This window comes from Petaurus breviceps, unplaced genomic scaffold (assembly GCF_028583685.1).
Source record: "Petaurus breviceps papuanus isolate PSGF00001 unplaced genomic scaffold, PetGlider_PUasm1.0 90865, whole genome shotgun sequence".
Taxonomy (NCBI): Eukaryota; Metazoa; Chordata; class Mammalia; order Diprotodontia; family Petauridae; genus Petaurus; species Petaurus breviceps.
Genome location: NW_027187367.1, coordinates 11245023 through 11389201, shown reverse-complemented (window position 1 = coordinate 11389201; position 144179 = coordinate 11245023). Strand labels below are relative to the sequence as shown.

Below are 144179 nucleotides of genomic sequence, written 5' to 3'. Positions count from 1 at the left end.
AAAGCTAGCCTCCTACAGTACTTTCAGAAGAAACTATTGGCACAATTTTCTATCTGAGCAAAATTCCATCATTTTGGTTATATGTAACTAGGCTAGTTCTATGTCATTTATTCACCTATTTTAAGAAATTAAATTAAATTCATTTTGTTATATTTTAAGTTCCAAATTGTCTCCTTCCTTTTGTCCCCACCCCACATTAGAGAAGGCCACTATTTGACACATTTATAAATATAGGTAAAACCATACTATGTATAATTCTATTCCTTTCTCTGGAAGTGGATAGCATCTTCTTTCATAGGTCTTTTGTAATTGATTTGAGTATTTATAATACTCAGAATAACTTAGTTCTGTATTATTCTTCAAACAATATTGCTCTTAGTATATACAGCATTCTCTTCGTTCTGCTCATTTCACTTTTTGTTATTTCGTGCAAATCTTTCAATGTTTTTCTAAAATCAACCTGCTCATCATTTCTTGTAGCATAGTAGTATTCCATCATAATCATGTACCACCCCAGATGATGGGCTACAATTTCCTCAATTTCCAGTTCTTTGCCACCATGAAGAGAACCAGTATAAATGTTTTAAACATTTAGGTTCTTTTCCTTTTTCCCTCATCATCTTGGGCAACAGATCCATTCACTTATCCAGCAAATTCTTATTAAAGTATGACTTGCCTGCATAGCATGATGCTAAAAGAAATTTAGGTAAGTCTGTATCTTACCCTTATGGAATTTATGGTATAGTAGTAGAGGATATATATAAGAAGAGCCCATAGAAGCAGTCCTTGGTTTATCTAGTTATACTTGAAGCTTTATAGAGAATACTTTTTTAAACAAGTATGTGCTTGACCTTGATCTCTTTCTCTTATGAAAGAACCTGATTACTTTGACAGAAGTCCTCCCCTAATCCCTTAATCTAGCATAGCAATGTGACTTTGGGAATTATAGGACTTTTCTAGTTGAGCATGAACTCTAGAATGTCTTACCAAGATGGAAAGAAAGGCTTTGAGTATGTAGGCCCATTGACAGACTGTCTGTCCTCCAAGGACCAGCCTAGCTAAGTTCAGAGACAAAGTTGGTCACAGTTCTCATGAAGACCATTTGTGAACATGTTTTTTTGTGTATATATCTACACTAATGAACAAGAGGACCCACACAAATTAAATCATGAATCCTTAAAGTACTAAAGAGATAATTCTGAAAAATATACTATCAGACCAGCTTTATACTGAATGAATAAATGAGTTAATGAAATATTTGTTAAAGTTGAAAATGCAAGCTAAAAATCTAGACAGTCCATGCTCTCAGGGTACTCACATTCTAACGGTTAAGATAACACATAGATGGTTTTAGCTTTAAATCAGACAGAAAGGTCCTATAGTCTTTAGGGACTAGCATTTCCACTGACAAAATCATATCATTTTCTGATATGGGACTTTTTGTTGGTGACAACTTTTCCTCACAAATGAAGAAATAAAATTAAGTAAGAGTATTGCCAGCCATCGGTAATGTGCTCTAAAACCTAGATCACACACACACACATATGTATATATATATATATATATATGTATATATATATATATATATTTAACTTTAAAGTACATCAGTATGTATGATAGAATGCATAATTAAAAAAAATTTTTTTTTGCTTTTTTGAGGGCAGTTGGGTTTAAGTGACTTGCCCAAGGTCACATGGCTAGTTTTTGTGTTAAGTGTCTGCGGCTGAATTTGAGCTCAGGTCCTCCTGACTCCAGGGAGGGTGCTCTACTCACTGTGCCACCTAGCTGCCCCAAATGCATAATTTTTTAATAGAGAAAAGAACTAAACTGTTCATGAGTAGTTTGTAGTTCTTTTTTTCTTACTATCAAGAAATTATACATTTTTAATTCCCTTCAGTCATCTACTCCTAAACCATCTACTAAAAAAAAAAATCCATGCAAAAAGATATCCAAGAATTAGGAAAAGAAAGTCGGGATTAAGGAAACAGATGCTTTTATCCTTCCCCTAGGAAGAGGGGGAATAGGAACATCCAATTCTCACTTGCCAGAGAGGATAGGTACCTGCTGTGTTGCATCTTCTGATCTATAGATTGAGAGGGCAATTTTTAGAGCTGGATTTATTTTATTTTGTTTTTTTTTTTATTTTTATTGAAAGCTTTTGCCCTTTTATTGCCTTTAATTCCAAGAACGAAAAAAAGAAGAAAAAGAAAAAAGCAGTTCAGCAAGACTGACCAACATGTCAGCCAACATGCAGGGTTCCAAAGCCAGTCTTCATCTCTTCAGGGCCAAACTTGGTCTTCATGGTTACAGTGTTCAGATTTGATTTTTGTTGTTATTTCCCTTTATATTTTTGGAGTTATTGTGTGTATTGTTTTTCTGACTTGACTTGCTTTGCTTTGCCTCAATTCATATAAGTCTTCCCCATGTTTCTTTATATTAAATATGTTCATCTTAACTAAATCTTGGGTTAACTTATACTTCTATTATTTACATGATGTTTCTTCTCAAAGAATGTAAGTTCTTTGAGGTCAGGCATTATGATTTTTGTCATTCTATCCCCAAGTCTAGCATAGCACTTGGCACATAATGGGTATTGAATTAACAAATGAATTACATTATCTCAAAACCTATGTGGGGTCAGTATTATGGCAGTTGACTTTAATTCACTTACATATGATCTAATTAATATCAACCTGTAGATCAGAAATGTACTTGGCTACAGATTTCCAAATTATCTTCTTATGTATCTTGAGAACACCTTAACTTCAAATTCTGGCAATGCTGCCAAACTTGTCACCCTTTGACCCCCAAGTGACTGGGTTCTAATGCCTTTTTTTTTTTTTAAGCAATTGGGGTTAAGTAACTTGCTCAAGGTTACACGGCCAGGTGTTTCTGGGTGGGTGCTAAGTGTCTGAGCCCGGATTTGATCCCAGGTCATCCCAACTCTGGGGCCCGTGCTCTTACTCGCTGTGCTACCTCTAATGCCTTTAATAGTTGTTGTTTACCATTCTCTTTGCTTAGGTAATGATGTGGAAGTGAAGAGAAGGAAGATGTGAAAATAAAGGAAGTTGATTTCATTTTATGAGAGAGAGTATATATGTATATGTTGTGTGCATGCCTGTTATGAAAGGTTATCAAATACCAGCTGTTTTGTGGTTTGGTGAAGAGGAAATTCGGTAGTACACACACACACATACACTTTCATGTTGAACAGGATTTTCTGTTAAATTAGTATCTTTTAGTACAATACAAAATTAACAAGCATTAACTTTCCCTTCTACCTGCAATTAGTTTTCTAAAAAATAAAAATTAATATAGATGTCTTATGGACTTTTGAAAGTATAGCACCGGGACAGCTAGATGGCACAGTGAATAGAGCACCGGCTCTGGAGTCAGGAGGACCTGAGTTCAAATCCGGCCTCAGACACTTAACACTTACTAGCCGTGTGACCTTGGGCAAGTCACTTACCCCCAATTTCCCTGCCTTCCTTCCTCCAAAAGCAAAAAAAAAAGCCTATCATCTAAAGTTTATTTCACAGTCTTATGTGGGTTTTGTGTGTGTGTGTGTGTGTGTATGTTTGTCTAGGCAAAAGAAGCTGGAGAAGGTGATGGAAGAAGAAGGCTTAAAAGATGAAGAGGTAACTAATGACTAAAACTATATTCTTTGAAAACAATGTAACAGATCATATAGTGTTAAGTTCTTAAAGGCGATTTACAGGGGCTAGTGTTTTCATTCAGAGATAGAAGAATTTATTGGAGCCATCACACTATAGTACTTTGTATATAGAGGATCCAAGGGCAGAAAATGACTTTAGTAAAAGGATAATAAATTGTTAGATTTCAGGATTGCAAGAAGAGGAAGGACTGAAATTAGTAAAATGGAGTCCCATGTTGCAAAAGCAGTTATTCCCAGGTATATGGAATTTGTTGAAAGAGACTTGTGTCAGAAGTCAGAGTTCTGGGTGGAAAACCGGATGTTCCTTAGGCACACAATATTGCAGGCATAATTAAACTCTTTTGCCTTGTTTCCTTCTACCTAAAAACCTAGAAGAGGTAAAGAAGTCCACTTTTAGTTAAATGATAGCATAGAGAACTGAAACAAAATCAGAAAAGTCACAAAGAGGACACATGGGGACAAGGAATATTGAATAATTGTAAAGAAATAGTGCTTGTGAGAATGAGTAGAAGGAAATGTTGAAGGAGGAAATGAAGCATAAAGACCAGAAGAGAACTGGAAGCTTTTGATTTAGAATATCCCATCTCTGATCTTACTACCAGTGTAACCTTGGGGAAACCACTTATACTCAACTTCCTCATCTGTGAAATGAGGGAGTTGGACTATATGGCCTCCAAGGTCCCTCACAGCTCTAGATTTATAAGCCTATGATTAATAGCTTACTTTTCTATCTTCAAGATTTACAAAGTGCTTTCTTCAAAACAATCCTAGTTATTAACAGAGTAGTACAGGGAGAGAACTCTGGATTTATCGTCAGATGACCTGGGTTCAGATCCCAGCTTTTCTGACACCTGTGTGTCAGTGGGCAAGTCACATCTCCTTTCTGGGCTTGCTCCTCCGCAGTCTTTTTCAACTCTACAGTAGAGGTGACTGAGGGAGAGAGTGATTTGCCTACGACCAGAAGATCCTAGAATTAGAAAACATCTCAGAGATTACCTGATCCTACCACCCTGTGAATGTGAAACCTGGCTACCTACCTCGTGAGCAGTGCATTTGGGAATGGGATGTAGAATCATAACTAAGAGTCACTCATAGTGCTTTAAGATTGGTCAAGCACTTTGCTTACAGTGACCTTCTCTGAGACAGGACAAGTTGTGCACTTGTCCTCATCACAGAGGGCAGCTGTTGGAGAGCTGAAGTCATGTGGTCAGTGTTATGCGGGTAGTAAGTGTTGGGACTGGTATTGGTAAAAAACACATTTTCAGATTTCAAATACCTTTTTCTTTAGCCTCCTATTGGTAAATAAAATGTTTGTCCTTGTTCATTGTTTGCTTACTCTTTAATTAGAAAAATAAAAAGCATGGATATGATGTATGGGCCCCATGCATCCCAAGGGTAGAGGAATTTAGTACTGAAAGAGGTTGCCTAATAATCTTCTTTGGAGATACTTTGCAAGTGTTGAGTCAAGTGTGCTCATTCCCTGTGTGTTTTGTTACCAATTAGTTGTTCTTGAGTGTTACTGAGGACTTCTCAGACTCTCAAGGTGCTTAGGAGGAAATGTTGCTTGTGACCTCCGTTCTTCCTCTACAAAATGAAGAAGATGGATGACAAGATTTCTAAGGTGTTTCAAAGCTCTGCTGTTGTAAGGCTCTATGAGATGTCCATCCGTGAGATGCTGTCATCTTACTGAAAGACAGGAGGGGGAGGGATGATTGAAAATGATAATGAACAACAATAACCCTTGGTTCATTTTTGCAGATAGGTCGCCTGTAAATGGTAATTTAAAGAAGTTTCGGAATTCTAATTTTACTTTCCTAATTTAACCATTTAGAAGAGACTCAGAAGATCAGCACATGCTCGGAAGGAAACAGAGTTTCTTCGATTAAAAAGAACAAGACTTGGACTGGAAGACTTTGAATCCTTAAAAGTAATAGGCAGAGGAGCATTTGGTGAGGTAAAAACATGCAGCTGCTCAACATAAACAGTACAGTAATGGTTGTACACCAAGTCTTCAAAGCTGTTAACAGCATAAGGTCAGGGATGGGGGAAACATGGTAGAAATGAGGAAGTAGAAATGCTGCTTTGTGTCATCTGCTGGTAATGTTGTTTAGTCGTGTTTGACTGTGACCCGAGAGACCATAGCATGCCAGGCCCTTCTGTCCTCCACTACCTCTCAAAGTCTGTCCAAGTTCATGTTCATTGTTTCCATGACACTATCTGTCCATCTCATCTCCTGCTGTCCTCTTTTCCTTTTGCCTTCAATCTTTTCCAACATCAGGGTCTTTTTCACTGAGTTCTGAAATTATTATGTGGCCAGAATATTTAAGCTTCAACTTCAGTTGAAATTGGCTTCCCAGTGAGTAATCTGAATTAATTTAAGTATTGACTGATTTGCTCTCCTCTCTGTCCAAGGGACTCTCAAAAGTCTTCTCCAGAACCACAGTTTGAAAGCGTTGATTCTGTGGTGCTCAGTTTTTCTTATAGTCCAGCTCGCGTAGCCATACCTCTGCTAAGCAGCTGGCTTATTACTTTTGACCACATCAGCATCCTGACTACTCTGTTTCTTCTTGTGCTTCTGTTTTCTTTGACTACCACAGGTCCCCAGAAACTCATTCTTATTTGTCACAATAGTCATGTATGTGAGTTAAAACTGTTCATGGTAGTAGTGCTACATTTCCTGTTTCCACCCCCACCCGCAATCTAGTAGACTAGCATTTAATCAATAAGATTTCCACATGTAATAGATAATTTATGGAAGAGAACTATAAATGGTCATAGTAGAGAAATGAAATCATTTGTTATTTAACCCATAGGAAAGAGAAGAAACCATCCTTACTTTCAGTCCCTGAAGGCCATATGGAAGGCCATAGTTTGGTGGAGGGGAGAAGGAAGGGGGAGAGAAGATATTGCAGGTAGGCAGCATAGCATTTGGGATATCCCAGAGTGGTGAGAATCATTTACAAGGCATGTCAAGTAGTCTTCTTGACTGGAATGAAGAACGTGAACTAATGTATAGTCAGTGATAAAAACCGTTAAGTAAGTTGATCTAGGGGGTGTGAAGGTTTTCTGTCACTTGTTGGAGCTCTTTACAACGTATGGAATTTAAATTAGATTTTAGGCAGATATATGAAAGGTGATTGAAATTAATGTTTTTTGTCAATATTCCTACGTGTTGGTTTTTGTATCTTATAAGTGCATTTTATTGTCATGCAGGCAATATTGGGGAAGAGAAAACTTAGATAAACCAAGGTCCTTGTCATATTTATAGTTGGTTAGGAAAGAGGACACCAATAATAATATACACGATATGTCCATTAAAGCTGAAAAACACAGTGCCATGCCAAGTCTGGGGGAAGGTTGTTACTGGCTGGGGTTAGGGAGAAGGGGTATCAGGGAATATTTCAAGAAGTGTAGCTTTTTTTCTACTTTAAGTGATTGGGAAGAATTTTAAATAAATATAGCAGTTCTGCTCTGCTGATCTAAGACAAATATTTTCTCTTTAAATATTAGAGTTACTTCATATAATATTTTTTTTAAATTGGCTTTGTGGTTTGTTGGGACTTTCTGACTTTGTGTTTCCTTTACAATTTTTTAGGTGAGGCTTGTTCAGAAGAAAGATACAGGCCACGTGTATGCAATGAAAATACTTCGCAAAGCAGATATGCTTGAAAAAGAGCAGGTAAGAGGAAATTGCAGCTGTTATTATTCTGGTTATGTGAGTATCTATTGTTAGGAGCTTCTCAGCTTGATTGCAAAGTCAAATGCATTTTTCCTCTGACGTTTGTATTACAAAGTGTATAATTTTTAATGAATGGATATTCCTATGTACAGATTTTTAAAGGAAATAGTTCTTAGGATCTATTGTTTAGTATTTTAAAAGTTAAAGTATAAGTACCAGTTATTTTGGTGTAGTTTGTTAATTAATCATGAGGTATTATCACTTGTCATTTGAAACTAAAAATTGAGTATGGGACCTGGTTTGGGAGACGAGTAGCAGCAAGAAGCATATTGTTCCCCAGCTACTGAATGTTTGAACTTGTTCACTTGTAGTTTTTTAAATAAAAGCAGAGTTAAGATTTGGGATTTTGAGTCAATCCATCCCATTTTAATTTCTTTGGTATACACAAACAAAGGTTAGAGCTTAAGTTTGTCAGTGGAGTTGAAAAGTATAACAAATTTGAACACATGCTGGAGTAACCATGTTAATCTTTCTTTCATGATTGAATTCTTTATATCCAAAATCAAACTCCATTTTGAAAACTGAGCTATAAAAAGTGCAAACTCTGTAACTGAGAACAAACTATTGGGATTTGAAGTGGAGGGCAGTTTAAAAAAAAGACAAATTTGAATGAGAACTTATCTTAATTAAATTAAACCTTCAAGTTTTTGGTTGTTGAGTATGTCATAGGAAGAAATTGACCATCTGAGGTTAGACTTCACTAACTCATGAGGTCCATCTGCATGCTGGAAGATCATATGGCAGAGTCAGGCAAGGAGATGACTGATGATCATAGCTTCATGGAAGGGCTCTTGGAGACGGGACAGGGACTCTTCCTCACTTAGTCTTTTGTGGTTCCAGAAAAGATGTGTGTCCTTTAAGGAGGGTGAAGGATTCAATCCAACTTGCTCTTAAAATTTTGTTAAATTCTAAGTTATTGAGGATTTTCTAGAAATGTAATCTTTCCCTCTCATTTCCATTAGCTTTTAACTCCCTAAAATGTCTTTTGAGGATTCCAGATATGCCAGCAGTAATTTTCAAGCTCTGCCAACATAGAGCTTGATTCAAAATGCACAAAACTCATGCCTATGGACTATATTTGAATTAGTGTATAACTTACTACTTGTGTAGTGTGAGTATCCAATACCTGATAAGAGAGATGTAAAATAAAAGAAAACAGTAAAGACCAAATAATGACTGGAATGATAAAATTGGCACAACGCTCATAGATGCAATTAAAATACTCTGGGGGATTTATGTAACTATTTTTTTATTGCCCATAATTGAAAAAAAATATCCTACTAAATTAATGAATTAAATTTTCACTTCTTAACCTCTGAGAGTTTTCACATTGATTATTAGATGAAAGTATATTTGTATTTCACAAGTTATGTATTAGTTTCACATTCACATTTCCTCTCAGGGACATAGTTTCATGTAGTAACAACTTTTTACAAATCAGAAGGCGTGAGTTCAAAAAATAACTTTAAAAATAAATATGTAAAGAAGCCCATCTCATTCATTTCTTGTTGTAAATCATGATATAGCTAGTATAGTTAAATGTGCCTTTGCCCAGATGTTTATTTTCTTTGGGTACAATAATTCAGTTCAGTATAATGAGTGTTTATCAAGTATCTGCTAAATGTAAAGACTGAAAATTTAGAGTATGTGATGGAGAGTAATGTATATGGTAGGTTCATTACAGTCCTCATATTTCACATTTATAGAACTCTTTTCTGTTTCCCAAATGCTCCCCTTATAACATGAGGTTGGCAAGGCAAGTGATATTAGTTCCATTTTACAGATAAGGAAGCCAGGGGAGATCAGTGTCATTCATAGCCATAGCTCTAGTGAGTAATACCTGGCATTTGAAAGCAGGTATTACACCTGCAGGTACAGTGTTCTCTTTCCATTGCACTGTACTGACCCCTTTTCCTCTTAATGTTCTCATACTGGTTAATGAAAATACCTATTAGAATTAGAAGAGATACATTTGTGCCTCCTTGGCTCCAGTTGTTTAGAATGCTGTGCTGATAGGGCCCAGATCAAGACTTTCCTATCTGCCTGACCTAGGTATCATTGCTGTTTTCTGGGCCACAGACTTTACCACTCACCTTGGTCAGTTATCTTGTAGGTGCTTTAATGTTAGAGACTCGGGATTTTTTAGAGCTAGAAGGGACATCCAATTCCTTTAGTTTCTGACTAAACCAGCATCTAATTGGATTAGTAGAAAGCCTTCTCTTCTGCTGGAAAAACCATTGGAATATGGCAGTGGGTCAGTAGAACCATCTCTGCATACAAAAGATAACATTTTAAATTTACCTGTAAGGTAACTATGAAGAAAACTGAACATTTTATTTCCTGCTTCTCCATTTACAATAATGGTTTTGACCTACAGAGACTTGTTTGTTAGAGGCATGAGTAGTACTTTATGTAAGGGGATAGTAAATCTAGTTTTTGTTCAGCTGGTAAGAGTAGATGTGTCCTCTGTAGTTTAGAGTTATCCTGTTGTATTGCTAACTAGAAAGCTAGCTAGGCAACGTGTCAATACAATTTCTATGTGTTTTCTTTTTCATTTTAAGAGGAAGAGCTATATGTGGTAAGACACCAGTATATTGCAGGTACATAAAAACCCTATAGCTTTACCTCTTTTTATGTTGTATTCAGAGACTGACCTCTTGTTCTCCATTTCATTCATATCCCACCTTCACCTCCTGAGGTCCTGACTACTGCTTTAGCCACAAAGCAAGGATGAGAAGGTAGTAGTGATGACTTTCCTGCCCTCTCTTAATTAACAGGATTTCTGTGATTGCCAGTTGGTGTTTCAGATGTAGAAATGGCTAGGAATTGCAGTATTTCCCAGAAGGCATTTAGGGAACCAGAGAGAGGGGACAAAAGCTCTCAGCACTCTTTCTATCCTGCTTCACAGCAGTAAGTAGGACCCTCAAAGATACGAAAGAAAGTATCCAATACCTCTGGTGATAGAGTGACCTTCAGTCAAGAAAAGATGTGATTGCTTTCACATCATATTCTAAAAAATGACGCTGTAATGGGATTCTTCGAGGTCTGTAGATCTCTCAAGCCTTAAGATAGTATAGACGTCAAGTGGACATGGAATAGAAGTTGGGAAGGGAAGAAATCCAGTCCCTCCTGGTGGTGCCCTTTCCTTCTTCATTCTCCCTCTCTTTCCTAGTCAAGGAGTAGGTATTTCACATTTCTGAAAATTTTGAAATGTTGGGAAGAAAAAAAAGCTAAAAATGAAAATGTATGTACTTTACATGTTTAAGAAAACTGTTAGTTTGGGAGCAGAGAAATATATGTTCAGTTTGCTCATAAGTTAGCAAGTTTGATATATTTAAAAGTGTAAAGGGCAAGGGCAAAAGAAAAATTCAGAAAATAAGCAGTTTTTCCATGGTCCATCCTTCCCTGTCCCTGTTTTGAATCTTTCCACATTTTTACTATAATCTTCTAAAGTTCCCTGTCCTGAACATCACATATCTATCAGGAAAGATGTTTTAAAACTTAAGCTGTTAGAGATAGTGTCTTGAGATGAAAAGACTAATATCCTGAGCTGGAATATAGAGAATTCTGCTGTCTCTGGGCCTGGCTCAGATCTTTCACTTCAATTCGGTCAGCATTTGTTGAGTCCCTACTATATATTTAGAATAAAACTAGTCAAGCACTAGTTCTTGAAGACTCACAAGAGGGTTGACGCACAATCATATTTTTAAGGAGGGAGTTTCTCATTTCATTTCTTTATGTTGCGATGGGAGTTATCCAGAGAGTCTCAATTTCTGTCTCATTCCCATTGCTAAGGATTATTTTGGGGGAAATCTGTGGAAAAGGATAGTGGCAATCACTGGACAATTCTAACTATGAAAAGTCCTTGTTGGAGAGGTGGGTTCCTTTGTGAATTGTGATTTGCTTAAAAACCACCTGTGTGGCTGTTTTTTTTCTCTCCTTTTCATCAATCGAGAGCCCTCATCACTGAGGACCTTCAAGCCGGTGTCTCAGTGTTTCCAATTGGGGGTTGGGAGGTTTGACTGCTTTCAGCAGTCCATTCTCTCTTGCATCATTTCACAACTGAATCTTCAAACGGTGCTTGAATTGTTTGAACAAAAATGCGTCTAATAAAGCAGAGCAAGGCTTGTCATTAATCAAATGCATATACCTCCAGGTTGGCCACATTCGTGCGGAGCGTGACATTCTAGTGGAGGCAGACAGTTTGTGGGTTGTGAAAATGTTCTATAGTTTTCAGGATAAGCTAAACCTCTACCTAATCATGGAGTTCCTGCCTGGAGGTAATTACTTGATGATGAAAAGGTCATTTTTCCTTTTTGTTCTGTGGCTGTTTTCTCTCTCACCAATTAACCCTCCTTCCTACTTCTCATTGTGCTCACTAAAGGTACTCTCTGTATCTTTTTTTAGGTTTATAGAGGAGGACACTAACCTGTCCAGTTGGGTTGAGTTGCTACCTATAACCTTAGTGCCATAAAAGTCACTTTCTCATCCATTCCCATGATTTCAGATGGACATTCCATTTTTTTTTTACTTAGGTGTATACTGGGGGGCCCTTTCTGTATGCTTTTCAATGAGAATCATTTTATGTCCCCAAGTGACAGTGCCAATGCTACACAATTATTTGACATAACACCTTTAAAAAAAAACTAATGACTATTAAATATTTCATTATTCAAACTGACAGCCAGAAGTTTTTACATTTCATAAACACCAAGCTTTACCGTATTCAGCATGTGCATCTTCTAGACAAATCAGAAGCAAACCTCAGTGATTGGAGGCCGATAACATCTGTTCTCATGCATATGAGTTACTCCCCAGTGGTAAGATGAGTTTTGAACAGGTTTTGGTGGGGAAAAGAAAAAAACATTTTTGTTTCCTAGAGCAAAATAATAAAAGAAATAATTGATAATAATAATTTTTACATAAGCTTCCCATCTTATGTCCTAAACAATGTTATTGTCTGTCATTTAGTAACAGCCTATGAAAATTAAGAAAGTGGATTGGCACCTAGTAAGGTAGAGACATTCTTAAAATTGAATTTGAGTGCTCAGGTCTTTGAAGAGGTCCAGCTTGATTATTGGCACTCAACGTTAGGTTCTTGCTTTTAACTCTTCTCCACTTGTCCACAGTTCTGCTCTTTCCACCCCCTTCAGTCTCATGCCCTCAGTTCCCCTATGCTCTTCCTGCTCCCCCTGCCATGGCTATCTTCACATTCTTTGGACTCTGCATTTGGCATTGTCTAAGTGGGCTGGGCTATATGTACTGAGCCCCTGGTTTGAGTGTGACTAGCCTCACTCCTTGGTGATGCCAAGTATACCCAGATGTGTTTGAGAGAATGTCACCTACCAAATGGGCGGCTACAGTGTTGACTAGGGGTGGGGGGGATCATATTTTTCAAGATCTGGTCAGAAAAAAAAAGGAAAGACTTGAATCACTTAATAATCGTTTTTAATTTGCTTTGCTCCAAAAAAAAGCTTTCCCTTCTTTCTAAATTATGGGTGAGATAAAATGTAGAAAACAGCATTATAGTGAATTCAAATCCAAGGTTTTTTTCACCCTCTTGATTATTGCTTCCTTTGTTATAATCACATATAAATTCTGTACTGTATATTTCATCTCTTACTCTTAGCTTTAAATGTACTTTCTGTGCATATTTTTCTTATTTTTGCTTTGTTCTAATTCCTGATTTGGGAGCAGAGTTTTCTTTTTGCCCTTTTGTCTGTTAAAAGAAAGAAATAACAAAACTTTGACTTCACAGAAACTTAAAGGAAGTTAACTTTTGACTGGTAAAAATTTTTATATTGTTTTCAAAATATTGTAGACAGTATAACATTATATACCTTTAAGTGGCTTTTTATGAAACTGAAAAATAAATGAATCTGACAATTGTTAAGTGTGTGCTTATGGAACCGATTTTTTTTTAAGATCCCAATATGCAGTTATTCTCATCCATTTTTAATTTTGTCAACTAACATTTATGTGAGTGCCAACTTTGTGTTTTTTGTTTGGTGTCCCAATTCAGCATTGTGAACAAAAATGACAGAGTATCCTCAAAAATGAAAAATGTTGATGTATTTGCCTAATAGCTCTTTAATAGCACACATGTGTACTTTGTGGAAGTGCTGTTTAATGCTAAATGTGTATGTGTGTGTTTAAATAAACAGAAATAGAATTGTGGCCATTAGAGAATACCAAAAATAAAGCAAAGTAGATATTCTACTCTGCACCTTCATTCAAAAAACCCCAAACAAGACGCCTCACAATAAACATGACACACATTTAACATCTCTTAACATCTCATTAAAGTCATAAGAAATTCCTTTGATACTCTAAAACAGAATTCTAGCCCTATGAACAAAATTAGTCAACTTGATTGCAAAAGCTATTTTGCATTTTGGGGTGGTTTCTTTTTTTTTCCTTTAAATCTTTTAAGCTACTTACCATTTCCACCCTAAGCTGGGAGTACAAATCAATTTTGGAACACAGAAAAGTACTCCTTATTCTAGCTGTGTGACTTTAGAGCAGAATAGCATACTGTTCACATTCACACAGCATTTTATGGTTAATCCAGCATGTTGCCTACATTCTGCAATTTGATCCCCACAACAATCCTCTGAGGTGGGGAGGGCTTCATTGTTCCCATTTTGGAGATGAGGAAACTGATGTTCAAAGAGATGAGTGCCTTGCTCAAACTCAGAGCGAGTGTGAAGCTAAGTCAGCACTTGACCCCTGAATTCCTGGCCCCACGTCTGGGGTGCCTTTCGTTATACCACCCTCCACTAGAAGTAGCAGGAGTAAAAGTCAGATGACGAGGACTTAATAATTTTTTGTTGTTTTTTTCTGTGTGTGGTTGCTTTGTGTCTTTTTCTAGGTGACATGATGACCTTATTGATGAAAAAGGATACTCTAACTGAAGAGGAGACTCAGTTCTATATAGCTGAAACGGTGTTAGCAATTGACTCGATTCATCAACTTGGATTTATCCATAGAGACATCAAACCAGATAACCTCCTTTTGGATAGCAAGGTATCAAAAAATAATGTCAATTAGCAGTGCTTTAACACCAGGTCTACTGGTAGTAATTAAGATAAGGGAACTTGAAGATAGCTTGCTAAATAACTCTTGCCACTCTTAAAAGGATACATTAGTATACTTTATATAGGTTGAAGGACATAGTTTGAATATGGTTTTAAAGGATAAATTTCTAATTTTGGCAAATTAATTTATGAGAGGTCCAAAAGATGATGTCATGTTGTATTGATTAGGTATTATTAGCTCTTTAATAACATCTCACTTTTTCATAACCACAGTCAAGATAGGAAATAGATCTGAAAGCCCTCTGGGCTTCCAGAATAGATGTCACAAAGACTCCCAACTCATAGCAAAGCCTTTGGACACTTGCTCACACCCTGTTTGGTCTTAAGCTGTGTACAATTCTAATAGGCTTGGTTCTCTGTCTCCAAAACCCACAGCAGTTCTGAAGAAGCAAATGCAAAAGGAGAAGGACTGCCACATATATAGACACACAGATAACAGTGAAAAGTGCCCACAAAAAACCTGCCAGAAAGAGAAACTATAAAAAGAAACCCCAAAACTCACATAGAGCATTCTGGGGCCATTTAGTGTAGGGACAAACGTCAGCAGCTCCTGAGGGTATGACTGAATTACATTTTGGTGAAATAATTTAATATTCCTAATAATGACCAAGAGTCAGCAAGAAAAATTAAATTATGTTCTTTATGCTCTATTTAAGAAGCAGAAGTGAGGCTCATGATAAAATAGTTTTGGTTAAAATAACATTTTAGTTCTTATTAGGCTAAAGAAAGCTAAAGCTTTCCAGCTACCTGGAAAATTTGGCTATCAAAAATAACTCATTTTCTAAAGGAAAATGTCTAAAAGACATCCAAGATTTTATTGTTATAGTATTGACCATGTCCTGACACATTGAAAAATTTAGAGAATAGGCTAAAAATATTATACCTGTTCTCTTGACATAGATTCATAATTAGGTTATCTGAAAAGCATAATTTTGTTATATGGGAAAATTGTGTTTGGTGTTTTTTTTAATCGATCTTAGAGTTCTGCAGTTAACAGAAATTACATTTAATTGTTTGAAAGCAACATTCTGAGAAAAATAGGGTTTTTTGACACTGTGAAAACATTGCCTGTGGTATTCTATTCCTAGCTCTGCCTTTAACTGACTGGATGATTTTGGGCAAGTCATTTTACTTTTCTGGGGCTCAGTTGCCCAAGTTTCCTTCATCTGTTAAATGATCTCTGAGGTCCATTCCAGCTCTGACATTCTTCGATTCTGTGAAATCTATTTTTAACTGAATGAATATTTTATGAGTTTTTACCTGGCCTTTCCTTTGGCCCACTTTAAAACCAGGCTGCCGTGCTGTTGGACCCAAGGTACTCTAGAGCTAGACTGTTTTCTAGAGCAGATAGGTTTAAAAGCAAGACAACTGGGTGTAAAATAATGGAGAGATTAGATGGGGGAAAGAAAGACATCAGGTGCAGCTCTTGGTACACAGTGGCTTGGACATCAACAGGAAGTCTAGACTTTTAATGCTTACTACAGAATTCAAGTTGTAGGGTCAAATAATATAATAAATCTGGACTATGGTAAGGTTCTGAATTCCAACATTTAATTTACATGTTTAACTTGTTATGAAAATATAATCTTTCATGCTGAATTTTACATATACTCACAACTATAGACTTTCCTGCAGTTCAAAGTTTGGAAATGATGCTCTGAAGGAACTGATTTAGAGGTCTCTGTGCATGGCCTTTAAAAGAGCTACTCTGCTGCTTTTGGAAACACTTATCTTCATCCCAGAGAACTGAGAAGTGCCTAGTTCCTACTACTTTGACATTTATAAATTGGATTCTTTTCTCTCACTTGTAGAACAAACTGATTTACCAGTCTTAAGAAAGAAAAAAAGAAACAAAGATGCTAGATCAAAAACTTGTCCTGAAATGACCTATTTTATCTGTTACTACCTTACCACATTCAAACACTCCAAGCTATTTTTTTGTGAAAACAGTTCTGTGGGTTTGATAGCTTGCCCCAGATGATCATTGCTCCTCAATTAACCAGACAAACTTTTCTGGCTCTGTGCCCTGGGAAGTTAGTATTAGACCACCTTGAAGAAGATAAAGAATTTTAAAAATCACCACACATTCACTTTAGAGAAGTTATGGGCATCACGGGTGTAGGTCATTTTCTGTTGCTTGTTGTTATTTCTGGTCTTCATTTGCCTTGTTGCTTTCTCCCTAGGGCCATGTGAAGCTTTCTGACTTCGGCCTCTGCACAGGACTAAAGAAAGCTCATAGGACAGAATTTTATAGGAACTTAAATCACAGTCTCCCCAGTGACTTCAGTAAGTTTCTAAAACCTCTGTTTTAGAAGAGCTCTTTCATGGTAGTTAAAATAAAATGGATAAGTTGAGAAAATCAGATTTTTTATCTTGGTGTAGATGTACTTATGATGGAGAAGCATTTTTTCCTCAGGTTTAGCTTTCAGAATTATGCTGCTCCAGCTTCAGACACTTAACACTTACTAGCTGTGTGACTTTGGGCAAGTCACTTAACCCCAATTGCCCTGCCTTCCCCCTTTCAAAAAACAAAAAAGAATTATGCTGCTCTTTAGATCCTGGAAATCAGTTTGATGTAGGTGGCCAATGAGACAGCTGAGTGTGGAGTCATAAACTGCCATCTTAGATACTCTCAGTCTGACTTTGGCCAAGTAACTCAGTGTCCTTAGGCCTCAGCGTCTTCATCTGCAAAATGAGGAGGTTGAGCTAGGTGACCTTTGGTCCTTTCCGGCCTTAGCTTCATAATCTATGAACGTGCAAGACAGGTGGATCCTTGAGAATTGTCTTTGCCTTTCCAATATTCAGATTACTGGTGATGATCATGGGCAAAAACAAGAGGACTATAGGGAAAATCAGGTGACTGACTTCTGCCATGACCATACATTGTTTAGCCCAAGTAGTAGATGTTTTATCTTGACCAAGTCAAGTCACTAAAGCATTTATCAAGCGCACATATGAAGCAACAGTCCCTTCTTTCAGGGAGCTGAGAGGGTAATGGGGAGGCAGCATGCCAATAGCTATTATCAAAGTACTTTTTCCTGGAACATCATATAAGTACTTAAAATACAGACCTCTCATGTGAATGCATATGTTCCCTTCATACTTTACAATAAAACCTCACTAACTTAAATAATAAAGGAGGGCTGGTACAGTGATTTTGAATCATTTTTTTAAAATGTGGTTGTATTACTTTTAGATAAAATACAACAGTGAGTTATGAATAGGTACTAATAAGTAAAACGTAAAGTAATTTTTAAAATTTGTTTTTGCCACTTAAGTCTATTCCCACCCTTTATCATGATGTGGACATTACTTTGGGGTTCTCTCAGCCCCTGGCAGTAGAGTGCAGATGGTAGCAGATCTGAGCAGGCTCCCAGTGTACATCGGGTAATGGGCCAGGCAATGTGCTGAGTAAGCACTTTAGAATTATTCTCTTATTTGATCCTCATAACAACAACAATAATAGTTAACATTTATGTAGTGCTTACTGTGTGCCATGTGCTGTACTGTATAGTTATTTTCTCATTTAATCCTCACAACAACCCTAGGAGATAGGTACTGTGATTATTTCCATTTTACAGATGAGGAAATTGAGGCGAACATAGGTTAAGTGACTTTCCTAGGGTGATGTGGTTGGCACAGATAAAAATGCTTGGATAGATCTTAAATCGAAAAAAAGTTTTACCTCCTGCATCTGGAAGTTTTATTTGTTTTTCTTAATCTTCCTCCTGCCTGTCAGAATTTAGATAACTCATTCCCTGCCTTTATGAAACTTAGAGCCTAAATTTCCAAAGATATATTTGATTGTACTTTTAATTTCAGAACCTTTACTTTGAGTTTTTTTTTAACCAATTTAACTGAGGTTTTCCTTTCCTGTAAATGAAACCCTGAAAATTCTCAAAGGGGAAAATTTACTTAAAATCTTATGTTCATTTGGTGACTCTGCTACATACAGCCACCTGTGTAACTCAGATGGCCGGGTGGTTTAGTCCATATGAACTACCGTGCAATAATTAGTGCTTATGAAATCATGTACATTTAGGAACTTTGATGATATTAATATTAGATTATCTGTGGGCCTGTTACAAATAGTTTTTTTTTCATTTATCTATTTACTCATGTTCATCCCCTTGCCTGGGTCATAGAAGGCAAATTCAGGAAAAGGTTAGGTGATTTCCTGTCCAGGATATTATAGAAGGGATTTTTCTGGTTGGGGCTTGGACTAGGTGACTGCTAAAAAATTGGCCATAGCAAAAAGAGTTTATTTCTTTCCATACTCTGGCATTCTGTATATCTTGAATTATTGTAAATTCTGAACTAAAGAATTTACTTTTCAGAAAATCCTGATTTTGCAGCCTGCCACCAAAAAAAAAATGGGATTAGAATTTACCTACAGATGAGTCAAAATAGCAAAACCTTAGAGTGCCCCTTGAAGAATCTGAAAACTTAAGAGTGGGTCAAAGCTGTCTGAACCTTGATTCATGCTCATTTTCCTCCTACCTCTAGCTTTCCAGAACATGAATTCCAAAAGGAAAGCGGAAACCTGGAAAAGAAATAGACGCCAGCTAGTAAGTAATCTTTAGGACCTGTGATTTGATGAATACTGAACAAGCATTGGGAATTTCTTTACCTTAGTTGATGTTCAAAATGAAAAACATAAACAAGTTCAAGAAGGATTTTGATAATAAATTTATACTTGGTAGGTATTTGGAACTTTAGAGTTTGCAATTGTCTTCCCTCTCCGCAGCCCCAAATTTGCTGAGAAGTAGGAATCAGTATTCTCACTTTAATCATTATTATGGTGGAAGGGAACATTATTTACTTTTACAAAGCTTGAATTGCCTCCAAAATAAAAATGTTAGCCTAGTGGCTTAAAGCTAAATCTGGTCCTCAAAAGCAAAGTTTTATAAAGGCCACTTACACTTTAAGAAACTCAGTGTCTGCTTGGACAGGACTGAATTGAAATGCATTTCTAATTTCTCTGGATATTAAAGTATTTTGGGAGTGCTAAAGCTTGGTGTGGTACCTGTTCTTTTTCCAAGGAACTTCAGATCTTCTTTAAATAGCTAAACTTTTCTCACTGGCCAGAAATCTGTGATTCAGCTATGGATTTAAGGAGAATAAATGTCAGACAGAATCTGCTAAGAAGTTCCTTTATTTCTCACTCTACAGTGTGCTACTCAGTGCAGGCTGACTAAGTTTATTTTACATCTAACAGGATGAGGAAACCCCTCCTAAAATCTTTTCTTTAAAAAAAAGTTTTTTAACATCACCTTCATTTCCAAATATATGACTTTGTTTCCAAATATATGACTTACCAGACCCTCGTAACAAAAAATAAAAAAGAGAGAGAGGGAAGAAAACATAGTTGAAAAAAAATTAACTAGCACTTAACTTGAATCTGACTATGTTTTGTTCCACACCCAGTGGCTCCTACCCACTCTCACCATCCTTGCTGTCTCTGCTGAGAAGGAAAGGCATATTTCCTCATCAATTTTTGGGGGCCAAGCTTGGTTGTTATAATTACATGGCCTTAAGTTTCTGTTTTGTTTTTTTATGTTATTTTGGTTGTTGACTGTATTGTTTTCCTGGTTCTGCTTATTTCTCTTTGCATCAGTTCATATAAATCTTCCTATGTGTATATTCTTCAGCCATTGTTTCTTACAGCATTGTAATTAAAGGCCCCAATTTAACCTTATTCCACTGTGCTAATTTCTAAAATGTTTTCATTCCAAGTTTTGTGAAAGTAGGGACAATGTATTTTTTTCTATTTCCAGCCCCCAAGTAGAGACCTTTATACATAGTAAGCACTTGTTAAATGCTTGAATAATTAAGTACAAATACCTTAAATTAGCCTTTGAGATCCATGAATTACAACTCGGGAGTCACTTCTGACTTGCCCAGGAATGTTTGCAATTTCCTTGTTGCAGTATTAGACAGTACTTAATAGTTAAAAACCTTTTTACATGTGAACCGAATCCTTCATACTGTGATTTAGGGCTATTGTATTTTATTCCCTTCTGAATTGAAATAGAGAACAGGTGGCCAAGATCCTCATAATATGCTGTCCTAGAGGTGAAACCTTGCCAACCTGTTAGTCTTATCTCCAGGGCAAAGAACTGTGTCTTTTGACCTTTCATAATAAATCCTGTTAGGCTCCAAGCTAGGTGTGGGATTTAAACTAATGTATAACAAGAGCTAGTCTAGTGTTAACAATGTAACTTCTGCTCCACTATCATTTTCCCTAATTATCTTAAGCAGCTTTAGAGTGTATTGTGTGTGTATGTTGCCATAAATAGTAGGTTGCCATTGAAAAATTGAGCATCCAAGAGTGTCTTCTCAACCACTTGGAAGTAGGTGAATGGCCTTGCCTATATACTTTATGATACATATACTTTCGAGATATGAATGAAAATGAAAACTTTCCCAAGGTGACTCCAAAGGTCAAATAAACACATGTCCATTATTTTAAGTAAACTTATTTCTGTAAAATGTGTAGAAATGGTCAAGCAGAGAAACTTATGTGGATTATATAAACTAAAATCTTGATGTGAAATAACATGCAGGCTAGCATATAACATGGTTTCGATGACTATAACTGGGGTCAAACTAAGACCTATTATGAGTACCGAGAAAAAGAGGAGAGTAAAGTTCTGGAAATTGTGAGTGTCAGGGTGAAGCAGATCTATTTGTGATAAAATTTCCAAGCTTGTTCTGAGGAAGAAGGATTAGTCAAATGATTGAGGGGAAAGATTCAAAATTAGGAACGTGACCTAAAGAAAAGTGAACTCTGAAGTGGTGAGTACATGTAACTCCCAATACAGACATGTTGCTAACCAGCACTGTACCCCCATATTCTACCAGTCTAGCCACCATCTTAATGCCTCCTTTACCAAGACTGTTCAGTTTAGTCTGTTGAGGGATTTTTATTTTCTAAAGTAATACTCTAATTATATGATATAGGTCACTGGGAAACAGAATTTCATTTATTGCCAACTTTGTTGAAACTATCTCTGTTCTTTAGAGCAGAGGATACCTATCTCTAGCTTCTTTTATCTGCAGTTGGCATTGCAAATACCTCTTTTTCTTGGGGAGTGTGCAGTCTTTAAGTCTCAAACCTAAAACTTTAAGTGAACCCCCCAAACATTTTTTACCTTAATAGTCATATACATATATATATATATATATATATATATACATATATATATATATATATATATTTTTTTTTTTTTTAAGCAATTGGGGTTAAGTAACTTGCTCAAGGTTACACGGACAGTTATTTCTGGGTGTGGTGCTAAGTATCTGAGCCCAGATTTGATCCCAGGTCATCCCAACTCTGGGGCCAGTGCTCTTACTCACTGCACCACCTGGCTGCCCCAATAGTCATATATTTCTTGCTAATACTTTACTCTCTGGTGGCTTACTGGTACCACCCAATTGGGATTTAGAAAACATGCCTTTCGTATGGATATAACATTTTAAATACACTGTTTAGATTTGCTAAATACTGGAGGACCCTCAATCATATCTTTTTTTTTTTTTTTTTTGCTTTTTGGAGGGCAATTGGGGTTGTGACTTGCCCAAGGTCACACAGCTAGTTATTGTGTTAAGTGTCTGAGACCAGATTTGAACTCAAGTCTTCCTGACTCTAAGGCTGGTTCTCTATTCACTGTGCCACCTAGCAGCCCCCCTCAATCATATCTTAAAATGAAGCTTTCAGACATGAATGTTACTACCAAAGGCTAAACCTTTGGATTTCCTTAAATACAAGAAACTCATAATATTATAAGATCATAGATCTAAGGTGGGACCTCAAAGACCATCCAGTCCAATCTCATCATTTAGAGATATGGAAACTGAGATCCAGGGAAGTCAAGTGAGTTGCCCAAGCTCACACAGGTACCACTAAGTGTTAGAAGTGGGATTTGAGCCCAGGCCCTCCAACTCCAGAGCCACTATTCTTTCCACTCTCATCTTCATCAGGATTTCTTTGGGCTCAATAAATTATTAGGTTTTGGACATATTTAGAAATACTTTCATCTCAGTGACAAACCTGTATTGATGATATTAAAAAAATTCACTGTTTGGGCAAATCAAAAACTTGACATGAAGGCATATGGGGTCCTTTGTTTAGATTAGGATGATAATGGTTATGTTTACCCTCTGCATTTTCCCCTGACATTTGGTAAATTTTTCAGGCCTTCTCCACAGTGGGTACTCCAGATTACATTGCTCCTGAAGTGTTTATGCAGACTGGATACAATAAGCTCTGTGATTGGTGGTCTCTTGGGGTTATCATGTATGAAATGCTCATTGGTAAGTTACATACTATTTGAGGACCTGATTCTGTCTAACCAAAGAAGATCCCTCAGTGACCGTACAATCAGTTGGCTTTTGGGGAGATCTTAGGGGTCCCTTTTGCATATACCCCCTGTTTAGTCCCCACAAACAATATTTCCTTTGGTTCTAGTGGTAAAGATTCCTCCTACTAATTTCTCAAATTGAGACTTGAATCTGGGAGTAGTCACTTGTTCATAGGATATTAATATCTTATTGGTTGCTTTTGGACTAATTGTTATTTCTCAGTCTCTTTTTTTGTTCATTTCATCCTCCTATCTTTTTCGTCACTGAAATTTATAGAGCACTTGCTTTCTGTAGAGGAATATTTTAGATATTGTTCCACTTATCCCTTACCTTCATTCATCTTTGTATTCATTCACTTACTTCTTTTCATTACTAAAACCAGCATATGTGTATCCCTTCCTTACCAGTTTTGATTGTGTTTTGGGGGGGTGCATATCTGTGCAATTGTTTGGGTATAGACTGGGTATGTATGTGTGTGTACAAACACATATGTGTGCCTGGCTGAAGGTGGAGGTTTCCAGATGTGATCTTTTGAATGAGGGGTAGTATCTTTCTTTGAATGGGTAGGGATCTGGGCAAGGGTATATGTGTGTGAGGTGAAAGTGTGAAGGAGCAGTAGGTGGTGAATGAGAGCATGTTTATGTGCACGTCCTTGTGAGGAGTCTTCAAACTGAGAAATGAAGGTCATCTTAAACACTGGGCTTTCTTCCCAGACCTACTTAAGTCCTTTGGTTCTGTTTCCATGTAAGACCAAGGTGTTTTCTTAGTATTCTTTCATTTCTGCTCTAGTAGTTTTGGTTCCTCTGCCCTGGGCCAATTACTTCCCTCTTTCTTCTCTCGCCTGAAGCTTTTGGCTGGCATCTCCCTAGCAGCATCAGAGAGAGCACCAACAATCCTGGTTCAGGAGCTCTGAAAAAAATGAAATGGTAACTCGGATTTTCTAGCATCAGTGGGAATCCTCTGTGCCATGGCAAGATAAATTAAGTTTAGTTAGAGTTTGTGATTTTTAGCAGTTAAGAAAAGTAATCATAATTAGTCAGTTTGGAAATATCAAACTCTGTGGACGGGGATTCTCAGATTCTTTTTCTTATTCCAGGTTACCCTCCTTTCTGTTCTGAGACTCCTCAGGAAACTTATAAGAAGGTGATGAATTGGAAAGAAACACTGACTTTTCCTCCAGAAGTTCCAATTTCTGAGAAAGCCAAGGATCTTATTTTAAGGTACCTATTAGAGTGAACTCTGCAGAGTCTTTGGTGCTTAGGAATCAGATTTAACATTTAACCCTTTCTCTTTAAGAAGGAAATGAAAAAAAAAACATCTCTTTCTAATGATAAAAGCAGCTAGCAGATGGAAAGTTGTTTTGCAGGGCAGTTGGGGTTAAGTGACTTGCCCAAGGTCTCACGGCTAGTATGTGTTTAAGTGTCTGAGGCTGAATTTGAACTTAGATTCTCCTGACTCCAGGGCTGCGCTCTATTCACTGTGCCACCTAGCTGCCCCACCCAGCAACTCTCTTAATCAAGACTAGAAGTTGCAGAGCAAATGCTGATCTGCTTTGGTAGAGGGAGTTTATTCCCTGGGAGTTCTTTATACCAATTAAATCACAGGTTTGGTCTAGACTCTGGGTGTGGCTGTGCATACAGCCATACATATAAAAATACATGTATACATCTATACATATATATATATATATAGAAGAGAGATTGCATATGGGCCTTATTCTTTTCTAGATTCTGCTGTGAATGGGAACATAGGATTGGAGCACCTGGAGTTGAAGAAATTAAGAGTAATCCTTTTTTTGAAGGAGTTGACTGGGAACATATCAGGTGATACTATTGAAAACCAATTTATTCAGTGTGGCTTTTTAGAAAGTTTATTCTTATTTGGAAATTTTACCTGTATCATTGCCAAGTTAGGTAACATGGAGATATTTGAAAAATTCTGTATTTACATTCCTACAAAGACTGGAAGCCAACCTTTCCTGACATCTGTATCCTGTATGATTATGCTTAAGGGAGTAACTACCGACTTTGGTTTCCTAGACTAAAGGACCAGACTCAGAAAATATTTGTTCCTAGAGCTAAGCAGTCTTTATATTACCTTATACAGAGTGCTTAATGAATGTTAAACTTATTTAGAAATTGAATTTGAAAATTGAGATCTGCATTTAGGACTGATTAATACAGATGAAGCCAATGTTGGGCCTAGGGTATATTTGGGGAAAAGAAAGAAAAGGGAGTGGGAGAGAGAAAAGAAGGAATGAAGATATATGTGATTTGGGGTGGGAATAGAGTGTTCTCCACAGTGACTTGAAGTGTCCAGACCCTCAGTGGCTGTTCATCGTTGAACACACTCGGTGTTGAACAGGACATTGAGAAATCAGACTTGCTTCAGCTCCTTAGCACTGAGGAATCAGCCCTCTAGGCAGAGCCTTGACGATTCTGCTGCAGGCAGCTCTTGAGGATTCAGAGGCAGATGTACCAGATCCATGGTTTTTCATTTTCCTTCCCATAGCCACCTTTTTAGATTTCTCACATGTAGAAGGTGGACAAGAGGAGAGCTGAGGTTAAACAAATGCAGATTTGCCTATTATATCCTTTTCTAGCTGAGTTAATAAAAGGAACAGGAGATTGAAATGTCTAGTGTGGTTTTGATTTTCATTTACCTTTTCTTTCCTTGCCCTGTCCTATAACTATGAAAGATTAGGGATTATCTGCATGTTTGTTTTACTTAGATGGAGCCCATTCATTGCCCTGCCTTGATTAGCCTTCACGGGTCTAGTAGAAGAAGTGTATGCCACTTATCAGAATCTGCCTTTCTTGTGACCAGACTTTGGTGTTCTAATCCAAAGCATCAGATTGACAAGAAAATTGCTCTTACTTATACCTAAGCAACTCCTGTAGTGCCTTTATCAAAGGAATAAAGCTTAGTTTAATCAATATCCCACCCCCCCTTACAGTTATCCATTCCACATTGCCAGGGTTTCAGGCACAGCACCACCACGATCTGAAAAATCTGTATAAAAGTTTTTGGTCCTTCCTTTGTACCAGAAAAGAAATCTGAATTTTTCATTTTCTTTTATGGGGTGTTTAAAATACCTTATTGTAAAATTTGGGTTACGTATTTGGTTGTAGGCTCTGTGTCATATGCTGGCCTTCACAAGTCATCTGTGGCTTCCACAAAACTCTCCCAAAATTCTCATTTAATTTTTTACGCTGACCTGACATATCAAAACCTGATGGGGAAAGTAGTGATGTGGAAGGGATAACTGTACCAATTTATTAATTCTTGATGCATCTCTTCTTGGCAGGGAGAGGCCTGCTGCAATATCAATTGAGATAAGAAGCATTGATGACACTTCAAACTTTGATGAATTTCCTGAATCTGATATTCTTAAGCCAACAGGTAATAACACTCTTTACTTTCCATTTAGTTTATTTTTCCCAGCAGTTGCCATAGCTGTCTACCAATTTTGGAATAGTAATAACCAAACCATAAGGGTGCAGAGCATATGCATAAGTTAAAGCCCTCTTAATCCTTTCCAAGTATTATTTCCTTTGGCATCAATTTGCATCAGCCCCTAAGTGCAGTGATGCATTGAAGAATGTGGAATGGTGAAGGAGTGGTTTAGTCTAGAGGTATCAAGCATATATGACTGAACCTACTCCCAGGGCAACCAAACTAGATTAAAATGTAATTGGGAAATAGTTAATAAAATAAATTAAAATACAGTTGAACATAGATAATGTTAATATGTGGTTTTCTAAGTCATTATGCACCCACAGAGATCCTTATATACAGTTTAGTGGCTCCTATTTCTATTTGAGTTTGATACTATTGGCATAGTAGGAAAAATGCAGGACTGAAGCTAGAGCCTAGGGTTTGAAGACTGGCTGACCCTGCTTGTCTGCAAGATCTTGGGGCCTCCTTTTCCTTATCTGTAAAATAAACAGGTTAAAATAAATTATCTTGGGGAGGCTAGGTGCAGTGAGTAAAAGTGCCAGCATAGAGTCAGGAGCATCCGAGTTCGGTTCTGGCCTCAGACACTTAACACCCACACAAAAAAACTAGCCGTGTAAGCTTGGGCAAGTTACTTAACCCCAACTACCCTTCAAAAGGCAAAACAAACAAATAAATAAATTATCTCAAAGGTCCCTTCCAGCTCTAAATCCTATTATTTTTATGGCAGGAAGTAAATAAAACTGCTATATTCACACAGCTCAGTCGGCCCCTTTAAGGTCTGCCTTCAAGGCCTGCTTTGTTTGCTTAAAGACCTGATTAGAATGCCAGAAACTAAAGGAAAAGCTGCTGACTTTTATCTTTTATTGGGGCATTTTTAGAAGATTATTCTTAGGTACTAAAAATTTAAACGAGAACCAAATATGGTATCTTGAGGGACAGCCAGGTAAGTTTTCCCCTTTAGAAACTGAAGTAAGTTTTTGAGGATACAACAGTGTGCAGAATTGAATAGAGTATCCAGGCAGGGGACGTGTGAACCCCAATGTCTGTTTTGTTGCAGTGGCTACAAGTAACCACCCAGAGACGGACTACAAGAACAAAGACTGGGTCTTCATCAATTACACGTACAAACGTTTTGAGGGCCTGACTGCACGAGGAGCAATACCATCCTATATGAAAGGAGGAAAATAGTCAGCAGTGAAGTGGGATCATTTCAGGGAACATGGTTCTGTGCACAGCCCTGGGGCCGCCTTCTTTCACATTTGTGTATAAGGGCTATGAGCTTCCAAGAGGTTTTACAGAACCTGCCCTGTCCTGGTGAACAGTGAACCTTCTGAAATGTGATAGGTGGATTTTCTTCTTTTGTGGCATCTAAAGACTCCAAGCAAACATTTCTGCCGCATCAGCCATAGACAACTGTCCTGCTTCTTCAAAAGCAGGATGGGCCAGTTTCACACGTACTCAGAAGTTCTTTAGAAAGAAGAAAATTCTGTCATCTAACATGACTGAGCCTGTAGTTCATTCTTGTCCAGTCCCAACCAAATCCTGTGTCTTTGTGATGTGTCTTTGCCAGCCTTCCTGGTGGTCCTCCCATCATGGCTAAATAGCCCTACAGTTCCCAGGAAATCAAGCAATAATAGAAATGGAGGATGTAGTCTGGCTTCTCTGTCATGTGAAGTGATGGTAATATTTTCCCAGGCCTCATTAGATATCCCTCCCCAGTTGCCACCTTTTATGGTGTTCTCAGTTTTCTTCATGGCCTCCATTTGTGATGATGCACTTTACTTATGGTACTAGGAGAAAGACACACTTAGGCCTTGATTACTCACCCAGTCACCTGGCCCCTTTCCCCTGAACTAAAATACTCATACTCCATTTCTGAGTTGTTGATAGTGGCTCCCAGTTGGGTCCACTAGATGACCTGAAAAGCCATTATGCATTGCCAAGGAGTCCTGGATCATGTGGAAAAAAATAAGCCCCTACTTCCTCTTCACTGTTGTATGTGAAAACCTTCAGGCAGGCAGGCCAGCCACTGGCTCATCTCATCATGCTGCCAATAGGAACCCACTTTCCCTAAAGAAACCCAGCCCAGCTAGAAGACTACAGATTCACAAGAGCCATCCTGGGACTCAACAAGGGAATGGTGCATTAGCCACTGCTGTCTCTTGGCCGCCCTGCTCATGCTGACTCCGAGCCTTCTGCAGTCAGCCTATTGGAATGGTGCAGAGATACCTTCGTCCTTGTTTGTAGCTATGTCCTCCTCACTTCCTCTGTATCTCTCCTTTCCCAATTTTAGATAGCCTTTTCACTTTGGTACCATGATTGAAAATTGTTTTTCTTTTCAGATGCCTTTCTAGGAGACCCTTCCTCCCTCAAAAAGGGTCTCGTGGATTGGACGGAATGTGTTTAAAGGATCCTGGGTAATGTCTATAAGCACATTCCTCCATGTTTGCTCTGGGGTACTCTCCATGAGAGACCCTGAAATTAGCACAAAGTGCCTTCTCTTTCACAGCTGCCACCTCTAGGGGAACATTGCTTGGTCAGAAAAATGTGGAGGCTCCATGTTAATGCATTATTTTTTTTAAACTTTTGATAATTCTTAAAGCATTATTTTGCACCTGTTTGGTAAATTTGCCTGTGCAAGAGGGTCATGGCTGAGCTATAGCTGGGAGGCTCTTCTGTCCATCTTAAAGCTATTTAGATCAGTTTTTAAAGGAAAGTGTGTCAATATAGCCATTTTCAAAAAGGAATATCCCTGCTCTGTTTGGGGAGCAGGATAGAATAATGATAGCATATGAAACTGCTCCAGGTTTAATGTTTGAAAAGAAAAAAGCAAATTAGGAAAGTCTCAACTCCAGATGGAGAAAACATGTTTGGCACTAGGCTTCTTAGTCTCTCAGTAATAGCTTGTTTAGCAGAAAGGGATTCAAAGGGATTTTAACGTGTACATTTCTTGTCCTTTGTATTATAAAGTAGTCACTGTCATGTCTTGGATCCATCTTGTTTTGCCGACTGATAAATGAAGAGAAGAATACAGGTTGTGCATCCTGTGTGCTGGAGAGCAGGGGGTAGGGAGATTGTGATTTGTTTAGGGAAAAGACATTCACACTTTAACCATTAAAAACTTCTGAATAAACTGTGTGGTAATTGTAGTGTGAATCTGTGTTGTGTATTTTTAAGCAAGTTTGGCCTACTAGCCAAGGAAGGTGTGGGACATTGATGCTTCCTTTAACTTCTTGCCCCTACACCATCACAGTATGGGTATCCATTCATTCATTCCCACTCATTCAAGTAACAATTTTTGTGAACCTCTTATGTCCTTAATGGTTGCTAGGTGGTGCAGTGGATAGAATACTGGGGCTAGAATCGAGAAGACTCATCTTTCTGAGTTTAAATCTGGCCTCAGTTGTGTGACCCTGGGCAGGTCACTTCACCCCTTTTGCCTCAGTTTCCTCATCTATAAAATGGGCTGGAGAGAGAAATGGCAAATCACTCGAGTATCTTTGCCAAGAACACCCCAAATGGGGTCACAAAGAGTTGGACATGACAAAAAAAATGACCTAACCAACAACTCGTGTGCTTTCTTTTAAGTGATGGGCTTGTCTCCCTGTTTGTGATATCAGTGGCGACAGCAAGAACAATGTGAGAACTGCTGTCAGTCACTAGCCCCTCTCTCATTTGCAGTACAGACACATTTTGCTAGCCTTGAGATCTGCCTCACCGAAGTAGCTTACACAAGAATTCTCTGGTCTATTAGAGTGTGCTGGAGAAATCCATGTGCCAGTTTGTATACCTGAGATCCTTGAGCCATCCTGCCCCAAATTAGGCATCTCCAGGTGGAGAGCAGGAGAGGGTAACGGGGGAAAGGAAGCAGGAAAGAGGAGGAAAATCAGTCTTGCCTTTTGACCGGGGGTTCTGTGCGGTGAAGTCTGTGGACCTCTCTCTTCTCAGAGAATGTTTTGTTATCTACATACGTTATCTGAAGGAAATACTAAATTTCAGTTAAAGGTTAGTGAAAATAAAGATGCAATTTATTTCCCATCCAGGTTTGCACACCTTTTCCCTCTCACCTTGAAATCTATCCTTGGGCCTTTTGGGAGAGAGAGTACATGGATCCCAAGTTTTAAGAATCCTGCACTTGAACTGTCAAAAGTCTTTTAAAAATACTGGTTTAATCTAAACATACTGATTGGGAAACTAGTTTGTGAATGGAACCTAGTTATAGTAAACTTATCCAGCATGGTTGGTGAACTAATTTCAACAAATACCTCATCGGCGACTCCCTCCCCAGGACCACCATTTTGGGAAGGACCTCAGCCACGCTTCACCTCACTCTCACCTTGACTTCTCTTTGTGTTATTCAACATTTATTTAGCCCTTGCTATGTGCCAGGCACTGTGCTAAGTGCTGGGAATACAAAGGAAGGCAAGAGACATTTCCTGCCCTCACGGAGCTCACAATCTAACGGGGAAGAAAACATGCAAACACTATATACAAACAGGATACAGACAGGGAAGGCATCAGTGTCTAAGGTGGATGAGGAGTCTGTGTTCTACATATCCCCCATGTGGGTCCTCTGAGGCATCCATACTGGCTGCCTTGGGATCATCCTCAACTCCTTATTCTCACCTCCTGTCCCCCATTCTCAGTCTGTTGGCAAGTACTTGACATTCTACCTGACATCTCTCTCACATGTTCCTCCTTTCCTCTGACACTGACACAACCCTGAGGCAGGCCTTCATCACCTCTTGCTCGGACTACTGGAATAGCCGGCTGTTTGGTCTGCCAGACCACCCCCACTCCAGCCCATCCTCCCCTTGACTGTCGATGTGATCTTTCTAAAGTGCAGGTCTGACCCCCAGTACACTCCAGTGGCTCCCTCTTACATCAAGGATGAACTATAAACTCAGGCATTCAAAGTCTTCCACACCGCCCTCCACCCCGCCCCATATTTCCCAGTCTTTTACTTTACATTCCTCCATATTTCTTCGAATAAGACACTCCCATTTCCTGACTCGACATTTTTATTGGCCATCTTCCATACCTGGAATGCTCCCTGCCTTCCTTCAAGTCCCAGCTAAAATCTTCAAGAAGCCTTTCCTGATTCCCCCTTAATTCCTAGCGTGTTCTCTCCATTGATCATTTCAAATTTATCCTGTATATAGCACATATATATATATATGGCACATAGCTGTCTCCCATTAGACTGTGGGCTCCTTGAGAGCAAGACCTGTCTTTTACCTTTGTATCCCCAGTGTGCTCAGCACACAGCTGGTGCATAATAAATGTTTATTGACGGGGGTGGAGGGAAATAAAGGAAGGCTTCTAGGAGGTGGCATTGGAATTCAGTTTTAAAGGATGAATGTGTGGAGGCAGGGAGGAATGGAGGGACTTGCAGGCATAGGGGTGGAAGGGAGCACCATGAGCACAGATACTGAGGTTAAAGACTACAGTAGGACCATATACAAGATGGAGCAAGTCCAGTTTGTCGGGAGCATACAAGTGTGGACAACAGGAAGAGATGATGCTGAGAAGTGGGATGGGGACAGTTTCTGTGGAGAGGGGCAGGGCTTGATTTCCAGGGAGAGGAGTTCAGATACTAAATAAGAAAGAACCATTGAACAGAGTGGTCATATGACTGGTTTAGGCCCAAGACAAGACAAATGAATATTTTGAAGTGGGAAAATGGAGGAATAACCTGGGTAGTTGAGTGGGTGGGGAAACAAGCACTTACTGAGTACCTACTACCGTGTTTCCCCGATAATAAGACCTATCCTGAAAATAAGCCCTCCCCTTACTGTGTAAGATTCCTCTCAAGCCCTCCCCAAAAAATAAGCCCTATTGAGATTGCTACTGTAGTGAAGGTGATCCCCTGCGCTACACGCTACATTACGGTACCCTCTGTATGCACCATCCCCCCTCTCCCCCCCAGTGAGTGCATCATCCCGTTCTTCCCCAGTGATTTGCTTGCTGGTACATTTTTTTGTTCACATTTACCTGTTTATTAAAATTGCTGTCAATGTTCATTAAAATAAGCCCTCCCCTGAAAATAAGCCCTCTGGTGTTTTTCTGTCCAAAAAATAATAAGACAGTGTCTTATTATCGGGGAAACATGATATGTGCCAGGAAAAGTTCTAAGCATTTATAGATATGATTTTCACAACAACCGTGGGAGATATGTGCTATCATCCCCATTTTAGAGTTGAGGAAACTCAGGCAAACAGGTTAAGTGACTTAGCCAGGGTCACACAGCTAGTAAGTGTCTGAGGTTAAATTTGAACTCAGATCGGTCAAAATGGCTGAGTAGAAACAGGATTTCTGCGGGGCTCCAGCTTCCACCTCCTCCAATTCATATAAAAGGTGACTCTGAACAAACTTTGGAGCTATAGAACCCACAAAATGACACAGAGAAGCTAACCTCCCACTGAGGACAGCCTGGAAGGCCGGCAGGGAGCAGCCAGTGCAGCACTCTGGGAGCTGACCCCAGTGCTATGCATGAGTCCAAGGTTTTAGCCTCAGGGCAGCCTGACCAGCCGCTGGCTGGAGGGGCTTCAGATCACCAGCAACTGTGGTGGTTTCCAGAATTATCAACCCATAGATGCTAAGGACAAAGTGAAAGGTCAGTGCAGTGTGGACTTTGGGATCTGGTAGTTTGGGAGTGTGGCCCAGCCTTTATCCCCTGGAGGAAAAAGCCTCTGAGGCTCCATGGCCGAGCAGCTGCCACCACATGGCAGCTTCAGCTCCTGGCCTGCAGATTATAGGGGGACCAAGCAACCAGTCTGAGGGGTAATCACTCTTGCTTTAACCTGCTTGATATGGATTGCAGTCTAGGGTGGAGGCCCTGGGGTGTGTGACCAGTTTGCCAGAGCATGTGGAGGCTTCAGAGAGGGCATCCAACTAATACCTTCAGCAGCTGAGAAAACCCCAGCAATTTGGGACAAAGCTCCCTTGTCTGGTAGCAGAGTCCTACTGTAGCAAAAAGCTCAAAAGCCAAGTAATTCAGTGGCAGCATGAGCAAACGAGGGAAGCAAAGCAAGCAGAGCAACCCAACTTTACACTCCTATTTTGGGGACAAAAAGGATCAAAGCATGGAACAGGAGGAAGACAACAAAGTCAGAACTCCTGCACTAGAAGCTTCCAAGAAAAATACAAGCTGGTTACAGGCCATAGATGACCTTAAGAAGGATTTTGAAAACCAAACAAGAGAAGTGGAGGAAAAATTGGGAAGCAAAATGAGAATGATGCAAGAAAATTATGAAATGAGAGTCAACAACCTGACTGAAGAAAATAACATCTTAAAAAATCAGCTAACTCAAATAGCAAAAGAGGCTCAAAAAGCCAATGAGGAGAAGAATGAAGACAAATTTTCCAGATGGAAAAAGAATCTCGAAAGCTCACTGAAGAGAATCATTATTTCAGAATTAGATTGGAGCAAATGGAAGCTAGTGACCTTATGAGAAATCAAGATACTATTAAACAGATCCAAACAAATGAAAAAATAGAAGGCAATGTGAAATATCTCATTGGGAAAACCACTGACCTGGAAAATAGATCCAGGAGAGATAATTTAAAAATTATTGGATTACCTGAAAGCCATGATCAAAAAAAGAACATGGAAATCATCCTTCAAGAAATTCTCAAGGAAAATTGCTCTGATGTTTTAGAACCAGAGGGCAAAATAGAGGTTGAAAGAATCCACCGATGACCTTCTGAAAAAGATTCCAAAAAGAAAACTCCTAGGAACATTATAGCCAGGTTCTGGAATTCCCAGATCAAGGAGAAAATGTTACAAGCATCCAGGAAGAAACAATTTGAATACTGTGGAAACACAATCAGGATAACCCAGGATCTGGCAGCTTCTACACTGAGGGATTGAAGGGCTTGGAATATGATATTCCAGAGGTCAAAGGAGCTGGGATTAAAACCAAGAATCACCCACCCAGCAAAACTAAGTATCATGTTTTAGGGGAAAATATAGTCATTCAGTGGAATAGAGGACTCTCAAGCATTTTTGATGAAAAAACCAGAGTTGAATAGAAAATTTGACATTCAGATACAAGAAGCAAGAGAAGCATGAGAAGGTAAACAGGGCAAAGAAATCATAAGGAACTTATCAAAGTTGAACTATTTATATTCCTACATGGACATGGAAAAGCGATAATTGTAGCTTAGGAAACTTTTCTCAGTATGAGAATAGTTGAAGAGAATAGAAATGTGTGTGTGTGTATACATATATATACACACAACACACACATACATATATGTGTCTATATAGGAGGGCATATGGGCCTATGAATACATATGTGAATGTGTGTATGTGTACAGGCATACATAGATAGAGGGCCACAGGACCAATTTAATAGGAAGGGACGATACTTAAAAGGTGAAATTAAGAGATGAGAGAGGAATATAATGAGAGGAGATGGGGAGAGACAGAATGGGGTAAACTGTCTCATATAGAAGAGGCAAGGGAAAATGGTTATAATGGAGGGGAAGAACAGGAAGGCAAAAGGGAATGGATCAACCTTATTCTCATTGAATTTGGCTTAGGGAGGGAATGACATGCACATTAAATAGGGTATCTCACCCTACAGAAGAGTAGGGGGGATGATTGGAAGGGAGGGCAGGCTGGGGGGGGAAGGGAAGTTGGAAGCACCCACTTTTGAAAAGGGATGGGATCAAAGTAGAGAATAGAACAAGTGGAAGGTGGGATGGGAGGGAGGAAATATAGTCAGTCTTTTACAATATATCCACTAGGGAAATGTTTTGCATAGCTACACATGTACAACCTATATTGAATTACTTATCTTCCCAGTAAGGGTGGGTGACAAGGGAGGAAGGGAATGAATCTGGAATTCAAAGTTTCAAAATCAAATGTTTAATATGTATATATTTATACTATTATTAATATTATTTTACATGTAACTGGGAAATAAGATATGTAGGCACTGGGCCATAGAGATCCATCGTGTCCTACTAGAAAGACAGAGGAGGAATGGGAGATGATATGGGAGAGAGCAGATTGGAGGAGGGGATATCTAGTGGGATCTCTATTTTGGGGTGGTTTGGTTGGAGAAAAACAGGGAGAAGATTTGTAACTCAAAATCTTGTGGAAATTAATGATATAAACTAGAAGTTAATAAAGCATTTGATAAAAAAAAAAAATTTAAACTCAGATCTTCCTGACTCCAGGCCCTGTACTTTATCCACTGCATCACTTTGCTGCTGAGGCCCTCATGAGTAAGAATTGTTTCTTTTTTGTACTTAAATCCCTAGCTGCTGGCACCAGTGCACATAGTAGGCACTTAACTAACATTTGTTGATGGATTGTAACAATCTAGGAGGGTGGTAATGAGAACCTGTACTAAATACAGGAGTTGTCAGTAGAAATAGATAAGGATGTAAAAGATTGTGAAGGTAGAACTGAGGGGACTTGGCAATGACTAGATGTGGGAAGGGAGGAAGGGAGTTAAAGATAATCTGGCTCTAGTGAATGTTTGATTCCATTGATAGAAATAGTGAAAAGAAGAATGTTATAAAATATGTGATTAGCCCTGCCAGGGGCCAGCTAGGTGGTGTATTGGATAGAACCTAGGCCTGAAATCAGGAAGACTAAATGAAAATCCAGCCTCAAACACTTACTGGCTGAGTGACCCTGGGTAAGTCACTTAAACATGTTTGCCTCAGTTTCCTCATCTGTAAAATGAGAGCTGGAGAAGGAATGACAAAGCACTCCACTATCTCTGCCAAGAAGACCCCAAATGGCGTCATGAAAAGTTGGACATGAGACTTAGTGACAACTTTCCCTCTCTAGATCTGTCTCCTCATCTATATGATACCAGATGATCTATAAGGGCCTTCAGAAATCTTGCTGATTTGGTATGAGCAGGGAAAGCAAGCTTGGACTTTGGCTTTGATTCTTTCTTCTGCTGAAACTAACTGTGCCATTTATTTCTTTAAGTAATTCTGTTTTCCAGAGAGAAAGAGAGAGGAGGTTTTTTGTACTCTCTGCTTTGACTGATTCACTCCCATAAGTGAAGGTTTTCAATGATCACCTCTACTGGGATGACTTCTAAATCTGTCTTTAGGTCCAGAACTCCATTCCCACATTTCTAAGTACCAGTTGGAAAGCTCAGGGCCACTCACACCAGTACCTCAAACTTGTATTTGCCTGAGAAAATCTTCCTCCCAATTTCACTATTTCTGTTGGCATCACCTTTTCACCACTCACCTAAGCTTGAAATTTTATAGTTATCTTTAATTTTTCTTCTGTATCAATTGCTAAGCCCTATCGATCCTCCCTCTGCAGTTTCTCATATTTCCCATTCTCTTTGCAGTCACCCCTGGTCTTCATTACCTCTTACCTCTTGCCTAGACTCTCGTAATAAGTAACCTCCTTACTTGTCTTCTCACCTCCATTTTCTTCTCTCTCCAAGTCATCCTTCATAATCCTGCCCAAGTAATATTCCTAATGAAAGGTTTAATCACATCACTGCCAAGAGGCATCAAGGGAGAGCAAATAGCAAGAAGGTCTCAGAGAGGTGAAGACTTTGCTTCAATGTGAACTTGAGTCATTATTGACTCCAGGATCAAATAGAAATTCCATTGGCATTTAAAACTCTTTAAAATCTGGCCCTTTCCTACTTTTCTAGTCTTTGCATACTTTACTTTCCTCCTACAGAGAAGGATTGTATGATCTGGCTACACAGGCTTCCTTGCAGTTCATCACACAATACTCTTGCTCCAGCCCTCTGCATCACCTAGAATGCTTTCCCTCATCACCACCACCTCTTAGAGTCCCTGCATTCCTTCAAGACTCAGATTAACCACCAACTTCTGGTCTCAGTGCCTCTTCTCCCCCAGTACCCTTCCTTCTATGATTACCTTCATTCTACTCTCTATATATTCTATGTATTATGTAGTCACATGTCTCCCCCCATTAGAATGTAAGGTCCTTGAGAACAGGGGCTGTTTTTTGACTTTCTTTGTATCCTCAGGCACAGTGTGAGCATTAAATAAATGTTTGCTGATCGATTAATTTAAAAAAATCTCAGGTTCCCAGCCAACTCTCTGACTACTATTTATTGAAGAAGACTTTCTCCCTCTCCATTGGTAGTAGGAGTTTGCTCACTGGGAGTTTCCTACACTAATAAAATTCTAGGATATGTACTAAAAGGTGGAATAAAAGCATGTTGCTCTGAGACTCAGAAACCTTTAGTTCCTTCCTGGTTTTCCCAGAAGGCTTAGCCTGCATTCAAGGCCCTTCAGAATCTCTAACCAGCCTTGTTGTAAGTTCAGTTGTTTCAGTCATATCCAACTCTTAATAACTCCATTTGGGGTTTTCTTGTTAAAGATATTGAAATTGGGGGGGGGGGGGCAGAGATAAGATGGTGGAGTAGAAGCAGGACCTCCCTGCTGCTCCAGCTTCCACCTTCCCCAATCCATGTAAAAAGGGGACTCTAAACAAACTTTGGAGCTGCAGAACCCACAAAATGACACAGAGAAGCTAACCTCCCACTGAGGACAGCAGGGCAGGCTGGCAGGAATCGGCCAGCGCAGTGCTCTGGGAGCCGAGCCCAGCCCAGCCCCACTACAAGGCTTTAGCCACAGTGTGGGCCTGACCAGCTGCCAGCCAGAGGGACTCCAGAACAGCAGCAGCTGTGGCTGTTTCCAGATTTATCAACACACAGATGTGAAGGACAAAGTGAGAGGTCGGTGCAGTCTGGACTTTGGGACCTAGTAAATGGGAGTGCGTGGCTTTTGCCCCCCAGGGCAAGAAGCTGCTGAGGTGCCGGCATAGCCAGCCACGTGGCAGCTTCAGTTCCTAGCCTGCAGAGTGTAGGGGGACCAAGCACCAGTCTGAGGGGTAATCGCTCTTGCTCTAACCTGCTTGGATCTGGATTGCAGTCTAGGGTGGAGGTCCTGGGATGTGTGTCCAGCTTGCCAGAGTGTGTGGAGACCTCAGAGAGGGCACCCATCTAATACCTCCAGCAACTGAGAAAACCCCAGCGTTTGGGACAAAATCTCCCCTGTCTGGTGGCAGAGTCCTACTGTGGCAAAAAGCCCAGGGGTCAAGTGACTGAGGGGTGACATGACCAGGCAAAGGAAACAAAGCAGACAGAAGATTCCAACATTACACTCCTATTTTGGGGACAAAAAGGAGCAAAGCATGGAACAGGAGGAAGACAGTGAAGTCAGAACTCTTGCACCAAAAGCTTCAAAGGAAAATACAAGCTGGTTACAGGCCATAGAGGACCTTAAGAAGCAGATAAGAGAAGTGGAGGAAAAATTGGGAAGAAATGAGAACAATGCAAGAAAATTATGAAATGAGAGTCAACAGCCTGACTGAGGAAAATAATACCTTAACAAACAGACTGACTCAAATGGCAAAAGAGGCTCAAAAAGGCAATGAGGAAAAGAATGCCTTAAAAAGCCAAATTTGCCAGATGGAAAAAGAAGGAGGAGGATCACTGAGGAGAATCATGGCTTCAGAATTAGACTGGAGCAAATGGAAGCTAATGACTTTACGAGAAACCAAGATGCTGTTAAACAGATTCAAACAAATGAAAAAATAGAAGGCAATGTGAAATATCTCATGGGAAAAACCACTTACCTGGAAAATAGATCCAGGAGAGATAATTTAAAAAGTATTGGACTGCCTGAAAGCCATGATCAAAGTAAGAACCTAGAAATCATCCTCCAGGAAGTTCTCAAAGAAAACTGCCCTGATATTTTAGAATCAGAGGGCAAAATAGAGGTTGAAAGAATTCACTGATCACCTCCTGAAAAAGATCTCCAAAAGAAAACTCCTAGGAATATTATAGCAAGGTTCTGGAATTCCCAGATTAAGGAGAGAATATTATAAGCAGCCAGGAAGAAACAATTTTAATACTGTGGAAAAACAATCAGGATAACCCAGGATTTGGCAGCTTCTACACTGAGGGATTGAAGGGCTTGGAATATGATATTCCAGGGGGCAAAGGATTAAAACCAAGAGTTACCTACCCAGCAAAACTGAGTATCATGTTTCAAGGGAAAATATGGTCATTCAGTGGAATAAAGGACTTTCAAGCATTCTTGCTGAAAAAACAGAGTTGAACAGAAAATTTGACATTCAGATACAAGAAGCAAGAGAAGCATGAGAAGATAAACAGGGAAAAGAAATTATAAGGAACTTATCAAAGTTGAACTATTAACATTCCTATATGGAAAAACAATAATTGTAACTTATGAAACTTTTCTCAGTAGTTGAAGGGAATAGAAATATATATATATATATATATATATATATATATATATATATATATATATATATGTCTATATATGAGGGTATATGGGCATATGAATACATATGTGAATGTGTGTATATATGTTTACAGGTATACATAGAGGGCACAGGACCAATTTAACAGGAAGGGATGATACTTAAAAGGTGAAATTAAGAGATGAGAGAGGAATATAATGAAAGGAGATGGGGAAAGACAGAATGGGGTTAACTATCTCATACAGAAGAGGCAAGGGGAAATGGTTACAATGGAGGGGAAGAATAGGAAGGCAAAAGGGAATGGGTCAACCTTATTCCCATTGAATTTGGTTTGAGGGAATGAAATACACACTAAACAGGGTCTCTCACCCTACAGGAGAGTAGGGGGGAAGGGGATGAGAGGAGGGATGATGGAAGGGAGGGCAGGCTGGGGGGAGGGAAGTTGGAAGCACCCACTTTTGAAAAGGGATAGGATCAAAGTAGAGAATAGAACAAGTGGGAAGTGGGACAGGAGGGAGGGAAATGTAGTCAGTCTTTTAAAATATATATATACTATGTTATTGTTTTACATTAGCCACACATGTACATCCTATACTGAACTGCTTATCTTCCCAGTAAGGGTGGGTGACGAGGGAGGAAGGGAATGAATCTGGAATTCAAAGTTTTAAAATCAAATATTCAAATATGTATGTATGTATATATATATACATATATGTGTGTGTATGTATGTATATATACTATTATCAATACTATTTTACATGTAATTGGGAAATGATATACAGGCACTGGGGCATAGAGATCCACTGGAAAAATCGAAAGGGGTATGGGAGAAAATATGGGAGAGAGCAGATTGGAGGAGGAGATATCCTGTGGGACTGCTGTTTTGGGGGGGTGGGTAGGGGAAAAATGAGGGAAAAGTTTGTAACTCAAAGTCTGGCAGAAATGAATGATGTAAATCAGAAGTTAATAAAGCATTTGAAAAAAAAAAGATATTGAAATTGTCATTTCCTTCTCAGACTCATTTTCCAATTGCGGAAACTGAACAAGTGGGGTTAAGTGACTTAACCAGGATCACACAACTAGACAGTATCTGAGGCTGGATTTGATCTCAAGTATTTCTGACTCCAGGCCCAGAGCTTTATCCACTTCTTCAGCTGGCTGGCCCAACAACTGCCTATTTCTTTTATTTATTTATTTTTCCTTTTAAGTTCATTTATTTTTAGTTTACAAAATTCAGTTCCACAAATTTTTGAGTTACAAATTTTCTACCCCTTTCTCCTCCCCTCTTCACCTCCAAGGTGGCATGCAGTCCAAAATATGTTCTTCTATATCTTCACATTAAACATTTTCACAATAGTCAAATTGTAAAGAAGAATTACAACCAATGGAATGAACCATGAGAAAGAAGAAACAAAACGAAAGAGAGCAAATAGTTTGCTTCAATCTGCATTTAGACTCCATAATTCTTTCTCTGCATGTGGATAGATAGCCTTTTCCATCATGAGTCTTTTGGAGTTGTTTTAGAACCTTGCATTGCTGAGAAGAGCCCAGCAGATCTAAATCAGTCATCACAGATACAATGTGTCTATAATTATGTACAATGTTCTCCTGCTTCTGCTCCCCTCACTCAGCATCAGTTCATAGAAGTCTTTCCAGGTTATTATGATGTTTGTCTGCTGCTTATTTCTTATAGCATAATAGTATTCCCTTATATTCATATACCACAACTTGTTTAGCCAGTCCCCAATTGATGGGCATCCCTCTTTTATTTATTTATTTATCTATTTATTCATTCATTCTTTTATTTTTTATATATTTTTAAAAATTTGTTCCATTTTTAATTTATAGAATAAAACAAGCATTTCCGCAGCAGTACAATAAAAAAAGATAATTACACATGGAACTGCAAATCTACTATACACCACTTGCTATTCCTATCAAATACACAACAAAATTGTCATGTAAATTTTTTCCTTTTTTTCTTTCCTACCCCTGCCCTAAAGATGATTGCCATTAGACACAAATACTTGTATGTATGTATAGATACATAGGCATATGCAATATATACATAAACATCACACACACATACATATATGTTTAAAATTATTTTATGCATACTTCTATTTATCAATTCTTTCTCTGGATGCAGATAGCATCTTTCTCCATATGTTCTTTATTGTTAATTTGGTTATTTATAATAGTCAAAATAATTTATTCACTCAAAGTTGTTCTTAAAACAATATTGCTGTTATTGTATACAATGTTTTCTTGGTTCTGCTCAATTCACCCTTCATTATTTCGTGCAAGTCTTTCCATGTTTTTCTAAGATCATTGAGCTCATCATTTCTTATAGCACAGTATTATTCCATCATAATCATATACCACAACTTGTTCAGCCATTCCCCCGTTGATGGGCATCCCTGCAATTTCCAGTTCTTTGCTATCACAAAGAGAGCTGCTATAAGTACTTTAGAATATGTAGGTTCTTTTCCTTTTTCCCTAATCATTTTTGGAAATAGATTTAGTAGTGGTATTGCTGGGTCAAAGGGTATAGAGAGTTAATAACTCTTTAGGCATAGTTCCTTTTTTTAATTCACAATTCCACCAACAATGAATTAGTGTTCTAATTTTTCCACATACTCTCCAACATTCGTTGCTTTCCCCTTCAATCATATTAGGCAAACTGGTAGGTATAAAGTGATATCTCAAAGTTGTTTTAATGTGCATTTCTTTAATCAATAATTATTTAGAGCATTGTTTCATATGATAAATTGTTTTGATTTCTTCATTGAAAATTGCCTGTTCATATCCTTCAGGGAATAACTTGCATTCTTATAGATTTGGCAAAGTTTTTTTTATATATTTTTATATGGGGCCTTTAGCTAATAAACTGTCTATAAAATCCCCCCCTCAATTTTCTGCTTTCCTTCTGATGTTAGCTATATTTGTTTCATTTGTAAAATCTTTTTAAGTTAATGTAATCGAAATTATCCATTTTACACCTAACTTTGTTTTCTATCTCTTGTTTATAAATTGTTAGTCTATCTATAAGTCTGACAAGTAATATGTTCCGTGTTCCAATTTTCTAGTAGTATCTGTCTTTATATCTAGGTCTGTATCCATTTTGACCTTATCTTATCTATTGTATGTGATCATTATGTCACTTGTTCTTCTGGTTCTCCAGTCAGTCCACTCTGCATTCGTCCATACAAGTCTTTGAAGGTTACTCTGAATTCCTCATATTCATCATTTCTTACAGTACAATTATACTCTATTACAACCGTATACCATAATTTGTTCTGCCATCCCCCAGTTGATGGGTGCCTACTTTGTTTCCAATTCTTTTTTACAACAAGAAGTGCTGCTTTAATTTAAAAAAATGTATATTGATCCCTTCCCTCTGTCTTTGAATTTTTTGGAGCAGCTACTTTGTGATGTTATCACCAGATGTGTAAAGTTTAGGGATTGTTTAGATATAGTTCCACCAGTAGTACATTCGTGTATTCATCCTTGTGTGGTCCCTCTAGCAATCAGTGATCAGTCAACAAGCATTTATTAAGTGCTTTCTGTGTGCTAGGCACTGTGTTTGGTGCAGGGTATACAAATGCAAAAAATATTTCATTTTTGTTATCTTCACCAATCTGGTGAGTATGAGAGGTAAGATATTAGTTGTTTTAATTTTTACTTCTTTTAATTGAAACATCTCATAGGATTATTAATAACTTTTATTCCTTTATGTGAAAACTGCTTACCCATATGTGTTGGTGATTTATCTACTGGGGAATGGCTCTATTCTTGTATACTTGAGTCAAGTGAGACAATATAGAACATTTAGCCCAGTGCCTGGCATGTAGTAAGTGGTATATAAGTGCTTGTTCCCTTCCCCTTCTGCTAGTTGTATCAGCTCCCTATATATCTTAGATATTAGACATTTATTATTTTTCTACAAATATTTTCTCCTGTAAACTATTTTCATTTTAGTTCTAATTGCATTAATATTGCTTTGCAAAAATCTTTCAGTTTTATGTCATTGAAATTACCTTCTCTAATCATCTCTAAACCTTAATTAAGAATTCTGCCCCCAGCCACATTTGTGAAAGGTATCTCCTTTTTCCCCCCGAATGTATATTTAGCCCACATATCTGTTTGATGCTAATTGTGATATATGGTGGAAGTTGTTGGTCTAAACCTGCCAGACTGCTTTCCAATTTTCCCAGAAAGCTTTGTTGAATGGGGAGTCCTTGGTATTTATCAGTCTACCTTTCCAATCTTATTTATACACATTCCTTTTTTTTTTAAGCAATTGGGGTTAAGTAACTTGTTCAAGGTTACACGGCCAGTTATTTTGTGTGGGTGCTAAGTATCTGAGGCTGGAACTGATCCCGGGTCTCCCGACTCTGCCCCATTTATACACATTTCTTAAGCCCTGACTATAGCATAAGTCCCTAGAAGGCTAAAATGATGTTTTAAAAAAACATCTCTTCAGTGGATTTTTGTGCCTCTTTTACCATTTGGCCTATTCTATTTTTTAAGGTGTTATTTTCTTTGGTATTTTTTTTTGTGCCTCCTTAATGAAGCTGTTGACTCTCTTTTTATGATTTTCACTCATTATTCTCATTTCTTTTTCCAATTTTTCCTCTATCTCTCTTTTTGATTTTAAAAGTCCTTTTTGAGCTCTTCCAGGAATTCTTTTTTTGGGCCTGAGATCAATTTGCATATTTTTTTTGTTTTGTTTTTTGGAGGGGGGAAGTCAGGGCAATTGGGGTTAAGTGACATACAGCATGAGCTCTCTCTCTATATATATACATATACATGTATATGTATATATGTATGAGTGTATGTATACATACACATACACACATATATGTATGTGTATATGTGTGTGTATTTGTCTTTTTGTTTAGACTCTAAATTTCACTAATGTGGAGTTTTCCTTCCTCTAACGCAGGCAGCAAACTCTTGCCTGCAGCACTGAGATGTCCAGTGTCTAGCTCATGGTCATATAGTTAGTAGATATCCATTGCAGGACTTGAACCCAACTCTTCCAAACTCCAGAACCAGCCCTTTTCTCTCCCCAATCCTTCCCCCCACAATTATATAGGTGCTTGATGAATGATGAATAAAATTGAAATTTCTAAAACACTCATAATAGTAAAGGATGAGTACTAAATATATCTTTAATATCTTTTAATATTAAAAATGTGTCTCCCTCAAACACGATTTAAGTACGTTTTATGGATATAGTATTCCCTCTTCTAGTAAATTGCTGATTTCAAAACTAAGATGTGGGGGAGGAGTCAAGATGGTGGAATAAAGGAAGGAATTTTCCTGAGCTCTCCTAATTCCCCTTCAAACAACTTAAAAATAATGCTTCAAAGTGAATCCTGGAGTGGCAGAACCAGCAAAAGGACAGGGCAAAAAAAATGTTCCAGCCCAAGATACCTTTGATGATTGGTAGGAAAAGTCTGTCTCCCTGGGTGAAAGTAGAGTGCAGACTAGGGCATCAGGCCTTTGGGGGTATGTGCATCAGCAATCCTGGTTTTTAGACCTCTCAACCCACAAATGGTAAGGGGTCAGACAACTACTTAGAAGGAGATTATAGGGGATCCTTTGCTGGCATTGGATGCAGGACTCTGTTGCATTGCTCATCTGTAGTTCTGGATCACAGTCCCAGGGAGAGGAAGAACATTAGCACACTAGAACATGAGTCCACAGGAGAGCAATAACCCTGGTCACAGTTCCAAGGTGGAAAGAGAGTGCTTGTGGTCACTCACAGACCAGAGCACAGGCCAGGAAAGCAGTGACTACCCTTCTCCTTAGATCATACCACCTTGGAAGAATTGAAAACTTACAGTCTGCCAGAAATAGCTCTGAAAACAGCAGCAATAGCAACAACCCAACCCTCCCCAAAACAAAAACCCAGCCCTGAAGTTTGGAACAGTGCTCTTTCCACCCTGGGAGCAGAGGCCAACTTTAACATAAAATTAAAAGTCAAGAAATAGACCATAAAAATGAGCAAACAACAAGAACTATAGAAGTCACTATGGTAACAAGGAAGCTCAAAACACAAATTCAGAAGACAGCAAAGGTCAAAACAGTACATCCAAAGCCTCAAAGGAAAATGCTAATTAGGGATGGCTAGGTGACACACAGTGAATAGAACACCAGCTCTGAAGTCAGTAGGACTTGAGTTCCAATCCAGCCTCAGACACTTAACACGTACTAGCCATGTGACCTTGGGCAAGTCACTTAACCCCAATTGCCCTGACCTCCCCCCTCCAAAAAGCAAAAGAAAAAAATGCAAATTGATCTCAGGCCCCAAAAAAGAATTCCTGGAAGAGCTCAAAAAGGACTTTTAAAATAAAAAAGAGAGATAGAGGAAAATTTGGGAAAAGAAATGAGAATAATGAATGAAAATCATAAAAAGAGAGTCAACAGCTTCATTAAGGAGGCACAAAAAAAATACCAAAGAAAATAACACCTTAAAAAATAGAATAGGCCAAATAGTAAAAGAAGCATAAAAATCCACTGCAGAAAAGAACTCCTTAAAAAGTGAAATGAAAAAGAAGATAGAAAAGCTTACTGAAGAAAATGATTCCTTAAAAATTAGAATTGGACAAGTGGAAGCTAATGACTCCATGAGACAACAAGAAACAAGAAAACAAAAGAATGAAAAAACAAAGAAGATAATGTGAAATATCTCACTGGAAAAACAATTGACCTGGAAAATAGACCAAGGAGAGATCATTTAAGAATTGTTGGACTACCTTAAAGTCATTCTCAAAAAAAGAGCCCAGACATCTTCCAAGAAATTATCAAGGAAAACTTCCCTGCTGTCAGTCAACAGTTAGTCAAGAGGCCTACTATATGCCAGACACTGTGCTAAATGCTAAATGTAGCTCACTTCCTTCAGGAGTGTACCAATTTGTTGTTCAAAAACCCAACAAAGGGTTGGGCAAAGGTTATACATTAAGATGACTAGTGGTTAAAGGTCATATAATTTAAAGACTGTGATTCTAAGCTTCATAAGTTCCCCTTTCAAACACTTGGCCATCATCTCTGCAGATGTGGAAGGGGATTGCACTGTACTGAGGGACATTTTTTTTTAATGCTTTATTAACTTCTGATTTACATCATTCGTTTCCGCCAGATTTTGAGTTACAAATTTTCTCCCCATTTTTCCCCTACCCGCCGCCCCAAAACAGTCCCACAGGATATCCCCTCCTCCAATCTGCTCTCTCCCATATTTTCTCCCATACCCCTTTCAACGTTTCCAGTGCATCTCTATGCCTCAGTGCCTGTATATCTTATTTCCCAATTACATGTAAAATAGTATTAATAATAGTATGTATCTATATGCATACACACACACACACACACACACACATATATATATATGTTTGAATATTTGATTTTAAAACTTTGAATTCCAGATTCATTTCCTTCCTTCCTTGTCACCCACCCTTACAGGGAAGATAAGCAGTTCAATATAGGTCGTACATGTGTGGCTATTGCAAAACAATAACATAGTATATGTATTGTAAAAGACTGACTATATTTCCTTCCCTCCCATCCCACTTCCCACTTGTTCTATTCTCTGCTTTGATCCCGTCCCTTTTCAAAAGTGGGTGCTTCCAACTTCCCTCTCCCCAGCCTGCCCTCCCTTCCATCATCCTCCCTTCTCATCCCGTTCCCCCCCTACTCTCCTGGAGTGAGAAATACCCTATTTAGTGTGTATTTCATTCTTGAGGGACATTTTTAATATTTTGTATATGTTGGGGTTTTCTGTATCCAAAAAAAATCATTGCCTAGTGACTGACCTCTTCTTGTTAACCTTTCTGCTAGATGATCTTTAGATAGTAGACTGTGGCTGCTCTAAGGAGGGCCTATCCTAGAAGCTTTTCCAGCTTGATAGAACTTATTATCTGTTGTCATAAACTTCTAGAACTCAGTGTTACCCTTAGCATCAGACTTCTGTAGAGGCTAAGAAATGTTATGGATGAGTAATTGATGGGACTTGATGATAAATAAGATGTCTGAAGTAAAGGAGAAAATAACTGAAAATGAGGTTCTGAGTTAGGAATTGGGGAAGGACTGATATTAATGGGAATTTAGGAAAGGGTAACTGGGGTAGAGAATGGACCTCAATTTTTTTCTTTTGGAGGGGGCAAGGCAGGGCAATTGGGATTAAGTGACTTGCCCAAGGTCACACAGCTAGTAAGTGTTAATTGTCTAAGTCCAGATTTGAACTCAGGTCCTCCTGACTCTAGGGCCGGTGCTCTATTCACTGCACCAACTAGCCACCCCTGGACCTCAATTTTTGACACTAAATTGTAGATGTCTGTTAGGTAGGCATCCCAGTGAGGGTACTGGAGAATAGGTGAAATATCTAACTTTAAATTGTTCTATATACATTACCCACACTGTGGATTAGCAAGCTACTAGACCAAAAATGAGTGAATCTCCTCTGAGTTCCAAGAAAGTACAGCTTAAAGAGGTAGGGTTGTATAATAGGGTGCCCTAAGGCGACCTTGGCAAGGCTGATGGTTTTAAGAGGCAAAAAGACAGAGCCATTGAAAGTAAAGGAGAAACACATTGAGATGAAATTTAAAATATTCCCCATTTTAAGGAAGTTTTTGAGCCTTGAATAACTGAATTGAACCTGATGGGGCCAACAAAGACAATGAATTTGCCTCTAACCCACGGGCTGCATTCCCACCTTTGTCCCTTGTCTCTCACCTACATAAGATCACAAGAGGATTCTGGGTAGTATAACTGGCTGCACTGGTGGAAATGACTACCACAAGCCAAGATAGTATAACTTACAGAAAGAACTAACTTTGAATCAGGAAGGATTGCCAGTCAAAGAAAAGGGGAGGGGGAATGGTCCTTGCCCTCTAGGAGTCCCCATTTTAACAGGGTAGACATGTCAAGAACTAGGTACATACAACATACAGGTGGAGGAGGTGGAAGATAAGATGGTTTCAGAGAAGAAGGCCTTAGCCGTTGTTGGCACTAGAAAAAGACTACTGTAGAAGGTAGATTTGAACTGTCTTGAAGGAAGTCAGGGAATTAAAAAGTAGAGGTAAAGATGGAGGGTATTTCAGGTATGGAGGCCAGCTAATGCAAAGACCTGGAGATGGAAAATGGAGAGTCATGCATGAGGCTAAACTTCTCCCTCCTCCTGTCTGGAGGTGACAGACCTCAGAACTGAGGCTCTAAGTCAGCCAAAGAGGAGACACTTCTGCCAATACTAGGCTAAGTGTCATTACCCTAGCTGAGAGACCATTACTGTTGAAAAGAAGATTGTAACACTAGGTGAAGAGAGCACAGCACTCTTCCACACCCAACAGTCAAGCTGTTGACTGAAGGTGGTGAAATACTACAGCTGACCCTTTGAAGAATGATCCCAGAAAACTGACCTTCCAGCAGAGGTCAGAACCTGAGAAGAGCCCAGCAGTTAAGGGATCTGCTACCCAGGGGCCAATGGACATGCCTGTCCCAGTCTGGCAGCAGGCTAGTGACCTGTCTAGCAGCAGTTGCCATAGCCAATGGCTAAACAACCTGCCCAGTCCATTCCATCTACAGCCAAACTCAGTGAGGAGCCATCTCTGTAGCTAAGTGAACTGCCTAACCCAGCCCACTAGCAGATTGACCTGTTCATTTGAAACATTGCACCCAAGGAACAAGTATAGATGTGCTTTACTCTTCAAGAAGCCAGCTCAGCTTAGCAGTGGAATGACCAGACATCACCAACATCACAGAAAACTTTTGAGAGGACTATGTAGAAAAAAGTGCTTTGATGCTCTACATTTCTGTAATTGTGTGTTAACTTGTCTCTACATGTGTCTTATGTATAAGGAGCAAGTATGCTATGCTACTATAGTATTTTAAATATGTGCGCACTCCTGTCAATTCCCCCACCACCCCCTTGGATTTTGTGTATATTGGTGGAAGTGAGCCCCCGATTTGAGTAGAAATAGTTTGTAACTACTGTTCTCGCTGTGGCATTTGAGTAAATACCTTTGCTAAAAAATTTAATCTACTGCTTGATTGTTAAAGGGAAGGCACACTGGTGGGGGCTAAGGATCAAGTATAGCAAATAGTATAGCCATCCACAAGGCTACCCCTAGAACCCTGAAAGTAGTAGCAAACATGCTTCTGGGGACCCAACCTTCCAGCACCAGTACAGGTGGGCTAATGGAGTGAGGCTGGAGTGGTGTTACAGTAGTCACAGAATTTGGAGGTGAAAGGGACATTGGGGTTTATTTAATCCCACTCTTTCATTTTACAAATTCCTCTGAGCTAAGACTCAGAGACAAACATGACTTGTCCAATAGTAATGATGATATCTCACAATTAAGTAGTGCTTTAAGGTTTGCAAAGCATTATATTTATCCAAATAAACTCATTGATCCTCACAACCCTTCTCAACATCAATTCCATTTTACAGATGCAGAAACTGAGGCCCAGGGTAAATGTCTGAAGCTAAATTTGAACCCAGGTTTCTGGATCCCAAGCCAAGTTTGGAGTCCACTACACTACCCACTACACCCACTGCCTCCAAGTCACATAGAAGATCTGGAATTTAATCCAGTCCTCCTTGTCTACAAAGATCTTCCCACTGTCCTTGTTTAGTGGTTTCAGTTGTGTCCAATGCTTCATGAACCTATTTGAGGTTTTCTTGGCAAAGATATCAAAATGGTTTGCTCTTTCCTTCTCCAGCTCATTTTACAGATGAGAAATTGAGGCAAACAAGATTAAGTGATTTGTCCAGGGTCACAGAGTTAGTAAGTATCTGAGGCTGAATTTGAACTCAGGTCCTTGTGACTCCAGCCTGGGCACTCTGTCCACAGCACCACCTAGTTGCCCACAAATCCTTAATAGGGTTAAACTAGAATAATGAGGGACAGGGAAGGGAGCCACCAGGGTGGTGCTTTCCTATCCCACTTCTACTAATTAGAGGTCTTAAGACTTCTGGTTTTCCTTTTCAGCTTTCCCCTTTTTTTTCTTTAATCACTGCTTTCCACACACCCCTCCCTGCCTATACTTTAAAATAGAGGAATGGTTATGCTTCATTTCCCCTTTTAAACTTCCGTGTGGACCTGAGATCTCCTTGTCCCTAGCAAAGGATGATAGAGAAGAGGCACCTTTAGTTATTTGGGGGGGGGGGTCTTGAGAATGAAGGTAGAATGAAGGTTGAAGGTAGAGGTCACTGAGGGCCCCTGGACCTACTAGGTCTGAAAAGAAATGGGCAGTGATAGAGTAGACCAAAGCTCAAGGCACATAGTGATGATTAAGTTACAAAACGGTTTGCGAATATTATCTCATTCTATCCCACCGGGAAAGGAGGTTCTGATGTGCAGGTAGACATTTCAAAGTGGATCTAATAAATAACCAGTAGGTGCTCAGATTCACTTTGTCTTTAAAAAAAACAAACAAACCCCAAAACATCACTCGGGCACACAGAAATAACTTTATTATAGAAAAAAAGGCATCCTGATTATAGGATCTCATAAACACTGTAGGAGGGGAACAAGTGCAACATTAAAACTAAATACAAAATAAAACGGAAAACCAAACCAGCATCCCACCTGTAAATCGAAGGGAGCATTCAAAGCTAACACTTTCTTGGGGCCCATCCTAATCAGGGAATTTGTATCGGCAAAGTTAAATCATTAATTTTTATTTTTTTTAACACATGAAAAGGGGGTTGGCCCTTGATGGGGGGTGGGGTAGGGGAAAGATGTCTGCCAGTCCCTATTCTGACCTTCCCAGAGCTTGGGCCTGCTCTGATTTCTGACCTGGGACACTCTGTCCCTCCTTAAGCAGCCTCATCTCCCCCTCCCCCTACTACCATGGTACCTGACAGCAGGCACACCTGATTGGTTGATTTAAAAAGCAACTCAGAACTACTGAGCTTGAATGATCCACCGGCCTTAGCTTCCCTCAGCAGCAGGAATTATAGGCATGTACCACTAATTACCCACTCCCCCCCCTCCAATTCTTAAGTTTCTATGACATGACTTTTTAAAAATAAAGGATTCCACATCACACCTTTCAGGCATGGTTTTATTTAAGGCCTATACTTTGATTCAGATTCGTTCGCTTATTTCCTACAGGAGAACTCTAGATCAATATTCTGGGAATCCCATTTGTAAACTGTGCCCACTCATTTAGGTCTCTTTACATTGTGATTTTTATACAGTCTACATCAGTCTACATTTTTCTCTGAGGTGAGGTTTAAAATAATTCTTGCTGTTGCATATTAAAGTGTAAATTTCACAATTCCCAACTATTCTGTAGGTTTTTTTTTTCAAATTTCACCCCTTGGTATCACTTTCTTTCTCCCCAACTCTCTTTCCTCCCTCTGCAGAAACCAGAAATTCAACCAGACATAAGGAAGCTACCCTCATCCCTTCTTCAAGTCAAAACACCCTGGCAGGATGAGTACTTTCCTTTTCTTTTTTGAGGCAGTTGGGGTTAAGTGACTTGCCCAGGGCCATACAATAAGTGTCTGAGGTCATATTTGAACTCAGGTCCTGACTCCAGAGCTGGTGCTCTATCTACTGCACCACCTAGCTGCCCCAGGATAAATACTTTTCAAACATTCAAGGGCACTAGCATGAGCCTGTATGGATAGCCTCTGAGATTCCTTCCAGATCTATGATCCCACGATGGACTGCAAATGGAAGTGACTGCTAACATTACAGAATTTCTACCCTACTCTCTCTTCCTTATTCTTGCTCCATCCCTATGCTAGAAATATGGCCAAGCTTGAGATAATGCTGTAACAAACAGAACAGAACTACCATTTTCCTTAAAAATTCTCACCTTGGCCACCAAGGAAGAAAGATAGTCTGAGTGCAAATAAAATATCTTCTTTGGAAACAATCTGTCTTCAGGTATAACAGAACCTGACTAACTTATTTAGGCACTTGGAAAAGAAATTGAATTGGATTCTCCCCATTTATACCAGGGGAAAAAATATGTCTACTCTAATCCCAGAGTTCTGCCAATACTGGGGCTTAAAGAGATGCCCTGGAACCAGTCAGTACTTCCCCGTCTGCTCTCTCTGCCATGTCTTTATATGGCTTAGAAAGTTTTAAAGGGATATGACTTTCCGTGCAGGGGATCATTACTCTGACCCTCAGAACACAATTAACTTGGTAAGCCAGGGATTGGTGGATGTGGAGTTATCATATAGACAGCCATTAGCATTCAGTCTAGTGGCAAAAGAATGCCACCTCTGGCACCCAAATGAACTCCCAGAGTTTCACAGCTGCCAACCCCACTGTGCCCTCCCCCCAGGGGTGGACTGAATAAATAACAAATAACAACAAGAAACTACTGGCTCTGGGAAGAAACTCAATTGCAATATCAGTTTTCTCTCATCGGTTTCTGCTACCTTGCTTTAGCTCATGGGTTGTTCCATGGGCCAGATAGCTGGGCACACTAATACCAGTTGTGAAAACGATGACGATGTCCCAAGAAAGCTATCCTTCAAACAGTACTGATATCTTCCAATTGATGCAACACAGTTGTACTTTTTCTTAAACACCAAGGTAGCAGTTCCTTTTTGGAGTGTGTACATTTAATAGTAATAACATAAAAGCTAAATACTGAGGTGGGGGGAATAAACATGTACTTCAACAAGAAAATAAATCTTCATTAATTTCTTAAAGTATACAAATAAAGGTTGTAGAATCTGAATGGTCTTTGCAATGATGGTTTGTTCATTCAGAAACACAAAGGAAGCACCATTTTAGAGGATGTCTTGATGTGAATTTAGTGCTAATGAGGTCGAGGTTGTAGATTTAATTCGAGGATGTGCCAATTAACTCCATACAGAGGAAACATGGTTCCTCATACAGTCTGTACTCCTAACAATGGCCACCTGACTCACAAATGTATGTCATCAGTTTAAAAACAAAACGGAGATGGAGAAGGGAACATGCATGGATGGCTCAGAATTAATCGCCCCCACCAGAAAAGCAATTCAGTGTCTATCCTTCCAATGGTGGGCCAACAGTATCATTTTAACTCCTGAGAAGACATCATATCATGCATTTTAGATTTTGACGCCACCAACAATATGTCACAAAAAAGTTGTAAGCATACTTCTAATTCAAGAACTCACTGGATCCAAAAGAGTCACTCTTTTTCTCTTTGACAACAGCTGCTAAAAATGTTTCTACTATTGTCTTGGCTTGGATTACAAAGTAATTAAGTCATCATTGCAAATTAGAGGAAAGTACCTTGTCCTGTAGTGTCTTAAAGGAGTTTGAAGAGCATAAGAATGTCAAAGTAACATGCAATTTAGAAAGAGCCTTTGGAGGGCTAAAATTATAGTCAACTGGTTACCATGTTATACCAGTGGAACTGAGGCTGTAAATGCCAAAAGAGTAGGCCAGATAATACACAACAGAAGATAACTCCTAACCATTTATATTTTGCTCTGGAATCCAATTTGGTTCCCAGTTACAAAATCATTCAAAGAGACATAAACAGGTCCCAATTAATGTAAATAAAGAATCCCCCGGAATGGCTACAACTATTCAAATTCACACTACTAGAGGTTATAATTAGGTAAAATGGTGTCATTGGTTCCACCCCAATGGAAATAGGGAGTATGAATTTGAATGCTGCCCTCACTTCAGGACTTTCATTATTTGCATTAATCTGGACCTAACTCTACTCACAGCACTGTGTCCTACTCTGACTATCTGCTGGGATACAACCATAGTCCAAGACCCATTGTCCAAGTTGCACATCGGAGGACTTTGATCTGGAAGTATGGCAGTTGGGGGAACAATGTAGGCTCTGGGTTAGCACAAGGTTAATACAGTTGACGTAAAAAAAAAATCAACCTAATTTTCTCGATCCTGAGCCAATGAAGGTGACACTTGTCTAGGAAAAAAACTCCATTAACAGTAATACTTTCTTCGCACCTGGCATCTTCTATTACCCTGAGTGAACAAGTGAGAGGCTACTTCCCAGGTTGAATTTGCTATTATTCTCCCACCCACACCAAGCTCCATGGGATCGAATCTGCATAATAAGATCATTTCAGTCACATCTCTAAGGAGGGAGGGCTGGAATGGACCTTTGGATGGCATGGGAGTGAGAGGCATCTAAAACTCATGAAAGGGGTTGCAGAATTCAAGCCAGAGTCCAAGTCCCTGATTATTTTCCCTTACCTAGCACCAGGACAGGGCTATATCTATTGATTCCTGAGATCCTGGCCTTCTCCATCCCTGCTACTAAACTTCAAAGGCATCTTAAAATTTCTTTCATTTGAATAAATGAGGCCTCAGCAAAAATTCCTGACCATGTTTTGAGAGCCTCTAGTCATGGCCCTATTCATTCCAGCCACATCCCCCAGCACAGCCCTGAACTTGGGGCAAATTAATGGCTTTACTCAGGATTCCTGAATTTCTAGCCCGGCTGGGGAATGAGTGAACAATAGTTCAATAGCTGACAGCTGGTTTCATTCCCTTGATTTTCATTCCATAATGAACAATCAATTCAGGCCCCCATATTCAGAAATTAAAAGAGCATAAATCCTACTGTTATGCCATTTACCCTCTCTACCAAAAGATAAACTACTGCTATGTGTTTCTTTTTTAATTAAAAAAAGACAATTAAATTTAAGCTCTTGAAGGATTCGCTTCTGAGAAACTCGACTGTTTTGTAAACAAGGCCTCATTCCTTCTAGGTGAGCTGAATCCTGGAGGCATCCTTTAGAAGTCTTCTAGCAGTCTTCCATGGATAACTATGCAGCAGAATGGGATGGTGGTCTGGTCCCCTTGCAACTGAAGAAGCTGCCAAAAAGCAATGGGGTGTGGACCTGGCAAGGAAAAGGGGGTAAAGAGAATGGGAAGAAGGGCAGGAAGTGTTCTGCTATATGAGGAAATGAGATTTCTTTTTTCTTCCTTTTCAGCTTTCTCAAGTTATTCCAGGACAGCACCAATCCTGAGGGGCTTCCCATGTGTCCAGGGTCAGCAAAGAATGTGTGGTGATTCACTGGCCAGTACTGACTACTCATTTCCTCTTAGGGGCATCAGCTTGCTTCAAAGAATACACCTTAATATTATTGGTGATGTGGGGAAGGGTTGGAGAGAAAGTATGTCTCAGTTCAGGGTGAGACAAACCTTGAGTGCAGCCCAGGAAGAAAAGAACCTTAGAGATGTGACTGGATTAATGGCCAGCCCTAATCTGGGAAGTCAGTAGGGGCCATCTGGGAGAGTGGAGCATTCAGCCGATCGAGTTCATCCACCTGTGGAGGGTGATGCATCAGGGTCTCCTGGTCTTCAGAGACATCTTCCTCAGCTGCCACGAGGTTGGTGAGGGACTTGCTTCGGACACACTGAAAATCAACATGGCGGCTCTTTCCCTCCTCCTTTTCCCAAGACATCTGGATAAATGGACGTTGGACATAGTTGTAGATGACTTCTGACCGGCCACCTGGTCTCCTCTTAATTTTTTCCTTACAAGTGGGATAGCCTGAAAGACAGAGGCAGAATTCCTCAAAAGCTTGGCCATTGCTCTCCCTGGAATCTCGACTCTCTCCTTATGCTCTGCCTCAGGCTGCTGAATGTCCCCCCTGATACTCAGGGAAGCATGGTTCTTGGACTGGTTGTGCCATGAATCACTCTCTCTGTAATTAATCCCTTTCTTACCATCACACTTTTCCTTCCTGATCCAGGTCATTTGGTTTGAAACGAAGGCTGAATTTATTTGCTCAAATGAATGTTCTATCAGTGAGAACATCTAGACATCCTAGAAGCCTTGTCCCTAGTTTATATTTTACAGAGTGTTTTCAAAGTTTATACAGCAATTTCTTTTTTTTTTCTGAGTACCAAAATAGTGTGGTGGAAAGATTGCTGGATCTTGAATCAAAGGACCTGACTTTGAATCCTGTCTCTGCCATTTACCACCTGTCTGACCCTGGCTGACAGACACTTTATCTCTCTGGGCCTCAGTTTCCTCATTTGCAAAATGAAGGGATTGGACTAGGTGCTGATCTCTAAGGTCCTTTTCAGCTCTGAAGCTCACAAAAAATATCTGGGGGTAAGCAGTGCAATTGTTACAATCCCCATGTTACAGAGAAGGAAAATGAGGCTGAAAACGTTAAGTGCCTGGCAGAGCCAAGATTCAAATCAATTATGCTAATTTTCAAAATCCAGTGCTCTTTTCATTACATCACACTAAGAAAAGGCATAATTCAGGAAAATCCATTCTGCCTCTTCCAGGGGAATTGGAATTGGAATTGGAAGAGAACACTCTCATCCGCTTTAGTTGTTATCAGCGTTGTCAACACCAGAGTCTGATATAATGACAATTAATAATAATAACACAAATAATTGCCTAAAGGTTTACAAAGCACTTTAAAAATATTATCTCATTTTATCCTCACAACAGCTCTGGGAGGCAGGTACTACTATCATTCCCCATTTTATAGTGCGGAAGTCACAGGTTAAATCACTTGCCTTGGGTCACATAGCCAGCAAGTGTCTGAGTCAAGACTTGAACCCAAAGTTTCCCAACTCTAGATCCAGTGCTTTAGTCATTGCACCATCTAGTAGCTCCCTAACAGAGTAAAAAAAATCAAAATAAAACAAAATCCTAAAATCATGAAGGAAGGAAGAAGCCAGGGAGAAAGGAAGGAAGGAAGTAAGGGAGGGAGGAAAGAAGGTGGGAAAGAAGGAAGGAGGGAGGAAAGAAGAAAAGAAGGGAGAGAGGAAGGAAGGAGGGAAAGAAGAAGGAAGAAAGGAGGGAGGAAGGAAGGAGAGAGGGAGAAAGGAAAGAAGGAAGAAAGAAAAGAAAAAGAAACCCATCAAGGCAGAGAACCTCCCAGCATATCTCAGACTTGCAGCATCCAACAGGAAGTTGGCAAGGCACTTCAGAGGGAATGACACCTTTATCTCTTATCCCAAGACACACTAGACCTAACTCAAACCAGACACAGTATACTGGGGAAGTGGGGAGGGGGAAGGAGTATAGTGTGTACTATATATGTCCTGTGGTCAAACGCAGAGTGAGATGCAGTCATCACCTTCTAGCTCAGATGGAGGAAATTCACTTGTCTCTTTCTTGATAATTTATGTAAAATGCTTTGCAAATCTTCAGGTGCTACATGAATGCTAACTATTAGGTATCGTTACTCTGGGAAGGCAGCAAAGTTACCTATTTTCCAAGCTGTTTTAAAGCACAAAAACACTGGGGAGAAAGGAAAATGAAAAGTTTGGCAAGACAAAACAACTGTTAAAATATTATTTATGAAAATGGCTTTTCATAATTATTATTTACAAAAATGGCTTTTCATACTAATTATTTATGTGACTTCTCTGAGGTCCAAGGGAGTGTTTATAAAGCTAAAGCCTGAAGTCAGAATCATGACAAGAGAGATTTTGTTTTTCTTACCCTCAATACCAATTCGGATATTTTTTAGTCCCCGTTCTTTCAATACAGTTTTTGCAACATCCCGATTCTCAATGTATTTGAAGAATCTGTAGAGCTTGGAGCTATAAAGAACTAGAAAGAGAACACCAGGGGTTAATCATGGGGAGAGTGAGGCTTTCAGGTCATCCCTCCTGCCCTGCTCCTAGTAGGTGGTAAGCTTCCAGAGAGCTGGATCTCTGTCAGGTCTCTCTCTGTAGCCTCTCTGATCTCTTTATTTTATATGGCTGTGAATCATGAAACACCATTTCTCCGAATTAGAGAAATGTCATGTGACCTAAAAGTAAATAAAAAAGACAAGATGGTAGGGATCAGCAGACCACATTATATTACCAGAATGACTTGTATATAACTAACTGGACATGACTAAACAACAACAGTAATACGGAAGACAGAAAGGATATACATGTCTGGAAAGGAGGTAAACTTGTCGACAATACAGCAAGGGATAACAAGGTGGATCTCAGTGCTTCCCACACAATCTGGTTTTTAAAATTTCTACTGATATATTTTGGTTTTTGAAAATAATTTCTCCCAGTATCTGCTCCCTTCCTCCCCCCTTCCCTTACAATCCTATTTAGTAAATAATATTTTTTCTTTTAAATAGTATCATATTTTTTCCAATTACATATAATGACAATTTTAAACATTTATTTTTAAATAAAATTTTGAGTTCCAAATTTTCTTCTTCCCTAAAACAGTAAGCAATTTCATGTAGGTTTTATATGTGCAATCATGTAAAACATATTTCCATATTAGTCATGGTGTATAAGAAGAAACAGAACAAAACGGGAAAAAAATTAAGAGAAAATAGTGTGCTTCAGTCTGCATCGCCATAGTTCTTTCTCTAGATGTGGACAGCATTTTCTATCATGAGTTTTCTGGAATTGTCTTGGATCGTTGTATTGCTGAGAAGACCCGAGTCAATCATAGTTGATCATCACATAATGTTGTTGTTACTGTGTACGCTGTTCCCCTGGTTCCACTTACTTCACTTTGAATCAATTCATGTGAGTCTTGCCAGGTTTTCTGAAATCTGCTTGCTTGTCATTTCTTAAAGCACAATATCATATACCACAACTTGTTGAGTCATTCCCCAATTGATGGGCATCAATTCTTTCCAATTTCCAATTCTTTATTACAAATAATCTTTTTTAAAGAAAAGAGAAAAAACTGAGCAAGACCAATGGATACATGGAAAAAGTAAGAACGATGTACCATCCCTGTGTGCCTCTCACCTCTGCAAAAGAGTAGGGTAGAAGTCTTCTATCTTTTGAGGGATTTTCCATAGAATATTAAAAGACCTAAAGAAAAGCCTCCAACATGTTGGGGAAATCCTTTAAGAAGGATTAATGGAAGGAATTAGATGAGAATTGTCCAGAATGAGAAGACATGGATGGGCTACAAAAATGCCAGTGAAATCACAAATTCACTGAACTATCTAAGTATATCTGTCTGCTTTTTGTTTACTTTTGTAAGAGATATTTATCCTTTTAGGAGTGCAGACTTATTCCAGAGTGACCCATATCATTTAGATCAATGGAAAGCTTTTAGCAAATGCATATATTTCAAGACCAGAAATTTGGCTCACCGCAACACATTACCATGTTGGTAATTACCGTGAAGGTAAACATTTCTGATGGGAAGAAACACAAAGGAGGCCGATTTTCCAAACTTTGTCTGGTATACACAAATGCCTTGTCCTGGCTCTGAGAGAAGAAATGCAAAATGCTGCCTTGGAAGCTCAAATGAAAAATGCGTAGGGCTTTTAGTTAATAACAAGGCTGGGCCAACAGCATGTGCACTGACAAGGAGAGGGAGGATGGTAGACTGGAGAGGTCACTGGATTTGGAGTCAGTGAATGTGGGTTTGAATCCCGGCTCTTCTCTTTACTACCTGGTGTGACTAGACAAAACACAGCCCCTAGCCTTAGTTTCCTCATCTGTAAAATAAGAAGGTAGAACTAAATGATGTACCTTTGAGTTCTAAAACTAAGATCCTATTAGAAATAAATGCAACTTCATAAATAAATGAGATAAATGCAAATATATTAAAGATAACACATTATATATAAGATACAATATAGACAGATAATGTCTATAATATCACATATATAACACATTATATATAACAAACAATATAGACATATACTATCTATAATATATCTATATCACATATAAAACACATTAATATATGTAATATACAATACAGACATTTAACATCTATAATATATTATAGATATATGATGTCTATAATATATAATATAGAAAAATACAAGTATAAAATTCAAATCAAAGGAAGTAACAGTCTGGGTAGAGACTCCACCTGGAGTGTCATGTACCACAGAAACATTGACAGACTAGAGGACAGCCAGGAGAGGCTTGAAGATCTCATAACCATGCCATCTGAGGGATGGCTGAAAGTAATGGGAATCTTTTGCCTAGAGAGGTTTTAGGGAAAACATCATAATTGTCTTCATACAAGGAAAGATTAGACTGATTCCGTATGGATCTGATCAAAAGAACAGAACTAGGACCGATAGGTGGTGGTTACAGGAAGGCAGATTTCGGGTCATTCTTCTAGTATCATCACATGCAATCTTTTCTAGGAAGCCCTCCCTGAACTTCCAACCCCTTGAAAAAAATCAGCCTTTACCCCAAGCTCTGACCTTCAAATAGCACTTTCCTTACATTTCAGAATGTCATTTTCATATATTCCCTTGTTATAATTATTATATCCTATCCTATTATATTATATCATATTATTTCATGCAAGTACCACCCGATGAGATATAAACTCCCAAAAGGCAGGGATTGGCTTATCTAAATTCTGCATCTCCTTCAGAGTCTAACACAAAGTTCTATACATAGTATCAAGTACTTGATAATTGAACTAAATTGAATATAAGGAATTTTCCAACAATGAAAGTTACCCCAAGGTAACAAAACCCTAAGAGGGCTGCCTCTGGAGATGGTGAACACTTTGTCACTGGAAATATTTAAGTAGAGGTGGATAACCGATTAGAAATGATATTGCACCTGGATGACACAGTCGTTAAGAGAATCAGATTTGGAGTCAGAAAGATGTGAATCTTACTACATGACTCTGGGAAAATTAGCCTCTCTTAGCCTCACTTTCTTTATCTGGAAAAGAAGGTAAGAGGAGCTGCATCACAGAGTAAGGCTATTATCTAACAAATCAGATAAATAATGTATAATATTTATATAATAATATAGGTAATATTTGTAATTCTAAAATATTATATTATAATATTTGTAAACCTTTTATTTACTAATTTAAAATACTCTCCCTCCAGCCCATCCCCAACACATTGAGGAGGCAAGAAATGGGAATATGATACCTATTATACATATGAAGTCATTCTGCAAACCTTTTAAAAGCACTATATAAATGCTAGGTGGTATAGTAGATAGAGTGCAGGGCCTGGAGTCAGGAAGACTCATCTTTGTGAGTTCAAATCTGGCCTCAGACACTTACTAGCTGTGTGACCCTGGGCAAGTCACTTCACGCTGTTTGCCTCAGTTTCCTCATCTGTCAAATGATCTAGAGAAGTAAATGGCAAACCAGTCCAGTATCTCTGCCAAGAAAACCCCAATGATGTCATGAAAAGTCAGACATGACTGAGCAACAACAAATTATTTTTGTTCTTCGAATATTCTTATCATTATGCGGCTTACTTCATGGTTTGGGTACTTGAATTAGCAGGCATCTAAGATCTCTGCTAATTATAAAATTCTAAGATTATGGGATCATGAAATAATTCAGGAAGAAGATGACACATCGTCAATATTAGCACCACATGATTAGTACCACATGATGGACGTAACATCTGCTTGGTGTATGCTCAGTACCAGAGCAGAAATAGGGATCCTCTAGCCTATGAACTTGGCATAAATTAGGAGCTCATTCTATAGTCAACTGGACAAATTTAGCAAGCCGTGAAGTTTGGGTCTGATTTCTGACTCACAGAATTGGCTGGACTCAAATTTCTACCATCAGCATTTCATGTCTGCCCATCCTCCTGGTGCCCAGGCATTCTCATAATATATGCAGAGTTCCTTAGTCAGTGCCGTATCAATTAAACCACCAAAAATTACTTTACAGAGGTAGAAAAAATAACAACAAAATTCATCTGGAAGAACAAAAGGTTAAGAACATCAAGGGAATCAATGAAAAAAATGTGGCCTAGTTATATCAGATCTCAAATTATATTATAAAGTGATAATCATTAAAATAACCTGGTATTGGCTAAGAAATAGAGTGGAATAGCTCAGGTACACAATACATTGTAGCAAATGACCACAGTATTTTAGTGTTTGATAAACCCAAAGATCCAAGTTTTTGGGACAAAAACTTATGATGTGACAAAAACTGTTGGGAAAACTAGAAAACAGTATGGTGGAAACTAGGTATTAACCAACATTTCACACCATATGCCAAAATAAGGTCAAAATAAGTATATGATTTAGGCATAAAGGGTGATGCCACTGGTGAATGAGGAGATCATGCTAGACCATCTCCAGTTGTCCTGATCGACATCTTGCCCCTGGGCCCAGGTGGCTTCAGAGGAGAAAGGCTGGTGACCTTGCACAGCCTACCCTCCCCCAAATCCGATTCACTTGCAAGTCATGGCACCATCTTCCTGATGTCACGATCCTCTTTGAGAACAAAGGACAGACAGCAACAATAACAACAAGGAGAGAATGAAATAGTTTACCTGACAGGTCTATCGATAAGGGAAGAATTTAGGACCAAATGAGATAGAAGGCATTATGAAATATAAAATGGAGAATTTTGATTATACAAAATTAAAAAGGTTTTGCACCAACAAAACCAATGTAACCAAAATTAGAAGGAAAGCAGAAAACTGGGAAAAAAATTTTAAAGCAAGTATCTCTAATAAAGGCCTCATTTCTCAAATATATAAGAACTTTATAAATTTATCAGAATAATAATTATTATATATTATAGTATTACATATATTATAATATTACACATAATAATATGTGATATGATATTATAATAAATTTCTAAGAATACTAGTCATTCCCCAACTGATAAAAGGTCAAAGGATATGAATAGGCAGTTTTCAGACAGAAATCAAAGCTATCATCACATGAAAAAATGTTCTAAATCACTACTGATTAGAGAAATGCAATTTAAAACAACTCTGAGGCACTACCTCACACCTATCAGATTGTCTAATATGACAAAAAAGGAAAATGATAAATGTTGGAGGGAAAATGATAAAATTGGGAAAACTGGGACACCAATGCACTGCTAGTAGAGTTGTGAACTGATCCAACCATTATGGAAAGCAATCTTGAACTATGCCCAAAGGGCTATCAAACTATGAGTATGCTTTGATCCAGCAACATCACTACTAGGACTGTACTTCAAAGAGATTTTTTAAAAAGGGAAAAAGAATCTAGTTGCACAAGAATATTTATAGCAGCTGGCTAGGAATTTCATTGTGGCTAAGAATTGGAAATTGAGGGGAATGCCCATCAATTGGGTATGGCTGAACAAGTTGTGGTATATGATTGTAATGGAATATTACTGGGCTGTAAGAAGTGACAAGTTATATTATTTCAGAAAAACCTGGACTTAAGTGAACTGATACAAAGTGAAGTGAACAGAACTAGGAGAATGTTGTACATGATAACAGCAATACCATATGAGGAAGAATTGTAAATGACTTAGCTAGTCTCTACAATACAATCATACAAGGCAATCAGAAAGGATTTATGATATAAAATGGTATTTGCTTCCAGAGAAGGAACTGATGGCATTTGAATACAGATCAAAGCATACTATTTTTCTCTCTCTTTCTTTCTTCTTTCAATCCTTTCTTTTCTTCCACAAAGTGATTAATATAGACATGTTTTACATGATGGCCCATGCATAACCTGTATTAGACTGCCTACCACCTCAGGGGGCAAGGAGCAGGAGAAGGAAGGGCTAGAATTTGGAACTCAAACTTACCAAAAAAAAAACCCACAACAAATGTTAAAAATTATTTATACATGTCATTGGAGGAAAAAAATAAAATATTATTTTAAATGGAAAAAAAATAAATGCAGAGCTCCTACTTTGGGAGTATTCCTCCCCCATGGGTGGAGGATGGTCCTCGTCCCAGTCTACAGAGTCCTCGTCAGTCAGCACCACGATGTGGCACTCCCGTTCCCCTTTCTTGGCACTGCCCACCATGATGGGCAAGATCAGCTCCTCGAGGTAGTGATCAAACTGCTTGTGAGCTCCATCATTGGAGAGCTCATGTAGCAAAGCACCTGAGGGGAGAAAATGCACGTTCAAATCCCCTCTTGCAGTCCAGCACTGAACACAATACCTGGTACATACCAGGGACTAAAGGCTTATTGACTGACTGACCACTCCTATTTCCAGAGGCAAACAGGCCGAGGAACAGGAATTATCTTCATTTTTTGGAGTGACAGTAGCAGCTGCCTCAGAGTGAGGCTCACAAATGAGATGATCATAGTATATGATGCACTTTTTTATTTGTTAAATTTTTTTTTTTAAAAGCAATTGGGGTTAAGTAACTTGCTCAAGGTTACACGGCCAGTTATTATTTCTGGGTGTGGTGCTGAGTATCTGAGCCCGGATTTGATCCAGGTCTTCCCGACACTGGAGCCGGTGCTCTTACTGAGCCACCTGGCCGCCCCTAAGCAATTAGGGTTAAGTAACTTGCTCAAGGTTACACGGCCAGGTGTTTCTGGGTGGGTGTTAAGTGTCTGAGCCTGGGATTCAATCTCCAGGTCTTCTCAACACTGGAGCCGGTGCTCTTACTTGCTGTGTTACCTGGCTGCCCCTTATTTGTTAATTATAAAAATTTTTTTTTTCTGGGTCCAGCTCCTCCCCCCACCCATTGAGAAGGTAAGCAATGGGGAATATGATGCCCATTATCCACATGGAGTCATTTTGCAATTTTTTTTGGAGGGGGGAAGGCAGGGCAATTGGGGTTAAGTGACTTGCCCAAAGTCACACAGCTAAGAGATGTGTGAAACTGGACTGAAATAAGTCTCGTCTATATCCCAAATCAAGCAAGCTTTCCACCATGCCACCTAGTTGCTAAGAGAGAAAGGATTATGGGGAGTATAGGGGGCCAAAGGAGAGAGGAGGAGATTTGGAATAGTTGTGGGATACAATATAGGAGGACAAATAATGAGGACAGAGGAGCAATTAGGGAAAAGTAAGAGGGCTGCCTTGCTGCATCAAGGGACTAACTGAGATGAGCTAACAAATTAAAGTAGTTCCCACCAACATGGCTGCATGACTTACTTCCTCCAGCACTTTTCAGCAGGGCATGAATATGACTGAAGGAAGTAGACAATGGGAGTCATCTATACAATATGATATACAAGTCCAGCCTAAGGATCACTGGTAAACTCTTCCATACCATGCTCTGGGAACCACTCCACTGGTGGTCTCCTTCAGAGAATGATACCAACTATGGTTTCAGGGAGTTAAAGTACCCAGAGGGGAAGGGTCAAATGAGGTCTGGAGAAATAAAGGGACTTCCATAGATTAGTGCCAAACCCAACAGAAAAGTGAAAATTCCAGGGGCCTTTCCACCTATATTAAGTATATGCTTTTCCCACCATGTTAATAACATACTTAACTTCATATATGATATAGTTGACCCTCTCCCTGCTCTGTCCCAAACCATTTTAACTTATAAGTCCCTTCTCTCCCACCACTCAAAGGATCTTTCATTTCTAATGTAATTAATTAAAGTTTTCTTAGCAAATTCTGACAGGACTTTATAGAAGGCATTAATTACCTCTTTTTTTACAGCTAGATAGTCCAGAGAAGTGAGGCCACATGTTGATTCATTGTTTTCAAATTTTCTGGCTCCTGTTTACTCTAATACCCCACAATAACTTGAATTGAGTGAAGAAACTAACTATTGTGGGAAACTGCCATCACAGATGGTTTTCAATCCAGGCTCCAGTTTAGACTTGATATGGAAGACTCAATCCATTCCAAGCAAATACAAGGTAACTTCCCTTGGTAACTGGCAGGTAGGTGGGTGGTGAAGTAGATAGACTATTGGAGTTGGAGTTGGATGACCTGAATTCAAATCATAACACTCCTACTCATGATCTCTATCGGAAGCTAGATGATACACTGGGCCTGGGGCTAGAAAGACCCGAGGTCATCCTTTGTCTAGCCCAAGGATCATGTGGCACACCCTCACCTACCAGCTCCTGGGAACCACTTATCCAACTTGTCAAATCCAGCCTCAGACATTTATAGTTGTATGATCCTGGATAAGTCACTTAACCTCTGTCTGTATCAGTTTCCTCAAATATATTGGTAAAGTGCTGAGTAGAGAGCTCAGCCCATTGTTGTTGCTGTTCAGTCGTTTTCTTGGTTTTCTAGGGTTTTCTTGGCAAAGATACTGGACTGGTTTTGCCATTCCCTCCTCCAGCTCATTTTCCAGACAGGCGGGGAGAGGTCAAGTGATTTGCCCAGTAGTGTCTGAGGCTGGATTTGAACTTGGGAAGATGAATCTTCCTGACTTCAGGCTCAGAACTCTAACCACTGAACCACCTAGCTATAAATCCTAGCTATTGATTTCTTTGGTACTTACTCAGATCTTGACACTTGATGGTGTTGAAGTCAAAGTTAATGCAGAGATAGTCACAGGTGTCTCTAAGGTCAGGGATGGAAATTCCATCAGGACAGTTAATGATTCCAGTTTTGTAATAATCCTGGAGAGAAAAAAAATGTGGTCACAGAAAATAAGAAATTACCCCCTTTTGCAATTCACTCTTGGTTATATCAAAATGACTTTTGAATTAGGTAATGCCCAAATGTATTTGTAAGATGGAAAAATTACTAAAGGATTCCCTGCTGGCCTGACTGTTTAATCATGTCCCAGAACCTGGGGAGAAGGGACACGCAGGCCAAGGGGGCAGAAAGCAAGGACAAAAAAGCCAAAGCAGGTGAATCTTGAACTGAAACCCTATAGGGTTATAGAAGGCACTGATGTGGAATCTCACAGCGGCTGACTCAGCAGTCTCTGAGAAGGAAGAAAAGGGTACGCTCCTTACCAGCACTGTTCGAAACACAGTGGCACTGATCCCTTCGGCAATCTCAAACTCTCCTTTCTCATTGGGCCGGGTAAAGTTATACTCTCTTCCTGGACCAAACATCCTAAAAGACAACAATGCTAACTGTTAACTCCCCCAGTATCACAAAGGTGACCTTTCCTTCCTTACTCCATTCCCCCAGCCTGACACCAAAGGGTTCCAGGACCAGTTTTCCAGAGGTCAAGGAAAAAGAAACTGACCAGGCCCAGGAAGGCGCTGGCCACTGGGGGCAGTGACGTACCAGGACCAATGGCTAATTGCTTCAGGAGCCTGGCTTATGAGGAGGAAGGGAGCAATCAGTTGTTGAGGGGCATAGGGAATGTGTGGGGGCAGGCCCAGACAGTGGCATACACACACAGGGCTGGACTTTGGAGAAATTCTTCATTAGGTGAACTTTACCTTCTCTGTCCTTGATTCTACAAAAACCTGGTGCCCCTGTGCAGCACCTTAGGCCCTGTTCTGTAGCAAACCCTGCCTCACTGTTTTCTGGTCCTAGTCTTTCCTTCCACGTCCACTGAAATTTGCCTGTCCCATGCCTTTTTCTAGGGGGTCCTGCTTGTCACCTTTTTTTTTTGGCGGGGCAGGGCAATTGGGGTTAAGTGACTTGTCCAAGGTCACACGGCTAGTAAGTGTTAAGTGTCTGAGGCCAGATTTGAACTCAGGTCCTCCTGACTCCAGGACCAGTGCTCTATTCACTGTGCCACCTAGTTGCCCCTTCGTTACTTTTCTAATGAGGCAAATGGCTAATGTGTTCAAAGGATCATATGGTTTAGAGCTAGAGAGAGCACCCTGGTTAATAAGGGACAGCATTTAAATAGTGCTTTATAGTTTGCACAAGGCTTTACTTACTTAGCTCGTTCAATCTGCACAGTAACCCTGAGGTGGGTGCTATTATTATCCCCATTTTACAGATGAGGAAACTGAAGTAGGCAGAGCTTAAATGACTTGCCCAGGATCAAACAGCTAGCAAGTTTATGAGGCAGGATGTGAACTTGGGTCTGTCCAGCTTCAAGTCCAATGCTTTTATTTCATGGAGGAGGAAACAGAGGCACAGACAGGTGAAGGTGACATGACTTATCCGTGGTCATAGAGACAGTAAATAGTAGAGCTGTGATTCAGATCCAGGTACAGTAACTCCAAGGCAGCTAGGGGGCACCATAGCACACAGAACGCTGGACCTGGGGTCAGGAAGGCTCATCTTCCCGAGTTCAAATCTGTCCTCAAACACTTACTAGCCATGTGACCCTGGGCAAGTCACTTCACCCTGCTTGCCTCAGTTTCCTCATCTGTAAAATTATCTGGAGAAGGCAATGGCAAACCACTCTAGTGTCTCTGCCAAGAAAACCTCAAATGGGGTCAGATATGGAGATACCATTGACTGAATAACAATCATCACTAACGTGAAGTCATTTGTTCTTTTCATTATATTGCTGCTATGTTAAAAGGAGAGAGCCAGGGCCCCTTCTCTCCTGTCATGGACATTGTAGTGGTGAACCTTCTGGAAAATCTGCTGCCAATTTGGGGTTTGGGAACCCCAAAGAGTGGCTCTGACTGTGAGAATTTCAGGGCAGGTCAGCAGAAGGCCCACTTGGCAGGCAGGGGCCAGCAACTGCCAAAGCTGCACGGCTGAACTTGGACCAGCCTCACTCTCCCTATGATCTCAGAGAGATCCAGGAGCAGCAGGGAAGCCTGGACGTTCATTCACATCTTTCGTCCTGCCACTGGAGATTCCTCCTAGGTGCCCCAGGTCCTTCATTTCTATTATTTCCATGGTATTCCTAGGCATGCATGGGCTGGGAGACCCAAACTCAAAGTATAGAAAGAATGGTTTGCTCCCATCATTTCCCTTGATTTATGAATCACAGCCATCCCCCACCAGTAATGTTGAAGGGAGTGGTGTGATCTAGTTTTTACAAGTTGTTAGCATTCATGCCTGGGCAGGCTGCATTTCAAAGGTCAGAAGACACATGATCCCTGAATCACATGCTTTCCAAATCACTGCCCTTCGCACCAGGACTTCTTCCCCTCTCAATGTTTTCTAAGAACGCTGCTAGTGCTCTCCTGGAAAGCTCAGGATGAGTTCCAGCTGAGGGACTCATTAGAATGGTCAATAATGGTAGACACTGTGCCCACGGTCCTTTCATAGCTTTTTTCAAGGAATTTGGTAGCTGGTTTGGGTCTTCCTTCTCTGCTTATCCATGGTCAGAATCCTCAGGGACTCCAATATTCCTGCTGACGGCTCCTCTGACAAGGTGGACATGCAATTCTTCTGACTTCCTTAACTCTTGGCCCCACACAAGGAATGGTTCTATCTCCACATGTCTTGGAAATAGTTCTCTCTCTCTCTCTCTCTCTCTCTCTCTCTCTCTCTCTTACACACACACATGTATATATGTATGTATACGTACAGATACAAGTATATACATGCAAATATACACACACACATATGTGTGTGTATGTCTAAGGCTGAATTTGAACTCATGTTGGGAGCCAAAGAGGCCTGATCCAGGACTCAGATAATTAGGCAATGAGAGTGGATTTTAATATGAAATACCTCTTTGAGATGCTACTTTTTGTTAAGTTAGCTCCTGAATTCTTTGTTATGGGTTATACTTATAAGGATGTTACTTAAGTTCTGAGATCAATAGGCTCTACTCCAAGATTTTAGTTAAGAGCTAAAATACTTGATTCTGCACTCAGGGATCTTTGGGTGGTCAGCTCTAAACGTGACGTCCTTTGAGGACTGCAGTTTTGGCTTTGAAGTCTGCCCTCAATTGTATCCCTTTATGACTTGGGCTGCATTAGGAGGTACCTGAGGCCAGTCTCCTAGATAACAAATCCTTATCAAATTATCTATTCTGTGCTACTTCCAGGATATAACAGACTAAGATAATTATAAGAATACTTGAGTCCCCTCCCTTTGTCTCATTGCTCTATAAAAACCTTGTCCTAAGAATCAATAAACGGAGTTCATTGTTCTTCCCTGAACTACCCACACAGCCTGGTCATTTCTTATTCAAGTCTCCAAATCATGCTGAGTGCTGGACAATGAGCAGCCCACGGCAAACTCAGATCTTCTCAACTCCAGGCCTAGCATGCTATCCACCCTGCCACCTAGCTACCAATGAAATTTGCTGTGCAGTCATTCAGTCACATCTGACTCTTTGTGATCCCATTTAGGGTTTTCTTGGCAAAGATACTAGAATGGTCTGCCAATTCTTTCTCCAGCTCATTTGACAGATAAAGAAACTGAGGCAAACAGGATGAAGTGACTTGACCAGTGTCACACAGTTATTAAGTTTCTGAGGCTAGATTTGAACTCATGAAGATGAGCCTTCCTGACTCCAGGCTTGGTGTTCTGTGTACTATGGTGCCCCCTAGATGCCTCAAATTCTCATGTATAGAGCTTCTGTACATGTCACTCCTCTGCTCAAAAAAATCTTCAATAGCTCCATTTAACTTACCAAATAAAGTTCAGACTTCTTTACCTAGAATTCGAGTCCTGCAACAACCTGATACCCCACCCCCACCTTTTCAGCCTTATCTCCTATCACTCTTCTCATGCACTCCACACTCCATTGGACAATTCCTCAAGTATGCATTGTGTACTTATGTCTGTAAGTAGGCTGGTTTCTATGTCTGGAATAACTTCCCTCTATCTCTCAGAGAGCTTTGGAATTCCTACCCTAAGCCCATACTCTCCTAACTGACAAGTGTGTAAGTGCAAACCCACATGGCCCACTGTATCCTGACAGCCCTAGACATGCTTCTCATTCCACCCCTGTCATCTCTCCACCATCTGCTTTATCACCTGTTCCTCAAATCAATACTGCCCTTGCTACTGGAAATATAGTGTCAATCAACTCCTTTCTGACTCTCCTCCACATTCCCATAACTTCCCAAACCAAACACCATTTCCCTCGATGTGTTATCTCCCTTGATTAGTGTAAGGATGACGCTTGACTGAATCACTCACTCAATCATCCTGCCCCCCCATCACCTGAAGCAGCTAGCTTAACCAGAACACCTCTACTGAATCAATCAAGGGTATAGACAAGTTGAGCTGTCTATACTCTTCAAGAAGTCCCTGGAAGCCATTAGATAAAGTGGAGTAATGCTCCCCCAAAGGATTCAGTCAAGCCCTGTGTGTCTTCTCTAAAACAATAAGACATTTGGAACCTGGATACTCTAGTTTTTAGCAGCTTAGGAAAGAGGGAAGCTCTGGCCAAGTCACTGAGAAGGAATTGTCTCGAGGGGAAATGATTAAGGTATATGTCTTCCCACTTCTCCCCTTACCCCCAACTAGAGAATGACCTTGCAAATTCTAAAGGTCAAAGGGTTTAGACTCATCAGGGTCCTAAGAAGCATCCCCAGATCGTCAGTGATGGATGACTGTGTCTGCACTGCATTGAGAACCAGGGACAAACTAGATAGTCAAGAAAGTCAGCTTCAGAATTTTACAAGAAACCCAGCAGACTATCATACTGCAACTAAGTGAAAAACCTTGAGGACTCCAGCAAAGGGACTGGGAGCTGTGAATGATCCCCTTTGCCACAGTACTCCAAACTGGAACTCACTTTCTCCTGGTCTCTATGTATACTTGTGGGAGAATGACATAGACTTTGGAGGAGAATGTTTCATACCAATTGTTCTACCTTGTTCTACCTAACAACTACCTTGGTTAATGTCTCTTTCTAAAAATGAATTAAGTCTGGCTGACTAATTCATCTCAATGGGTGAGCAATGAAGGGAGCCGACTGGTGAGAGTCACCTTCCTAAAACCTAAAGGTCCCATAAAACCCTAAAGGGAGAAGCATCAGCCTTACTCTCAGAACCCAGCCTGCCAGTGGAGTGGAGTGGAGCTTAGACAGGGTAGCTTCAGAGCAAATGTTATGTTAGAATATAAGCTCCATGAAGGCAGGGGTTATCTCAGTTTTGTACTTTGCCCTTCTCCCACCCTAGCATTCACACATAGTAAGCCCCATGAATTCATTTTTGTCTAATAAATTCTTCCCCATCTTTTAAAGCCCAATTCAAATGCCACCTCCATCAATAAAGCTCTTCCTGACTGGTGGATAAAGACCTTCCTCAGACTTCTCACAGTACTCTGTTAGACTACATGCTCTCAGAAAACTGCAATAACATCTGATCTAATCATTCGATCACCCTGAGCACAGCACAGTGCTCTCTACACACTGAATGGCTCAGTTAAAAATACCATGCTCCAGACAGATGCTAGCTTCTATAGGAAGATAACTCCCTTAATCACGTAGGACATGAGCTCTAAGTAATTATTTTTTTGGAGAAGGGAAGGCAAGGCAATTGGGGTTGACTGGAGCAAGGCCATATAGTTAGTTAAGTGTCAAGTGTCTGAGGCCGCATTTGAACTCAGGTCCTCCTGACTTCAGGGACGGTGCTCTATTCACTGCCCCATCTAGCTGCCCCTGCCATTTTTTTTTTCTAAATAAGGGTTTTCATGAACCCATTCCTACTCTTAAAACCCCAGAGTTATAAAATTTTCAAGCTGGAAGTGTTCACAGAATCTAATTTCTTCACTCACAGATGAGGAAACGAGTTAAGATGAGAGAGAGAGGACTTTTTCCAAGTCCACACTGCTGGTAAGCAGTAGAGTCAGAATAAGAAGCCAGGTTGCTCCCGAGCCAATGTTCGTCCTACTATAGAATCCTACCTAGTCTTTGGCACGATCTGGTAAGTCAGTTGGCCAGAATTATGGGTAAAATCTGTCACCACATATCAGCAAAGAAACTAACTGGCTCACAGAAGAATCAAACAATCAATATTTCTTAAGCGTCTACTATGTGCTTAGCACTGGGGATGCAAAAAGAGGCAAAAGTCAGTCTCTGCCCTCAAGGAGCTCACAATCTGATGGGATAGAAAACCCAAGAACATCATGCCCCCAACAAAAGGATTCTAAGCCATCAAGCTAACCAGCCATGTTGCCAACAGATTTCATTCTCCTCTCCATCTAGGTCTAATCCAGTCCTAGACTCACAGTACTACTCGAAGACATGACATTCACATTATGACCTTACCTTCAACAATTTGTCTAGATTTTCTGTCTTGGTAGTACTTTCATTGGCTCATATGCTTAAAACGGTTGGAATCCATTATGGTGTGCACTGCACCAATGAAGAACACATTTTGACCAAGACTGGGGGGGGGGGGAGGGTGGCAGGAACTTCAACCTAGAGAAATATTTTTATATTCTAGCCTTCTTCTGGTTCAAAAATTTGAGGAAACATTTAAATTTGCTCCATGTTCAAATTGGTTCATTTATTAAAACCAAAAACATTAAATATATGGGTTCAGTTAACAAAAAAAAATTATCAATCACCTATTAGGTTATCTGATAGAGGAGACAAAAAGCCTAGATGAAACATAGAAATACAATAATAGTTTAGCTCTCAAAGCTTTAATAGCAAGACACCCAATATAACATTAAAGAGACAATTTGTTTTAAATGTAGTACAAACTTTTGGGACACTATGTATAATAACATTAGTATAATATAAATGTGCTGTGACTGTACTCAAAGATAAATCACTTTTTCCCCACTGGGGAGATATACTTGTAGTTGTTTTTCTAGCCATGGAAATCAATCAAAGCTGTGCCAGCCACATCATTACTCAATTCTTGTGACCAAAGGCACCCGTTTATTTACAAGGCCACTGGCCAGGACTGGGATTATCACCTGAGGTTACAACGAAAAGTACACAGAATGTGAAGACCTCTGTTCTAATCCTGGCTCTGACACAGATTAACTGTGTGGCTTTTTGGCAAATGACTTCTTCCTTCTGGACCTGTTTATTCATTTGTAAAATTAAAGCACTGAATTAGACAGTCTACAAATTTCCTTCTAGCACTAAATCTTTTTTTTTTCAAAGTCTAAGAATTATATTTAGTAATGAAACACATGGAATAAAAATACTGGGGTCTCAAATGATTTTAAAAATGAAATGTCCAACTTAGTCCAAAACTTTCAAAAGCCCTTTTGGAGTTTACCATCATGAACCTAGATAACAGACCTGTTGCTTCAAAATAATTCAGGTGTTTAGCACTAAATCTTCTAATACTTTATAATAGCTCTTAGCTTTTTTTTGTGTCTTCGACTCCTTTTGCAATTGGGAAAGCCTAAGAACCCCTTCTGAGTATATTGCTTTTAAATGCATAAAATAAAATATATAGCATTACAAAGAAAACTAATTATATTAAAAGTAGTTATCAAGATATAAAAAAAAGTTCACAGACCACAAGTCAAGATGCCTGTCCTAGACTAAAGTATGGTGCTCTAACCATCAAAGTTAACCAGACCCCAAATTATGATTATAATAAGGCAGGAGTGGAGAAAATTTTTTTAAATCTTTTTTTTTCAGTTATCCAAAGAATGTAGCAGAGAAGAAGCTCTAAGGGAAAATAGAGAAAATTATTTCTTCAAGAGGTAAGGTGGGAAAGTATCTTTGGAAAAGAATGTGGTATAAAAATGTAAAATTTTTTTAAATTAAAAAAAAGATGTAATGCAAGGGAGCAAACAGGGAAGGGGACAAGTCTATGGGAAATGTTCTTTAAAGGGAAAAATAGCACATGGGTTATTGATGACAGATAATAAAGTGATAGATAATAAGGGAACTCTAAAAGGAACCAAGAAACAGCAGGTGGTAGAAACTCAATTTCATATAACTTGGCAGTATAGATGACTTTAGAAAATGAAAGGGAAGAACAACTAATTCTGAGAAACAGTGGCCTTGCTGGCAAACCTAAACCCTAAAAAAGCTGATCTTTTTTCTAGATTAAAATGTGATCATTTATTTGGAAAGCACAGGGCATTCTCGGAAAGTGAAATCTCATCTTGGTCATTTCATTCAGGTCAATGCATATCAAAAGACATTCTAGGAATTCCATAGGAAGCTTTCCTGCATTTTTGTTGTCTGCAGGGCATTTCTTTCCCTCATTCCCCCTCCTTCATCCCCCCCGCCCCCATTCTCTGTCTCTCTCTCTCTCTGTCTTTGTCTCTTTCTATCTCTCTGTCTCTCAAGTTGAACCAAGATAGTACAAAGCTATGTCCCACATTGGTTATTTCGGCATCTTTCCCACACAGAGTTCATGAATCTCTTTCTTGTACATCCTCCTTGCTGGACTAGAGAAGTTTGCCACCTCCAACTGACATGTAGTTCAATTAAGATCAGAAGCAACAGGGGTGGCTAAGTGGCACAGTGAATAAAGCACCAGGAGTCAGGAGGACCTGAGTTCAAATCCAACCTCGGACACGTAGCACTTACTAGCTGTGTGACCTTGGACAAGTCACTTAACCCTAACTGCCCTGCCCTACCCCCTCCAAAAAGCCAAAAAAAAAAAAGTAAGATCAAAAGCAACATATCATGGGAGGCACTAAGGGATAGTGGGAGAAATTCTGGAGTTGAAGTCAAAGGATTTGAATTTTAACATTGCCACTAAACTGCTTGTGTGACCTCAGGGAAATCCCTTAACCTCTCAATCTCTTTTCATTTGATACTATTTTACTTGGTGATTTCTTCAATTCCCATGAATTCAGTTATATCAGCATCTATGCTGATGATTTTCAAATCTCCTTGCAGCCTTAACCCCTCTGCAGACTTTTAGTATCATATTGGATATGCCTATTGGACATCTCCAAGAGGATGCTGCATTAAAAACTTCACACTCAATGTCCCGATTTGAACTTTTCTTCCCCTTCCCCACCTTCCTCTCCCAACTGATCCTTCCCTGTTACTACAAAGGGCACCACCATCTTCCCAGCTATCCAGGCTCACAACCTTGGTGTCATTCTCAACTTCTCAGCTGTCTCTCACTCCCCATATCCAACCTATTGCCAAGTTCTGTCAATGCTACCTCTCACATATACCCCCTTCTCTTCTTTGACACTACCATAACCCAGACACCCTCATCACATCATGCCTGGACAACTGCCATAGCCTACTTGGTTGGTCTGCCTGCCCAGGCCATCCTCCACTCAGCTGTCAGAGTGATCTTCCTAATAATAAGCAGCTTTGGCCATGTCACTACCCTCTTCAATAAACTCCAGTGGTTCCCTAGGATCAAATATAAAATCCTTTGGTTGGCTTTTAAAGCCCTTCCTTCTATGCAACATGACTAATGTGAAAATGTGTTTAATAGGAATGTATATGTAGAGCCCATATCAGATTGCACTCCATCTTGGGGAGGGAGGGGGGAAAATCTAAAACTTATGGAAGTGAATTTTGAAAACTAAAAACAAATAATTTAATGAAAAAAAGAGAAAATAACATAGCCCCCCCACCCCCATCTTTCCAGTCTTCCTATGCCTTACTCTGTTCCATGTTTTCTGGGATCCAGCGACACTGACCCTCCAACTCCCCATTCCAACCATTTTCACTGTCTTTTCTCCATATCTGGAAGGTTCTCCCTCCTCATCTCAGTCTTGTATCTTCCCTGGCTTCCTTTAGTTCTTAAATGAAACCCCACCTTCTGCTAGAGGCCTTCCCCATTCTTCTTTAATACCAGTGCCTCCCCCGCTGAGAGTATCTTCAATTTATCCTGTAGAAATCTTATTAGTACTCAGTTGTTTGCATGTGTTCTCTCCACCTTAGACTGCAAGCTCCTTGAGGGCAGGGGCTATTTTTGCTTTTCTCAACATCACTAATGCTTGGCACATAGTAAGAGCTTCATAAATCACTGCTGACGACTTCTCAGAGGTAGAACATCTGTTTCACTCTCCTTTTTTTTTTGTTAAACAATATGAGGTCACATACCACCTTGGTTATCCCAGCACCTTTCCCACAGAGTTCAGGGATGATCTCTCCCTTGCACATTCTCCCACGGGTAGCACTGGACCACAGACAAGCTTGTCCCCTTTGATTTACAGATGGTTCAAATTGAGGCCAGGAGTCACGAAGAAGTGAGGGGTAGTGGGAAAAATGCTGGAGTTATAGAGGATCTGGGTTTGAATCTTGACATTGCCTCTAACTACCTATGTGATCTTGGATAGATCATTTAACTTGACCTTAAATAACCTCTCTAGGCTCCAGTTTCTTCATCTGCAAAGTGGTTAGTCCAAATGCTGGTTAAAGTGCCTTTCAGCACTAAATCTATGATCCCATGATGTTCAGATCTCTAATTGAAGAAGAAACTGGAGGGGGTTAGAGAGATAAGCCTTAGTGTTCTTGTACTATGTTCTACCACTATAATTATATTTTAATTTCCTTTTATGGGATATATTCACAGGTTTTGCATAATGACCCCCCAAAACCCCTATGCCTGAATACATACAGCTGTCTGTCCTCTGTTATAGAAAGATAAATAATTTTTCAAAAAAGACTGTGTCATTTTTTTTTGTCTCTTTAGACAGGACAAGTGTGTAGGTATTTCTATGGACAGATTAAATAATAGGTATGACCAGGATAGTAAATGTTTAACAACCAGGTACACCAATAACCTTTAAGTTTAATATGCATCACTAACATTTTCTCCATTACTTTCCTAAGTCAAGACAACAATACAATAAATCAAAGCCTGATTTGTATTACTTGTGGATTTATGAGGTATAAATGCTCACTGAATTTAACAACTGGTTCTGGTTTGAGCTGGCTTCAATGTAACTCTGGGCATACCCATTCTTCCCACGCTAAAGAACAGAGTGAACTTGCTGGGAACCGTTACCTTCCCAACATCGTGTCAGGATGAGCGGTGAATATCTGTGGGTTGACCACAAAACGCGTGCCGTCGACAAGCAGAGTCACCTTCTCTGGAGCGTGGGGATGTGAGTTACAGCTGAAGCCCGAACTGCTGTTTCCAAACCGTTCTGCAGCAGTAAAGGGCTCATGGCTCCTCTTACTTCCAGTTTGAAAGCAAGTGCCTTTGATGTCTTCAGCAAGGGGTGGGACATTGGAGAACTGATGACTGGCCAGCTGAGAGGTGTAATCAAGTAACAGATCTACAAACAAACCAAAAACAAACTTTAAGAACAAAAGTCTAAGAAGAAGGATCTTATTCTAGGAATTGGACAGAAGAGTCTGGCAGGGTGTGGTGGCACATGCCTGAAATCACAGCTCCAGGGGAGGCTGAGCTTGGTGGACCAGGAGTTCTGAACTGGAGGAGGGTCAAAGCCCATCATCTGCCCACATGCAGTCTGGCACTAACATGGGGAGTCTCCCCAGGAGTGGTGAAGGGGGAGAGGGGAACCACCAGAGTGCCTAAGGAGGGATGAACTGTTGGGCCAGGTTGGAAACCTCCCGCATCTAGCAGTGGTAGGGTAGGCCCACGAGTGGCTGCTGCTCATCCAATCTGGCTGAGACAGGGACACCTAGTCTCAAAAATTCAAAACAAAAGCCAGGAAAGTTTTCAGGTGCTCTACAAAGGAAATGTTCTTGGAAAGTAGCAAATAGAAAAGAAAAGAAAAGAAAAGAAAAGAAAAGAAAAGAAAAGAAAAGAAAAGAAAAGAAAAGAAAAGAAAAGAAAAGGAAAGAAAATCCATTGGTTTCTCCGATCCCCAGAACAGAGACCTATAGATGAGAATGCTTTTCAGTTTTAGGCAAGAGGTAGGACCGTGAAGGCACCATCACCCCAACTTTCTAGACAGGAGCAAAACTTCTTCTGGGTAGTAAGAAACCATACCCACTGTGCACTATTATCTAAGCAGGATAATGATACTAGTTACCCTAAAATCACTTTTCCTTCCATTTTTAAAAAGTAATATTTTATTTTTCTCCAGTTACACAACAATTTTTAACAGTCATTTTGAAAAGCTTTTGATTTCCAAATTTTCTCTCTCCCTTTCTCACCTCCCCCCTCCCTGAGACAGTAAGCAATTTGATATATTTTCCTTCCATTTTTAAAACAAGAAATGCTCAGGAAAAAAATGCTAGAAATAAAAATTATCTGTGTCATTACCAGTCACACATCAGTATTTTCTTCCTAAGTCTGAGCTGAACTTTTCTACCAATCTGAATTTTTATAACTGTAAAATGGAGATTATAATTATACTATTTACTTTGGAGAGTTTTTGTGAGGACAGCAGTATGTATTTGAGCTAATAAAATATTCTAGGTATATAAAATATGATGTGAAAATATAATATACTTTGAGTTAACATGATAATCTAGATGTGAGATATAATAGAATAGAAATATAATATACTTTTGAATGAATATAATAACCTAAGAAATATAATACACTTTTGGATTAATATAATAACCTAAGGTATACTATGATATTATGTGAAAATGATATAATATGACATAATGCAATGTAATATAATGTATATGTGGATAAATGACATGATAAGATATATGAAATGATATAACAGGATATGACAATGTATGATAAAATGATTAATATAATACATGATGTGATATGATGCACAATATGACATGATATGATATATAGCATAATATAATACAACTTGAAATAACATAATATGATATATAATACAATATAACCTAGTGTAACATAATATAAATATTGCAAGCAAGAAATAATGGGGACCCCGAATACCACCTAAAGCTCATAGATTTAGAGTGGTTGTCATTTAGTCTAACCACTAATTTTGCAATTGAGGAAACTGAGGCCCAGAGAGGTTAAGTGACTTGCCCAAGGTTGCAAGAAGGGTCAGAAGTGAGATCTGAACTTGGGTCCTCTTGCTCCAAATTCAATGTTCTTTTCATGTGGCCACACTATCTCTTCCTGTTACTAGTGGATGGACTACAGTCTAAGGAGCATGATCTGGTAGAAAGAACACCTGCCTAGGAGTAAGAGAGTTCTAGCTCCCTGGTCCATCACTAAGTAGCTTGATTACGTAACTTCTCTGTTCCTCCATTTCCTCATCTGTAAAAGAGGATACTTCCTATACTTACCCATCTCATGGGGTTGTTGTAAAGATCAAACATGCCTAAATGCTTTGAAAAACAATCAAAGCTATACAGGTGGAAGATGAGCTTACTAATGACTAGTCTAGATTAAGAAAAGCTGATTTAAAAACACAGGGGAAAAAACCAGGGGTTATCAGAGAAACACGGGGTGGGGCTGTTGGGAGCACTACCAGTTAGGCCGTCCCCCAGGAGAGTGTGATACAGGCTGCATCAAAGCAAGGGGATGCATCAGTGCAGGAGCAAAAGCCAAGAAGGGAAGTTCAGAGATCAAGACCAGGACACTTAGAGCCCAGGAATGACAGCGATCGGGAGTCAGTCACACTGGGAAGCAAGCCACTATAAATCAAAATTGCCAGTGGTGTATTTGCATGCCCAGGCATGCGGGCAGTTTTGATGTGTAAGCACTGCCCCACCTGCCAGCACTCCTGTTAAGCCAGTAGAAGGGCCAGGACATGACGTCCTCTTTCTAAGGGGCCTCTATGAGACATGGGGTCAGGAATGCAAAGGTTCTCAGAAAGTTCACCATTTGGTTCATCTGGCCCAAAACTTTCTCAGCCCACAATATATTGGCATTATACCTACCAATATTGAGAGTCAAGCCTTTCACTGACCACAAATTCCTCTTGGCCATCAATCACTGGTGAAGGAAATGGTGGAGTTTCAGGGTGTGTGTCTGAAGAAGAGGGTCTCTGATGGCTTTCTCAAGCAATGATCACTGGGAGAAATCTACATGGCACTGGGATGCTTTAGCGAAAGGCCACCAGACTCACTATTTACACTACTGAAAGGACCAGACAGTCTGCTTCCCAAGTCTCTGGGAGGGTTTGCTGGTTTACGCAGAGAACCAAACCAGACCTTTAACCTACAAGGATTACTGGGGTCTGGTTTTGGTCAGTAGTATAAATAAATATATGTGGCCTTGAAGGACTCCAGAGTGTGAAGCAAGTCTCTTTGGAATAGCTTCTAATCCTTCCAAGTAGTGGTAGATCACCAGGAGAGTGATGTAAGTTGTGAAGGATGAGAAGAAATGAGAGCAGAATCTCTGGTTTGGGGCGGGGTGGGGGGGGAGAGGGGAACGTATACTTTGATTTTGAGTATGAATGGAATTCTTAAAATAAGATTCAGAACTGAGTAAGGTGGACCAGTTGTCCTGATTCCTCCATTAAACTCTGAGTTCCCTGAGAATAGAGACTATTTTTGCCTTTTTTGTATCCCCAGTGCTTAGTACAATATCTGGCATATAGTAGGTGCTTAATAAATGCTAACTGGCTGACTAATAGTAATTCCTGAAATAATAAAAGTATTGCCCTAACATCTGGGTGGTTCTGCCTGGCTATCTGGCTCTAGAGTGTGGTAGACAGTGACCTCAGCATTCAGTGCAGAGATGAGAGCTGACCAAAACAGAAAATGAAATTAATTTCTCGGTCAGTATAAGAAGGGTAAGCAAACTGAAGCCAGAATATTTCCCAGAGGAACAGTGGTGCTGGATTGACTTACCCAGGGGAAGACAAGGGTCATTTTAGTCAAATTTAGTCTACCATCAAAATGAAGGCATCTTGATTCTAGGAGAAACTACAAGTCTGTAATGAAGTCCAAGATGATCTGTGAGGGAACAGGGATGTAGCAGGGGAGAGAAAGGTTGCTGCATCTCTTTACATGTCCAGATGGAATCATTTGCCTTTGTACTACAGACAGCTGATATGGAAGAAAGTATGCCATGCTGGATCTGAGGCCACCATGAACTCCAGGAGACAAGATGAAGGATCTTTTTTGTCACACGCATGAACATTTGTCACATGCCCACTGGGTTAGTTTTGGTATTTAACACTATTCTAGAGGGCCGTGTATGCCCTGTCAGCAATGGATTCCCTTCCATGGAAGGAACTGGGTCTTCCCAAAGGACAGACAAGGGATCTGGGTTAGGACATTCTGATATTATCTCTGGCACGGCAGTGAAAAGTTTTACATGTTAGAATTGTCTTGTTTGTCCTTTGTCCTCAAAGAGGACAATGACATCAGGGGGTGATGCCATTACTTGCAAGTGAATTAGATTTAATTCAGGTAGGGTTGTGCAAAGTCATCAGCTTCACTCTCTCCTCTGGAACCATCTGGGTCCAGTGGCAGGACATAGATCAGGACAACTGGAGATGGCCCTGAAAGCAGTGGGAGGCCTTGACCTTTTTAAACTAATGTGTCTCCCAGGTCTCAGTTTATTCAGTGATTAAGGCTAAGTAAAAATGAGGCAAAGGGGTGGGGCGGAGTCAAGATGGCGGAGAAGAGACACAACCTCCCCGTGGCTCCAGCTTCCACCTTCCCCAATCCATGTAAAAAGGGGACTCTAAACAAACTTTGGAGCTGCAGGACCCACAAAATGACACAGAGAAGCTAACCTCCCGCTGAGGGCAGCAGGGCAGGCTGGCAGGAATAGGCCAGCACAGTGCTCTGGGAGCCAAGCCCAGAGGGACTCCAGATCAGCAGCAGCTGTGGCACTTTCCAGATTTATCAACACAGATACGAAGGACAAAGTGAGAGGTCAGTGCAGTCTGGACTTTGGGACCCAGTAAGTGGGAGTCTGTGGCTTTTACCCCATGGGCAAGAAGCCTCTGAGACCACTGCATGGCCAGCCAGCCTCATGTGGCAGCTTCAGCTCCCGGCCTACAGAGTGTAGGGGGACCAAGCACCCATCTGAGGGGTAATCGCTCTTGCTTTAACCTGCTTGGATCTGGATTACAGTCTAGGGTGGAGGTCCTGGGGTGTGTGACCAGCTTGCCAGAGCATGTGGAGACCTCAGAGAGGGCACCCAACTAATACCTCTGGCAGCTGAGAAAACCCCAGCATTTGGGACGAAAGCTCCCCTGTCTGGTGGCAGAGTCCTACTGTGGCAAAAAGCCCAGGGGTCAAGTGACTGAGGGGAGACATGACTAGGCAAAGGAAACAAAGCAGACAGAAGATTCCAACATTATACTCCTATTTTGGGGACAAAAAGGAGCAAAGCATGGAACTGGAGGAAGACAGTGAAGTCAGAACTCCTGCACCAAAAGCTTCAAAGGAAAATACAAGCTGGTTACAGGCCATAGAGGACTTTAAGAAGCAGATAAGAGAAGTGGAGGAAAAATTGGGAAGAGAAATGAGAATGATGCAAGAAAATTATGAAATGAGAGTCAACAGCCTGACTGAGGAAAATAACACCTTGAAAAATAGACTTACTCAAATGGCAAAAGAGGCTCAAAAAGGCAATGAGGAGAAGAATGCCATAAAAAGCCAAATTTGCCAGATGGAAAAAGAATCTCAAAAGCTCACTGAGGATTATCATTGCTTCAGAATTAGATTGGAGCAAATGGAAGCTAATGACTTTATGAGAAATCAAGATGCTGTTAAACAGATCCAAACAAATGAAAGAATAGAAGGCAACGTGAAATATCTTTTGGGAAAAACCACTGACCTGGAAAATAGATCCAGGAGAGATAATTTAAAAATTACTGGACTACCTGAAAGCCACGATCAAAGTAAGAACCTAGAAATCATCCTCCAGGAAGTTCTCAAAGAAAACTGCCCTGATGTTTTAGAATTAGAGGGCAAAATAGAGGTTGAAAGAACCCACTGATCACCTCCTGGAAAAGATCCCAAAAAGAAAACTCCTAGGAATATTATAGCCAGGTTCCGGAATTCCCAGATCAAGGAGAGAATATTACAAGCAGCCAGGAAGAAACAATTTGAATATTGTGGAAACGCAATCAGGACAACCCAGGATCTGGCAGCTTCTACAGTGAGGGATCGAAGGGCTTGGAATATGATATTCCAGAGGGCAAAGGAGCTGGGATTAAAACCAAGAGTCACCTACCCATCAAAACTGAGTATCATGTTTCAGGGGAAAATATGGTCATTCAGTGCAATAGAGGACTTTCAAGCATTCTTGCTGAAAAAACCAGAGTTGAATAGAAAATTTGACATTCAGATACAAGAAGCAAGAGAAGCATGAGAAGGTAAACAGGGAAAAGAAATCATAAGGAACTTATCAAAGTTGAACTATTAACATTCCTACATGGAAAAACAATAATTGTAACTTATGAAACTTTTCTCAGTAGTTGAAGGGAATAAACATAGATATATGTCCATATATGAGGGTATATGGGCACATGAATACATATGTGAATGTGTGTATATATGTTTACACATATAGAGGGCACAGGACCAATTTAACAGGAAGGGATGATACTTAAAAGGTGAAATTAAGAGGTGAGAGAAGAATATAATGAGAGGAGATGGGGAGAGACAGAATGGGGCAAGGGAAAATGGTTACAATGGAGGGGAAGAATAGGAAGGCAAAAGGGAATGGGTCAAACTTATTCCCATTGAATTTGGCTTAGGAGGGAATGAAATACACACTAAATAGGGTATCTCACCCTCCAGGAGAGTAGTGGGGTAAGGGGATGAGAGTGGGGATGATGGAAGGGAGTGCAGGCTGGCGGGGAGGGAAGTTGGAAGCACCCACTTTTGAAAAGGGATGGGATCAAAGTAGAGAATAGAACAAGTGGGAGGTGGGATAGGAGGGAGGGAAATATAGTCAGTCTTTTACAATATATCTACTATGTTACTGTTTTGCATTAGCCACACATGTACAACCTATACTGAACTGCTTATCTTTCCAGTAAAGGTGGGTGACAAAGGAGGAAGGGAATGAATCTGGAATTCAAAGTTTTAAAATCAAATATTCAAATATATGTATATACTATTATTAATACTATTTTACATGTAATTGGGAAGTTAGATGTACAGGCACTGGGGCATAGAGATCCACTGGAAAAGTCGAAAGGGGTATGGGAGAAAATATGGGAGAGAGCAGATTGTAGGAGGAAATATCCTGTGGCACTGCTATTTTGGGGAGGTGGGTAGGGGAAAAAAGGGGAGAAAATTTGCAACTCAAAATCTGGCGGAAATGAATGATATAAATCAGAAGTTAATAAAGCATTTGAAAAATTAAAAAAAATTTTAATTAAAAAAAAATGAGGCTAAGACTAGGCCTCTTTAACTTAGTGAAAAAAAAAAAAATCAGTCTTGGAGGGGAAGATCCTGAGGGTTTCTGGCCAAAACAGAAACAAATGCTATTTATACTCACTCTGAACCATCAGAAGTCAAACTACAACCCAGTGAGGCTTGGGCCCAGGACCTATTGTTAGCCAATCAATGACAGCCAGAGTGACTTGGGTTTAAGACACGGTCCATAAAAAAGGAATCTTGCCTGGAAATGAGGCAAATGGATCCCTGCCTTGGGACTATTGGACTTGGGTTTTGCATGACAGGAATGAATGAATGAATCAATAAAGCATTAATTAAGCTCTCAGTACTTGCTAAATGCTGGGGCTACAAATAGAAAAGCAAGGCAGTTCCTGTACTCAAAGAGCTCAAGCTCTAAGGAGGAGACAATGCATATGAAAGGTTTCAGCTGCATGTCAGATGATGAAATGTCCCCAGGGCTAAGTGGATCTGAAAATAAAATCTATTACTAAAAAAGGGGGGAACCCACTTCAGGTGGTCCCTTTAATTTTATTTCATTGGTCAAGTTGGACTGGCTATTAGGGGTCCTTGAACGTCATCTTGTTTCCATGACAAAAAAAATCGACCTTGATGATAAACATACTCCTTCCACATCACATAATAATAATAATGTTGTTGTTGTTATTGTTCGGTCTGATTTTTCTTGACCCCATTTGGAGTTCTTTTAGCAAAGATACAGGAGTGGTTTGCCATTTCCTTCTTCAGTTCATTTTCCAGATGAGGAAACTGAGGCAAACAGGGTAAAGTGACTTGCCCAGGGTCATACAGCTAGTAAATGTCTGAGGCTGGATTTGAACTCAGTTCTTGGTCCAACGCTCTATCCATGGGGCCACCTACCTTCCTCAGTGTCATCGACACTGAAGGCTAAAGGAATTGGTTGTTAAAGTGAATGCAGACAAAGCTACTCTTCTTTTTCACAAAGAGTACCAGTGTCTCATCAGTTAATGTCGCTGCTAACATTAGAACAGAGGATAGATAGAATTAGGTAGTAAACTTGAGAGTAAGAACTATTTCAGGGGAAGCTAGGTGGCGCAAGAATAGAACACCAGCCCTGGAGTCAGAAGGACCTGAGTTCAAATCTGGCCTCAGACACTTAACATTTACTTGCTGTGTGACCTTGGACAAGTCACTTAACCCTAATTGCTCTGCCTTCCTCCCGCTGCAAAAAGCAAAAAAAAAAAACAGTGTTTCAGTTTTGTCATTTATCCTCTGCAAGACTCTCAATGATATCTTAATTGAAAAATCATGGGATTGCAGAATCTCAGGCATAATCTAGTTTAGGTCACACCTGAGCTGGAATCCCCTTGATAGCTTCCTACCTGTTTGACCTTGGACAAATCCCTTAACTTCCATGGGCCTTATGTTCCTCATTAATACAATGAAAGAGTCCAACCACATGGCCTCTGAGGTCCCTTCTACTTCTCCATCCATGATTCTAGCGGTTCTTGGCTATTTCCCCAGACAAGGGGTGTTCTAGCTTCTGCCTGAAGACCTCAAGTGATCATGGGGATCTCACTAACTCAGGAGGTGGCCCATTCATTCTCTGAACAATCCCTCATATATTATAAATTATTAGATTTCCAAAAAGCAGGGAGAGACAGGGAAATCACCATTTTGATTTTCCTTATAGTCTGAGATCTACAAAGGAAAAAGAATTTTCATTTTCCACGGCTGCTACCATGGCTCTGATCCTCAGTGTTATATGTTTTGTTTTTTTCAGCCCTTACCCCCCTTGAACTCTGAGCAGCTTTTGGCACTGTTAATCATCCCCTCCTTCTAGCCATACTTTCCTCCCTCTTGGATCTTGGTCTCTTGGACCTTCTCCTAGCTGAAGGCTTCCTTTCAGTCTACTTTATTGACTGGTCACTTCTTGAGCCTTTAAGGCTCAAGTGTCCCGGATCCACTTCTCACTTTACACACTCTCCCTGGGTGACCTCATCTATTTACTGGGGTTCAGTTATTATCTCCACACAGATAACTCCCAAGTCTACAAATGCAAGCCTAATATCTCCACTGAAATTTAGTCTTATATTAATTATTAACTGCTATTATCTACTGCCTGGGACTACCTCCTTCAAATATCTTATCAGTAGTTCAAATTCAACATGTCCAAAATGGAACTCACCTTCTTTCTCCATAAACCTGTCCCTCTTTCCTTCATACATTTCCAGTTGAGAACACTGCCATCCTCCCATCAACCCAGGTGCATCAGAGTCATATTTGACTCTTCCCTCTCCTTCACTCCCTCTACATTCAGTCATCCCCTTCTCTCTACTCACACAGGCTCCACTTTTGTTCAGGCCCTAATTATCATCAGTCAAACTATTGTTAATAGCTTCCTAATTGATCTCCTTGCTTCTATTTTATCCCCTCTCAAATCCTTACTCCATATAACTGGCAAAATAATCTTCTTAAGGCACAGGATTGATTCCATCACTCCCTTGCTCAAAAGCCTTCACTGTTTCCCTATTGCATCTATGACAAAATCTAAACTCTTCAGTCTGGTATTTTGAGCCCCTCACAATCTGACTCCAACCTAACTTTCCAGATGTATCTCACATTACTTCCTTTTATATCCTCAACACTCCAGCCAAACTGGCATCCCAAATCAGTATTCCATTTTTCACGTCCTTGCACCACTGTTCCTGGTTTGCACCACTGTTCCTGGTATTTGAAATGCTCATAGTTCCCTTCCCATCTCTTGCATTCATCTCCTCTCCACTCACAGAGACACCACTCTAGCCCCTATAGAACTTCCCATTCCTTTTAAGGTTGGGTATCATCTGTATGAAACCATTCCTTATCCCTTCTATAATTAATGCCCTTGCTCTCTCTCCAAATTATCTTGTATTTACTTATCTGACTACACGTCCTACCTGTCTGTCCACTCCTACTCAATCTCTTTTATTGAATCATCATCCACATCCTGTTCCTAATTCCAAAGCCTGTCCATCCTGAGATTCCTCTCTTTTTTCTCTGTATTTTCTCACATGATTAACTCATCAGCTCCCATGATTCAATTTTCACCTCTATCCAGATGAATCTAAAATCTTAATATTCAGCCTTAGTCTCTCTCCTGATCTCCAGTCCCACATCACCACCTGGAGATCTGAAACTGATGCCCCATTGGCATCTTAAATTTAACACATACAAAACAGAACTCATTATCTTTTCACCGAAACTCATCCCTCCTCCAAATTTTCTGATTGAATCTGATTGAAGTCACCAAGACACTACTAGTTAGCCAGGTTCACACAGGTTTAGAGATATCCTCAATGATTCCGTCCCCCTCACCACCCCCATATCCAGTCAGTTTCTAAGTCCTTTCAACTCCTCCTCCACAACATATCTCACACCAGTCACTTTCTTCCTACTCATATAATTAATCAATCAACAAGTATTTTTTAAGCACTTACTACACTCCAGACACTATGGCAATTGCTAGGGATACAGAATAAAAATGAAATGGTCTCTGTCCTCAAGGAGCTAGCATTCTAATGGGGCAGAAAACATGTCCATAAACAGGCATATTCAAAATACTTATAGGACACAAGATAACCTTAGAGGGAAAGAAATAGCAGGTGGCAGAACCAGAAAAGACCTTCTGCATAATGCCAAGTTTTGTTTTTTTGAGGGGGGAAAGCAAGGAAATTGGAATCAAGCTAGTGTCAAGTGTCTGAGGCCAGATTTGGATTCAGGTCCTCCTGGGTTTGTGGTCTGTGCCACCTAGCTGCCCCTATAATGCCAAGTTTGAGCTGAGTTTTGAAGGAATCCAGGTATTGTAAGAGGTAGGGAGAGAGAGCTTCACAGGCAGGTGAACCAACCAGAATGAAAACAGAGACAGGAGATGGAGTGATGAACAGCAAGTACCACCAGATGTAGCATTCTATGCCTTCTGAAGTCAGTCTGTTCCTACAGCAACTGATCTTTACTTATTGGTGAGAATCAAACTCTGAATCAAATTTCCCTTTTTGTGTTCCTTCACTTAATTTTTAAAAAATTAATCTGTCTCTCTATCATCTATCTCCTGGCCCCCATCACTCAGTGATAAAATTTTTTTTTAGCCTGAACAATAAAACTCTCAATAAAACATGTATAGACCAGTAAAACAAATTCCCAGACTAGCAACGTCTGAAAATGTATGTCTTGTTCTATATTTTAAGTTTGTCATTTCTCTGGCAGGAGGGGAACGGCATATTTCTTCTTTGTTCTTTTAGACTCGTGGTTTTATCATTGTGTGGATCAGAGTTCTAGTCTTTCAAAGTTGCTTTTCTCAATAATGTGCTTATATAAAAATGTTCTGATTCTGCTCACTTCTCTCTGCATTAGTTCTTCCCCATTTCCTCTGGAACTGGCCATTTTGTCATTTCATATGGCACAATTAATTCCATTTCATTTATGTACCACAATTTATTTAGCTATCTCTCAACAGGAGGATGGCTTTCCAGTCTCACCTTTTCATCTATCATGAAAAGAAATGCTATAAATGTTTTTATATTTTTAGGTCCTTTTCCTTCCTTGTTATCTTTTAAAATATTTTATTCTTTGAGGAACAGGATTAACAGGAGTATAGCTGGGTCAAAGGTATACATAGTTTGGTAACTTTCTGACCACAGTTCCAAATTGCTTTCTAGGAATATCTGGACTAATTTGCAACTCCACCAACAATGCACTAGCCACTCCCAACATTGGTCATTTTCCTCTTTTGACATCTTTGCCAAACTAATGGGTGGGAGATAGAACCTCAAGTTGATTTAATTTACATTTCTCTAATTATTGGCTATTTGGAGCATTTTTTCCTTATGGTTTGTGATATGCAATAGCCTTCAAATTGGATGCCTGGATTCCAGCCTCTTCTTTCCAACTCATTTTCCACATAGCTGCCAAAACAATCTTCCAAAGACACAAAACTGACTATATCACTCTTTTGCTTAAGAACATTCAGAGTTTCCTCTAGGACAAAATATACATTCTTCAAGTTGTTGCTGAAAGCACTTCATAATCTTGCTCAGAATTACCTTTCAAGTACTATCTCATATTACTTCCCTTCAAGCCCTCAACATGCTAGCCAAATACACCTAACTGCTATCTCCTAAAATGAATGTTCCATTTCACACCTCCATACCTCTGCAGAGAAGGTGTCTGGATTGTATTCCCTCTTCATCTATGCCTCTTAAAATCCCTAGACATTCAGCTCATGGTTCACCACCAATAAAAAACCTTTCTTGATGACCCCCTTCTTCAGTTGTCAGTGCTTTCTCTGTGCTTATATTTTATCTGTTTATATACTGCACTGCCCCATTAGGATTACATTCATGTGCAAACTACCTGGGATAAAAGTAAAGTGACTGATTTTACACAATTTAAACTTTATAAAATAAACTTTACAACTTTTTATATCTTAAAAAAGCTTTTTAATATGCAATGTGTCTGTTGCAATCATTTGTTTTATGTGACTTATGAATTCCTTAATTGTTTATTATGCAATCACACATCATATTGGCTATTGAGCATACCTTTGGCAAACAGTTCATTTTTCAAAGTCTAGCCTAGAGTATGGCCCATAGGTTTTCCATTGAGCTTAAATTGGATGAATTCCCAGGCAATTTAAAGCATGTATTTCTTCATCTCTTGGAAAATTTTCTTAACCTATTGTGACATGTGGAAAGGTACAAATTCATGTTGTAGTACTCCACCTCCCATTTGAGAATTTCTGCAATTCTGGAACAATTCTTGTCCTCACTATATCAGTGTACTGATCAAGAGTACATTACTCTCTCATTGGAGACTAGATTTCCAGGTCCTCTGGAGGTAAAAAAAAAAAATCTCTACAACATTTTTAGAGTAGATGTTTTACATTCTAATCTGGTGAAGAGATGCAATTGGACTTGTTCTGACAGCAGTTTTGGTATTCCCTTGAATTAAAATAGGGAGTTTTATTAGTAAAAAATGCCTTTTCTCAATCTTTATTACTCCAGTCTAATTTGTGACCATGAGAAGCATCCCCTTCCCCCCCCCCCTTTATAAAGGATGGTTGGTAGCTGGAGTTTTTTTTTTTTAAACTGGGCTTTTCATCATTCTTCAAACTTCAAGAAGCTTATACTACATAGGAGAAGAATCAATAATAACCACTCCAGCAGCCGGGTCTCTTTAAAGGTCTTTGCTTGTTTTCTGAGCACTAATTAATTAGGTTGTTTCACAGCAATGGTTTGTCAATTCTTGGCATTGTTTTACATTTTGAACTGTTTTTCTTTTGTGCTTGAGGGCTACTGATCTTGTTACATTATGGTCTTGAATGATCCTTAAAATACTTGACTTCTCTATACCAAAAACTGATGAAATCAGGGCATGTAGGTGGCACAGTGAATAGGGCACCGGCCCTGGTGTCGGGAGGACCTGAGTTCAAATTTGACCATAGACACTTAACACTTACTAGCCGTGTGACCTTGGTCAAGTCACTTAACCCCAATTGCCCCATCCTCCCCCCTCAAAAAAAAAAAGAAAAAACTGACGCATTGAAGTGTCTTTTTTAAGAGTTACAACTTTTGCATGTGTCCTTAGAATAATATCCAATCTTAAAAAGCACAGAATAAAAGAGTCATGAAATGTGTCCATAGCACGAAAGCAAGAACTCAACTGACAGAGAAGCAATTAAAGTTAGGAAAAACAATTTAATCTGGTTTCAACTGGTCAAGGCCTGATGTTGGAACCCTTTGTCAGCAGAAACACTGACATGCTTGATTTAGTGCTGTCACAAAATGAAACTGTATCAAAATTATTGCTAGGTAATTCACACACCACAGTGAGCTCCTTGAGGAAATGAACTGCTTTATTTTGTCTTTGTATCTCAGCACCTAACAAAGTGCCTCACACATAACAGATCCTTAATAAATATTTGATACATTGATCTGAATATCCACCAGTAGAATGCAAGATTCTTGAGGGCAGGGACTGTTTCTTTTTTTTATTATTATTTATATTCTGAGTGCCTAGCAAAACACTTTACACAAGGAGGGTACTCAATAAATGAATGTTAAATGAGTGAATGAATGAGTCTTTGTTCATGCATCTTGGAATAAAAGGAAGCTGTGTCTAGACTAAAGATAGACCTAGAAATCCCTCTCCTACGAATTCTGAGCTAAAAGAGGCCATTCATCTGCACTAAAAAAAATAACTGGGTGAATTGTACAAACAGGGCCAAATGTTGCACAAGAAAAAAAAAACCCCAACCCCCCCCCCCCCCCTTAATGACACAGATTACTTACCTCTGATCTTAAAATACTTGAGTCTACACTGTTCCTTCCCCTTGGCCCCCACTAAGTAAATCAGTATAAAATGGCTCCTTGCTTGAGAACTAAAGCCTACTATAATAATTATTTTGATCTCTTCTAGTCTTCAGATCAAGCAGGGTAGGTGATACTGATTAGGTAAACAGGCCTGCATAGGCCCACAGACCAAGTCTTTTCTTCTGATGAGCCCCAATATAATCTCCACACCTAGTTTTTCTATGAGATACACTAATTTTAGAAAAAATAGGTTAGAGAGTTGTTTCTTTTGTCTAGGTCCAAGTTTACATAAACAAAATGAAGTACAGAACTGTAGCAACAAGTACAAAACAAATAAGGAGAAAAAAAACACGTGCTTCAGCTAATTTTACCTTTCAGGGAAAAGGTATTTGTTGGGACAAAACTTTTTAAAGAATTGCATTAATTCTGTACTCTTACCAGCTCGAGTGACCATGGGCTAAAATGACCTTCTTTACACCCCATCTATTGCCAGAAAGTCCCCAAAATCAAGATAATTGAGACTTTGTTACCATACCATCATTCCTGGGACACACAGGAAGGTTAGGATTTTGCAAGCAGGATGATGTCAGACAATTTTCTTCTTTTTCTTGGGATGAACCTGGGATATTTTCCAGTAAGTAGCTAGATTCCTGGCGTATTGACCTGTCACCTTCACTGGCCCGATGAATATTCATCCTTGGACTCTGTAACTTGAGTTTTCCACTTGACCCAGAAAAATCCTAGAAGATGAGATTGAACGATTTAAAATTCTTATGTTTCATAATTTCTCATGGTGCATAAAGTTTGACCTTACGTAGCTAAAAACTCATGTCTGCACAGAAGAAATATCCCCCACTGACTTGACATTTCAGTGATTATTTATTACAGTAAAATTGTTGATGTCCATGAACTTCATACCAGCCAGTAGTAAGTGGGTAGGGATGTATACTAATTTACACATGAGTAAAGGGGTAAAAGTGCTGTGTCTGTACAAATGGGGCCAGTAAATCCACTGACTTCCTGGCACCAAGGTGGCTCAGTGGACAGAGAACTGAATTCTGAAATCAGGAAGATCTGAGTTCAAATCCTATCTCACATACTTGCTGTGTATCCATCCTCCTGTGTAAAATGGGGATAATAAAAACACAACTACCCTCCCAGGGTAGTTGTGAAGATGAAATGAGATAGTATTTATAAAGTCCTCTGCAAACCTTAAAGTGTTATTGCTATTACTATTTTTAGTACCTTTTCAATTTTTTATACAAGTAATTTAAATGCTTGCATACTGACACTTTGGTGTTTGTCAGTTGAAAACACTAGAGCAACTTGTGGGGAGCCAAAGAGGCCTGAGCCAGGACTTCAGATAATTACCTTGATATCAGTGGACCTGAATATCAAAGACCTCTTTGAGATACTTTTCACTGTTAGCTCCTGTTAGAGTTCTTTTGATATGGGTTGCATTTAAAAGGATGTTGTTTGAGTTCTGAGACCAACAGGCTCTGCCCCAAGACTTTAGTTATTAAGAACTAAAATATCTGATTCTGCACTAGGGTATCTTTGGGTGGTCAGCTCTAAACGTGATGTCTTTTGAGGATGGCAGCTTTGGCTTTGAAGTTTGCTCTCATTTGTATCCGTTTATGACTTCGGCTGCATTAGCAGATACCTGAGGCCTAGATCAAAGGTCTTATCCTAAGACTTTAGTCCCCTAGATAACAAATCCTTATCAAATTATCTAATCTGTGCTACTTCCAGGATACAACAGACTAAAGTAATGATAAGACAACTTGAGTCCTCTTCCTTTGTCTCATTGATCTATAAAAACCTTGTCCTAAGAATCAATAAAGGGAGTTCATTGTTCTTCCTTGAACACCCACATGGCCTGGTCATTTCTTATTCACATCTCTGAATCATGCTAAGTGCTGGACACAGAGCAGCCCACAGCAGTAACTATTTTTTACAGTATGGTATTTTCCCCCCACCAGACATAATTGTATGTCAGCATCCCTGCTCTCAGAAAGCTTACATTATATCGATGAAATGTAACTCATACACAAATAAATAAATACAAAGTATTATCAGAAAAGAGAGAATATTAAAAACTGAGAGGAATCAGGAAAGCTTCACATGAGAGATAGCCTCTGAGATGAACCTTGAAGGAAGCTAAGGGTTGTGAGAGGTAGAGAAGAGGTGAAATGGAGGAATTGTATTTTATCCTAAGGGGAATAGGGAGCCATAAAATATTTTTGAGTAGGGTAAGTACCTTGGGAAAATTATTTTGGCCACAGTGGATAGGATGGATTGGAGATGAATCTGGAAGAAGGAAACTTCATTAGTCCAGGCAAATGATGATGAGGGCTGTGACTTGGAAAGAATGATAAATGGCTTGTCACAAAACTAAATGATTGGCAAGACAGTAGTGTCCTACAAAGAAATAGTGCACTTTGATAGAGATAGAGCTTTGGTGGGGAGGTGGGGAAGGATGAGTCCTATTTTGGATATGTTGAGTAAAATTAAGAAATGTTTTTCAAATGTGTGTGTCATGCTTATATAGGGCTTAACATATCATGCTCCCCAAAACACTTCCTATCCTCAACAAACATTTATTGAGTAAAACTAGGAGCAAGGGATTATACTACTAAGTGGAGATTAAAGTATCTGTTCTTGAGGTGTAGCATGCTAACATGAGATGAAGTTATACATAGGTTCCAGTGATATTTCAGGCTAAGGGCAAGCAAGGAAGGAAGTCATTTAAGAGACAAAAACTATAGTATACAATGAAGGAAACTTTTTAACATTAAAATTTATAAATGCACATATCTTTAATGCTGGAAAATTCAACTCTCCATGGAAGTTAGGAATTTATGTTGTTAGGCTGATTGCGTTACAGTGCAGGCTTCTCTCCTCCCTGCTTTTCCCAACAAATGATACAATTTTCAAAGATAAGAACTTTTTTAGAAAGCATAAATGTCCTGTTCTAGTTTTCAACTCTAGACATCATTAGTCAGTAGGGACGTGTTGTTTGGGAAGAGTGGAGAGAGAAAGAGAAGGAAGAATCACAGGATCATATATTTAAAGCTGGAAGGGGCCTAAAAAGTGATTTCTTCCAACATTTTTCATGTAAAGGTGAGAAAACACTTAGGAATCTACCCACCAAAATGAACCCAGGAATTATATGAACACAATCACAAAACACTTTTCACACAAATAACGTCATATCTAAACAACAGGAAAAATATCAGTTGGTCATGTGGAAGCCAAGCCAAAATCACCTTAAAAGTGAGGGAGCTGAAACTCAGAGAGGTTAAAGTGGAAGCCTAGCAGGAATTCCAATTGATATCATAGTGCTCCAAGATCAGTACTTCAAGTTCAAATCCCCCAATTCCTCAAAGTTTGTATGCCTCACATGTATCTTTTAATGGATTTGTTATTTTTAATGTAGTGGCTATGCCTCTCTCAAAACAGGCTTAGTTCTGGTTTGAAAAGAGAAGATTAGGGTTTTACAAGAGATAGATGAAAAAAAAAGAGATGTTTTTCCTAAACCATTTATGACTTAAATTACTAACATTTAGAAGTTAAAAATTCCTTGGGCTAAAAATAGAACAAGAACCATACTTAAGGGCACTTGAAAACATTCCCCAAATGTAATTTTAAATATTCTCTTGAAAACAGAAATGTGTTCATATTGCTAACTCTGTTAGCAAACCCTTTTCTTTATGGAGCAAAGAGGATCAACTGAGATATCTGTAAAGTACTTATCAGAGTACCTGGCAGATAGCAGATACTTAACAAATGCTTATTCCCTTCTCTTCCCCACAGTGGCTGGCACATTTTTGTTATTTTTAAGCTGTTTCAGTTGTGAGCTTTTCTTGGCAGAGATTCTAGAATGGTTTGCCATTTCCTTCTCCAGCTCATCTGACAGATGAGGAAACTGAGGCAAATAGGGTGAAGTGACTTGAGCAGGGTCACACAGCCAATAAGTGTCTGAGGCCAGATTTAAACTCAGGAAGATGAGGCCTCCTGACTTCAGGGCCAGTACTCTATCTACTGTACCACCTAGATGCCTACCCCTAACACATAAAAGGTGCTTAATAAATGTTTGTCCATTTACCAACTCAGAGATTGCAGTGGCTTGTTGAGAAACCAATCACACACTTATGTAAGAAGAGAAGGAGCTAGGTGACACATTAAAAGAGTCAAGTGCCCCACTCAAGTGAACTATTGAAAGCCTTCATCTCCAACAGAAATAGTAAATGCTTCTGTCTGGTTCTGGGAAACATGAATTGTTCCCATTATGTGACTGGGTTGCCCCTTCAAGGAGTTACAAGAGTTCGAACTTTCTCATACCCTGACATCTTTCAATTCTGATTCCTACTGGGGCTGAAGAGTGAGAGCCTCACCTCAGAAATTCCCTCAGGAACCCTGCAGGTTCCCATCAGTTCCTCCCCTGTATCAGCTCCCAGGGACCTCTTCACCTAGAGGGACTTTGTGGCTATCTTGCCATTCGTGATGAGGATAGAGTACAAAGCCAGTGTTGGTACTCCACCTGGGTTAGACACAGGCTGGCCATGCTATGTGACTCCTGCTGCCTCCTTTCTCCTCCAATGTATCAGTTTTCCCTAAAAGGCAAAAGGCTCATCCCTTGGGACCTGATTGAGCCTTGCCTCCCTTGAGGCAGAATCCTGGAAGCCTCTGGATGTTTTGAAGTGACTTCTCAGTCCCACATGGAGTTGGGGCCTCTCTAACTTCCTCTGAAGACCATTAGACCATATTCTGCCCTGCTGACCAGACATATTTCCAAAAGAGAATTGGGCTGAGTCTATGAGTGCCATAGTAGCCTTCTTGCTGATCTTTCCTATGTTAGACCAAAGTCAATCTACCTTTGTTAAGTATTTAATGATCTAGGAATACTTCATTTTGTCCCAACATCAAATCTTAACTAAGAGGGTAGCACATCAGGCCCATCTCTAACATCCCTGAATTATCATAAATTCCCAATGAGTGGAGTCCAAAATAATAAAGTACTATATTAGGATCAACACTTAATATATGATTATTAAATAATTATTAGAAACTTTTCATTTATTATGACTCATGGAAGAAGGCCCTTAATACAAAGTGAAAATTACCAAGTTCTTGGTCAGTTACCGATGACCATCTAAGTACACTAGGCTGTAACTAATGTAGGAGTCTTGAAAGTACATTCTGGAACATAAATGATGAGATGTGGCTGAAATTACACTTTATTTTACCTTTAACATTTGAGTAAGAAACAAGTAAGGTTTGTTTTTTTTTTTAGTGTAACAATGGGTTAAATCTATACCCATCAGACAACTGAATTACGTCTCATGTCAGCCTTGATCATAGAGCTGAAAAACCAAGGAGAGTGATGATGATTATTATTGCTAGCATTTATATAGTGCTTTAAGGTTTTACAAAGCTCTTTAGAAACATTATGTCATTTTATCCTCACAACAACCCTATTATTATCCCTATTTTACAGATAAGAAAACTGAGGAAGGCAGAGCTTACACAACTTGCCCAGGGTCACACAGCTAGTAAGGCACTACTGAAACCTGTATGGATTATGTCTTGGATAGAAATGACAAAACAGGTGAGGAAGCAGGAAGGCATCTCTGGGAGGAAACTAAAACAAACCTGAATCTTCATCTAACATCCATCAAATTGGCAAAAATGGTAAATGGCAGAAGCAGTCAATACTGGAAGAACTATGGGAAAGCATACACACTAATACACAATCAGTGGAACTATGATTGTGTTCCACCCAGCCTAGTAAACAATTTGGAATTATACCAGAAAAGTCGCTATACTCTTTACCCGGTAATCTTTACAGATAACAGAATGAGATGTCCCATATATAATGAAACATTAGTAGCAGAGATGTGGTACATGGAAAGAACACTGGCTCTAAGGTCAGAGAACCTGAGTTCAAACCCTACTTCTGATACTATGTATCTATCTGTATGACCTTGGACAAGTCACTTAATTTAGAGTCCAGTTCCCCAAACTATAAAATGAAGGTACTGGACTAGATGACCTTTGCAGTCCCCTTTAGCCCTATATGTCTGATCTTCTGTGGCATGAGGAAGGAAGGAAGGAAGGAAGGAAGGAAGGAAGGAAGGAAGGAAGGAAGGAAGGAAGGAAGAAGAAAGGAAGAAAAATGATGGGTATGCTTATTGATCGTACAATGGCAGAACAAATTGTTGCATATGAATATAATGGAAAATTATTACACCATAAAAAAATGACAAACATGGAATCCAGAGAAACATGGGAAGATTTGTATGAAGTGATACAGAACAAATAAAATGGAATCAAGAGAAAAGTAAATGGAGGTTTCAAAAATTACTAAAAGTAATTGAACCTAGAGTAACTTCAATGATTAATCTTAACTCCACAGAAAAGATGGTAGCACACTGAGGATCTAATGGGATCCCCATTCACATGCCTTCTCTTTTATGTCTCTCTCAGACATTTTTACATGATTCCTGACTTTGTCTCCCTCCCCTCTCAATTCTGTACTCCTTATCCCAGGTCCATGGTCCTGACCAACCCCCTGCAGTTTTGGCAACAAGCAGAACTGGGAGGTACCACGTTTGAGCTACAAGTAGGTAGGGGTCAAAGTTATGGACAAAACCAGTAAAAAAAAAAAAAGAGCCAATTAGTTGATGGGTTATGTAGCCGAAAGGGGAAGAGTTGGAAGGAGGCACAAAAGCTATTGATTGCTAGGGCCACAAGGCTGAGATTTGGTATCTAGAAGCAAGCTCCAAGGGCAGCTAGGTTGCACAGTGGATACAATGCTGGACCTGGAGGCAGGAAAACTCATCTTCATGAGTTCAAATCTTGTCTCAGACACTTACTGTGTGACCCTGGGAAATCACTTAACCCTGTTTGCCTCAGTTTCCTTATCTGTAAAATGAGCTGGAGAAGAAAATAGTAAACCACTCCAGTATCTTTGCCAAGAGAAGCCCACACAGGGTTATAAAAAGTCAGACACGACTGAACAACAACAAAGCAAGATCTAAGGTTTAGAGTCCTCTTCAGGCAAGTTACAGAATGCTGGGCTAGACCAGTGTTGCCTCAATTCGTGGATATTTTCAGGCCCAAACACTTGTAAGCAGCTCCATTTTCTAGTTCCTTCTTAAGTTCTTCAGCTCTCCAGCTCCAGCTGCCTTCATTGTCTCCATGGTAACAGTCCTTGCATCATCAAAGACGTTATTTCCACCATCCCCATCCTCCACTTAACGACACACACCATAGAATACTACTCTCTCACCAACCAATCTCTTCCCTGTTCTAAGCCCTCCATTGTTACTACCATATTATGGAGGTCTCAGCTCTCCTCTTGTGATTCATGTGTGGTGTTTCTATTGTCTGAACTAGATTTTCAATGCCTTAAAGGCAGCAATAAAATCTCCTTCTTTTGTGTTATCACAGGAGGCTACAGGCCTCTCAAATTCAATTCAATAAACATTGATAAATGTTTCAGTAAACATTAACAAATGAACCTACTATGTTCAATGCACTAGGTTAAATACTGGAGATAAAAATATGCAAAAAGACTCAATCTCTGGCCTTACAGAGCTTCTAGTCTAATAGGGAAGTATAAGATAAGTAAACAAATAACTATACTGTTAGAATTTCCAAAGTGCAGAGGAGAGCTGGTATGAGAGTGGTATACGATTTGAGGAGGGAGAAATCACTTCTAATTTGGGGAGGTTGCGAAAGGAAAAGAAGAGAAGGGCTCACTGGAGAAGGAAAGGAAAAAAAAATCAGACAAGATTTCATAGGTAGAGGGGTACCTATGCTATAACTCAGAGGAAAAGATTTTTAAGAGGTAGAGATAGAAAGCAGAAATGTGACCTAAATGTTAAAGATCAAACCATGAAATAAAAAATAGAAAAAAAAAAGGAGATTATATGCCTTTCACAGCTATGGTTAGGAAACACATTTTAACTAAAATAAAAGTCAGAGGAAGCAACAAAAGATGAAATAGATAATTTGGATTACACAAAATTGAAAAGCTTCCCTAGAAACAAAATTAATGCATCTGGTAGAAGAGAATTGTTCAGTTGAATAGCAACATTTTTTTTTACCAGATTTCTCAGATAAGGGTTTGACTTTCAATCATGTAGCGAACTAACAGATACATATGAAACTAAAAGTTATTCCCCATTAGATAAGTGATCAAGGGATATGAACAGAGATCTCAAAAGAACAACTACAAACTATTAACAATCAGATGGAAGAATGATCCAGATCACTAGGAAATGATAAATGTAAATCAAGATAGCCGCAAGATTTTACCTCACACCCCACAAAATGGCAAAGATGACAAAATATGGAAATAGTATTGGAAGGGTAATAGGAAAATAGGCAGCCACGTCGATGCAGCTGTGAATCAGTATAACCACTTTGGAAAACAAATTGGAATTATATAAATGTCTAATCCTTTTGACCCAGAGATTCCACTGCTAGACCTATGCTCCAAGAAGGTAATTTACAAAAAGAAAGACCCCATATGGACCAAAACATGTGTAACTACACTTTCTGTGGTAGCAAAGAACTGGAAACTAAGTAGATGCCTATTATTGGGGAATGAGTAAACGAATTGTGGTACACAAATGTAACGGAACAGTAATGTGCTGAAAAAAATGACATGATGAATGCAGGAAAGGAGCAAATGAATGTATTGGAAGTAAGCAGAGCCAAGAAAACAGTATCCATGATGAGTGCAATGATGCAAATGCAAACAATTACGGCAAAACGTCAGAAGCGAATCACGGAGAACAACATGGCCCCCAGAAAACATACTAGAAGACACTTCCGCTCCCTCCTTTATAGATAAGGGAGGTCCATGGGCGTGCAACATTGCATACGTTTTCAAATTTGGGGGGGGGGGAATAGATTGATTGATTTTGCTGACTTTTTTTCTTCCTCTTTTTCTTTTTAAAAAGTTTCTGGTGACCCAGGGACAGACCCATAGTCAAGTCAGTCTAGAATTTAGGCTCTGATTGTATCACCAAGGAGAGGGTGTAGAACAATACAATCTTTACATTCCGTTAGAGCAGCTTCAAAAGGTTAGGAATGAATTTAAGGAAATTAAGAAGGTCTCCTGACTCAATCTTTTCCACAATATTTTTTCTCTGGCCACTTTAGCCTGAAGTAATCCCTCCTTCCTTTAAAGACTCATTAGCACTTGTTTTATTATATTTTTGACACTTAAACATATAATAACTACCTTATGCATATAAAGTCTATTAGTATCCCCAGTAGATTACTCAGTTTGTTAAGGGCTTACACTGTTTGTAACCCCCATAGCCAAAAGTACACAGGAACCAGACAAAGGAACTGGATCTGTGATTTCATTGGTATAAGGACGCCCCAGTGAGGAAGCTCTTTCTCCTATGCAAGGCAGCATGTCTTTTCCACAACTGAAAGGGTTAGTGAACTGACTAGGGCACCCAGAGCTAGGATGTATTAGAAACTGGACTGTAATCTATATCTTGGTGGCTTTGAGATTGGCTTTCTATTGACTATGCCACACAATGCCTCTATACAGAGGAATATAATACATATTTGTTGATTTAGAAATTTACCTAAATTTTAATTTTAAGATTATCAACCTGTAAAGCCCTGTTTTATGTTACTGTTTAGTCATAATAGTCATGTCTGACTTTTACTGACTATATTTGGGGTTTTCTTGGCAAACATACTGGAGTGGTTTGCTATATCCTTCTCCAGTTCATTTGATAGATAAGCTGAAACAAGTAGTGTTGAGTGACCTGTCCAGGGCCACACAGCTAGTAAGTGTCTGAAGTAGGATTTGAACTCAGGAAGAGAAGTCCTTCTGACCGGCACTCCATCCACTATGCCACCTAGCTGCCTTGTAAAACCTTGTTTCTTTAATAGTTTTAGAAGTTTCCTGTTCTTTGCAAAATCTGTCCCTGAACAACCTTCCCCAAACTTTTCTGGAATTTTGTAAGAAGGTTGTTTACCCCCTTTCATGCAAATTTGGATTTTACATACTTTAGTCATATCTTCTTCTGTCAGCTTTTATCATTGCTGATTGAAGTCCTCATTCTTTCAATATGCCTACATATGGAAAACATTTTTGTTTTTAGTTCTTGTTCCCAGACTTAGCCTTTTTTTTTAATGTGTGGCAACTAGAATTATATGCAGTATTCTAGGTATACAAACACTAAGATTTTGTAATCAGGACAAATAACACTTTCTGTTTTGTTTCAGATGTGATTCCCAATAAGCTGAATTTTGCCAACCTTTTGGAACATACACTGTTTTCAAGGACAAATCTACAACAACCCTGGGATTCCAGTCCTGGGCCATAACTTGATGGTTAAGCCCATCATATTAGAAACATGGCATGGCTATCAAGAAACATTAAAAAAAAAAGCTCTACATTACTATTACTAATAATAATGCAAATTAAAGCAACTTTGAGGTCCTACCTTACATTCATCAGTTTGGCAAAGATGGCAAAAGAGTAATGACAAATGTTGGCAGGGCTGTGAGGAAACAGGCACACTAGTGTACTGTTGGTGAAGCTGTAAATAGGTGTAGACATTTTGGTAAGCAATTTGGAACTATGCCTAGAAAGAGCATGAATCAGTTTGTGCATACCCTTTGATCTAGCTATACCACTACTAGGTATCAAAGAAATCAAAGAAAGAGGGAAAGAATCTTCTGTATGTACAAAAATATTTTCTGCACGGTAGCCAAAAATTGGAAACTAAGGAGCTGTCCTCCTATACGGGAACAGCTAAACAAACTGTGGGATATAAATGTAGTGGAATATTATTCCATAAGAAATGACAAGATCAGCAGTTTCAAAGGAAACTAGAAAGATCTTTATGAATCAATGGAGAGTAATGTGAGCAGACCTAGGAGAACAATTTATACAATGAGAACAACATTATAGAGAAAAAGAACTTTGAAAGACTCTGATCTATTGTATGCCATGATGAACCATGAGTCTAAAGGAATGAAAATGAAACATGCCACTCATCTCCTGCCAGAGAGGAGATGAGCTTAAAATACAGAAAGAGACATACATTTTTGGAGTTAGCAAAAGTGGAAATTTATTTTTTTTTAACCAAAATATATAGATTTGTATTGAGGGGTTTTTTTTTTTTAGTCCTTTAATGGAGAAATTGATAGCCAGAGGAATAGAGTAATAAAAATAATTTAAAGAAATCTTTAAGGCAAAAAAGAAACAACATGGGTTAATTTTCTTTATATTTTTGACAGTTTTATGAGAACTTGGCTTTAGCAGTTTGGGACAGTTAGGTGGTACAGTGCATAGAGTGCTAGGTCTGGAGTCAGGAAGATCTGAGCTCAGATGTGACTTCAAGTACTCACTAGCTGTGTGACCCTAGGCAAGTTGCTCAACTGTGTTTGCCTCAGTTTCCTCATCTGGAGAAGGAAATGACAAACCATTCCAGTATCTTTGCCAAGAAAACCCCAGATGGAGTCACAAAGAGTCAGACATGACAGAAACCACTGAACATACACATGGGCAGACCTACAAGTTGTTCTGTGCCATGCTTTGAATCATTCTGAGAAAATCTTAAATAAGTCCAGCCCTGACAATCCCAGAAAAGTATCTCTTTTTTCTCTAGCCATTCTTTCTTGCAACTAAACTATTTTATCCCTGATGAAACATTTTCCCCAAGCTTCTAAGAATACATTTTTTTTAAAAATGGCTTTCCCTGTGTGAATTTATCAAAGACTTTCTTGATGTCTAAATATTGCCTATTGGTTCCCTTTGAGAATAGTGGGACATAAGCTTCCTCTTACTGAAAAGGAAACCATGTTGCCTTTCTCCCCCATAGTAATCTCCCCCTTAAAGAAACCATGTTGCCTCCCCCCCCCCCCGCCCCCAAACAAGTTTTACTCATTCAAAAATCCTACAGTTTATTACAGTATCTAGCAACTTGCCAGTAATGGAAATGTGAACTCATCAGTCATTTTCAGGACCAACTTTTGAGTTCTCAATCACTAGCCACAGTGATAAAGAATTTTTCTACTAGGGAGGTCCTTTGGGAGAATCTCATTCTCTAGTGGGTCCACAAGGTGGAGGTCAAAAGATCAAATAAGTTGAAGAGTCAGACTAAAGAGAAAAGATTTATTAGCATGGTAAGGAGACTAGGAGAAGGAATGATTTCTAGCTTCCTCAGGAAGAGGTCTTTGGTATGAAGCTATACAGCAGGCCAAGGTTTGGGCTACACAGTCATTAAGGAGCATTCTGTAGCATTTAACTGTACTGTGGGGTATTGTTCTGCTATATAAGAAAGTTAATTACTAAACTTGATTTGGGTTCCTGTAGTGGGAGGCTCTACAGTTTTTTGTGTTTCCAGTTTGCTCAATCAGGCTGTGGGTTCTAATGGCTTGGTTAACCGGAAAGCCCCTCCAAGGGAAAAGAATGGGGTTGCCATTTTAGTCATAAAATATGTTTCTAAAAATGTTGTATCTTTTCTTCCATAGTTCCCGTTTTTGATACTTCCCTAAATGATCACATGGTGGGAGTCGTGAAGAGAAAGGTCTTCTAGTAGGTTAAGATATGGTTTTGAATGTAGAGATTGTTTGAAAACCACATGATTCAGAAACATCCTCATTTGGAGATGAGGACATAGCAGAGAACCACATAAGGTTGATAGGGAGAACATGTGCCCCCAGAAGCTTGACATTTACAGATTAGGCCTTGAATTATTACATGTAAAAAAATCCTGCTACTAGGATTACTAAAAGTATTTGGGAAGATGCTCAAGAATGAAGATCCTCCCCATGGAAGGTATAGCCTTGAGAATAAATCACATAGGTTATGTTTGACTTTGGAGAGCCAGGTTCTTTATTCTCAGATCCTGAAAATCAAATGTTCCACCTATCCCAACGCGTTGACCAACAGAAGCAACAGAAGAAGTTAGTTATTGCACAGATACCCCCTTGGTTAGCCAGGACATAATCTTGTTCAGTACAGTGAGCCAGAAGCATGCTAGCCTATGAGTCCAACTGTCCTTGGTCTTCAGTGCCACTGGCTGTATCATTTGCTATTTTCATGAGTGTCAGGGAGAGATCACAGATTGTTCAAGAACAACTATCCATTGTAGGAATTTTGGGATGGATCAGTAAAATCTTGTGTCACATATGCCCTAGGAGAGGTCCCACAGTCTACTTGCTTCTGAGGTCAGAAACCTGGTGATATGATTCATAAAAGGGTAGCTTTCCTTTGAGGATGGAGAAGAGACATACTAACATCTCCAGAATACAATTTACTTCTAGGGGCAGGCACAATTACAGGAGTTGGGGGGTCCCCAGGGAGCTCCTCTAATTATGCAATTGAAAGAAACTTCCTGCATTCTGCCTTGTTCCCCTGAGGAGAATATCCCTGGGAAGCCAGTGTGACATTAAACATGGTGAAGAAACAGTTGATCCTCTGATAGGTTGTTACATTTCTGGTAAAGAGTATTAGTGACTTTCTTGAGGCTGGACCCATAGACCCCCCAAACTCAAATAGCCTCTTTGAGTTCAGACAAATCTCCTTTGAGATAATTGAGTGTCAGGTTAAGGAATTTGATTAGGGGTTGGAAGTTCCCATCTGCAATGCTTGGGGCCTCAACTGTTGTAGTTAATAGCTGAAGAGATATTCCAGTTAGATTACAGAAACGTTAATAGGTACTCATTTAGACAAGGAGAATAGGAAGTCTAGAAATCCTTATCGTGGCCCAGGTCATTGGAAGCAATGTTTGGAAGAGGAATACCCCATAGTTGTGGGGAGCCCTGGTGTATTTGGGGGGTACTTACCCAGCCTAGGGACCTCCTTAGTCAAGAAATTCCCTATCACTGTGCCTACTGATTGAGAACTCAAAAGTTGGTCCTGAAAATGGCTAATGGATTCACATTTCCATTACTGGCAAGTTGTTAAATACTGTAATAAAATGTAGGACTTCTGAGCAAGTAAAACTTGATTGGAGGGGAAGGCAACACGTTTTCTGTAAGGGGGAGATCTCAAAGGGAGCCAATATTATTAGTAATTAATTACTAATAGACTGTGGGGTGTTAGAAAGTGGTTTGTTCTTGATCTTGCTGCTCTTCCTGGAAGATTTTGACCCCTACATTTCTACTACTTTTGATCCGAAGCCAAAGGTGCTAGCCTAGGAATGGCTCAGTCCTGCTCACAGAGTGAAGGTAGTCTCTGCTATTGTATGAGTCAGAAGCAACCAGTCTTTTGTCCCTAGCTGGACAGGAAGTAGTCACCAGGACAAGCAGGAGAGAATACTAAAGTCATATTGTTTTAGTACAGTGAAGTTGGCTTCAAAACCGAAAAGGTAAGGAGGTTGGAAAGGGTCAAGAGTAAATTAGTAGATGCATATATTGTGTTTAGTAGAATCAGGACAAAGCATGAGAGTAGAGGAGTGGCTGGGGGCATGGATTCCCCCTTGAATTCAGGAAGCAGCAGGATTTATTTTAATGGAAGGTGAACTTCAGTTCCCTGGAATCCTTTCTGGTATAAAAGTCAGGGAATGAGCTTCCTTTGTCTGTTGGGTGCCAGATATAACTGTGGTTGTGACTAGCATGGATCCAAGGTAGTCAGTCTCCTCCTCAGCTTTCCAGGTTGTTTGGGTTATGAGTAGGACCGTTCCACCAGGGAGACATGGCATACTTTTGTCAGTGGACAAAAAGTATGTATATACTATATTCCTTGGATGAATAATGAGACAGGGAAGATCATCTGAATCAGCCCATGAATCTTTGGTTTTCTTATGGAGGCTAGGTTAATGAAGTGACATACTATGAGTGAATTCCCCATTGTGGAACTCCCCTGTTGCTGGTGCCTGAGTCCCCATTGTCATGGGATGTCTCCAATTTTCTCATTAAGGGGAGAAGATGAGTTTCCTGCTGGTGACATATATAAGTTGCATTGTTACTGGGGCAGGGGATGTAACTTCCCTATGTCTCATTTTATGTCTAGATTCTTTCTACTTGCCCAGAGGATTACAGATGTTCTGGGGTTATGCAATTTTGGAAGACTCCAAGTGTTTTTGCTAGCTGATGGTTGAGCCCAGGAGTGAAACAGCTCCCCTGATCTGACTCAACCATATTAGAAGACCAAATCTGGGCATATTTTCTGTCTTTATTTTTTTCTGGTGGCTTCTGTTACAGAGTCTGCTCTCCAAATAGAATAACTATCTACCCATTTATTAAACCTAACACCCAGTACCAGGCAATGTTTAAATCCCAGAGAGGGTGAGAATTCTATGAAATCTATTTCTGAATGCATAGAATGGGAGATCAGGTCTCCTCAGAGTGCTACAGTAGGCTTTTTTCCTTTTACCACATTGCTATTTTTTGCAAGTACTGCAATTTTGGATGATGAAAGCAGCTATCTGACAGATTCCCTAGGCAAATCATTCTTTCATTGGTCATGATGCTGTCTTAGCTCATCTGATGGGCCAAGAACAAGTCAAAAGATCAGGGCAAGAGAGTTTCTGTTCGGCCCAATCTCAAGCCCTGAAAGTTAGTGTAGCAGCTTAGAGATGTCTATCTTGATTTTACGGAGGGGGCTACTGTGTCTAGAGAGGAAATTAGTTTATTAAATGTAAGAGGAAGCGAGAAGGCTGCTAAGAAAGGTAAGAATGAGGTGAGGTGAGCTCACCTAATTCTGCAGCACCTTGAGTCACACAATTAGCACATGTTGCCAAGAGAAACAGGACCAGAAGTTCAGCAGTACCAGAAGTACACGGCAGTAGATAACAAAAATCTGGGATGGGAGGTGGATGACCTCGAGAAGAGCAGCTATGAGAAACCTATGGGAAACAGAGGTCCCTGAGGAGATGAGATTCAGGAAGAACTTGTTCTTCCATATCTCCCCCACAAAATGACAAGACTCCCAAAGGAGTGACTCAATTACAGGTGCAGTTGCCTGCTCCACCATGTCCTTTGAGATCAGAGTACTGGGAGATCAAAAGGGAAAGTTTCGTTAGTCTTATAGTGAATTTTTACTTGTATTTAGATAATATGTGGGGCCAGCACCATGGATAGAGCACTGAGCCTAGAGTAAGGAAGATCTGAGTTCAAATCTGCTCCTGAGACACTTATTAGCTGTGTGACCCTGGGCAAATCACTTAGCCCTGTTTGCCTTGGCTTACACTTATCTGTAAAATGAGCTGGAGAAGGAAATGGCAAACCACTACAGTATCCTGGACAAGAAAACCCCAAATGAGGTAATGAAGAGTCAGACCCAAGTGAAACAATTCAAATTCAAGTGAAATTCAAGTGAAACAATTCAAATTCAAGTGAAATTCAAATTCAAGTGAAACAATTCAAGTGAAACAATTCAAACGGCAACATAAAGGATACATATAGAACAAACAGAAGGCAACCTGAGAGGGGATGGTATCAGAAGCTGGGGAAAGCTGGAAAGGCGACAACAAAGGATACTATTAGCAGTCAGCATCTGTGTCATTAGGTCCCAGCAATGCGTCAGGTCATCTACTGTCCTGGTGTTCATGTTGGGAACTGTAGGTACTTCTTTTGGTGTAGAAGACTGCTACACAATGTTGCCTATTTGCTGCCTAGCCTAAATCTTGCCCTACAACTACACAACCAAGCCCCATTCAACGAAGTTTCCAGTGAGTAGCCTCCTTAGTGTGCTAATAAATCTCATGGGAAGGGAGAACATATCAGAGGAGTCATTTTAGATCCCAATGCGTAGGATAGTAGAGTGCCAAAAGATACCTGAGTATCTTCCTAAAATTTACAGGATCCTTAGATATGGGTGGGAGAAAACTTTCATAATTAAAGTTATCAGCACCTGCCAAGGGCCCATTTTTGTAATCCAAGTCTCACATTAGGGTTTGGAATCTGTATCTGCTTCTTCTTCTGCCTTAATTTTGAGCTCTTTAATTTGACCTTGGACTTTTTCAAGGGAATCTTTAAGGCTAGAGGTGATATTTTTCTGTGTTTTCATCTCATTTGGTCCACTCAAAGGAACCAAATCCTATGCTTAGGATGGGAATCTTGTAGGCAACCTCTAGAGTGAATTAATTTGTATTTATCAAAGGAATCTTCATTTGGCCATTGTCAAATCAGGCCTTTACAGCTATACACAATGCCAATATGACAGAGGTCAATTATATGTTTTAGAAACAAGCCAGCAGAGAGATTGAGAGAAGTTCCTAATTATCTGGGTGACCAAGAGGTGACCAAGGAATGGGAATACTTTGTTGGCTGCCCATGCTTCATCTAAAATTCAGGCTGAATCAGAGTCTATCTTCACAGAGATTGCTCTATGGAAGAGATAAGAGAAGCAAGGAATGGAGAAGTAAAAAGAGGACAGTCAGATGAAAGAGAAAAGATTTACTAGCATGCTTGTTAGAACCAGATTTAGCTTTCTCAGGAAATGGTACTTGGTTATGTAGCTGGATAGCAGGGGAAGGTTTAGGTTCCATGGTCAATGTAGCATTTAAGTGGACCAGTGGGGTATTGTTCTGCTGTACAAGAAATGCCGATTATTGGACTTGACTTGGGTTTTCATAATGAGAAGCTCACCAGTTTATATGGCATCATCAGCTTTCTGTTAACCAGGCTGTTAGTTCTTGCAGCCTGGCTTGTGGTTCTTGCAGATGGTTGGCCAGAAAGTCCCTCTACGAGAAAAGAACAAGGCTGCCATTTTAGTCACACAATAGGTTTCTAAAATAGCATGTCTTTCTCTCAACGCAAGGGCATAATTTTCAAAAGTACAAATTTGCTTTTCCTTAAGAGGCAACATCGAATAGCAGTCTGTTGAAAGGCATGGGTCTGAATCCTGCCTCAGAAACTTACTAGCTGGGTGACCACCCACAAGCCACTTGACTTCTCAATTACCCCATCTGTTAAATGGGGATAATGATACTCTTACTTCCTGGAAAATAGGACAGCTATGAAGAAAAGGATTTGCAAACATTAAATGTGTAAGATTAGGAGGTGGGACAGATCATAAACTAGCTAGCATTTATACAGCATTTTAAGGTTTAAAGCTCTTTATCATTCTTTTTTTTTTGCATTTTTTGGGGGGGAGGGCAATTGGGGTTAAGTGACTTGCCCAAGGTCACACAGCTAGTTTTGTGTGTGTGTGTGTGTGTGTGTGTGTGTGTGTGTGTGTTAAGTGTCTGAGGCCAGATCTGAACCCAGGTCCTCCTGACTCCAGGGCCGGTGCTCTATTCACTATGCCACCTAGCCGCCCTACCCTTTATCAATCTTATCTCATTTGATCCTCACAAGAGACCTGGGGACTAGGTGATATTTTTACTTCCATTTTACAGATGAGGAAACTGAGGCAGACCAGGGTTAAGTGACTTGTCCAAGATCATACAATTAATAAGTATCAGAGGCAGGATGTGGGCTAAGGCCTTCCCACTCTAGGCCTGGCATTCTATTCACTGTGCCACAAAGCTGCCTCTAGATGGACGGACTAAGTACTGCACAGGTACCCATGGAAGGTTAAAAGGGCTGTGAAGTAGGCAGACCCTTCTGTGGAGAATCTATGAATGGGCATGAAGAAGAATTGTTGAGGATAAGAGGACACAGATAGACTGGGATTTGTGGTGTTCGAAGTCTTACTTAAATAGATAAGATCACAGAGCCACTGGAGTGTAAATTTCATAAAAGGAGAGAATCATAAGGGAACTCAGTCTAGTCCAACTTAATTTTTTTCCTTTTTTGGTCTTGACCTGTGCTTTCCTTGAAAAAAGGTAATCCCAGTGAGGAAATTCTCTCTTGTCAATGCAGATCTGCAATTTCTCTCCTCTGACACTGCCACCAGTCTGATACAGACCCTCATCACCTCATGCCTATACTACTACCACAGCCTGCTGTTTGGTGTCCCTGCTTCTGGTCCATTTGCCACTTAACTGTCAAGTTCATCTTCCTGAAGTACAGATCTGAACACATCACCCATCTCCTATTCAATAGATTCCACTGGCTCCTATCTCCTCTACAATCAAATACAAAATCCAAGCCCTTCATATGCCCCCCCACCTCCTCCAGGCTTCTTACACCTTGCACCCCAGCCTCACGTATTCTGTGACCCATTCTTGCTATTCCTCAAACAGGACACTCCATCTCCCAGCTCCAGACATTTTCACCAACTGTCCTCCATGCCTAGAAGTCTCTCACTCCTCATTTCCACCTCCTGGTTTCCCTGGCTTCCTTCAAGTTCCAGCTAAAAATTGACATCCTACAGGAAACCTTTCTTGATTCCCCTTAATTCTAGTGCCTTCACTCTGTTGATTATTTCAAATTTATCTGACATGTGGTTGTTTATACATATTCATTTCCCTCATTAGTCTGTGAGCTTTTTGAGAGCAAAAATTGTCTTTGCCTTTCTTTGTATAGTGCCTGGCACCCAGTAGGTGCTTAATAAATGCTTATTGATTGACCGAAAGTCTTGAGATATTAAGCAACTTTTCTAGGACCACATAGCCAGTACAAGTTAAAGGTGGAACCTGAACCCAGGTCTTCCTGATTTAGGGACCAGCTCTCACACCATACTGCTTCTTCATTCTTGACCAAACATCCAATCTATGCCTGGCCAAAAACTCCCTAAAAATGGAAATCCAGAACTCAAATGAGGTGGAACCCACACTTTCCCTCCTTAAGTAGATCTTTTGTAAGAAATACAGTCACTTCCCAGACGTATTAATAATTAACAGTAACCATGAACTATTCCTCAAAAAAAGCTGAGGTCACCCACGAATACACATAGCCTCTGAGGGATGGAGAAAGGAAAGAAGGCAGGGAGGGAAGGAAGGAAGGAAGGAAGGAAGGAAGGAAGGAAGGAAGGAAGGAAGGAAGGAAGGAAGGAAGGAAGGAAGGAAGGAAGGAAGGAAGGAAGAAACAAAGGAAGGAAGGAAGAAGGAAGCAAGGAAGGAGGAAGGAAGGAAGGAAGGAAGGAAAGAAGGAAGGAAGGAGGGAAGGAAGTTAGGAAGGAAGGAAAGAAGGAAGGAAGGAAGGAAGGGAGGGAGGAAGTTAGGAAGAAAGGAAGTTAGGAAGGAGGGAGGAAGGAAGGAAGGAAGTTAGGAAGGAAAGAAGGAAGGGAGGGAGGGAGGGAGGAAGGAAGGAACGAAGGAACGAAGAAAGGAAGGAAGGGAGGGAGGGAGGAAAAAAAGGATTTATTAAGAGTCCACTATGTGTCATGTACTGTACTAGGAATGTTGGAAGAGTAGAATCAACAGATACCATGGTGGTGGACACCTTTGAAGGGAACTGCTTGGTCAGACTCTTAATGGACCATAGTATACCAATACTCTCCACAGAGTTTTCTTGGCATAGATACTAGAGTGATTTGCCATTTCCTTCTCCTGTGGATTAAGGCAAATGGGTTAAGTGATTTGTCTAGGGTCACACAGCTAGTGTCTGAGACCTGATTTGAAATCAGGTCTTCTGGCACCAGGCCCAGCACTCTCTATCCACTGAGCCATTTAGGTGCCTCTTAGGCAAAAAAGGTTAAGTGATTTGCCCAGGGTCACAGAGATAGTAAGTGTCTGAGGCTAGATTTGACCTCATGTTTCTAGCATACTATCCACTGAGGCCTCTCTTGTAGGAAATACATATGGCCAAAACTTTTGCCTTTTTTGTATCTCCAAGCACAGTGCCTGACCCACAGCAGGTACTTAATAAATGCTTGTTTGAGCTGATTTTATTAACAATCTCCCTAAAATGCAGTAACCAGAAATAAGCACAAAACTCCAGATAACACAAGACCAAGTCAGAGTACACTGGGGCTACCAAGTCCTGTGTCCAGTCCTTAACATTGTGAAGTCGTGAATTTTTTGTCCATTAAAACATACACTTTTTTTCACATAAACTTTGGTCTATCCTTATCTTCCTCTTTTTTGTGCTTAGGGAAGAAGATTGTTTTGAAAATCTGCTTGAATTGAAATTAATTGAATTTGAAATCAAAAATTTGAAAGTTTATTTTCTAGACAAAGATAAATAGCTATTTCACTCTCAAAGAAGGTCACGAAAGGTTATGAAAGCTCGGTCAAAAATAGACATTCCCTTGAATACAGAAATTCCTCTACTAGGTATATACAACAAGCAAGTCATTGACCCAAAAAAGGCTCCACATACATGGAAATATTTATGTCATAATTTTTTTTTGTACGGTAGTAGCAAAGGACTGGAAACAAAGTAGATTCCCATTGACTGAGGAATGCTAAACAAACTGGGTAAATGAATGTAATGGGCTGTAAGAAATGATGGACATGATGAAAACAGAGAAACAAGGAAATATTTACATGAACAAAGTGATATTTACAAAGTGAAATAAGCAAACTCAAGAAATAATGTACAAAATTACTATATCAATGTAAATGTAAAGAACAACCCAAAAACGATGGAACATAACTATTGAGAAATTCTAATAAACAAGTGTGGTCTCAAATAAGAGGTATGAAAAGATACCCACTCACTGTTAGGTCCCCTTCCTTTGCAGAGTTTGAGTGGGGGGGGGGGCTCCATGGATGTGGAACATTGCATATAACTTCAAATTGTTTTCAATGAATTGATCAGTTTTGTTTATTTTTCCTCTATTTCTTCTTCTTTTCTTTTTTTTAGCCCCCTTAATTCTTTGTTATATAGGATCATTCCCTGGGAGAATGTGGGAGAGGAATACACGGGTAAATGTAAAAGATGTAAAAATCAAAGCTATCAGTAAAATTAATTTTTTTTTAATTACACGGGTGGGCTTAGGTTAGATAATCAAGAACTTCCTGACCCTGAGTCACTAAACCCTGAGTAGTACTATATAGGCTGGGCATCTTGGAGGCCTGGTATGGCTATATTTACTTCTAGGTCTCCTAACTGTATTTCTTGCTATTTATTTTCACGTCTGATGAAAACAATGACTCTGAAAGCAAGGATAAATTTAAGAGCAGCAGACAAGGGACGTGGAAGGCTGGCACTAAACAACATTAGGGTCAGATGCGGCAGCTAGGTGGCTCGACAGATAGGGTGCCAACCCTGGAGTCAGGAGGACCTAAGATAAAATTCAGCCCCAGACACTTATTAGCTATATGACCCTGGGCAAGTCACTTACCCCTTTTTGCCTCACTTTCCTCATTTGTAAAATGAGCTGGAGAAGGAAATGGCAAACCGATTCAGGATCTCTGCCAAGAAAATCTCAAATGGGGTCACAAAGAGTCAGAAACAGCAAACTGATCAAATAACAGCAACAATGGGAAAGAAGAGAACTCTAAGTAAGGAAAGTGCCAGAACTGCTGGTATTGGAAGTTAACAACATCTTCTTCCTCTGCAACCCAATTTGCTCCTGGATAGCCTTGGGTCTTTTCCCTCACCTTCACTGGACAAAATCCAAATCCAGTCTCAGACACTGACTAGCTCTGTGACGCCTAGGCAACTCATTTAACCTCTACCTGCCTCAGTTTCTTCAACTGTAAAATGGGGGTAATAACAGCACCTACTTCACGAAGTTGTTGAGAGGATCAGATCAGATGATATTTGTAAAAATTCTTAGCAGAGTACCTGGAACATAGCAGGTACTACATAAGTGCTTCTTCCTTTCCCCTTCCTCTCTCTTTCTGTCTATGGCTGAACTGTTTCCCATCATGTCCCTGAAGTGTGGGGATCATAAGAACAGGTGATCTGGTGTGAGGAACACTGAATCTGGAGGCAGAAGGCCTGGGTTTGAACCACAGGATCACTGGTTAAGGGACCTTAACCGCAGAAGTCATCTATTCCCCAGCCCCCTCCGTTTTACAGCTGAGGAAGTTAAGGCCAAGAGACATTAAGTGACTTGCCCAGGTAGTAAGTGACAGAGGATGAATGTGAACTCAGGTTTTCTGACTCCAAACCCAACGGTTCCCCTTTACCACAATCCTGCCTCTGCTACTAATTACACAACAATCTTGAGCAGAGTAGCTTGTTCTCCTCGAGCCTGGTTACCTCTTCTTTAAAATCAGGTTGTTGGAGTGGAGGAATGCTAGCATCCCTTCTGGGGTGGCTAGGTGCCACAGTGGACAGAGTGCAAGGCCTGAAATCAGGAAGACTCATCTTTCCAAGTTCAAATCTGGCCTCAGACGCTTGCTAGCTGTGTGACCCTGGACAAGTAATTTAACCTTTTTTGCCCCAGTTTCCTCATCTGTAAAATGAACTGGAAAAGGACATGGCAAATCACTCCAGTATCCCAAGAAAATCCCAAATGGGGTCATGAAGAGTTGAACACGACTGAAAGAAGAACAAATACTGCACAAAATGCAGAGTGACTCCTTGTCTGCATACAAAGGGGCAGGGAAAGAGAATAAGCATTTATATAGTACCTATTATGTGTGAGACATTGTGCTAAGCATTTTACAAAATATTATCTCCTTTGGTACAAAAGAAGGAAACTGAGGACCTAAAACCTTGCCACTCCAAGTCAACAAAGCGGCACTATAATTAATGAAGCAAATATTATTTTGGAAGAAATAAGGGGTATGAATTGTAGAAACTGTTCAATAATCTCCTTATTAGTCAGACTTAATCAGATTTTAAAACTACTAGGATAAATGACAGGCACCAGTCAACTGTTATTTACTAAGTGCCAATCAATATGCCAACCATTATGCTAAGCACTACAACAAAAATGATCCTAAGAATTTGGGAGGTGGCCGCTGGGTGGCACAGTGAATAGAGCACCGGCCCTGGAGTCACTTAACCCCAATTGCCCTACCTCCCCCCCTCCAAAAAGCAAAAACAAAAAAAACAAAAACAGAATTTGGGAGGCAGCTAGATAGCACAATGAGTAGAGCACTGGACCTGAAGTCGGAAGGACAAGTGCAAATGCTACCTCAAATACTTAACTAGCTGAGTGACCCTGGGCAAGTCATTTAAACTCTTCCTGCCTCAGTTTCCTCTGCTGTAAAATGCATCTAACAATAGCATCCAAATCCCAGGCATGTTGTGAGGATCAAAGGAGATAATATTCCTTCAAAAACCTTGAAGTGCTATACAAATACTAGCTATTATTATTAGATGATGCAAAGAATCCAAAATGGTGTTTAAAGGATTAGAGAGGCAATAACAAGAGATCAGACATACCGGAATGCTTTATCTTAGACAAAGTTGAAGGGAGATTTAAGAAGCATCTTTGTTTGTTTGTGGGTGGGTTTTTTTTTTTGCTTTTTTGGAGGGGAAGGTAGGGCAGCTGGGGTTAAGTGACTTGCCCAAGGTCACATAGTTTTTTGTGTTAAGTGTCTGAGGCCAGATTTGAACTCAGGTCCTCCTGACTCCAGGGCAGGTGCTCTATTCACTGTGCCACCTAGCCGCCCCTAAGAAACATCTTCAAGCAAAAGTCTTTTTCAAGCAATGATCTTTTTCTTTTCTTTATAGGTTAAAAACAGAATACAGGAACATGAGGAATTTCTAGAGAAATCAATTTCCCAATATGGGAAAATTATCTTCTCTGGAACACTTTAAAACCAAAGTCTGAAATGAAAAGACGTTTTGCTTCTCAAGTTCCTTTGTAGCTCCCATAAATTCTGTTTCTGTGATCTAAGGGATGAACCTATAACCCTTGGACCATGTCCACAGGAAGCCACCTGATCATCCTCCATGGCCTGAAATACACTGAAGATGCTTGTGCTTGATGTTGCTGTGCCAAGCCTTGCTGTTTGTTTCCTGAAATAGCTGTAAGACGCTCTTATATTTTTCAATCTTCTGCAAACAGTTTACCTGACTTGCCTCTAACTTACATGACTCACCCTGGCTTAAAAGTCAGTCAATGCAAGGCAGGCATTCTACAGGCAGCTGCCAATGTCTTTTCACTGTACCTGCCTTCTTTAATTCTTTTAAAGCAAACTGAGAGATGTTCTTTATTTGGAAAGCAGCTCATAGGAATCGGTTCTCTCTCTTGTTTTGGAAGAAGACCTGGTGGGGGAGAGAGGAGTTGCTTGTTTCAGCTGGAGAGGAGATGGTTCCAACCTGCTGGTGAGGTCAGGGTGGGAATGCAGTCTGGAATGTGAACAGGAGTATTGTCAGCCAGCCAGGCCACTGAGCCTGGAGCTTGGGGGGGGCGGGGTAGTTGGTGCTAGGAGGAGGGAGTGATCTATGCTTCCAGGAAACATTTCCCCTGTAAAGATGCCAAGGGTATTTGTGTGTGTTTTCTAGTGGTACTAGACGAGCAGTTCCATGCTTTAAAAAAAAAAAGGCTATTTGGGACACAAGGGGAGGAGGTAATTTTAAAAGTTCCTATTGAATAAGTATGATTTTAATGTATAGCTATAGATGACTTTGATTAAGATGCTATTTGAAATTTCCTATAATAAAAAATGCTTTTTTCTTGTAACCAGAAATATATAGTTTTCCTAAGCCCACCAACCGTCAGCTCTAGGCATTTTCTCTCATGAATGTTCTTCATGCCTGGAACACTGTCCCTCCTCTGTTCTGACTACTGACCTCTCTGGCCTCCTTTAAGTACCAATAAAATGTCACCTTTCACTGGAAGCTTTCCCTGTTGTTGTTTGTTGTTGAGTTATTTCAGTCCTGTCTGACTCTCTGTGACCCCATTTGGGGTTTCCTGGCAAAGATACTGAAGAGGTTGACATTTCCTTCTCCAGCTCATTTCTCAGATGAGGAAACTGAGACAAACTGGGTGAAGTGACTTGCCCAAAATCACACACCTAGTAAATACCCGAGGCTAGATTATTCTTCCGGACTCCATCCCAGTGGTGCTCTACTCGCTACACCACCTAACTGCCCTATAACTTCTAGTACCTTCCCTCTGTTAATTTCTTATTTACCTTGTGTGTAACTTGCTTCATATATATTTGTTCATATGTTATTTCCCAATTAGATTGTAAACTCATTAAGGGCAGGAGCTGTCTTTTTATTCCTTTTTTGTGCTTAGCAGCCCCGACATTTAGTAGGTATGTAATAAATGTTTATTGATTGACTGACTGATCCCCCCATTCCCTACTTCAAATTCCCTAATTCTGTGAATTTGAATTCATAGATCTGCTAAGTCTAACATTATAACAATACTACAAAAGCAATTACATATCAAACTTCACTAATTTAGACTAACTTGTAAGAAAACCAGTTCCAATTAACTAAAAATTTGAAGTATGTATTATGTGGAAAGAAATACAGAGAGGCAGCAATATACAGTAGAAAGAGCACTGGTTATGTGATCAGAGGTTCAAATCCTGTCTCTGAAACCTGTTATTTGTATGACTTCCTGGAAACTTGCTTTTTTAATGTCACATCACACTATGGACTTGCTGAGTCTGTGGTCCTCTAAAACCCTCAGATCTTTTTCAGATGAACTGTGTGCTTTCCACATCTCATCTGCCTCCATTTTCTTATTCTAAAATGATGGGGGTAGACTGGATGAGCTCTTAGGTCCCATTCAGTTCTAGATCTATGATTCTGTAAATTGTATGTGTGAAAACATCATCAAGTTCCCTAATTCAGACTAAACTGGTGGCAAAGATCAGTACCAAGCAATTAAAAGTGAGGAATACAGAGCATTCAAAGAGAAATACCAAGTGGTACAATGGATAGAGGGCTGATCTCAAAGCCAGTAAGACCTGGGCTGAAGTCCTGCCTCCAACACCTCCTGAGTTTGTGACCCTTAGCAAGTCACTTAAACTCTCAGATGTCTAAGTAATGGGAAGAGGAGGGGAGAGAAGAGGAAAGGAGAGTAAAAGGGAGGGAAGGGGAAGGGAGAACAATGGAGGGGAGGAAGAGAAGAATGGAGAGGAGAGGCAGAGAATAAAGGAGAAAAGAGGAAAAAAAGAGAGGAGCAGAAGAATTGAGAGGAGAGAGAGAGAAAAGAGAAGAGAAGAGGGGAAAGGTAAGAAGAGAGGAGAGGACAAGAGAGAAGAGAAGAAAGAAGAAGAAAGAGGAGAGAAAACAGGAAGAGAGAAGAAAAGGTTCCAACTTGCCTTGACAAAGGAAGCCCTTCACTATAGGAGCTCCCTATGTCACTGATATCACAAGCCCAGTGCCCATCCCTATTTCAGGTTTCATTCTAATGAACTAAGCACAGAAGCACTGTTAGAACAAGCTATCAAGGAGAAGTCCTTCAAAGTGACATTCATGAACAGATCAGAATGAAATTGTTAGAAAGGAAACTGAAGATGCCTGCATTGGTTTTCTAGTCTGATGCTTCAGGAATCCATGCTGTTTACCAGTTTTGTCAATGAAAGGCATAATGCCCATGCTACATCAAACTTGTGATGACACAAAACTTGGAGGGATAGTGAACATGCTAGATATTAATTGAGATTTTAAAGAAATTCTTAATAGGTTAAAACATGGGGCTGCAACTAGTTAGATAAAACTTAGAGATCAATGTAAAGATGTATACTTGAGCTTAAATAATCAATTACACAAACAGAAGATAGAAAAGGCAGGAAATTCATTTGCAAAAGATCTAAGGGGGAGTACAGGTTAGAGAAATAAAAAGGCAACGGTGTGCTACGACAGTCAGAATCTAATGATGCAATCTTTGACTGACTTGAGAGACAGAATGTCAATCAATAAACCAACAAGCATTTATTTAGCACCCACTATGTGCCAGGTACTGTCTTGAATTGGTGATAACCACACAGTTGTTGTCCATCCTGGTTAGATGACAAGTGGAGTATTTGATTCAATCTGGACACCACATCTTAGAAAGGGCACTCATAACAATAATGCCTAGTATTTATAAAAGACTTTAAGGTTTGCAAAGCATTCTGCATGTTAATCCTCACAATCCTCACAACACTGTGAGAAAAGTACTACCTTCTATACTGCGCAGATGGTTTGAAAAAAACATCTATGTTTACTGATTACATTTTATTCTGTTGCACACTGTTCATCCATTTGTTTCCTGGCCAGAGTGGATCTAAATTAGTCTTAAAAAGTTAATAATGGCTAGTATTTATATTTTACTTTTAAGTTTTCAATTTAATTTGTTGGTATTTAGTTGTTTCAGTTGTGCTCAACTCTTTGCAACCCCTTTTTTGGGGAGGGTATTGGCAGAGATACCAGAATATTTGCCATTTCCTTCTCTAGTTTATTTTACAGGTGAGGAAATTGAGGCAAACAAGTTAAACCTTGCCCAGGTTCACATAGCTAATAAGTATCTGAGGCCATATTTGAACTCATGAAGAGTTCATGAAGTGTTGCCAAACAGGTAAAAGGAATTCTAGTTAACAACTTCTTTCCCCTACTTTCCCAGAACAAAAAGTGACCCTGGGTGCAATCTCCATCACAGCTAATATATATATTATTTCAATATTCTTCAGTTTTTCTGTGTTAATGGTTACTTTTAATAAATTATATGGCCAAGAAAAAAAAAGATAAGTGTTGCTGATTCCAAATCCAGTGCTCTATCCATTGTGCCACCTAGCTAGCCCTTGGTTTATAAAGCACTTACACAAGGCAGCTACATGGCACAGTGAATAGAGCACCGGCCTGGACTCAGGAGGACTTGAGTTCAAATCTGGCCTCACACACTTAACACTTTCTAGCTGTGTGACATTGGGCAAGTCACTTAACCCCAATTGCCCTGCCTTCTCCCCTCCAAAAAAAAAAATAAAGTGCTTACAAATATTATGTCATTTGATTCCTACAAGCACCCTGTGAAATAAATGCTATTATTATCTCAATTTTACAGATGAGGAAACTGAGGTAGACAGCAATCAAGTGACTTGCCCAGAGTCTAAAATAGCTAGTAAGTGTTTGATGCTGAATTTGAACTCAGCTCTTCCTGACCCCAAATTCTGAGCTCTATCCATGGTACCTCACAGTGGCTTCTTACTAGAGACATGAGCCAGTGTTCAGAGGAGGGCAGTGAGGATGATGATCATGTTAAGTGATGGGAAGCTGAAGGAATTTGGCAGGAGGTTTAGCTTGGAGAAAAGAAGACTAGGGTGGGGAGAGGAGTAATATTTCTATTACTCCTGCTATCTTTCGACAGCAGTCCTCAATAATAGCTAGTAGCATTTAGATAGCACTTTAAGATTTGCAAAGTGCTATACATATTACCTTGTTTGATGATCTTAAGTAATTTAAGTGCCATTTACGAGAAGTATTAGACTTGCTATGCTTGGTCCCAAAAGACAGAATAAGGAACAATGAGCCGAGGTTAGACTTTATATAAGACAAGATTTCTCAACAATGAAAGATATCCAAAAGTGGAATGGATTACTCTAGAAGGTAGTGGGGTCCAATGTCACTATCAATCTTCAAGTCAAGACTGGATGCCCACTTGTCAGGCGTGTTATGTAAAGAATTGTTGTTCACATATGGGTCTTGCAAAATGATGGTGAGATCTCTTTCGTCTCTAAGATTCTAGGAATGGTATGTTTGTACATAATGGCTAGCTATGAATTCTTGGAACCCAAGAAAAGAAAATCATAGAGCTTCCCTTTAATAAGGCTTCTTCTCGCTACCATCTCTTAAGAAATGCCATGCTAGCCGGGTGTAGTGGTACACACCTGAAATCTCTGCTATGAGGCTAGGGCAGGCAGATCTCTTAAGTTTAGGAGTTCTGAGTTGCAGTGGACTAAGCTGATCAGATGTCTACACTAGGGTCAGTATTAATATACCGGGCCCCAGCAGTGTGGAACCAATCAACTGACTAAGGAAGGATGAACCATCCCAAGTTAGAAAAGGAGCAAGTCAAAACTGCTGTACTAATCAAGATGAGACCACCCATGCGCCTGAGAATGGTTAGGAGACCCAGTCTTTTTTTAGGGAGCTATACTCCAATACTAATAGTTGGTTTAGTTCAGTGTTCTGTTTCTGCTAGAAGTACAAAGTGACATTTTTAGATAGAGCTTAGATTTTGTGTGTGTCTGTGTAATATCAAACACAAAGAGTTAAGAAGGCCACACAAAAATTCCTTAATAACATGAATCTACAATCCATGGACTTACCTAAACCCTTCTTAAAGAGACAGGCTAGTGTAGTGGCTAGAGAATTGGGCGAAAAGCCACAAGGATCTGCATTCACCTCTTACTTTTGATATATACTCACTGTGTGACCCTGGGCAAATAAATCACTTGACCTCTCAGTACTCCAGGCAGTTCTCTGAGACCATAAACTACAGAGAACATGCCACCCTGTATTGGCAGGGGGAGTTCTCTGATCAAGGAGTTCCCTAAAGTAATAAAATCACAAGTTTAGTCTCTATCTTAAAACTATACAAATTTTGCTGTTGTGGTTGTTGTTCAGTTGTGTCTGATTCTTTGTAACTCCATTTGGGGTTTTCTTGTCAAAGATAATGGAGTGATTTGCCATTTCCTTTTCTAGTTCATTAAAAAAAAAAACAACAAATGAGGAACTGAGGCAAGCAGGGTTAAGTGACTTGCCCAGAGTTATATAGTTACTAAGCCTCTGAAGCTAGAATTGAACTCAGGAAGAGGGGTCTTCCTGACTTCAGACCCAGCACTCCATTCACTTTTCCACCTAGCTGCCCTATTCATATTTTTAGCTCATACCAACTCAGAGCCCAGCCCTACTCACTGTATAAATCAACATTTCCCCCTTTTGTCCTAAATCTGCTTATTTCAAGCTTTAAGGGGCTGGCCCCCTATTGAATATCCCAGAATCTGGTGAACAAATCTGTTTCATGAATTTATAAAATAAGATCACATCTCTCCTCAGACTTGATCTTTCTAGACTAAAGGATCCTATTTTTAAGACTGTCCTGAAATGAAAGTGTTTTTAATCAGCTTAGCTACCTTTCTCTGATATGTCTTTCTTGGGGTCCAGAACCAGAAATACATGTACATTTTATACAATACATTTTAATAATGCTAACAAGGAATTTTTACAAACTTCTCTCCAGTTATCCTAGAAAAGTCCAGGCTGGGAATGGGAGAAGGCAGAATAGTTATGAAGCCCAGGGCTACAGAAAGAATGCGGGACAGAGACAAAGAGTTAGACAGAATTAGAGGTGATGAATGACCAAAGGATCGTAGATCTAGAGCTGGAAGGGTACTGATGAGGACCCTGCTAGTGCCAGAGATCTGATTAGGACCTAAATCCTCTAACTCCAGGGAAGAGAAATAATGGCCAAACTGAGATCAGTAACACTGAGCATCACCAGTTACTCCTAAAGATTAAGCTTTGATCTTAGATTGAGAATGATTAGGGGTTATGGGAGAGCCCGGTTTAGCATCAGGCATCGTATAAAGCAGAGAGTGTTCTGGCAGGAGCTTTAAGAAGTCAGTCTGGCTGACAAACAGCTCTGAGATGCAGGAGATACCTGCTTAAGTAAGTACTTTCCTGGTACAAGCGCCCCCCCCCCTTTCTCTTTGGCCATTCTATTTCTTCACTATACTACTTTCCTTCTTGAGGGTCAAGGCTTCTAATCAAGATCCAGAGAGAAGAAGGAAATACAGGTTGGAAACAAATCAGGAACTCTTTATTTTTCCAAGGCATTCTCAAGTGCATTTTGGCACTCCTAAAAATCCAGAAGTGAACTTTGCCCCCAGAAGCACCAAAGCTGGACTGGTTTTCCAGTAATACTTGGTCTTTTAGGACACCTTTATCTGGCACCCCATTTTTCTTATATTATTTACAATCAGAGAGACAGTGTGGCAAGATAAATAGAAAACCACACTCAAAACCAAGAATCCCTGGTTTCATGTACTGCTTCAGGCAGTACTTACTTCGTGACCCTGGGCAAGTCACTTAACTTTTACATGCTCTAGGAAACTCACTGATTATAAATTGTGATGAAATTGCCAAGTGATTCCCATGGATAGAGGGAAATCATGGATTCCATCCCTATCCCTCTTTACAATTTATTTTGTGTATGAATAAAGTATCTATAATAGTTTTACATAAATTGGTGCTAATAAAGCACTTAAAAGTTTGTTCTCATAAGCAGGTAAGCAATTTGTGCTGCTAATTTGTCAAATCCCTTTCTATTTTATACAGCAAAGGTAAAATTAAGCCTAGGCAATTTCAGAATAGCAAATTCTAAAATACTTGAGATCTTGTAGTAGTAAGGCCTTTGCTGTAAAGCAGGATTAGGCCTGCTAACCTGAAAATACCAAGTTTTCAATGAAAAAAAAAAAAGGGTTGGCTTTGTTTAAAAGAAAACTACCTCTAGAAGTCCTATCTTTTGTATTCCTAACCAGGGGGCTAAGTGATATGACAGTAAGGTTTGGCTCGGGGAGAGTGGAGGGTGAAGGAGGGCGAGGGAGGATATAATTAGAGGAGGGTCTGGGGAAGAAGTGAACGGACTTGTGAGCCTTGAGTACCTCCATACATAGTTTGGTTCCTCCATGAGCGGCCCAAGACTCATCCCTGTATTCGATGTTTCTTGTGAACCAAAGAAACGATAAAAAGGCATTTGACAAACGCACACTGAACCACAGAGGCTGTGCTCTCATCATTTTTCTAAAGGCAAGCAAGCTAGAAGCTTACGATTAAGTTTCACCGTATATAAGCTATATTCTTCTCAGATTTCGTATTTAGAGGATCTCCGTGCATACCTATGCGCACAGGTCGGGCTCTTGCGTTCTTGTGGATATATAGAAGACGACTCCATGTATTTACCAGCATCTTTTCTGATTAAGAAATGGAGACTATGTGTTCCTGGGTAGCCCCAGTCTTGCATGGCAGCTCGGGTTTCCGCTTCTGCCCCGTCCCATTTTTTTTTTCAACGGAATCGCACAGAAAGACTCCAGTATTCGAGCGGGCGCACAATAGGAAACTTAGAATCCTTCCCGGCCCCCCAGCTCCTTTCTGCTCCCCCGCCATCCACAACCCTCCAATACAACCCATACGATGACTTACTTTTCACTGCTGTGTTCCCGGCAGCTCAGTCATTCTGGACACTGGGAATCCGCCCTGTAAAGAGGCAGAGGTTGCGCCCCGGCGCAGCGCCCGAGTCCCCACTGTTTATGCTGCAGTGGCCACACTCCCCGCCCCTAGCTTAAAGCCAGACAGGCTGAGTCACATACGTGTGTCAAATTAAAAGTCCTCACAAGCTAAGAATGCTGGGAAGGGCTTTTGTTTACAACTTGAAATCTCACGGAGGGAAGATAATACATACATATCTGTATGGTCTCTCCCTCCATTTCATGGGTCGACTAATTCGAAGAGCTCTGAAATCGCCACTTTTAAATGCATTGTTTTATGAGAAATCCTTCCCTTCTACACTGGTCTGTTGACTGCATCCCCACAGAGCAGTCCCCTCTCCCGTCTTAGTGCCTTTGCACCGGCTGACCCCGTGCCTGAAATGCTTTCCTTCCTGCCCTCTACCTCTTGGTTTCGATGGCTTCCTTCACGACTCAGCTCAATTCTCTTCTGTAGGCCTTCCCCACTCCCCCAACTGCCAGTGACCTTCCTTTGAGATAACCTGCCGTCTACTGTGTATATAACTTGTATGGACCTAATTATTTATCTCACCTATTAGGATATGAGCCTTTTAAGGACTGTGTCTATTTTTACCCTATTTTGCTAAGTGCCTGGCACTTAGCAAGCCATTAATAAGTGTCTTTTTTAAATTGAATTTTATTTTTCAATTAATAGATATCTAAATTTAAAATACAGTTAAATCTAAATGCTTTTTGATTGATGAATTAGTTGATGGATTTTCTGCTAATTGCATAATAATGTTCAGTTTAATTTTCTCCTGTTCTCATAAATATAAGTAAAATTTGTAGGTTGAGTCATAAGGCTGCTGTAGAATATCCTCCATTTTCAAACTATATCATTTAAATGAAATAAAATTAAGGTGTTTTGAACTACAAACAAGCAAATAGATAAATTAAAATCCCAACAGCTCTATCACAATAGAAATCATGCAAAAGAAAGGAGCCTTTCTATTCCATTCAAAACTTAAGATCATACAATAGCAGAACCAGAGTTTTCAGCTTTTTCACTGAGTCAGTTCAAAATGCAATGTGATTGATCTGATTGATTTTTAAAACCACCTATTTAAAAATCACCTAAAATCCAAGTTAATAAGGGTTTTCAGATCAATATAATAGCTAATACGGACACTATCTACATTTCTTCAGTACAAAGATTTACAAAAATAATAGTTATTACAAGTCATAGTGAATAATAATAACTAGTACTTGTACATCCCTTTAGGACTTGCAAAATGCTTTACAAATATTTTCTCATTTAATCCTCTAATCAACCCTAGGAGGTAGATGTTATTATATTTCCCTTTTACAGATGAGGAAATTGAGACTGAGAAAGTTTAAGTGATTTGCTTCAGGGCACAGAGTTAGTAAGCATCTAAGACTGACTTTAATCTTAGGTCTTCCTGACTCAAGGTCCAGCTCTATCCACTGTGGTCACTAAACTGACTTTGTAGAGAGAGCTGAGTTGTGGATTCACATCCCACCTCTGACACATACCAGGAATTTGGAAAAGTCAATTTACTTTCACAGAGCTCTAGGTCACTCTACTCACCTCAATAGAGACCCCCCCCCAAAAAAAAAAATTTAAAATAAAATTTCATTTGTATGAATTAAAGAGAGATCATAGTGTTCTCAATATCAAATTAAAAAATAAAACACTTCTCTCTTATATAGGTGAACTTGTTAGCAGGATTGTGAACTTTTTTGACCAGTGCAAAGTTTGGAAAGATAAAGCTTGTTAATGTGGATTCTATCCAGTTCCTGTGTAAATTGATAACATGTTTATCTCTCACTACTTACATTATCAATCTGCAAACTGCCTTTTCTTATCCCCATTCAGTAAACATAGGTCAAAATAGTTCACATTCCCACAACAGGGTTCTTGCCTTTTAGTTTGTTTGATTCTTAGATATGATAATGAGAAAAAAGAGAGCATTACACAGTAAATAGAAAGTAATCATTGGAGTCAGAAAGACCTGAGTTCAACTCCCATTTCTAATACATATTGACTTTGAAAGCCACATAACCTTTCAGCGACATATGTTGGAAAGCAAACTTTAGAAGACTCTAAATTATAGAAAAGGTTCCAATCTGTATTTGTAGAGGATAAATTTTCTTATCTAGAAGTTCCCTGGACCAGTTTCCATTCTAACAAAAATAATGGTAACTTTTTTTTTTTTAAAGCAATTGGGGTTAAGTAACTTGCTCAAGGTTACACAGCCAGTTATTATTTTTTGTGTGAATGCCAAATACCTGAGGCCAGAACCGATCCAGGGTCTCCCGATGCCAGGGCCAGCGCTCTTACTCACTGTGCCACCTGGCCACCCCAGTAACTTAAAAATTGAAATAATTGAAATTGTATCCAAAACATATAATTAGATAAAATAGTTTATTCTAATTTTCTTTATTTCTTCTTCAACTGTTAGTTCTTTTTCATTTTTATACAATTTGCGTTTTAAAAATCATATTAGCTCTTTATGTTAGGTGTATTTATTTTTTTAAAGCTTGATTTCAATGATTTATTAGTCTTTTTGCTTTTAGTTTTATTCATCTCTTCATTAATTTTTCAAATGCTTACCTTGTTACTTAGTTGTGGATTTTAGATTTGTTGTTGTTCAAGTTTTTGAAATTGCATACCCAATTCATTGATTTGGGTTTTTTTCTCTCTTTTGTAGATTAAAACATTTAGAAATATAAATTTCCCCTTCAGAACTGCTTTAGCTATGTCTCACAAGTATGGGTATGTTGTCTCATTATTGTTTTTTTTTTTATAAAATTTTCTATTGTTTCTATAATTTGTTCTTTGACCCATCATTTCTTTAGAATTATGTTAGTCTCAAATCATTTTAACTCTCTCTTCAAAGGTCCTTTATTAAGTATAATTTTTATTGTATTATGATAAGTAAATGATGTGCTTAATGTTTCTGTTTTTCTACATCTTTGTTGAGATCCTTATGTCTTAGCACAAGGTCAATATTGGCAAAGATGCCATATGCAGTATATAACTACCTTTCTATTCCCATTTAATAATTTTTATCATCTATTTTTTTAAAAGGTCTATTCAGGTCCTTAACATATTTCTTGTTTATCTTTTGTTTGAATTTGTCTAGGTCTAAAAGGGATACATTAAATTTTTCCACTAGTGCTCACTAGTTTTAGTGTACACACATGCATACACTCTCTCTTTCCTTATTATCCTATATTTACTTCTCTATTTGTTTGTTGTATCCTCTGAATAGAATCTATGCTTCTTAAGGGCAGGGACTTTTTTGGTTTGTCTTGGAAGCCTCAGAATCTAGTACAAAGCTTTGCACAGAGTAAGCACTTAATAAATACTTGCTGTTTGGATTGATTTGGATTAGAAGCTACCAGATGGCTTGCATTTTGTCCTAGGGACAAAAAATCCCCAGCTCTGATACACTTCCCTTCTGTTATCAAAGTTAGTTATTTCTGTTGGTTTTTGTTTCAAGAACTCTTTTATGATCATAACATATTATAAGACACTTTACTGAAAGAAAATCTTTAATCAATGCTTTTTTATGTGGTTAACAAACAATAAAAGTGGTAGGATCTTATATTCTCTATGCCTTTCAATTGTGTAATTTTAAGGATGTGAGCTGCATTAGAATATTCTTTTCAGTAGCCTACTACCTTCTTATATTTTAACTGAAGATGTCATATAGACATATGTTTACATATACATGTGCCTGCGTAATTTTCAAAAAAAGAGTTTCTAAAGATGAGAGATTAGTCACATAGGCTGGCAGTTTTTGATCTATCAATCACCTGTTCTTGATGTTAAAATCCAAGTGTGGTGGCTCTACTTTCACTGATGGAGAAAACAATTGACAATATTCACAGATCTTTTCCATTTTTCATCTCTTTGTTGTCCTCCTTCCAGTTTCATACTGTTGGAATCACCTAACTCCATGCAATCTTATATTAAACTTTTGATAAAGTTGTTTATCCTCCATATTTTGCTGTCCTTCCATATGCATTTTTTTTGCATTGAAGTCACTACTATTAAAACATATGTTGATTTAGTTCTAGGGATCTTATTGAGTACTTTATAGAACTTTTTTTGTTTTCTTATCCTCTGTAATAGATGTTGGTAAATAAGTTATAATTGCCTTCATAGAGAGCTTTTTGCTACGATGTGTAAAATACAATTAACCCATGAAATGATGTTTCCAGTTGCTTTGGGACACACAGTAACAGCAAACAATGACAACAAGAAGTTTTTTTATTTGTCTCTCCAAGGAGAATCTACAAGGATTTTTTTCACTTAACTACAATTTCTTCATATCTTCCAGGTTAGTTTAGGGCAAGAATGTCAATATTGACATGACTGAATCCCTCAGGTTCTACAACCCTTTTCCTGGAGGCTGAAACCTAAACACCCAACTTCACTAGTCCTCTGCACCAAAAAAAAAAAGAGTCCATTCCCCCCCACCACAACTTTCTCTTTATTCCTTCGGACACCCTTATCTCTCTTAGTAGCAGACCTGTTTTCCCCTCTCTTAATGCCTGTACAGAATGGTGCTTAAAATTTTCTAAAGGCACAGCATGCTATAAGGTGAGGTTTTCTATCATGGAGAAATAAGTCCCCTATAATTTCCACTTTTAATAAACTGGGATAGATTTCACCTGGGCTTTGCTAGCTTGCCCCACATGAGGGTTTGGCAAGTCTCTTAGAAATTATGTACTTAAACAACAAAATTATCCTCCAAGTGTCACACTGAATATGTTTGTTCATTAAACATAAAATTTCATTCATTCTTTTTCTACTTTTCTGTTTTGTTTCTTTTTTTTCCAAAGTCATTGGTCAGTTCATTGCTCATTAGACAAGCCTCTTAGATTTAGGATACCAACAGTTAATGTTTATAGATCCTCTACAAATGGAGTGATTCATAGCATCTTCTACTTCCTTTTCTACCACCCTGTCACCAGCACCCCTGAAGGAAATGGAGGCTACACAGAGCTGAAGGTCATCTTTAACTTTTCTTTGCTTCATGGATTTGTCTTTGCCAAAGAATTAATCGCTGAGAGCAGAACCAGGAGAACATTGTAACAGCCACAGTGTGCAATGACTGACCTTGATAGCCTTAGCCCTTCTCAGCAATAAAAGGACCTAAAACAATTCCAAGGGACTCATGATGGAAAATGCCATCTACATCCAGAGAAAGAACTATGGAGTCTGAATGCAGAGTGAAACAGACTATTTTCTTTTTTGTTTTGTTTTTTTGTTTCTCGTGGTTCCTCCCATTTGTTCTAATTCTTTTATACAACATGACTAATGTGAAAATATGTTTAATAGGAATGTATATGTAGAGCCTATATCAGATTGCATGCCATTTGGGGAGCAGGGAGGGGAGAGAGGAGGAGAAAATTTTAAATTTATGGGAGTGAATGTTGAAAACTAAAAATAAATAAATAAATGAAATCCTCAGTTTCTTTCACTGTTAAAAAAAAATCACTGAGAGGTCAATCTATTGGTAGTAAGCTTCTCTACATTTTTGCAAGCCTTGTTCTCCAGAAAGCAAACATAGTCTGGTCGCAGGATCAGACACAAAGCCTTTCCAACATGGTAGAATATAACAAAGGTTGTGCTTTACTGGTAGAGCCTTTAAGAACACAGAGGCCTTAAAAAAAAGAACACAGAGATCTTATCCATGGCATGATGAAGGCATTGGAGTGGGACTTTTGGGAAGGCATGCATCACTGCATTCCAGGTATGAATCCTACTTGGTTGAAATGAATAGCTTAAAAAAATGCTGCTGTATCTAATTGTTAACCCTTTTTAATTTGAGGAAAAATTAATGTTCATTTGTGATATTTTTAAAAGTCCAGACCCAGAACATCAATGTAAGAAATTCCTAGTGTAGAAACTCTCCCTGGGATAAAAATTGGCAGCTCCTCTGGAAATTAATCTTTGAAAGCTTCCTAGGGCACTGAGAGGTCATGTAACTTTACATGGATCACATTTTGACCATGTCTTCCTTATTTGGAGAAATTCCTACTGGTGTTCTATCCATTAGGCAATACTACACTCTTTGACTGACAATTCCAACCAGAATTCCTTGGAAATGGCAGAATTTGGCTTGGAAGGAAAAGAGTCCTTAGCTCTCATGTTAGCACTCAAGCCAAAAAATATTGTATAAAGATTAGATTTGTTTCCCCTGGTAGAAACCACACAGGACTTGACTCTAAGTCCATAGCCAAAACATTTCTTACCTCTTCAAATGAAACTTTACTTCTCAGAAGCTTTGTATAGTCCCCAAGAACTACTCTGGAGTTCAGGTCTCTTAAAAGGAAAAACCCTTGGTGTTTCCAAAACAATATTTATCATTCATTCAATAAATGTTTATTAACCATCTTCTATTGCCAAGCAAAAAACAATTCCTGACCTAAAGGACCTTAAAATCTAATAGAAGAGACAAATATATGCAAAGACAAATACATACAGGATAAATAGGAAATAACAGAGGGAAAGCACTGGAATTAAGAGGGATTAAGGAAGAAAGGTGGGATTTTAGTTGAGACTTAAAGAAAACCAGGGAGATTGGTAGTCTGAGTGGAAGAGTGGAGAAGGGAAAGCACTCCAGGTATGGAGGACAACTAGAGAAAATACCTGGAACAAAAAGATGAAAAAGATTTCATTTTGAATCCCTAAATATTATACCCCTAGACCAGGAATATTTGAAGAGGAATATAGATATAATTATATATATAAAATTATGTAATAGATTTAGAAATAAAAGAAAATGAGTGAGAGAAAGAACAAGTATTTAGACAAAGCTCTTTGCTTCTCTCAAGGTGGATTTCACAGTCTCCCTTGGAGGGGGATGGTTCAAATTCCAGAGATATCAATTCATGCCATCTGTGAACCGCATCTATTATATTTAGACAAACTATGTGGGTCTGGTCTGCGTATCTTATATGTAGTACTACTACTCTTGGGTTTATCCTCCAACCCCCAATTAGAATCTCAACCCTTTTCTTCCTCCATATACATGCCTGGGATCTATTTATCCCAAATTTTATCCCAAAATCACACACAACACTAAGAAAAGATGAGAGCTATGCTTTACTATCAAAGTAATTATATAAAGCTATAAAAATTTTATAATTTTGTAATTTAAATATTTATGTAAGTTTATAATTTTATAAAAATTCAATCTGGTTCTCAGATCCCTGCCCAAGTACCACTTAATGGGTATTTGGGGGGGGAGGGGGCCCTGATGACTCAGAGTGAATGTAAAAAGTAATCATATCTCTTTTGGCAGGTAATCCAGAGGGTCTTCCCTTCCTAGTTTGATTCTTTTTTTTTTTTTTTTATTAAAGGGGCCCTCACTTGAGTAACTTCTTAAACAGGCCTAGTTACTGAATAGGCATTGACTCACTTAAAATGAGAACACTTAAAGTGAAAGGACTTAGTCTAAAAAGGCCAAGGTCTCCCACTGCATCCTGGACCATCTCCAGTTGTCCTGATCTATACCTGGCCACTGGACCCAGATGGCTCTGGAAGAGAGAGTGAGGCTGGTGACTTTGCACAGTACTCCTTCACTCAAATTCAATTCAATTGCAAGTCATGTCAGTGTCTTTCTGATGTCATGGTCCTCTTCGAGAACAAAGGACAAACCACAATTTTATAAAGCTAAGATCTGACTATCCCCTTTCTCTTCTTCCCCCTCCTGCTCTTTAATTCTAGATGCTCCTGATTACCCCAAGAATCAAATATAAATTCCTCTGTTTGTCATTTAAGACTCTTTATAACTATATTCTTCCTACCTTTCCAGACTTGTTATATGTAACTCCCCTCCACATAATCTGTGATCCGGCTATCCTGACCTATTTGCGTTTCCTCAAACATGGCACTCCATCCAAATCCACCTTCTATAAGAGACTTCTCCTGGTCCCTACCGCTGCTAATTCCTTCTCCTTTCAGATTACTTTTATTTCATATATATTTTCCATATATCTAGTTCAGGGCTGAGCTAGAGCCAACTCTAACCAGCTTTCAAGAGCCCATTGTTAAATTTTCAATGTCAGCATTTACACCTCAGAAAACAGGCAATCTCTACAAATTAGGGATTGATTTATTGTTTTGTTGATTGTCTAGGCTTAAGAAAGTGTTAATAATGCAGATTAAATTTAAAAGTGTATCTATGCAGTTTTCCCATTGTTAAACATTTACCAGGACTTGCCTATATGAACACTGCTTGAGCTCAGCACAAGTGCAGTAAAAGACTCAAGAAATGAAGTCATCACTAGACTGGTTATTGTAGGTTAATGGTGATGATGATTTTTTTAAAGCCTGGAGCTGTTGCTGTTCCCTCATGCCACCCCACTCCAATGAATAGAGAGAAGGCAGGAAAGCTTAGATAGGGAATTTCCAGGTTGGTCCAGCACCCCTACATTCCAGGTACTAGGGCACAGACCAAGTCCTGGAGGTTCTGTCCCCATCACCTTCCCTTCCTAGTTAACCTTAGGCCATATTACTGTGCCAGGGCAGATTCTTTCTTTTTTTTTTTTGTTAAATAAATTTTTATTTCTCTTTTGTTTTTCTATCACATTTCTCAATTTACACAGGGATCCCTTAAAACAGAGAAGAAAAAAAAACAGAACTAATCAATATAACAAAAAGTCCGACATTATGTACAGTGTTCCACATCCATAGACCCCATCTCTGAAAAGAAGGGTGGGAGGAAGATAACTTCTTTTACCTTTTTGTCTTTTTTAGGCCAAGCTTGGTTGTTATAACTTTGACGTGAGGTCAGTTCCGGTGGTTTTAGAGATCTTTCAGGTTACATTACTGTGGTCATTGTGTACACTAATCTCTTCTGCTTTTTTCTCTTTGTATCAGTCTTACCATATTCCTCTGTATTCATTTCTTATAATACAGTAATATTTCATTGTTTATGAAGTATGACTTATTTCATCATTCCTCTGGTGAAGGGCATCTGTTTCTTGATCTTTGCTACTGCAAAAACTGCTGCTATACATCTGGGCGTAGCTGGCGTCTTTTATCTTTTTCTCCATGAGCTACTTGGGAGTGACTGTCCTTTGCCATTCTTTGTTTTCTTAGTTTAGCACAAGGCCTGGCACACAGTAGGCACTTAATCAATACTACTTGACTGGACTTGCAGCATATATCTAGCAATGCAATCTATGGGTAAAAAGAGTATGTATGCTTTAGCTATTTTCTTCATATCACACTAAAAATGGTTGAATGAAGTCAACGAGGTGGGCTACTTACAAAGAAGTCAGGGAATCAAATTTCATTGCTGGTTTTTTTGGTGATTAGCAATATTCATGAGTTTAGTTAAATCTTTATCAAGGGTTCTTAAGGTGGAGTCGAGTCCATGGATGGATTTTAGAGATATGTGAACTTGGAAGGGAAAAAAAATTACATCCTTATTTTCACTAACCTCTAACTGAAATTTAGCATTTCCTTCAACTATTTAAAAACATCATTCTGCGATATGGTTCAAAGGTTTCACCAGGCTTCCAAAGGAGTTCACACCACAAAAAAAGGTAAAAAAATCCCTGGTTTCTATCACTTCGTTGAACCCAGTAAAAACCAAGCAGTTTTAAAAGACCCTATAACTGGCTTTTAACATTATTAATTTTCACAGGCTCAATCAATTTACATTGCTTTTTGCAGGGCAGATTCTTTCCCAGGTTGGAAGCATTCCTTCGAAAAGAAAGCACAGATTTACTTTAGTTGATGATAACTGGCATTCAGATAATATTTTAAGTTTTGCAAGTGCTTTACAACCATCATCTCATTTAAACCTCACAACACCCATGCTAATGATTTATATGTCTCTTCCATTAGAATGTATGCTCCTTGGGGCGGCTAGTTGGCGCAGTAGAGCACTGGCCCTGGAGTCAGGAGGACCTGAGTTCAGATTTGACCTTAGACACTTAACACAAAAACTAGCCATGTGACCTTGGGCAGGTCACTTAACCCCAATGGTCCTCCAAAAAGAAAAAATAATAATGTTTGCTCCTTGATGACAGGGACTGGTTTTGGTTTTGGTCTTTTTACCTTTCTTTATATCCCTAGCACCACAGTGCTTGACACATAGTAGGCACTTAATAAAAACTTGCTGGAGAGTAAAGCACCGCGGGAGTCAGGAGGACCAGAGTTCAGTTCTGGCCTCAGACACTTAACACCCACACAAAAAAACTAGCCATGTAACCTTGGGCAAGTTACTTAACTCCAATTGCCCTCCAAAAGGCAAAAAAAACCTTGCTGACCATCTGACTAATATACACCAAACTATTAAGAGTATCACTTTTATATAAGTGAAAAACTGGAAATAAAGTAGATGTTCACTGATGGGGCATGGCTAAATGAATTGTGGTACATGAATGTAATGGAATATCACTGAACCATAAGATATTACTAATATGAAGACTATGAAGAAGCATGAGAAGGATGATATGAACTGATGCAAAAAGAAGTAATAATGACCAGGAAAACAATATGCACAAAATCTACACTGTAAATGGGAAGAATTCAACCAAAAGATACTGAATGTCAATGATAAATTGATGATAAAATTGTTATTGTTGTTGTTATTCAATCCTTTCAGTCATGTCCAACTCTTTGTGACCCCATTTGGGTTTTTTTTTTTTCGTTTTGGAGGACAATTGGTGTTAAGTAACTTGCCCAAGGTTACTCGGCTAGTTTTTTTGTGTGGGTGTTAAGTATCTGAGGCCGGAACTGAACTCAGGTCCTCCTGACTCCACAGCAGGAGCTTTACTCACTGCGCCAACCTAGCTGCCCCTATTTGGGGTTTTCTTGGCAAAGATACTGGAGTGGTTGACCATTTCCTTCTCCAGATCGTTTTACTGATGAGGAAACTGAGGCAAACAGGGTTAAGTGACTTACATAGAGTCACACAACTTGAAGTGTCTGAGGCCATTTTTGAACTCAGGTCTTCTTGACCCCAGGCCTAGGTCTCTATGTACTGTGCTACCTCCCTGGCCAAGATGATAAAGCATGGCCCTAAAAAAAGATAAGAGAAAAATGTGACTTCCTCTTGCCTTTGTAGAAGTAGAGAGAGTATGAGTATGTAATACTATATATACTGTAAGACTTGGTTAATGTATTGGGTTTTTCTGCTTTTTTTTCTTTTTTGTTATTCTTTGTTACAAGAGAAGACTTTCTGAGTAGGGGGAGAAAACTGGCTTCTGACCTTACTACTTACCTAAAACTGTTCTCTCTGGTTACCAATGATCTTCTAGCCACCAAATATAATGGCCTTTATTCTCCTTGACTTCTCTTTTGCATTTAATACTTTCTCCCTTCTGGATTTTTGGAACACAGCTCTCTACTGGTTCTCTTTCCCCTACCTGTCCATCAGCTCTTTCTCAATCTCCTTTGACGATTTATCATCCATGTCATATCCATTAACTGCAGTTATGTCCTCCAGTTCTATCTTGGTCCCTCTTTTCTCTGCAGAGTCTCCTTCTTGGTAACCTTATCAGCTCTCATAGGGTAAGTTATCATCTCTATGCAGATGAATTCAAAATCCAATATCTCTATTTCCAGTCTTGTCTCTCTTCTCTGCTGTAGTCCCCACATCACCATTATGAGTGTTCAAAAGCATCTCAAACTTAGCATGTCCAAAACAGAACTTATTGTCTTTCTCCACAAATCCTCCCCCCTTTCCAAATGGCTTCCCTATTACTGTTAAAGGCACTATGTAATATCATTGTAAGGGTGGTGGAAAGTGACAGCATAGTCAGTAAAACTGTGGAGTATGAATGGAATTATTGTGATGGAGATCTTTAAGTCTAAGAAAGATACCTTTCTGAATGTGATAGTTTAAAGAGAGTCCTGTTTTGAGATAGGAAGGTAGACTGAATGAACTCTAGAAGTCCTAAAAGTCCTGAAAATTCTAGAATTTTAAGCATTATCAAATTCATATTTGAAGTCTTTCCAGCTTTGCAGGATCAGCCAGAGCTTTTACTCTGCTGGCTAAACCTTTGAGAATGCATAATCACTCCCATACTACAATTAGGCTTCAGGGTAGTTCTTTACCTTAGCAGCCCAGTGATGGACTTCATATCTGTCATTCTAGGACCAGCCTAGCTAAGTTCTGAGAGACTCACTATCAAGTTTGTCACAGGGTGATGAATGACTTGGGCACAGTAGCTGTCATCTGGAGATTTGTAGAGAGCTAGAGATCAGAATTAAAGGGAGTACCTCCAATGGATAAAACTCCATATCCTCCAACTCCTTATGTGAATAGTCCTGATAAGTCCATCATCACTTCTCATCGTTCACTGAAATAGGTCTAATTTTCTGTTACTATGTCACTATAACAAGGCCTCAGTGTTGAACGTAGTTTTTAAGCATATTAAAATAATGAAAAAGAAGGAAACACAGAGTTAGACCAAAGGAGAATGATCAAGTTTGAACCTGGAGGAGAAAGAACCTCTTTCTTATTGAGAATGCTTTCTGATGATATGCACAAAAGATGGCAGTAAAGAGTCATCAGTTCTGTTCTGTGGTCTGCTCTACTGGGCAATAAGACTAATCACTTTTCTGTCAATGTCCATTTTTTTCCTGGTAAAAGTTGCATAAAATTCTTTATTTTGTCCCCTTTTCTCCCCCAGATATGGTCATAAATGACTACCTGCTCATACAATAGTCATTCATCTATTTTTGTTCAACAGTCAAATATTTATTAGGGGCTCTACTACCTGCAAGGTCTCCCACTCCTGCTTAAAATTTAGTAGGGAATATGACAAGCCATAAAATAACTAAAAGACAAGGCAGCCTGTGATAAGGACCTCACAAACATCTTACTTAGTTTGGGGCTAAGATCATTAAAAGTGGCAGAGTCAATGGCATAACTAGTTGTGTAATATTAAGCAAGTCAAGTCATCATTCTGGGTCTCAGATCTCTAGTATTCTTTGAAAAATTACAAGGACTTTAACTGTCACTTATTCATAGTACCTGACCAATAGAAGATGCTTGGTGATTGATTATGAAACTGGGTAGCCCTTTGTAGTAACTGACATATTGTATCTCTCTTCTATCTGTGATGTTCCCTAGAACAGCTGAAAAGATGTCTTGCATTTACATGAAACTTATGGTAACTTGGGTGTCACAGGCAAGGCTTCACCCCAGGGCAACTAAATTAGAAGGTTTTACCTTAGCCAGCACCTTGCTGATATTTTCCTTGCTGCTACTACTGAGACCATGGCCGGAATTATTCTGGTCTTGTCTACAGGATGCTTTTCCTTCACCATCTCCCCTGCTTAGCTCTGTTCCCTGAAGTGGTCATACATTCTCTTTTGCATTTTCTCTTCTTATCAAAATTTGCCAGTCTCCCTCACCAGGACCCTCTCTCTGTTGCTCAGTTCTCTTCTTTGTTGTGAAGATAAGGGTCAAGGATGTAAGATGTAGTTAGCTGATTCCAGGGACTATGGAAGAAGTACAAAACCTCGAGGCAGGCTAGGTAGGGGTACCTGTCCTCTACCTGTGCTTAAGAGGCCCTGAAACTGGAAGACCAACTGATCAAGTTGTACAAACCAGGAAGCAGGGGGAAGCTGCCCACACACCTGGATTTCAGCATATCTGGCTCTAAACGGCCTCTGCAAGGTGGTGCTACACAGGACTAAATATCATTACTCTGTCCTCATATGGGCTCTTGGTAGCTGAAAAGCAGAAATCCCACAATCCCCGGAGGAAATTAAGCCTACAACACACACACTATATGAACTCTCTTTTACCATACACTGGCTCTGCCCCCCAAGTCATAGGCAGATAGAAATGGGCATCATTGAACAGTACATAAGGATACCTTCATTTGACTTTGTTTTAAAATGTAATAAAGCCTGTAATGATACAATCTTATTATTTTGTATGTATTTTGTCAACTATTTCCCAATTACATGTTAGTCTGGTTCAGAAGAATTTTGGGTCTCATGCAGATTATGGGTCCTGCGTTTGACATCTCAGTTGTAGGTGGCTCTCCTCTAGTTTGATTCACAGTACAAAGATGATAGATATGAATATTGGTTGTTAGTCAGGTAATAAAAGTATATGGGATGCCAATCTAAACCATGCTTACTTAGAAGATAGGTTATGAATTGCAAAAGGCACCAATGGCTCCATATCCATCATGGCCTACAGACAACACTAAGTCTCCAGCTGAGTGTATAGAACCTACCATTCATTTGTTCTAGAATTATGAAACCCAATGGAGGCACAGAGATACTCAGCACTATCATTATGAGCCCTGAGGATCTAAGCATTTCTCTTTGATAGCAAATCCTATGAAACCTTTGCATGTTTGGATGATTACCAGGATGCCAGTTGAGACACCAGTAAAGCACCTGTTAAAACAGGAATTCCACCAATTGATTTATGAGAATTGCTATTACATTGAAGAAGAAAAAAATGGTTTAGAAATGTAACTAGAATTATGTTTTGTACCTTCTATGGTAAGGCAACTGTTCTAAGAAAAGGTATGTGGTTCAAAAGAAGTCTATAATGTCATCTTTTTTTAAAAAAAAATGCTTTATTAACTTCTGATTTACATCATTCATTTCCGCCAGATTTTGAGTTGCAAATTTTCTCCCTGTTTTTCCCCTACCCACCAACCCAAAATAGCAGTCCCACAGGATATCCCCTCCTCCAATCTGTTCTCTCACATATTTTCTCCCATACCCCTTTCGACTTTTCCAGTGGATCTCTATGCCCCAGTGCCTGTATATCTTATTTCCCATCTACATGTAAAATAGTATTAATAATACTATATATATATATATATATATTTAAATATTTGATTTTAAAACTTTGAATTCCAGATTCATTCCCTTCCTCCTTTGTCACCCACCCTTACTGGAAAGATAAGCAGTTCAGCATAGATTGTACATGTGTATCTAATGCAAAACAGTAACATAGTAGATATATTGTAAAATGCTGACTATATTTCCCTCCCTCCTATCCCACCTCCCACTTGTTCTATTCTCTACTCTGATCCTATCCCTTTTCAAAAGTGGGTGCTTCCAACTTCCCTCCCCCCCAGCCTGCCCTCCCTTCTACCATCCTCCCTCTCATCCCCTTCCCCCCCTACTCTCCTGGAGGGTGAGATACCCTATTTAGTGTGTATTTCATTCCCTCCTCAAGCCAAATTCAATGGGAATAAGGTTGACCCATTCCCTTTTGCCTTCCTATTCTTCCCCTCCATTGTAACAGTTTTCCCTTGCCTCTTCTATATGAGATAGTTTACCCCATTCTGTCTCTCCCCATCTCCTCTCATTATATTCCTCTCTCACTTCTTAATTTCACCTTTTAAGTATCATCCCTTCCTGTTAAATTGGTCCTGTGCCCTGAATCTGTGTATACCTGTAAACATATATACACACATTCACATATGTATTCATATGCCCATATACCCTCATATATAGACATATATATTTCTATTCCCTTCAACTACTGAGAAAAGTTTCATAAGTTACAATTATTGTTTTTCCATGTAAGAATGTTAATAGTTCAACTTTGATAAGTTCCTTATGATTTCTTTTCCCTGTTTACCTTCTCTTGCTTCTTGTATCTGAATGTCAAATTTTCTATTCAACTCTGGTTTTTTCAGCAAGAATACTTGAAAGTCCTCTATTCCACCGAATGACTATATTTTCCCCTGAAACATGATACTCAGTTTTGCTGGGTAGGTGACTCTTGGTTTTAATCCCAGCTCCCTTGACCTCCGGAATATCATATTCCAAGCCCTTTGATCCCTCAGTGTAGAAGCTGCCAGATCCTGGGTTGTCCTGATTGCATTTCCACAATATTCAAATTGTTTCTTCCTGGCTGCTTGTAGTATTCTCTCCTTAATCTGGGAATTCCAGAACCTGGCTATAATATTCCTAGGAGTTTTCTTTTTGGGATCTTTTTCAGGAGGTGATCAGTGGATTCTTTCAACCTCTATTTTGCCCTCTGGTTCTAAAACATCAGGGCAGTTTTCTTTGAGAACTTCCTGGAGGATGATTTCTAGGTTCTTACTTTGATCATGGCTTTCAGGTAGTCCAATAATTTTAAAATTATCTCTCCTGATCTATTTTCCAGGTCAGTGGTTTTTCCCATGAGATATTTCACATTGCCTTCTATTCTTTCATTTGTTTGGATCTGTTTAACAGCATCTTGATTTCTCATAAAGTCATTAGCTTCCATTTGCTCCAATCTAATTCTGAAGCAATGATTCTCCTCAGTGAACTTTTGAGATTCTTTTTCCATCTGACAAATTCGGCTTTTTAAGGCATTCTTCTCCTCATTGCCTTTTTGAGCCTCTTTTGCCATTTGAGTTAGTCTGTTTTTCAAGGTGTTATTTTCCTCAGTCAGGCTGTTGACTCTCATTTCATAATTTTCTTGCCTCGTTCTCATTTCTCTTCCCAATTTTTCCTCCACTTCTCTTATCTGCTTCTTAAGGTCCTCTATGGCCTGTAACCAGCTCATATTTTTCTTTGAAGCTTTTGGTGCAGGAGTTCTGACTTCACTGTCTTCCTCCTGTTCCATGCTTTGCTCCTTTTTGTCCCCAAAATAAGAGTTTAATGTTGGAATCTTCTGTCTGCTTTGTTTCCTTTATCTGGTCATGTCGCCCCCTCAGTCACTTGACCCCTGGGCTTTTTACCACAGTAGGACTCTGCCACCAGACAGGGGAGCTTTTGTCCCAAACTCTGGGGTTTTCTCAGCTGCTGGAGGTATTAGTTGGGTGCCCTCTCTGAGGTCTCCACATGCTCTGGCAAGCTGGTCACACACCCCAGGACCTCCACCCTAGACTGTAATCCAGATCCAAGCAGGTTAGAGCAAGAGCGATTACCCCTCAGACTGGTGCTTGGTCCCCCTACACTCTGCAGGCCAGGAGCTGAAGCTGCCATGTAGTGCTGGCTGGCTGTGCCGTGGTCTTAACTGCTTCTTGCCCCAGGGGCAAAAGCCATGGACTCCCACTTACTGGGTCCCAAAGTCCAGACTGCACTGACCTTTCACTTTGTCCTTCGAATGTATGTGTTGATAAATCTGGAAAGTGCCACAGCTGCTGCTGATCTGGAGTCCCTCTGGCAGCTGGTCAGGCCCGCCCTGGAGCTAAAGCCTCGGAGTGAGGCTGGGCTCAGCTGCCAGAGAACTGTGCTGGCCTATTCCTGCCAGCCTGCCCTGCTGCCCTCAGTGGGAGGTTAGCTTCTCTGTGTCATTTTGTGGGTTCTGCAGCTCCAAAGTTTGTTTAGATTCCCCTTTTTACATGGATTGGGGAAGGTGGAAGCCGGAGCAGGGGGGAGGTCCTGCTTCTACTCTTATAATGTCATCTTAAAACAAAGAATGCTGAGAGAGAGAGAGAGAGAGAGGAGTAAGGAGGACCTGAGTCCAAATCTAGCCTCAGGCACTTAACACTTACTAACAGTGTGACCTTGGCCAAGTCACTTAACCCTAATTGCCCTGCCTTCCCCCTCTGAAAAAGAAAAAACCCAAAGATTGCTAGAAGATAAATAAATTATCATATCAGTTAAACCTGTAGATTCTGTTCAGATTTTCTATTGCTTTAATCTTCTTAATCAAAGCTATTTCTGTCTGTCCAAGAGAATCACTATAGTCTTGAATAACAAATGAACCACTGAGGCAGAAACCTTGATGTCATAAGATCAAAAATGAAAGAGACCTTTTAATTTTGTAAATAAGAAAACCAGTGATATACCTTCTTCCCACTAGGCTGCAGCAGAGATTTCCCACCCTAACCTCGTCCTAAATGAAAATTTTGCTAGTTACGGTTGCATACTTTACAGATTACAAAGCATTTTTCTTCCAAACACTTTCCAAGGGAAGTAGTGTGTCTTACGTAGCACTAGACTTACAGTCAAGGAGACTTGAATTTGAATCCTCACTCAGGTACTTACTAGCTGTGTGACCCTGGGCAAGTCACTTAACTGCTCTTAGCCTCAGTTTCATCATTTGGAAAATGGGGATCATAATAGCACCTATTTCATAGGATGTTTGTAATGATCAAATAGAACATATTTAAAGTATTTAGCAAAAATTTAAAGCTCTATATAAATCCCACCTATTATTATTATTACCTCCAGCTTATGAATGAGTAAGAGTTTAGGGCATGAAGAGCTCAGGACCCTAAGCAGAGCTAGAGTTTGGCCATCTGACAGGGAATGCTCTGCTGGGGGTTAGGAAGGAGGGAGGGAAAATACCTCTCCTTTTTCCACTTGTCATTTACAGTAAAACTATACTTCAATTAATTCATGATCTCATCTATACTGAGAGCTATACATCCATGTCTTCTCATTTTGTCAGATTTTTGTCTATGCTCTCTCATAAATCTGTCATAGAAGGTCTACTTAAACTACTTGAAGCCTACCTCTAGGTCAGAGGTTCTTAATTTGGGGTATGTGGACCCCCTAGATTTCAGAAGATCCATGAATTTGTTTTTTAAAGAATATCTTGGGACAGCTAGGTTGCTCAGTGAATAGAGCCCTGGGCCCAGAGTCAGGAGAACCTAAGTTCAAATTTGGCCTCAGACACTTGACACATACTAGCTGTGTGACCTTGGGCAAGTCACTTAACCCCAATTGCCTTGCTGTCCCCCCTCCAAAAATCCCCAAACAAACAAGAATATTTTGATAACTGTATTTCAACATAATTGGTTTCCTTTATAGTCCTATGTGCTTTACTTATGCTTTTAAAAACATTATTCTAAGGAGTGGTCTGTAGGCTTCACCAGACTGCCATTGGGGTCCATGACAAAAAAAGATTTAGAACTCCTTACATAAGTCTTTTAACAATCTGTGGATTCTATTGTAAGCATTCAGACTCTC

General features: G+C 39.5%; 2 protein-coding genes across 15 annotated transcripts in view; one reads left to right on the top strand and one right to left on the bottom strand.

Moving 5' to 3' along the window:
• STK38 (serine/threonine kinase 38) overlaps positions 1-29491 on the top strand; it is a 38265-nt gene extending 8774 nt beyond the window's left edge. For all 11 annotated transcript variants that reach the window (XM_069073563.1, XM_069073571.1, XM_069073569.1 and 8 more), the window contains 12 exons: positions 3587-3638; positions 5508-5630; positions 7272-7355; positions 11572-11695; positions 14287-14441; positions 16696-16798; positions 19019-19080; positions 22711-22828; positions 23973-24096; positions 24604-24699; positions 26184-26278; positions 27393-29491. In XM_069073563.1, coding sequence (XP_068929664.1) covers positions 3587-3638; positions 5508-5630; positions 7272-7355; positions 11572-11695; positions 14287-14441; positions 16696-16798; positions 19019-19080; positions 22711-22828; positions 23973-24096; positions 24604-24699; positions 26184-26278; positions 27393-27523 — 1267 coding nt within the window. In that variant the 3' untranslated portion in view covers positions 27524-29491. The remainder of the gene's footprint in view (positions 1-3586; positions 3639-5507; positions 5631-7271; positions 7356-11571; positions 11696-14286; positions 14442-16695; positions 16799-19018; positions 19081-22710; positions 22829-23972; positions 24097-24603; positions 24700-26183; positions 26279-27392) is intronic.
• A 21562-nt stretch (positions 29492-51053) lies between these two features.
• On the bottom strand, positions 51054-125426 carry KCTD20 (potassium channel tetramerization domain containing 20). 4 transcript variants are annotated; one of them, XM_069073560.1, is made up of 9 exons: positions 125256-125426; positions 122464-122604; positions 92971-93175; positions 77888-78161; positions 67157-67259; positions 66694-66814; positions 64172-64369; positions 58023-58133; positions 51054-56102 (listed from the first exon to the last, which is right to left on the bottom strand). In XM_069073560.1, exons 3-9 carry the CDS (start codon positions 93128-93130, stop codon positions 55810-55812), a joined length of 1260 nt encoding a protein of 419 aa, XP_068929661.1. In that variant the 5' UTR covers positions 93131-93175; positions 122464-122604; positions 125256-125426; the 3' UTR covers positions 51054-55809. The 4 variants fall into 4 exon arrangements, with proteins under 4 accessions (XP_068929661.1, XP_068929659.1, XP_068929662.1 ...); XM_069073558.1 differs by lacking the exon at positions 122464-122604 and adding an exon at positions 110022-110116; XM_069073561.1 differs by lacking the exon at positions 122464-122604 and adding an exon at positions 94696-94745.
• Between the last annotated feature and the right edge of the window lie 18753 nt (positions 125427-144179).

Bases quoted from the DNA above. Each gene is read 5' to 3' on its own strand.
- KCTD20 (XM_069073558.1), bottom strand. The intron at 67,260-77,887 runs GTAACGGTTCCC...GTTGTCTTTTAG, and splicing joins CCTGACACGATGTTGGGAAG to GATGTTTGGTCCAGGAAGAG. The intron at 64,370-66,693 runs GTAAGTACCAAA...TTCTCCCCTCAG, and splicing joins CATCAAGTGTCAAGATCTGA to GTGCTTTGCTACATGAGCTC.